The sequence below is a fragment of the Pleurodeles waltl genome, chromosome 8 (assembly GCF_031143425.1).
Source record: "Pleurodeles waltl isolate 20211129_DDA chromosome 8, aPleWal1.hap1.20221129, whole genome shotgun sequence".
NCBI classification, from domain to species: domain Eukaryota; kingdom Metazoa; phylum Chordata; class Amphibia; order Caudata; family Salamandridae; genus Pleurodeles; species Pleurodeles waltl.
This window is the reverse complement of record NC_090447.1, coordinates 991,304,550-991,448,728: the sequence shown is the minus strand read 5'-3', so window position 1 is coordinate 991,448,728 and position 144,179 is coordinate 991,304,550.

Here is a 144,179-nt window from a genome sequence, read left to right as displayed (position 1 = left end):
AGCTTGTCCATCTTCTTTTGGGATGCAGAGATCACAACCTGTTCATCATCAGCCTCCGAGACATGTCACTTGATCATTTCTAGGCACTTGGTGCACTTTTCCAGCCTCTCTGACATCTGATCCATCCTAAAGGTCAAAGCATTGATCTTGCTGTCTAATTTTGTGAGGCTGTGTGGCATAGCTGTAACGATTTGCTTCAGGCTTGTGTCACCCTCCACGTCTGAATAATCAGGTGTAGAGCCACGTGTGGTGGGGCCAACCTCCTGGGCCCTGGGACTCCTACGAAGGTCAAACTGCAGTTTGGGCTCAGTTTTATCTCTTTTACCCATTGTGACAGGTAGGTGCGTCCACCCCAGGTGGTCACCACCTCAATAGGCTGTCTCAGCTTGAGGTTTGTGTGGGCTCTCACTAGGGTCTCCCTCTCTCGCGGCAAATTGGCCAGGTCTCCCACACAGCCTAAGCAGCTCCTTCCAACACATGGCGCCAATGAATCAGCCATGAATAAGGGGGGGATTGGTACTCAGGATAGGAATAAGAAGACACCATGCGAAGCCAGAGGCACCTCTGTAAATTAGGCACCCCGCATAGCAGGCGCAAAGCATGAGGAAAGGAGAATAGGTGGAACAGGTGGGTCTCAGAGCACCATAAAGACCATTATCCAGTCGTGTTCCAGGGCAGCGACACCAGTGCACCCCCCCACTGAGTCAAAGGTAAAAAGGATTGTGTTCACCTCCTGTTCCTGGGACGGTGCATCCAGGCCCCGCAGTGCTTAGGGATTAGGGTGTATTCAGATGTCAGGCCTGAAGGCGTCAGAGCAGGTGACTAGGCAGTACCGACTTCCTTGTCTTCTGGGTGCTTCATTTGTCAGGCATGCAGTCACGTTATTTGTATGGTCCAACTCCCTATGGACACTGTATCTGCTGGCAGAGGCTCACATCCAGGTCTGTAGTTCCACAGCTCCCACTGTAGAATCTCTGTCGGCTACGCTCCATCACACACCGGCCACCGGATCCCACTCTTTAAGCTACAAGACACTTTGCGAGCTGCACACAGAGGTTGAACTGAGCTGGCTGTCTCAGCAGAGCAATCTGCGGTCACCAAGGCGTTCTCATCCGAAGGGCACCAACAAAGCCTCTGGCGTTTGGCTCTACAATGCGGAAGCCTGGCCACAAGGCACCAGAACAGGACATGTGCTGCCAATGACCGCTACTAGGTTCAATGTCATTTACCACAAGGATCCTTAAGGACTGATAGACAGCTGAGGGAGCACACCTAAATGAAGGCCATCTTTGAGCACAACAAGCTCTGCCCTTCCAGTTCAAGACTTAATGCAAGGGAGGGTGTGTGGGATTAGACTAGGTACAGTACAAATAACATACAAAGGTACACTGTTCCACACGTGCTCAAGATAGCCTAGGGCACCTGGGGTGTCAGGAGCAAGAACCCTCAAGCATCACAATGGATGACTGGCATCATCATCGGGAATTGCTCCTCGCCAGGCCGGCGCTGCAACGCCTGACGGGCTCCCCTTAAAAAGGGGGGCACTCAGCCGTACTGTTCTGATGGTGACTTGTAGATTCGACCTAATCAGACAGATGTGCCTATATTCAGGCACCAGCATGTGCATGGAGAGAATAGAATGGAATATTAAAATTGGTTATTCATCCCAAAAATATTTCATAACTTTAATCAATATACTAGGATGAAGACCAAGATTAAAATCAAGAGGAAAGTAATAAACTGAGTGTTGATGCTCAATTACTTTCAAAGAGCAACAAACTGTAGGGGACTATAATTATAATAGTACCCTTAAATCAGGGTCAACATGTTTCGCGTCGGACGGTCCTCACGGATCAAATGATGCTTCATCAGGACCAATAGAAAAAATATTTTAATCAGTTCTTCTCCGATTCAAAAAAGGAAGGTGACGAAAAAAATCTATATATATACCGGTCACTTACATTTCAAGTCAACTGGTGTACGTCACTGTCAGGTCGCCCATCCCCAATCAGGAAAGGGTTCCTTGAGAGGCACGTTGCGGGGACTTGGAAACACAGTTTTTTCTCCAGGTCCGTCACTGGGGACCTACCCTCCGAAACGGCGTCTTGTGCGAGAATGATGAAGCGTCATTGGATCCGTGAGATGTGCAATACACATCTAGGCCAGGGTGACAGTTGGGCTGTTTGTGAATTCACTCTAGACTGTCACACAAAGGGAGCTGAGGTGTGCTCTGCATACCCTGATAGGTCTACCTGAGCTACAGTGGAGGGAGGAGCTGACATTTGCACATGAATAGGACTGGCCTGTCATCACATAAAGCAGTCCCCAAGCCCCTGAAGTGTGTCTTGGGCCAGGGCAGGTTAGGCAGGGTCTTGTGCATTACAAAGACCTCTCTTTGAAGTTTGCCTACTTCAAAGACAGAAATGGGTATGAGTACTGGACATCTGACTCTACAAACTTAGAACACTTCTGGACTGAGGACATTCTGCCAGGAACAAGAGCTGGATGCTGTAGGAGGGACTTCAACTCTGTCTGTTGCTTTGTTGTGCTGGCCTGTCACTTGCTTTTTCTGTCCTGGGAGTAAAAGGACTGGACTTTGCTTTCTACATCCTGTTTTCCAAGGTTCTCCATGGGCTTGTTCTGAGCTTGCCTCCTATTAAGAAGTCTCAGGGACATCACAGAATTTATCTGCCATTACTTGGGATCCTATGCTGAGAGTCCTGACTTGCCAAGTGGTGCCACCTCGATTCCCTTGGCCCTTGGAATTGTAAAATGGTCACCTCAAGGAAATAAATCCATGCAGCAATGCACCATGGCTGAAAAATCGATGCAGAGCCTGTCCAGCTGCTAGAGAATTGACGCAGTGCCTTTCTGGCGGGTGCAGAATCAATACAGCGCCTGTTTCACCTCAGTTCCCTCATCACAGCGCGTTCAGATTTTCCAAGCATCTTCAATTTCTCAGTGACCCAGCATCACAGTAAGGAACTGAGGTTGTGTGTCCGGAAATGAATGCATCGCCTTCCCTATGAGGAAAGTATTGACGCATCACCTCCCCTGCCAGTAAAGAACTGATGCATCACCTCACCTGCAAATAAAGAATTTACGCATTAACTCTCCTACACAGTAAAGAACAGATGCATTGCTTTGCTTTTTTGGTGCCTCATCTCCTCTGTGGCCCGCACCATCTTTATTTTTGAGGATCCTGGGTACTATGTGCTAATAGGATTGATTCCTATGGAATAAGGCTAATTTAAACCTTTAAAAAGTGATATCTTTACTTGTGTATGTTGTAAGCTTGTTGTTTTGGTCCTGTTTTACTCGGATACATGTTGGCTATTTTCCTAAACTGATGTGGAGTACTTTTGTAGTGCTTTCACTGTGTTATTGTGTGTGCGTGTGTACAAATACTTTATACATTGCCTCTGAGATAAGCCTGACTGCTCATGCCACGCTACCAAGGGGGTGAGCAGGGGTTACCTTAGCTGTGTGACTCACCTACCCTGACTAAAGTGAGGGTCCTTACTTGGACTGGGTGCAAACTGATGCCAACTAGAGACCCCACTTCTAACAATCATTTTATGCTACTTTGCCACCCAGGAGCATTGATCTTTTGAGCCTTTCATGAGTCCACATCATTTATGGTATTTTTTCTGGTAATAAAATATCTATCTATCTATCTATCTATCTATCTATCTATCTATCTATCTATCTATCTATCTATCTATCTATCTATCTTTAAATATATATATATATATATATAGTTTCGCTGAAAAAACAAAGGTTACAGGGACGTTATAGTTAAGAAATAGAATTAAGGAAACCATAGAAATTCATTTAAAACCAAAGTTTACACATTAATTATAGTTAGGCTCTGAGTTTACTCACACAAAACCAGAGAAATTCAGCAGTTACAGTTAAGAGTTATTTCAAGTAAGTGTAACTCAAGGCCTGAGGTAACTATAGCTCGCGTCCCCGCCAATGTTTCATTGGTATTTTATTGATTTTATAAAAGTTCTCATGAGTGCTGGAATATCTGGTGTGATTAGCAGTGCATAGCGAAGGCGTGTGTTATAGTTACCTCAGGCTGCAAGTTATAATTCAGAACCTAACTATAATGTCCCTGTAAACTCTGTTTTTTAAGTGAATTTCTATGTTTTTTTAACGTCATTACTATACGTTAATCCAACTACCGCTGCACATGGCCTTCGTCCATGAGCATTGGGGGTTGGTTGCAGGGCCTGGCCTGTAGCCAGTCCCTGTAGCCAGCACCCCTAACCCCTGGCCCGCCCTGCAGGAGTTGGCCAGAGGAACTCTCTCTCTGGGGATGATAATAGCTGTGAGATGGTGTTTCTGGGTGTGGCAGTGGTTGTGAGAGTGTTTGTCTGGGTGTGAGAATGGGTGTGAGAGTATCTGATTGGCAATAGGTGAAAGATGCATTCACCTCCACAGAGTACCTCAGATCATTTTCCAATATGGAATCGCAAAGTAAACACACTTGGTTTGCCTTCACCAAGTCAGGAGTTAGGATCATTTATCCTTTCCAGAAGTGGAGCTTCAACTGGGGCACCTGCTTCATTTATATTTGTAAGTGCTTCCTGTTAAGGTTTAATTTCAGCGAAATGAGCATCATGGAAAAAACGGAAGCTCACTTGTTCGTTTATCCAACACAAGTCCACAGTTTTGCACAAAATGTCTATCCACCTGGAGTACTTTCTACTGGTTAATTAGTAAGTGCTACCCCATTGGCTAAATAGCCCATGTGGGGGAGAGGGACCCAAGGGACATAATCCCCTGGGGCCCATTAAAATGTAATTGAGGGGCCGCGCGAACCCCTCCTAGGTAGATCTTGCCCCCAGGGACCGCCATCCATGGGGGCCCAGCCTTTATTAAATGGAGGAGGAGGGCCATGTGGCCCCCCTCCCTGTCTGATTTTAGCCTCGGGAACCCTATCTCCCAGGGCCTGGAATTATAATATATTAAATTTTTTGGGGAGGGGGTTCACGCAGCACCCCTTCCCTAACCAATTTCAGCTCCAGAGACTCCATCCCCCAGGGTCTGTCGATGTCACCTGGGTACCCCCAAGGCACCCAGTCACCTTCTTTGGGACCACCGGAGGGGCATAAATGCTCCGAGGTTCCAGCTGGCTTCCTTCCACCAGCGGGAGCCAGCATTGCTGTCACAGACAGGGAGCTGATAAGCATGCAGCTCCCTGTCTGTGAGAGCAATTGTTTCCTCTGTTTCCCTGCCCACATGTCTGCGAGCAGGGAAACAGAGAAAAACTCCACTCCCATCAAGCGAGAGCTGTCAAACAGTTCTTGATTGCTTGGAGTGGAGTTGTGTTTGCTCTGACGTGGTGGGAGCTGTCAAAGCACCCATCACATTAGAGCAAACAGCTATATCCCGGGATGGGCATCCCGAGATGTAGCAGGAGCCGTCCCTGGAGGGTGTTGGTCTCCAGGGCCAATATTGGCTCCTCTAAGAGGCGACGCAGCTTCCCTCCAACCTTCAGGGATGTGCTGGTCACCGGGACTGGTGGTCTACAACAGACCTCCTTCACTATCTTATTTCAGCCCTGGGGAGGTGGCAGTCCCCAGGGCTGCAGAGGGGCAGTGTGCCCCTCCTTATTTCAACAACTTGCCCCAAGGAGGTGGTGGTCCCCATGGGTCCTCAAGGGACTCCTACATTATTTTCATCAGCCCTAGGAAGTTGGAAGTCCCTGGGGCTAGGGGAGGGGGGTTGATCAACCCCCCTTACTAGTAATTAATTTCCCCCAGGAGGTGGTAGCCCTCAGGAACAGGGGTCCTCAATTGACCCTCTTCATCATTTTCATTCAGTTCTAGGAAGTTGGCAGTCCCTGCTAGCTGCTGGGGGGGCTGCACTGGCCCTATGCATAAATTACATATTCAGCCTTAGTGGTGAGGTGGCAGTCCCTGGGGAAGCAGGAGAGGCTGTATGGGCCTCCTCGCTTAAAACAACTATTTTCCCTGAGAAGTTGGTGATTCATGGGGCACAGGGGGCCACACGGGCCCCCATACACTTATTTAATAAAGCCTCGGAGAGGTGGTGGTCCCCGGGGCTCAAAGAGCCTTAGGAGGTTGCCCCATGTGCCCCCCCTCCTTTTTAGAAAATGACCCCAGGACCTGGCCCATCAGAGGGCTCTATTCAAAACAAGCATGGTTGCCTGCTCTTGCATTTAAAAAAAATGTTTTGCCACAAATTTGCAAATGTGTCAAGAATTTGTGGCATTTGTTTTAAAAACAAATACCTTTTTGGCCCCTTTTCTTTTTTTCCATCTTATTTTCACAGACTCGGTTGAAGCTGAGTCCCAAGATGGCTGCCAACACATCCTGGTTGAAGTGTTGGCAACAAATCAGAGCTCTGCAGATCTCTGCCCGAGCTTGTTAATATTCAAGAAGCCTTCTCTAGATATCTATATTTCTTTTTCTTTTAATATCTCAAAAACTACTAAACGGATTTGCACCAACAAACAAAAAGGCTTCTTTTTGGACCAAAGGCTACCTTTCTGCCTAACTTGATATAACTCTGTCCAGCAGTTCGGGCTGAAGTCGTGTTCAAAATCCCTATGAAAATTACAATGGGAAACTCACTTTTTTTCATCACCTTATTTCTCAGTGCTTGTTTGACGGATCACCCAAACACTTCAAGATTCATCAAATGGTGCCAAAGATTTAGGCAAGTCGAAAAACGCTTTTTGAATGGGAACATGGTCCTAACTATAACTACCCATTGTCAACTTCCAGTAGGTAATATATATATATATATATATATATATAAATATATATATATATATATATATATATATATATATATATAAATATATATAACTTCACCACATCCCACCAACTCTTTTGGTCCCTGGCGGGGGCGCGTGGGGCACGTGGGGTACGTGGGGCACGTGGTTGGGTGTGGGAACCCAAAGAATCAAACAGGCAGGCCTCCAATTGCAGAAGGAAATCATTGGCACTCCTGATGAAGGTATAATCCATAAGGTTTATTTGAGGCAACCCCACCCAATGCGAATCAACACTACACATGTCTTGTTCATGAATGACTAGTGGAAAGTGAAGCACACATAAAAAGAGGTGAACTGGTGCACTAGCATAAACAAAGGACAGTGGAACAGTGCCAACAAACAGCACTATATTGCAATTGCAACCTGGGCACAAATAAACTATAATAGTATATTCACATGCAGGGTACAAATTTGCTGAAAGGAAAACTGTATTTTTGTCACTTAAATAGGGAATATTTCCACTTGAAAATTACTTCCTTGACAAAACCAAACATAATATTTAGACAACATTCACAGTAAAACTGCTGTTGAGCTCTTGTTTTTTTTTCATTTTTTTACCACAAATCTTGTGAACTCGTGGCAAAAAAATCATTTCAATACTTTTTTGCTCTGAGGGGTCACTCTGGGACCCCCCCACCAGTGCTAAGAGGTCAGGGTGTCCCTACCCTGGCCCCTTTAATTTTATTTGTACTTTTTTTCTGGGACTCAGCTCAAGTTGAGTCCCAAGACGGTTGCCAACACTTCCTGTTGGTTGGCAGCCAATCAGAGTTGTCCATTTTCCTGCACAAGCTCGTCTCTTTTCTCAAATACATTGTGGCCAGAGATATACAAATTTGAATTTCCCTAAATTTCTCAAAAACTATTGAATGGATTTACTTCAGATAAGCAAAAGCGTGATTTGCGTACTGATAGCTAGCTTTATGCCAAATTTGGTGTGATTCCATCCAGTGGTTCGGCCTGTAGTTGTGTCTAACAAATCCCATGGAAATTAACATGTGAACTGCAATGTTTTTTTAGCCCCCTTTTTCTCGCCCTCCACTTGATGGATCACCCTGAAACTTTCCATGCACAACAAGAATCACTGCAACTCTTTTGTTGGAAACTTTTGTGAAGATTCGTCAAATGGTACCAAAGATATAGGCAAGTCAAAAAATGCTTCTCCTCTGGAAACATGGTCCTAACTATAACTACCTACTGGTGACCGCCAGTAGGTAATATATTTATATATATTTATATGGTTAGGACCATTTTTCCCATAAACAGAGTGCTTTTTGTTTTGCCAATAACTTTGGCAATGCTTGACAAATCTTTGCAAAATTTGGAAAACATATACTTTAGTCGGTTCATTTGCTGAGTTGTAAGTTTCAGAGTGATCCGTCAAGCAGGGGCCAAGAAAAAGGTTGGGTCCCAAAATACTTTTTCTCCATTCTATGTCAATAAGCTTTTTCAAATTTATGAACACGACTTCAGTTTGAACTGCTGGATGGAATTACACCAAATTTAGCAGAAAGGTTGCTCTTGGTCCAGAACTAGTACTTTTGGGGATTTGGTGTAAATCCCTTCAGTAGATTAGGAGATAAAAAAACATAGATTTATAGGGTCTCGGATCCTCCATGGATCCAACTGTGCCCATGCTGATATCTGATTGGCTGCCAAGTAATTCTTAGCAGACATCTTGGGAACTTGGGAACTGGACCTCCTCCGGGGTAAAAAGCATTTCTTTTTAAAACTTTAAATCTTGGAAAAATCGGCAGATCTGTGTTTTTTTTTGATATTTTAAAAAAGGACAGATTCCTGCCCTTTTCTTTGACCCTCCAGGTAGGCAAGATCCCTTGGGCATCAAGAAAGGAGTGGGCACATGGGGAACTTCACCTTTGGTTTAAATTAGACCCGAGGACCACCACCTCCCCAAGTCAATTACATAAAAATGATCAGGGGTTGCATGGCCCCCCAAAGCCCCAGGGACTGCCACCTCCCTTGGCTGAATAGCAAGTTTGTGTGGGGGGCCTGCGCAATCCCCCCTGGCAGCCTCAGGGACCACCACCTCCCAGGGCTAGTTAGTACAGTTAATGGGGGGCAACAGGGCCCCCCCTACAGCTTCGGGGACTGAGACCTCCCTGGAGATATTTATGTAAATTAAGGGGGTGTGTGCCCTGTAGCCCTGGGAACCACTACCTCCCTGGGCAAATTCAATATTGGAGGGGGGCCGCATGGCTTCCCTTCATGGAGCCACAGATGGCCCTGGGGATCGCCACCCCCACCACGGCTGGCTCATGTAATGTCCCGGGGTGCCCCCCCTCAGGACATAACTGTTGGCTCTGACTTGGCAGGAGCTTTGACAGCTTCTGCCAAGTCACAACAAACACTCCAGTTCCAACAAGCGAGAGCTGTCAAACAGCTCTTGCTTGCTGGAAGTGGGCTGGGCCAGATGGCTGAGGCCTGGGGGATGGGGCCCCCGGGCCTAGATTGGCCTAGATTGGCCAGGGGAGGGGGCTGCATGGCTCCCTCTTCAAATAACAAAACAATTAAGGCTGGGGGCCTGGGGTTCCTGGGGTCAAAATCGGTCAGGGGAAGAGGGCCATCCCTCCAAAAAATATATATATTAAGGTCGGGCCCTGGGAGATGGGGGTCCCCAGGACCGATATCAGCCGGGACAGGTGGGCTGCACGGCCCCCTCCCTTAAAAAACAAAACATATATTAATGCCAGACCCTGGGGGATGGAGTCTTTGGGGCCAAAATCAGCCGGTTAAAGGGGGTCCACGCGGTCCCCTCCATCCCCAAAAAATAAATATATTAAGGCTGGTCCCTGGGGGATGGATTCCCCAGGGCAGAGATCGGCCCAGAGAGGAACTGTATTGGGCCCCATGGGGTGGAGTCCCCAGGACTGCTATCAGCCAGGGAAGGGGGGTACATGACCCTTCCTCCAGCATACAGGCCATTAACCCAGTGAGGTAGCACTTACTAACTAACCGTTAGAAGGTGCTCCAGTTGGATAGACATTTTGTGCAAACTGTGGACTCTTTTTGGATAAACGAGCAGGCTTCTGTTTTGTTCTGCCCATGATGCTCATTTCACATAAATTAAACCTCAACAGGAAGCACTTACAAATATAAACGTAGCAGGTGCCCCAGTTGAAGCTCAAACTCTGGAAAGCACAAATGCAAAGCATGGGTGTTTACTCCACAATTCCAGATTGAAAAACGATCTGAAATCTTTTGTGGAGGTGAATGCATCTTTCATCTACTTGAGCAAAACCAGACAATCACAAACCCACATAGACCCTCTCACATACTTTCTCACACCCAGATAGACACTCTCACACCCAGAGACACCCTCTCACACCTATTCTTACACCCAGAGAGACAGACCCTGCAGCCAACTCCTGCTGCACATGCCCAAGGCTGTGCACAGCATGAGGTTGGGTGGCTGGGGGGGGTAGGCTGCAGGGTGGACTGGCCATTCACTGAAAAAGCCAGAGGTTACAGGGATGTTATAGTTAGGAAATAGAATTTTTAAAAAACTTAGCAATTCAGTAAAAAAGAACAAAGGTTACAGGGAAGTTATAGTTAGGCTCTGAATTTACTCGCACAAAACCAGAGAAATTTAGCAAGTACTGTTAAAGTATTTCAAGTTACTATAACTCACAGCCTAAGGTAACTGTAAAGAACACCCTTGCACTGTTAATTACCCTAGATACTACAGCACTCCTGACAACTTTTAGTATGTCAATAAAAATATCAATGAAATATTAGAAGTTAAATTATTGAAGAAAAAAACGTGCATGGAGGGTTTCAATTTTCATTGACTTTCTAGAAATAAATACCTGTACTTTATAAATTAGCAATTTGTGGAAATTGCTGATAGCAGTGTATGACAAATCCTTAATGTAAACGTGTGCGCAGAAATCCACTTGTTTATTGTAAACATATGCTTTTGTTTTCCTCACATTTATGACAAGAGGAATTTGACTTAAAACACAACCTATTTGTAACATGCATCGGCAATTCACACTAATTACACTAAGGTCCTCATAACAACCCTGGCAGACGGTGTTAAGAGGCTGGCGGTAATTACCGCCAAATTATGACATTGGCGGTTTGGCACATCCCAAACCGCCAACGTACCACACCGTCCGCTACAGCTGTAACGACCGCCAAGCTGGACACAACTGTCTCCAGCCCGGCTGCCGTCACTAGGCTGCCTGCGGGATAATGACCCCGCATACCGCCATGGTTTTCGAGGTTTTCGAGGTTTTTGAACTGCCACGAAAACCATGGCGGTAGGCACTATCAGTGTCAGGGAATTCCTTCCCTGGCACTGATAGGGGTCTCACGCACCTCCCGCCCCCTCCCCAGAGTCCACCCCCAACAGGCACGACCCCCCATCACTCCCAAAAGGTGGTAGGGCCCTCTCCCCAGCCCCCCAACCTCCATGGGCCCCCCAGACATGCTACGCACGCACACACCACTCACACACATATGCACGCACACACATGCAAACATGCCCACATACATGCACGATACATCCTCCTACACACATCACACCCCCGCATACATACACGCACCCACACACCACCTCTAAACACTCACATCCCCATTCATGCACACACCACACAACACTCCCCCACTCTTCTCCCCTATCGGACAATCACCTTACCTGCCTTGGTGGTCGTCTGGGAGGGAACGGGTTCCATGGGGGCTTCTCCGCCGCCAGCACCCCATCACCAGAACACTGCCATGCCAAATACTGAAGCGTAATTCGGTGGGCAGTGTTCTGATGACTTGGCGGTGATGGAGGCACAACCTCCACTACACCGCCTACCGTCAGTATGGCTGCTGGAGGCTCTCCGACCAAAATATGGCAGAGGGTCGCCACCAGTCATAATATGGTTGGTGGAAGACCGCCAACACTGGAGGTCTTCGGTCCGGCAGGACCACGGCGGTCTTCACCGAAGACCGCCGAGGTCATAATGAGGGCCCAAGGGCCACATGTAGGAAAGTCCGAGATTGCGACTCGGAAATTGCAAGTCAGTCCGACTCCCAATTTCCGAGTCGCAATCTCGGATGCAGAACGGTGTCTCAGACACCGTCTGCGACTCGCTATGGGGTCGCAAAGACCCACCTCATCAATATTCATGAGGTGGGTCGCATTTTGCGACCCCATAGCGAGTCCCTGAACTCACAGGGATGGTGGCCTGCTGTAGTCAGCAGACCTCCATGTCTGTGACTGCTTTTTAAATAAAGCTGTTTTTTTTTTCATTTTGCAGCCCGTTTTCCTTAAAGGTCCATAGGACCTCTGCCTGCTCTGAAAAAATATTTTTGTCGAGATTCACAAAGGGGAAGGGGTCCCGTGGGGACCCCTTCCCTTTTGCGAATGAGTTACCACCAGTGTGACACTGGTGGTAATTGCGAGTTGGTTTGCGATCGCATTTGCGGTCACAAAGCAACTCTGAATTGCGATGCGAGTCGCAAATAGGAAGGGAACACCCCTTCCTATTTGCGAGTAGCATTCCCAAATTGTGAGTCGGCACCAATTTGGGAATGAGCATCGCGTGAGGCCGTTTGCATGGCGCAAACTGCGATTTTCACAGTTTGCAACATACAAACGTCTTGCTACATCTGGCCCTAAGTCTCTACCTTATTTAAATGAAGAATTGTTTGCACATATAATTTTGCACGAAGTTAACAGTTAAACTGTCACCATATACATTTTACCATAACAAATCCGAAATTGTCTCCAGGACTACACTGATTCTATTTTATAGATATTCACATGTACAATATATGCTGTATATGTTTGTGGGCCCTTTACTACTTACTTTCTTTTCTCAAATGATCAAGTGGTTTATAGAGTAATTTTAAGACCAGTAGATAGGATGATGTCATCAATGATGTCATTTGAAGTATTATCAGTGAGGTCATCAAAGATGTCATTTAATATGTCATGTTTGATGTAATATGTGAGGTCATAAGCCGTGCATTGAAGGGGTGCAAGTTATAGTTAGCACAATGACCTATAAATACTGAATTTCTGTTGTTTTTATTTTCAAACCTTTATTTTTACTCACAACACCTTACTACAACATTACTATAAACTTTATTTTTTCTGTGATTTTCTAGGGTTTGTAAATGTAAATGAAGATCTTATAACCATACATAGCTTTTTTTTCTTTATTTACTTATTTACTTTATTATTTATTTATTTATTTATTTTCTTTAGTTCTTTATTCACCATACATAAATATTGTTTTTTTCAGTGAATTTCTAGGGCTTTTGAACATATTACGCCAACACCTCCACTGTGCACAGCCTTCGGTCATTTACAGCAGGGGGTTGCTACTGCTGTCTCTGTCCCCTCCACCCTGTCTTACATTGTCCGAGTCCCCGCCCTCCATGTTCTGTTGTACCACGACTGCCCCTCTTACCCTCTCTGTGTGGTCTGTAGTGCTGCCCCTGTCCCCTTGTCTGTGCACTCTGTTGTTTAAGACCAGACCCTATTCCCTCCCTTTGCCCTCCATGGTCCTTTGTGCATGCCCCAGCCCCCTCCCTTTTATCCACCATGGTCTGTTTTGCTGTCACTAATCCTCCACATGCCATGCTTTGTCTGTTAGGCTGCCACAAACTCCCCAACCTGCCCAGCAAGGTCAGCTTGCTTCAACTGACCCCCTGCTACCTTTCCTCTGTTGTACATTTGTGTGGGCCTTTATTCCCTCCCTCCTGCCCCTGATGGTCTGTTGTGTTGCCACTGCCCACTCTCCTCATCCCTGTCCTTTGTGGTAGGTTGTACTGACACTGCCTCTCCTTCCTGCCGACTGTGGTCAGCTTGCTGTTCCTTTTCCCCTGCCCTCCATTGTCTGAGTCCGTGCTCCATTTATCTTCCTGCCCGCCATGGTTCACTGCCACTGCCCCTCCCTACTGCTCTCCATGACCTGCTATGCTGCCACGCTCCCTCCTGCTTGCCATGCATGGTCCCTGAAGCTGCTACTGCCACTGTGGCCTAATCTGCATGGTTATCTTGTTGCCCCGGCACCTCCTGACTCCCTTGTCTGAATCAGTGCCCCATCCCATCCCTCCTGCCTTCCATGGTCCACTGGGGTTGCCATTGTCCCTCCTGCGTGCCCTGCATGGTCAGTATTAAAAAGCATTAGCAGATTAATAAAGCATATATAAGATAAAGAAGTAAATTGAAAGTTTTGAAACATTCTGTAAATGTAAAAGAATTTGAAACTGGAGGTTAAAAGTAAAGTGTGTATCCCCTGGTTGATATATGGGAGCAGTGCAAATGTTTCAGACAGAATAGGGTATGGACAATGTGTGGCCTCAGTTGAATTTAGAAAAGTTCCAACCTTCCCATTAACACTTACATTTTTATATTTTTCTATTAAATATTTTGTTTATGTATCTGTTTGATGAATGCTTGTGAATATTTTTGTGAATGGTTTTGCTTTTCAAATCATCAAAATTGCTTAAGCCGGAGTCTCCAACTTCTAGTAATGACTCAATGGAGTGATCCAGATGCCATTAATGATTTTATACATGCCGTTAGACCAATTCAGTTGGGAGACTACCAATTTCTTGAGCCAAAATGTTTTTCTTTTAGCTGTCTCCCCCATGAAATTGCATCTGTACCAATAGAAGTCAATGGGGATAATCCAGTTCCCCGATTTGTTTCTCAAAATCTCCCCCTTTCCTTTTCTAAACTGTTGCTATTTATGTGATTTAGTGGGGTCCTCTGATTACAGTGATGATTAAGTGAGGTCCACAGAAGTCAAAACTTTAGGAACCACGAACCTAAAGCATTTTTTTAGGAATAAAAAAATGAGGGGGACATTTTTCTCCTAGGAATTATGCTTAGTCCTCTAAAAAGTTGAAAATGATAACACATTTTCTGTGTTCCAAAAGAGCAACAAAAGGCCTTTAAACTAGTTGGTGTTTTATGTTTTTTATTTAATTGATAACTTTTTTATTGCACAAGTTATTTAGATGTTTTGTACACTTCTCTCATAGAGAACGTTGGTGTAAAGTCTCCTCATTTCGTCACTGCAGTAACCGCTGTAAGAAATGCTTTCAGGTTTTCAGTTTTACAGCTTTGATTCCAATAAGATATGTAAGTCTGCAGATGAACACCAGAGAATTTACTGGCAGGATGGTGCTGGTGCTAAAAGTGTTTAATTCTGCATGTCACAGTGTTTTACTGAAAAAGATGAGGAATATATTCCTGATGTGTTTTAAGTTTTCTTTCTACAACACTAACTGTAATTCCTATAACAAAACGAACCTCCTCTTTTTGTCCATTTCTAAAGAAAATGTTTTACAATTTACAGCTTTGATTCAATCAAGATGGTTTCAGTTCTGCCACACTTTTGCAATACAAGGACTGACGTGTGGCTTATATTTTTGGTTATAAAACTGTCAGGCATGCAGTTTTATCAGAGTACTCATTTCAGAGTCAGATTTGTGGAACGCAATCTTTAGAACACAGCAGGAAGGATGCTCAGGTAGGGAAAAAGAGGTGCTGATGGGTGGGTTGGTGGGACCTATGAAAGGCAGGAGAATTTAGAAATATATGTATTGTAAGGTGCTTTTATTCTTTCACTTTCTTTGGTTGTATCACTCGTGCTGTATTAATTTCAGATTTAATATTTTATATAATAATGTTAATATTTATTCAACACAAATGCTAACTTGCGCGATGTACATATTTCATATAGACTCCCAGCCTTGCATCAACTGGCCAAAAGGCCTCTTCATCTCTTCATGGTAGCATTATTTGTCCTGCATCCTAGATGAACATTTACTCCTGTCAATCAGGTAATGCTGCGTCAGAGCTGCTTTCTTTCTGAAGCAATGTATTGAAGTCTCTCCAACACAGAACTATTTAGTCAATGTCTGAGCAGAGAATCCTAGACAAAATTTTGCAACACCATAACCAAATACTTATTTTGACTGCTTCAAAATAACTGTTCCCATTGGAGCAGGGCCAAGACTGATTTGCATTTGGCTGGGTCCAAACTGAGGTGGCATATTGTGCAAAATAACGATGGACTGGGATCCCGCCAGAGAAATTACCAGTGGTGTAGATTAATCCAAGCATTCCTTCCATCACTTTTTTGAATACTGTAGTGTGTCATCTTAAGTGGGACAAGTATTTACAGATGTGGGCCCATGCACACTGTATCACTGGAACCAAACTATACCTCGCAGATGAGTCCTAACTAAGGCGAAACCAGTTCTGGGTTGTTTGTGTTCTGGTTCAGGGAGGACCTGGCCTGACAGCTCAGATTGAACTGTTCCCATTGGAGAAGAATCAAGACTGATAGTTACCAGTTGCTGAGAATAATTTAAGCAATCCATCCATCACTTTTTTAAATACTTCAAAATGTCAGGAAGCACACACTAAGAGAGTGAAGGGGAGATCACAGAGGAAATTGTTATCCTCCTTTTGGAAAGGTTCATTGTCACTCGTAGGCTGAACGTACTGCATCATGTTTTGTATCTGCTGACGGTAAATTATTTACATTCTGTTCTTATGGATAAATATAAAACCCCTACACACATTAAGGGTAACATGTTGATGATACATGTCGTCACATGGTGGCATGCTGAACTGCTTTGACTTAAGTGAACCTGGAACTGCTAATTCCTAGCAAGTGATCCATGAACAAGTACTGCCACACCAACAGATTTGGCATTTGTACAGTGTATGTGCACAGACACCGAATATCCATTCAGATCTCATCTGTTAGAATGGGCGCTCACAGGCGAACGTTAGCAAGAGTCCTGCAACCCCTTCTCTTTAAGTACTGAAATATATTGATGTTGGCAATATGCAGCCCTGTGGCCAGACATGTCATTAACAATCCATTCAGCCTTTAAAAATCCATTTAAAAATTTGATCGGTTCCTGAGTTATAGTAATTGGAGAAGACATAAAAGTAAGTACTCTCAAATTAGGGTTTGATGTTCTCTATTAATTGACCAAAGTTAGACGTGATGCATAGCATGTTATGCTACAGTTCCTAACTGAATCTTTAATTTGTTTGTTCTACTTACTGATTCAGAGTGTCGGTAATGGAGGAAACTAACACACAAAAGTAAATTGTGGTTATTGGAAGCATTTAGGGGGTCATTACAACATCAGCGGTAAAAGCCGCTTACCGCCGTGCAGAAGACCGCCAGCACACCGCTGCGGCCGCGGAATTCCGCCACAGCTATCATGACCCACATCTCGGATTCCGCCGAAATTCAGACACCCACACAAGTCCGCCACACCAAAGGTCAGTGATAAACTGGCGAAAACAAATCCTCCACCGTCACGCCAACAGAAACATGCCCATGCTATCACAACCCACGAATCCACACACATCTCCAAAACACCGCCGCATTGGACAATTCAAAATACACACACCTGATACACATACAAACACCACTCCCACACACCCAACACAATATAAAACACACACGCACATCACCCACAAACCCCTACAACCAAACTAATAGACGAAGGCGACAGACAGAGAGCACAGCAATAGACAACCCCACCACACAGAGGCACACAACACCATCACCCATACAACATCCATGCACAAAACACCACACACCACCACACATCACCACACTCATCAACACATACACCACCCCACACATCACCTACACCACCCCATGTCACGCCAAAGACACCCCAGGTTTTCCGAGGAGGAGCTCAGGGTCATGGTGGAGGAAATCGTATGGGTAGAGCCACAGCTATTTGGATCACAGGTGCAGCACACCTCTATAGCTAGGAAGATGGAGCTATGGCGAAGAATCGTCGACAGGGTCAATCCTGTGGGACAGCATCCAAGAAATAGGGAGGACATCAGGAAGAGGTTGAACGACCTATGGGGGAAGGTGCGTTCAGTGGTCTCCAGGCACAACATCGTAATTCAGCGGACTGGCGGCGGACCCCCACCTCCTCCCCCACAACTAACAACATGGGAGGAGCAAGTCTTGACCATCATGCATCCAGAGGGCCTCGGAGGAGTTGGTGGAGGAATGGACACTGGTAAGTCAAATCTTAACTTTCATATCCCCCACCCTACCTGCATGCTATCACACACCCCCACCCTCACCCCCTCCCCTATCACTCCAACTCCTCACTAATGTACTAATAACACAAACCACACATCCCAACACCAAGCCCTGCATGACACACCTAAGCATGGACACCCATCACTAAAGCATGCTCACTGCACATACCCATAACATCCCCCCAACCATAATCACACAAGCCCCCACACAGGAATGCTTGCACTGGGGTACACGCACACCCACCCATTGCACACCATGACACACACACATGCAATAATCATGCTCTTATACCCCTGCAGGACCACTATTTAACGTCACCAGACAGGAGGCTCCAGACATCTCCACCCCACCCACAGAAGATGCCCACAGTGACGACAGCAGCTCTGGCCAACTGGATCCAGATGACCAGCCCGGACCATCGTGGGCCTCGGGACAGTCGGTTCCCCTCGCACAGGCACAGCCCAACACTGACCTTCCACCGTCTGGTAACACCAGCACAGCACCCACCCAGCGGGCCCATACCTCCGTCCCCAGGACACGTCAATCAGCTGTGTGTCCACCACTACAGGGAACCCAGGATAACCCACCACCCCAACAACAACAGGGACCTGGGGGCAGTGGTGGTAGGCACACAGTCCAGGGGACGGAGGCCCAGGAACACAGGGGAACTGGGAGGGCTGCTGTGCGACAGGGGGCGGACAGGCCAAGGGAACCCACTCTCCACGAGGCCCTCTCCTCCATCATGGGAGCATACCACCACTCCCAGGAGACAATGGTGACGGTCCTGGCCCAGTTTCAGGAGACCCAGCGCCTGCAGGATGAACAGTATTTGGGCTTCCGGGAGGAGCTCAGAACCATCAGCTCAGCCCTGGGCACCATCGTAGGGGTGCTGAAGAACATACAAAAGACCATGAGGGACACCGTGGCGCTCCAAGGGGCCCCTGACACTAGCCTGGACGATGAACTGCCCACCACCTCCGCCGGGGCTAGTGGACAGGACGCCCCGCCACAGGACCACCACACCAGCACCCCACCCCCTGCAGACGGAGAACCACCCCGCAAGCGGTCCCTGAGATCCAGGAACAGGACAGAGCAAGATGGCAAGACCCCGCAAGGAAATGAGACCACCCTGATTGTCATCCTACTGTCCCACTTTGTCACCGTGTCCATACTTAAACTGCCCCAGCTCCACTTCCTATGCCCATATGGGCACTACACCTGTGAGACTAATAGACTGGACTCTGCCATGGACATTCCTCCACCATCACCCATCCCCATTTTGCCACCCCCTCCAATAATTAGCACTTCAATAAACACCCTTGAACCACAAAACAATCTGGAGTCAGTCTGTGATTTTGAAAATGTTTATTAGCTATGACAGTGACAAAACGCGTTTTCAAATGTAATGCCAACATACCTATGTCACACATCACAAGTCCATGAAGAATGCAAGCAGATGACACATGTTGGTAACCACACCTGTGAAACCGTAATGGAAATGTACCACTCAGTTAGCAAATACTGCTTCAAATTGACAGACAGGATAGAGGTAGAAGTGTGAAAGTAAATGTAATAGTAAAAATATTTATCTCACCTGTGTGTCACTGGAAATATTGCTGTATGACAGAGTCCCTGTTATCAATGTCTTCTTCCTCTGCTTCCTCCTCATCACTGTCCACAGGCTCCACAGCTGGCACAACACCGTCATCTGGACCATCCTCCTGCAGAAAAGGCACCTGCTGTCTCAAAGCAAGATTTTGAAGCATCGAGCAGGCGATGATGATCTGGCACACCTTCCTTGGTGAGTAGAATAGGGAACCACCTGTCATATGGAGGCACCTGAACCTGGCCTTCAGGAGGCCGAAGGTGCGTTCGATCACCCTCCTAGTCCGCCCATTTGCCTCATTGTAACGTTCCTCTGCCCTGGTCCTGGGATTCCTCACTGGGGTCAGTAGCCATGACAGGTTGGGGTAACCAGAGACCCCTAATAGCCACACACGGTGCCTCTGGAGTTGACCCATCACATACGGGATGCTGCTATTCCGCAGGATGTAGGCGTCATGCACAGAGCCAGGGAGCATAGCATTTACCTGGGAGATGTACTGGTCTGCCAAACATACCATCTGTACATTCATGGAATGATAACTCTTGCGGTTCCTGTACACCTGTTCACTCCTGCGGGGGAGACCAGAGCTACATGGGTGCCATCAATAGCACCTATGATGTTGGGGATATGTCCCAGGGCATAGAAGTCACCTTTAACTGTAGCCAAATCCTCCACCTGAGGGAAAACGATGTAGCTCCTCACGTGTTTCAGCAGGGCAGACAACACTCTGGACAACACGTTGGAAAACATAGGCTGGGACATCCCTGATGCCATGGCCACTGTTGTTTGAAATTATCCACTTGCAAGGAAATGGAGCACTGATAGCACCTGCACTTCAGGGGGTATTCCTGTGGGATGGCGGATTGGTGAGATCAGGTCTGGCTCCAACTGGGTACACAGTTCCTGGATTGTGGCAAGGTCAAACCTGTAGGTGATGATCAAATGTCGCTCCTCCATTGTTAACAGTCCACCAGCATTCGGTACACCGGAGGATTCCGCCATCTCCTCAAATATCCCAGCTGACGGTGCCTAAGAAGGACAACAGCGACCACAGAGTCAACAAATTCTCAGGTATGTACCCACAGCTACACAGAACACGACACCAAATACAAAACTCTTCCTGTATGTGTGTTGAGTGTAGGCCTAGGTATGTGTGACGCAGTAGTAAATGAAGCCATGTGGGCCCCTGAAATGGCGGCTGCCTGACCTGTAAACTGGGACAATGGGATGTGAGGTAACTGCGCTGGTGTTGTACACCGTCGCGGTAGGCGGTCGTAGACCGCGGTGCAATGCTGCATTGGTTAACATTGGACCCTATGGGTCCTAGGAGCCAATGATGAATTGCGCCGGCGGTGATGATACGCACCGCCGCAGACGTCACTGCCGCGGACGTGACCGCCATTTTCTATCTGTTCAATCACTCGATACCTGATCTTCGACAGGAGAGGACCTACACTGCAAGTGCTGCTGTGACCTCGGTCTGGAAGAGACAATGGCTGCTGCGTCTGGGGAAAGGGCCCCTGCCTTCACTGCTCAGGAGTTGGAGAAGCTCGTGGTCGGGGTCCTCCCCCAGTACACGCAACTCTACGGTCCTCCAGACCAACAGGTAAGTACACAGGGAGCACGTTGTATGGGCTATGCTGGGTGGAGAGGGCTAGATGTCAGTAGGAAGGGGGCAGAGTTCTGCGACCATGAAGGACTGTGAATGCATGTGCCAAATGGCAAGGGTAGGGATGAGGGCCAGTCACTTCGAAGGTTCAGTTGGTAATGACTTCTCTTCTTCCCCTGTACATGTCATGTAGGTCAGCACCCACCAGAAGAAGGACATTTGGAGTGCCATCGCCAAGGACGTCCGGACCCTGGGGGTCCACCAGAGACGGGGCACCCACTGCCGTAAAAGATGGGAGGACATTCGCCGCTGGAGCAAGAAGACGGCGGAGGCTCAGCTGGGGATGGCCTCCCAACGTGGGAGGGGAGCCCGTCGCACCATGACCCCCCTGATGTTCCGGATCCTGGCGGTGGCCTACCCTGAGTTGGATGGGCGCTTGAGGGCATCACAGCAGACACAAGGGGGTGAGTACACTCTCATTCTGCGGACTTAGCGCGCAGTGGAGGGGTCTGGGTGGGGGAGGAGGGCTGTGGGTTTCCCTAGGCCAGGGCGAGTTCCATAGGCTAGGCCCCTTCATGAGGCATGGCCCTGTGGCCCCCCACCCCAACTCTGTAGAGTGCCAAGTACAGGTATACATGCCCCTGTGTCATCTATGTGGACAGATGACACCTTATAGCCATGTAGGCCATATCCCAGAAATTGCATCTGTAGAGGCCAAGAGCACGGCGTAGTGCAGGGGGCTGCTGTGTCTGTATTGTCCGCCAACGGTCGCGGTAAGCCATGCACTCAACCTGTCTTTTTTCTGTTTCCCCACCCCTTTTTGTGCTCTCCCTGTTATTTTGTGCATCAGCATCATCAGGTGGAGGTACAGTGGCACCGGAGCACGAGGGAGCTGCATCCCACATGGCCATGGAGGGCCAAACCACGGACTCTGAATACACCAGTGGGACGGAGGGCGAGGGGAGCTTCACGTCGGTCACCGGATCAGCAACCAGCGACACGGACTCGTCCTCCGATGGGAGCTCCCTTGTGGTGGCGGCACCATCTGTGCCCCCTACTTCTACAGGTACAGCCGCCACCCCCCCTACCAGCACCGCCCTCCCAGCAGCCCCTCAGCCTTCGCTCTGTGCCCGCTCACCCAGGAGGGTGGGCATCACCTTCGCCCCAGTCACCCCTGCTGCCCTCAGTGAGGAGGCCATTGACCTCCTCAGGTCACTCACTGTTGGGCAGTCTACCATTGTGAATGCCATCCAGGGTGTAGAAAGGGAGTTGCAACACAGTAATGCATTCCTGGAGGGCATTCATTCTGGTCAGGCTGCCCTTCATCGAACCCTGCAATCTCTGGCCTCAGCACTGATGGCAGCCATTGTCCCTGTGTCTAGCCTCCCCCCTCCAACTTCCTCCACCCAGACCCAATCCCCTGTACCCCAGCCTATCCCAAGCACACCATCAGACCAGCATGCACCCACCTCAAAAAACAAAAGTGGCTCTGGCAAACATAGGCACCACACATCCCACAGGCACTCACACAAGCATCACCCACATACAGACACAGCAACATCCACTGCCTCCACTGTGTCCCCCTCCTCGTCGTCTCCCTCCTCCCTCCCAGTGTCGTCTACACTCTCACCTGCATGCACTACATATACAGGCACTAGGACTCGCACCAGAACACCCAGCGCCACACCCCGCTCACCTGCACTCACCACCCCCACCACCATTTACACGTCCCCTGTGTCCACTCCCAGTGTGTCTGTGACGCCCCCTCCCAAAGTACACAAATGCGGGCACCCACACACCCAATATCCATCCACCTCACGACAGCCTCCAGTACATGCACCTGCACCCAAATCACCTAAAGTTACACCTCCTACAACCACCTCCTCTTCCTCCATTCCCAGACCCCCTCCAGCTACCCATCCCAGTGTTCGTCAGAGACTATTCCTGAGCAACGTTGACCTCTTTCCCACCACCCCCACCCCTCCAATTCATAGGTCCCATAGTAGCACCTCAGCCAAAAAAAGTCTGGTACCAGTGGTGCGTGTTAAAGGTCTGTGGAGTGCACCGGCCACCAGGGCAGCCAGTATGACACATAGCCAAAGCACTGCCAGTCCACCCCCTGTAAAGCACCTTAAGTTGGAAAGTGCCCGACAGGAGAGGGTGAAGACTCCTGCCGGCAAAACAGTCACAAGGGTCCCGGGGGGAGTGCCGAGTCAGCTGTGACTCCTCCCAAGGTGGTGAAGGGGCAGAAGAGGTCTCCAAGGTCTGGTAAGAGCAGCACGGCGGAGAAGGCCGCCATCCTCCCCGCCGGCCGGGACGCCACTGCCAGCACTATCATCACTGGTCCGGAGATCACCGCCAGAGTCAGTGCCCTGGAGGGCAGCAGTATCGTCACAGTCAGTGCCCTGGAGGGCAGCAGTATCGTCACTGGTCCGGAGACCACCGCCAGAGTCAGTGCCCTGGAGGGCAGCAGTATCATCACTGGTCTGGAGACCATCGCCAGCGTCAGTGCCCTGGAGGGCCCCGGCAGCCACAGCCCCGCTGGGCACTGAGGGACCATCATGCCACACACCGCTGCACAGGTCAGAGACAGCAAAGTCAAGCACCGCTGAACAGCGCAAAGACCGCAATGGTGAAGACCGCTGAACAGGGCAAAGACCGCCATGGTGAAGACCGCTGAACAGGTCAGAGACAGCAAAGGCAAGCACCGCTGAACAGGGCAAAGACCGCCATGGTGAAGACCGCTGAACAGGGCAAAGACCGCCATGGTGAAGGCCGCTGAACAGGTCAGAGACAGCAAAGGCAAGTACCGCTGAACAAGGCAAAGACCGCCATGGTGAAGACCGCTGAACAGGGCAAAGACCACCAAATCAAGCATTATTAGCCCATGTGCAGCTGGGACAGTGACGGAACTGGGACCGTCACGGGGAGTGTGATGCACTCTGGGCACCAGTCCCCCTCCAGAACCAGTGGAGGCCTGCATCCACTCCGTCTGTCCTGCACAGAATGAAGCACTCTGGGCCCCAGTCCCCGTCCAGAACCAGTGTAGACCTGTATCCACTCCATCTGTCCTGCACAGGATGAAGCACTCTGGGCACCAGTCCCCCTCCAGAACCAGTGGAGACCTGCATCCACTCCGTCTGTCCTGCACAGGATGAGGCACTCTGGGCACCAGTCCCCCTCCAGAACCAGTGGAGACCTGCATCCACTCCATCTGTCCTGCACAGGATGAAGCACTCTGGGCACCAGTCCCCCTCCAGGACCAGTGGAGACTGTTATCCACTTGAGAGACTGTGGCTTTGCACTCCCCAGGATAAAGCAGTGGGCAACCCACCCACTGAAAAGACTTGTGAGACTGTGGCTTGCACTCCCCAGGATAAAGCAGTGGGCAAACCACCCACTGGAGAGACTTGAGAGACTGTGGCTTTGCACTCCCCAGGATAAAGCAGTGGCCAAACCACCCACTGAAATGACTTGTCAGACTGTGGCTTTTCACTCCCCAGGATAAAGCAGTGAGCAACCCACCCACTGGAGAGACTTGAGAGACTGTGGCTTTGCACTCCCCAGGATAAAGCAGTGGGCAACCCACCCACTGGAAAGACTTGTGAGGCTGTGGATTTGCACTCCCCAGGATAAAGCAGTGGGCAAACCACCCACTGGAGAGACTTGAGAGACTGTGGCTTTGCACTCCCCAGGATAAAGCAGTGGGCAAACCACCCACTGAAATGATTTGTGAAACTGTGGCTTTGCACTCCCCAGGATAAAGCAGTGGCCAAACCACCCACTGGAAATGACTTGTCAGACTGTGGCTTTGCACTCCCCTGGATAAAGCAGTGGGCAAACCACCCACTAGAGAGACTTGAGAGACTGTGGCTTTGCACTCCCCCGGATACATCAATGGGCATGGAGCCCAGTCGTGGATCTGGCGTGGTGCAGTCATCCGGATGAGGTGCCCCCCCCCCCTTCTCTTCACCCTGAGGTGCCTGTTGTATTTCTATCTGATGCCCCTGCAGTGTTCTCTCCGTTTGTGGACAGGTATCTAGTGTGGGCCTCTCCCATGCATTGTGGGCCCAGTGGTCCACGGACATTGATATGTGCATACCTGCAGTACTAATCGTGATGTATGATTTTTAGACTGTTTATATATATCTGTATATCATTGGTTACTGTATTTTGATACATTACAAAGTTTGAGCTGATTTCCTTTTGTCTTTGCATTCATCCGGGGGGGGTTGTGGGTTGTTACTGTGCTGTTTGGAAATGCATTGGTGTGTGTGTTGTAGTGGGTGAGGGTGGGGGTGGGTGGGGGTGTTGCCTGTGTGTGTCCGTGACTTTTGCCTCCCCCCCTCCCCTATGTCGTAGGTGCAGTACTCACCGTTGTCTTCGGCGTCTACATTGCTGGTGTTCGTAGAGGAGCAGGAAGACAAGAGCAGGGAGTATTTGTCGTTCCGGCTCCATGGTGGCCTCCTTCCTCGTGGAGTGTGTAGAGGTGAGCGTTTTCCCTTTGAAATGTCTGTTTCCGCCGTGTTTTTATCCACGGTGAATCCGCCCTGGAAAAGGTGGCGGATTGGCGGGTTGTGATACTGTGGGCGGTACATTATCTTCCGCCTGTCTGTTGGCGGTGACCGCCACGCTGCTTGTCTGTACCGCCGTGGCGGTCGGAGTGTTAAAGTGGCTGTCTATGTTGGCGGTTTCCGCCACGGTCATAATTCAATTTTTTGGTCCGCCGGCCTGTTTGCGGTATTACCGCAGCTTTAACACCGACCGCCAGGGTTGTAATGACCACCTTAGTGTTATTCAGATATATATGTTTTCTTCATCTAGTTACTCCTTTCACACTGAACACGTTTCTTTTACACTTTAGATTTAAAAGTTGATTACCTGCACTTCCTGCTGTCAATCTAGTATATGAACAATAATGCGTTTATTAAATGTGCAGTTATGAGTAATACAAGAATATATGAAATTAATAACCATATTCCTGCAAGCACTTGCAATTTTCCTAATGTGAATGATTTTTTGAAACACGTTTATTATAGTAATTCCCCTTACTTTTTGCATTTTTAACATTTACTATGTTGAATTTTCATTTTTAGAGGAGACATACCATTAACATTTATAACCGGCTTTTCCCCGATGAAGCAAATCATAAATGTCACGATACACATATTGGCAAGATAATTAGAGGAAATGTTTTTGAAGTCACAGAATGAGAAGATACTACATGGTGGTACACATAACAACCCCTCCAAGTATGTTTTGACACATTAGTAATGCAATGTAAGGCACTGTGATGCTGCTGGGGTGTGTATGTTTAGGGTTGGTCTCAATTCAATTCCAAACATCTCTCCCTATGTTATGTATCAACAAAGAGTTAAGCATATCTATGTCCTAATTCCACTCACACCCAAAATTGCTACATCCTTAAAAACAGTGGGGCAGATTTAAGAAAAGGGGTGTTGCATCATATGCACCACCATGCAGCGCCACTTTTCTTGCGCCCCCTAGTGCCTGCTAACGGCACCATGTGTGCGCTGTATGTAACATATGGTGCACCATGGCCGTAGTCGGGGAACTAGCGTCAACATTTGTTATGCTAGTTTGGCGCTTTGCAGGATTAGCACCAAAAATATTGACGCTAATCCTGCAAAGCACCTAGAGTCCCACTGAAAACAATGGGAGCCTCCTTTTAACGGCTGCTCAGTGCAGGAGTTAAAAATGCCAAAACAATAGTGCAAAGAAAAAAATATTTTTTTGTGCCATCTTTTAGATTTCTCTGTGACATTTTTTAACACTCCCTCCCCACGGGCAACACCCCCTTTTCCATACATTATGCCTGGTGCAGACAAAATGTGGTGCAAGGGGTTACAAAGTGGCATAATGTATGGATTGCGCTACTTTGCAAATATGCCGTGGTGTTTTTGGACATCTAACGCCACATTAGCGTAACGATAAAATTGATGCTAATGTGTTGTTAAATGGCACTAGGGGCTCTTAAATATGCCCTATTATATGAGATCTTCCTTGGTAATTCAACAGTTGTTAAGAAGTTATGTGCTGATTTCCCTTTAGAGCAGATATTATCTCCTCAGCTCATCATTTTTCTGTTTACTTCTATATGTGTGACCTGGTATCTGGTGAAGTGAAGTCTTTGTTGGAGGTGTCAGGCAAAACTATGCACTTCCCTGTAATGTGAAAGGATCCTTTTGCCTGTGTACACGTGCAGGGGTGTCTGTGCCCTTGTGGACCTTTTTCATGCTCTCTACTTGGCTGATGGTGCACAAAAAGCTGTCTGCAGAAATCAAGCTTTCTTAGTTTTGCCTGCATTGATTACACTATGCAGATAAATGAAGTCCCCCATTATTGATACCAACCAAAACTATGAATCTGATGACGTGCAGAGAGGTCCTGGTATAGCAGTTAAAGACAGAGTTAATTGTTCTGTTAATTAAAAACCATTGCAATAATAAATACACTTTGAAATGTGAAATTACCAATATCTGAGCGCAGGCACAAAGAATAGCGTTATTAATAAGTAACCATGAAAAACAGAAACAAGGAACTGTATCTGTGCAAAGACACAACTATACGCATTCATCGGGTGGGTTTTTGAAAGATCAGCAGCCCTGGTATGTGCAAAGAGGCAGTCATTTTACATGTAGTAGCAAGAGCCTGGTTATGGGCGGTTTGAGCCCGTACAGTGTGGTCCATTAATTTCACCATATCAAAGTACAGTTGGGTGTGTGCACCATTCAGACACTGAATTACAGTGTGTCTGACCGAACGTATTTTCAGAGTGAGGTACGATCAATTTCTTTCCATCGGACCCCAAAGTGGGACATACACACAAAATGTGTACTACTGTTTCGTTTTGTATCCACAAAGTCTATGGGAAGCCGTTCATGTCAAAATTACAGCTCCCTATATGGGACACCTCATGGAATGCATAGCGTGTTGCAAAATGAATATGACATACACCAGAATGAATGTACTATGTGTCAAAATAAATATGATACCTTGCAGAGTGAATCAAACTTGAACCAAAACAAATATGAAACCAGGCAAAGTGAATATGCTACTTAGTGATTATTATGAATAACGCACACTCAGAGTTCAATAAGAGATATACTGAAATATATATCAATCATACTGAAATAAATATGGCCCTCACTGTAAATAATGAAGCAATCACTGAAACACATACAATATTTGTCAAAAAGAATGAGACATTTCTTGAAATGACTGACATATGCCAAGAGGAATATGACACACATTGGAATCAATGTGACAGCTTGAAATGAATATAAGGTACTGAAATGAAAATGCATTATTCTGAAAGGAATATAATGTGCAATGAACATTACATTTATAAAAAAATGAATATGGTTTGCATTGAAAGCAATATGATACACATTGACATGATTATAATATGTGTTGCAATTGGTATGAGTCATGTTAAAATCAATATCATGCGTTAATATGAATGACACATCTATTGAAAGGAATATGACACATGCTAAAATGAATATGCCAAAAAATGAATATGAAATTAATTTTGAAATGAAATTGAACATGCCTTAAACTGAATATGACCCATGCTGACATTAAAATGAAACTTGTCAAAATGAATCTTATGCTTTGAAATCAATATGATACAGAGCGACATGAATATTGCATATATTGAAATGAATTTGACCTATGTTGAAATGGATATGACCCATATTAAAATTATAATGTCAGGTGTTAAGATGAATATGACATCCACTGACACGAATATGCCATTCATTTAAAGCAATATGACACATGTTAAGATTTTTAGGAACCATTTTCAAATGAATATGATACCTGATGAAGTTAATATGACCCAAATCAAAATTAATATGACATTCATTAAAATTAATATGGGTGTGGCCAAGATGGCGGCGTGAGCGAACGCGTTTATCCGAGCTCCGCCGCCCGGGCCCCAGTGAAAGCCTTGCAACCCCGGATTTCTGTGGTCTGGGTCTTCCCAGCTTCGTGACCGGTGCCAGGAAACAGCGGGCACCCCGAAGGGAGTCAGGGACGCCCACAGGAACGGAGGGCGGTGACGCTGGGCCTCGCGGCCTGAGCCCGCGCTCGCTGATAGCGGGCGCGGTGGTGGCGGTTCCGGACGCATGGCGTGGTCTTGTGCTCGGCGGCCCGCCGGCCGCCCGGAGAGACGCGGCAGTCGCCTAGGAGGGCACTGCGGTGGTGGAGCGCAGTGAGCCTCGCGCCAGAGGAGCTGGTACGGAGACGAGCACGGGATCGGACCCCCAGTGGCCGAGATGGGCATTTTTGCTTTTGGCACCGCTGGAGAGCAGGAGCCCCATGTGAGATAGGGAGCAGCATTGAGCATTTCTGGGATGCCCCCACTCCATGGCAGTGGAACCTAGAGTGGCGCAGAGGGGTTGGGCCACTACTCAGTGGTGCGGACGGTCCACGGTGGTTTTGCCCAGAGCCGGGGGGAGTCTGTGAGCTGAGACTGGCCCGAGAGAGTCTGGGCGCTGTGAAGGCCAGAGCTGTCGGTTGGAGCACGAGGCGCAAGGAGATAGGGTGCTGACGGCCTTGCCCACGGAGGACAGCGTGAGGAGGCAATCGACAAGGCAGCTGCGCGGCTACAGTGAGGAGTCCGGAGATATGGCGTCCTCCAAGCCCAAACGAGACCAGTCGGTGGGAGAAATGTTGACCAGATCCTACCGGTGCAGGGTAAGCCAGTTGAGGGGTCGACTGCGACGAGATCTCCTGAGGTACGAGGGGAGATGGAGGAGGATGGTGGGGCCCCAGTCACAAAGGGTTTCCTTACCTCCTTGTTTGACTCGCTTCGGAGTGACCTGCAAGAACTCCGTAGGGAGATTTTCCAAGAGGTGAAGGAGCTGCGAGTGGAAGTCACGTCCCTGGGCGAGCGGGTGGCACAGGCAGAGGATGGTGAGATCTCCCACGGTGAAGAGGTGGCAGGCATGCAACAGGAGATCATACGCCTGCGGGAGCAGCAGGATCTCCTTCAGATTGCGGTTGAGGACTTGGAAAACCGGCCGCGACGGCATAATATCCGCATCAGGGGAGTGCCGATCGGGGCAGATAAGGAGGACATTGGAGAATTTGTGGTGGCGCTGTTCGGCTCGGTCCTTGGCCTAGAGGAGGCCCGGGAGATTACGCTAGACAGGGTTCATCGAGTGGGCCGTACTGGTGGGACCGGGGAACTCCCGCCCGATATCCTAGCATGTGTCCACAACTATGGGCTTAAAGAAAACATCTTGCAGAGGGCCCGCAACCTCCTGCATATCCATTTTCGAGGACACACGCTTCAATTATTTCAGGACCTCTCACTACGGACTTTGCAGATGCGGCGAGAATTTAAGCCCATCACAGATCATTTACGGGTGCATTCTGCGTCTTATTCTTGGGGTAATCCTTTCCTGCCTTTTCGGAAACAGCAGGGGCCTACAACATTGGAGCAGGTGTTAGAACGGCAATCTGCACTGAGTAGCATAGCCGCTGGGACCAATGCTTAAGGGATGTGTGGCCGGGGACGGCTGTGCTGATATGGGTCGCACCAACTCAGGTCTAACGACCACTTGAGAGGGGTCTGGGCGGTGGAGTCGTTGGACTTTGCACAATGAACTTGAGTGGTTCGGCTGCCCCTGCTGAGACTTTGCCTCTGTGGAGGTGAGTGTTAGAGGACTTATATGTTGTGAGCACCTGTTGTGCATTATGATTGCATGTCGGTGTGCTTCCCCTGGAACTTGTTTAGAAGTTGTCTTGGCTGACTGGCCCTGTAGTCCGGAGCGGCCTTGGTGCTGTTCTGGGCTTCGGCTCCCCCCGGTGCGTCCCTCCCCCCTGAGTGAACCTAGCTCCGGGATACATGTCTATTAAGTGTCTAAGCTTGAATGTCCGCTGGCTTAATAGTCCGGCTAAGAGATTGGCGATCCTGTCGGGTCATGAGAAGTCTGGTAGTCACATTTGCCTGTTACAGGAGACGCATTTATTGCCCAGGGAGACATATTGCATGCGCTCAAAGTGGTTCCCTTGGCAGTTCTGGTCCTGGACCTCCACGAAACATGCTGGGGTGGCGATACTGCTCTCGAGGGCCTTCTCTGGGGAAGTGGTAGCAAAAATACATGAAGTGCATGGTAGACTTTTGGCTCTTAGAATATGGGTGGGGGTCTTCTTCTTTACCATTGCTTCCTTGTATACTCCTAATGCACAGCAAGAAACCTTCCTGAGACAGGCTGTTTCCCCGGTGCTTACACCGGATGGCGCCATTTTAGTGGGAGGTGACTTTAACTTGGTAATGGACAATGAGTTGGATCGATCTGGGCACCGCTCTGGACAGACTGGAGCGTTGATGGTGGCAGGGCGACAGTGGTTGGCTGACTGTGGGCTGGAGGATGTTTGGAGGAGAGCACATCCCACGCTTAGGGACTATTCCTTTTATTCGTCGGCTACCAAGACGTACGCACGTATTGACCTCTTTCTGGTCTCCCAGGAATTCCTCTCTCGAGTTAGGGAGACCACAATTGAGCCTCGGGCCCTAACAGATCATGCACCTATCACTGTTGAGGTCACCATGGACGTGGGCCGGGTGGGGAGTCCGAGCTGGCGCTTTAGGGATGTGATGCTGCAGAGCAAGGCAACGGAGGAATTGCTACGGCGTGTGATTATGGACTATCTTAGTCTCATTGGTAATGGCAACACCCATTTGGAGACTGTGTGGGAGACCTTGAAGGTAGTGGTGCGAGGGGAGGTAATGTCGCTATCAGCTAGAGATAATAAAGCAAGGAGAGAACAGAGGGCGGTGCTAGAGCAAAAGGTCGCAGCACTGGAGCGCTCCCATAAGTCCACCGGTGCGCCTAGAATATGGGGGAGCTGGAGAAAGCGCAGCTGCAGTTGAGACGGCTGGATTGGTACAGGGGGGAATATGCGATAGTGCGGCTTAAGCATAAATATTACATTGGGTGTAAAGGTGTGGGAAGCTCCTAGCGCATCGTTTAAGAGCATAGTGCTTGGCGTTGGCGATAAAAACGGTCTGTTCCCCTTCGACGGGAGAAGCTCGAACGGATGATCAAATCGCAGAGGCGTTCGCTGAGTACTATCGGGAGTTATACGCGGCAGACGATCAGGGTGACACGAACCCGGACGCATTCCTTGAGGGGATAGCAATAACCCCACTTGGTCTTCCTTGGATCAGCCTATCCGGGTGGAGGAGGTTATCTCAGTGATTTCACATCTAAAGGTTGGGAAGTCCCCCGGTCCCGATGGCTTTACGGCGCTCTTTTATAAGACATTCTGTGCGGAGCTAGCACCGCTCCTGGTACGGCTCTTCAACTCCTTTCAGGTGTCTGGAGCCCTTGTGCCCAGTATGTTAGAAGCTACCATTGTGGTTATACATAAGCCTGGGAAGGACCCAGAGGAGTGTGCTTCGTACAGGCCGATCTCGCTTCTGAATATAGACGCCAAGTTATTTACTGGAATACTGGCCCACCGCCTTAATCCCTACATGCCGGGTCTTATAGATCCGGATCAGGCGGGTTTCATACCTCATCGACAGTGCAGTGATAACACGAATCTGGCGCCTTCAGTTGCGAAGACGGTGAGCTTGAATTATGCGATGTTAGTTCGTGAGGTGCAGCGGGATCTGGGGAGCTGGGGGAAACACAAACTTTCCTGGCTGGGTAGGGTCGCGGCGGTGAAGATGATTGTGTTGCCGCGTATACTCTATGTGTTCCAGGCGCTTCCTCTGACTCCTCCGTCTCGGACGATAGTGACCCTTCAGTCTGAGGTCCTGAAATTCATCTGGGATGGGCATCCGGCACGGCTTCCGAGAAGGATTTTGTAATGCTCTCTGGGGGGGGGGGGGGGGGGGGGGTTGGCTGTCCCCTGCCTTCTACGATATTTTCAGGCAGCGCATTTGCGTTTTCTTTTAGAGTGGAGTCATCCACTTACTGAGAAACATTGGTGCTTCATGGATCTGCCGGTGGCGGGGTCTCACATTTGGAAGGAGCCTTGGCTCCAACGCCTCCACAGGGCGCGGGGCCTGTACTCCTCCCTGATTACGGGAGCAACGTTACGCGTATGGGACGCAGTGGCATGTCAGTCGGGGCTTACGTCATTCCCGTCCCCTATGACTCCAATAGGCGCAAACCCTGATTTTGGGCCCGGTCTGCGGGTAAAAAGTCTGCGCCGTTGGTACGATGGGGGCTGTAAGAGGGTGGGGAGCCTTTTCGATGAGCAGGGGGTGGTCTCCTTCGACCAGATGTGGGAGACATATGGCTTGACAGAGGCAGATAGGCTGATGTACTATCAGGTGTGGCATTGGGCCCTTCTGCCGGCGAACAGAGCACTGATGGATAGGCCGCTCACACCGTTCGAGAAATGGCTGTTGACGAAGAAGGATGATAGACGAGTGATTTCAGAACTTTATAGACTCTTGCAGGGGGTGGAGCGCCCGCCTAAGTCTAAAGGGCAGTTGAGATGGGAGAGCGAGTTGGAGAGGGAGATCTCTGAGGAGGAATGGGACAGTATATATTACAGAACACATACTGCCTATAATGCAGCGGGGACAGAGACGGCATATAAGGTGGCTTCCTATTCGTATTATACCCAAGCAAGGATACATGCATGGGATTCCACCAAGTCCAGCCTATGTTGGAGAGGGTGTGGTAATACAGGCACGCTTGTGCATCTGCTTTGGCATTGCCCCAAGCTTAAGAGATACTGGGCGAGCATTTTAGATGATATTGACAAAGTGTTTCAGATCGAGATTCCTAGATTTCCATTGTATGTACTGCTAGGTTTACCCAACCCCCTCACCTTTCCCCTTCGCTCGCTGAAGTGGCGACAGATGGCTCTGGCCCTCAATGCGGCATTGCAGTCGATACTAGCACTATGGGATACGGACAGGGTACCGACGTATGTGTCTTGGCTCCAGAAGCTGTGGTTCATTCTCACAATGGAGAAGCTTACCCTGGGTTCTCAGCAGAGAGTGGGTGATATAGGTACATTATGGAAGCCGTTTCTTCAGTTCTTGTCGACAGAATTTACTGAGCTGACATGCCCGGCTTATCTGAGGGTCTTGGGGCTGACACAAGCTTTTTAGAGGATGACCGGCCTGGTGGGGTCTGGGGGGGATCTGAGACAATGCAGCGAGGGGGGAGAGCACAGGGGCGGGAGAGGGGCGCAGCATTATGGGGAGAAGAACGGTTCTTGTATTGTCAGTTATTTATATGTTTTGTTATATTATGTACGGAGCTCTGAGCTCATCAGACTTTTGTGCTTTGGCCACCTCTTTCTTCTAGATGACAGGAGGCGGATGAAAAGGGGAGGTCCCTTCTGGCGATAGAACAGTGCTCCTGTGGATGGCCTTCCTCGTGCCAGACTGGGACTTTAGTAACCTGGTGGTCGAAATATTGGCGACTATGATACAGTGCTTTGTACGTTTATATGTTAAAACCAATAAACAGATTTGATCCATAAAATTAATATGACACTTATTGAAATGGATATGAAACTATATGAGATAAATATAGCATGCTTTGAAATGAATAAAGCACATATCGAAATGAACACAAGCCATGTGTAAATTAAAATGCTCACTGTTTAAATATGGTTTGCCTTGAATCAATGTTGATTTGCTTTAAAATTAACAATACATATTGAAATTAATATTAGATATTCTTAAAGGATATGATATGAACACAAATTAATTAACTAAAATAAATATATGTTTTCGACTATGTGCTACATTTAGGGGGTCATTCTGACCCTGGCGGTAGACTACCGCCAGGGACAACGACCGCGGATGCACCGCCAACAGGCTGGCGGTGCATCCATGGGCATTCTGACCGCGGCGGTACAGCCGCGGTCAGAAACGGAAAACCGGCGGTGTCCCGCTGGTTTCCCGCTGCCCTGGGGAATCCTCCATGGCGGTGCTGCAGGCAGCGCCGCCATGGGGATTCCGACCCCCTTATCGCCAGCCTGGCTCTGGCGGTTTTGAACGCCAGAACCTGGCTGGCGGTCGCGGGGCCCCTGGGGGCCCCTGCAGTGCCCATGCCACTGGCATGGGCACTGCAGGGGCCCCCTAACAGGGCCCCACCAAGATTTTCAGTGTCTGCCAAGCAGACACTGAAAATCGCGACGGGTGCAACTGCACCCGTCGCACCCCTTCCACTCCGCCGGCTCCATTCGGAGCCGGCATCCTCATGGAAGGGGGTTTCCCGCTGGGCTGGCGGGCGACCGCCAGAAGACCGCCCGCCAGCCCAGCGGGAAACTCAGAATAACCACGGCGGTCTTTTGACCGCGCAGCGGTATTCTGGTGGTTCCCGCTTGGCGGGCGGCTCCCGCCGCCCGCCAAGCTCAGAATGACCCCCTTAGTTTTTTCCAGCTTTTGGACTCTGAGCACTTTACAACTGCTGACCAGTGCTAAAGTGCAAGTGCTCTCTGTCTAAATTGACCTGATGATTGGTTTATCCATGATTGGCATAGTTGTTTTACCCATAAGACCCTAGTATAGAGCAACATGTGTGCCCAGGACCTGTAAATCAAATGCTACTATTGGGCCTGCAGGACTGTGTGTGCCACCCACATGAGTAGCCCTGTAAAAAAAAATCAGACCTGCTAATGCAGTGTCTGTGTGTGCTGTTTTAAACTGCCATTTCAACCTGGCAAGTACAGCCACTTGCCAGGCCCAAACCTTCCCTTTTACTACATGTAAGGTACCCCTAAGTTAGGCCCAAGGCAGCCCCAAGGGCAGGGTGCAGTGTACTTTAAAGGTAGGACATATACTGGGGTATTTTACATGTCCTGATAATGAAATACTGCTGTAGGAAAGTACCATCTTCCTTGGCATCTTACCCCCATTTTTACCTGTATGTCAGCATGTTTTTGCCTGTCTCACTGGGATCCTGCTGGTCAGCACCCCAGTGCTCATAGTTTATGGCCTAATGTGTGTGTCTGTGTAGTGCTTGACTGTGTCACTGAGGCTCTGCTAATCAGAACCTCAGTGCTTATGCTCTCTCTGCTTTTAACTTTGTCACTGTAGGCTAGTGACTTCATTTTCCAATTTCAATTGGCACACTGGACCCCCCTTATAAGTCCCTAGTATATGGCGCCTAGGGACCCAGGGCATTGGGGTTCCCGGAGATCCATATGGGCTGCAGCATTTCTTTTGCCACACTTAGAGAGCTCAGACAAACCCGTGCACAGGCCTGCCATTGCAGCCTGTGTGAAATGGTGCACACACTATTTCACAGCCATTTTCACTGCACTTAAGTAACTTATAAGTCACCTATATGTCTAACCTTCACTTGCTGAATGTTAGGTGCAAACTTACTAAGTGTGAGGGCACCCTTGCACTAGCACAGGTGCCCCCACATAGTTCACGGCCATTTCCTGGGACTTTGTGAGTGCGGGGACGCCATTACACGCATGCACTACATATAGGTCAATACCTATATGTAGCATCACAATGGTAACTCTGAATAAGGCCATGTAACATGTCTAAGATCATGAAATTGTCCCCCCATTCCAAATTTGGTATTGGGGAGCCAATTCCATGCATCCTGGGGGCTCCAGCATGGACCCCCAGTTCTGCCAAACCAGCTATCTGAGGCTTGCACTACAGCTGCAGCTGCTGCCACCTCACAGACAGGGTTCTGCCCTCCTTGGGTCTGAGCAGCTCAGTCCCAGGAAGGCAGAACAAAGCATTTCCTCTGACAGCAGGGTGTTAAACCCTCTCCCTTTAGAAAAAGATGTTACAGGCTGGGGAGGGGTAGCCTCCCCCAGCCTCTTGGAAATGCTTTGAAGATGGTGCCCTCCTTGCATAAGCCAGTCAACACCAGTTCAAGGACCCCTTGTCCCCTGCTCTGGCACGAAACTGGAAAAAGGAAAGGGGAGTGACCACTCCCCTGTCCATCATTACCCCAGGGGTAGTGCCCAGAGCTCCTCCAGTGTGTCCCAGACTTCAGCCATCTTGCTTTGCAAGGTGTGGGGGCACTCTGGAGGGCTCTCAGTAGCCAGTGCCAGCAGGTGACGCCAGAGACCCCTCCTGATAGGTCCTTACCTGATAAGGTAGCCAATCCCCCTCTCAGGGCTATTTAGTGTCTCTCCTGTGGGTTCTCTTCAGATTCTGCTTGCAAGTTTCCTTCAGGAATCCTCTACAACTACTACTTCATCCTCTGACCTCGGATCAACCGCAGCCTGCTCCAGGAACTGCTGTAACAGCAACAAAGTATCCACAAGGGATACTTTTCTTCTGCAACTTCAGCTCCAGCCAGCAACTGCAACAGTTTCCAAGGTGTGCACGCTCTGGGGACTCCCTGTCTTCATCCTGCACTAGAAGGACCAAAGAAATCTCCTGTGGGGTGACAAAGTCACTCCCCTGCTCATGCAGGCACCTTCCAAGACGACGGCTGGTACCCTTGGACTCCTCTCACAATGACAAGTGTGCTCCTAAGGACACATAGGGTGGACCCCATCGACATAGGCTGTCCTGAGGTCCTGCTGATGCAATTTGGAGGAGGTAAGAGCTTGCCTTCCCTGAGATCGATGGCACCCCTGTGTACTGCGTCTCCTTCACCTCCTGAGGCCTCTGTGCACTATTTGCAAAATTCCTTCGTGCACAGACAGCCTGGCCCAGGTCTCCAGCACTCCATCCTGTGACACTCAACTCACTGAGTTGTGCTGCACCAACTGCGTTTTGCACCTCCTTTGTCCCCATGTCCTCAGACTTCCGTGGGTGCTGCCTGGCATCCTGAGGGCTCTCTAAAGTGCTGAGAAGCCCCCAGGTCCCTCCTGGGTCCAGCCAGCGCCAATTTGATGCAAAATGCATATTTGTTGTAACCAAGGCTTGTTGGTGACTTTCGACACAAAATCACATCTGCATCTATCTTCACGTCGTGCGACATCTTTTGCATTTTGCAGGAACCCACTGACATCTTCCTATGGTGCATTCCTGCATTCTTCTTCCAACCGGGGACTGTTCTTTTGCACCCTCTTCTGGGTTGGCAGGGGCTCCTGTCCTTCCTTGAACTTCTTTTGACTTCTGGACTTGGTCCTAGCCTTTTGTAGGTCTTCAGGTCCAGGAATCCAGCAGTTGTTGTTTGCAGACTTGGTTGGTTACTGCAGTAATCTATATCATAGGATGTAGTGTGTCCTAAGGAAACTTGCAGTACTTTACTCCTGCTTTTCTGGGCTCTGGGGTAATTTACTTACCTTTACTGTATTCTTACTCCCCCAGCAATTCTGCACACACAACGCTTGTCTAGAGGGGAATTCGTGATTCGCATTCCACTTTCTTAGTATATGGTTTGTGTTGCCCCTAGACCTATTTTCTCCCATTGCATTCTATAGCATTTCCTATTATTTGCACTATCCTATGTCTAGTATCTTACCTTATTTTGGTGTCTAGTATATATACTGTGTATAATACTTACCTCCAGAAGGAGTATTGCCTCTAAGATATTTTTGGTACTGTGTCACCCAAATAAATACCTTTATTTTTGGTAACACTGAGTATTGTCTTTAATTCTGTATAAGTACTGTGTAACTATAGGTGGTATTGCATAAGCTTTGCATGTCTCCTAGTTCAGCCTAAGCTGCTCGGCTATAGCTACCTCTATCAGCCTAAGCTGGTAGAACACTACTACTTCACTAATAAGGGATAACTGACCTGGTATAAGGTGTAAGTACCCAAGGTACCCACTACAAACCAGGCCAGCCTCCTACAAAAGCTCACAAACCACAGCCCCACACACCTCAGTCACCATACCCCCAGACACCACCACAACACCCACAGACACACCCACCACATTTGCTGTTGTTTTTAATATCTGCATTTGTGGGAAGTGTTGGTCACCCATGACAAGGGTAGATGTTCACTGCATGGATTTGTGGGTGTTGATCCAATTGGGGTGTCATTGCATTGGGTTGTGCTTGCTAGGGTAAGTATTTCATCTTGTGTTGGCCAATATCAGCATGTATGGTGTAGATTTGTCCCCTGATATAGATTGCACTTTCATCTCATGTGCGGGAGCTAGAGTTTTGTTTGTCCACACATTGAGGGTGTTAAATTGTGGTAGCTTCCTTTGGATTTGACTGACCATGTGTCCACTTTGATGTGAGTACCTTGCGGCTATATCATCTAGATGTCTGGACCATGCAGCAGGACGTTTGTGTGATGGGCTCCATGGCGGCACAGGTCATGTAACACTGCCTGCAGGTGAGTTGCTTTCTTCATGCTTTCCGTTTCCACCTGCTGGGATGTGGTGGTTGGACTGCCACGGTCATTCTGGCGGTAGGCAACATCATAATGTTTCCATCCAAAACACCGTCTCCATCACCCTTTCTGGCCTGCCTCACCACCGCGGTGGTCTGCGCTGCCTGGTGGTGCTGGCAGGACTGCAGCAGTCTTTCCCTATGGGATTGCCAGCATCGTAATACTGTGGTCTGACTGCCAAGCAGATGGCGGTCACACCGCCGCCGTGGTGGTGCACAAACCGCCAATCTCGTAGTGCGACCCTTTGAGAATATGTAACATTAATTTCAATATGTAATGTGAATTTTAAAGCAAATCCACATAAGTTCAGAGAAAGCCATATTCATTTAAACAGCAGTCATATTCATTTAAACATGGCTTGTGTTCATTTCAATATTTGACTAATTCATTTCAAAGCATGTTACATTTATCTCATAGTTTCATTTTCATTTCAGAAAATGTGATATTCATGTTACAGAATGTCATATAACTTTTGATGTGGGCCACATTAATTTCATCAGTTGTCTTATTAATTTCAAAGTGGTTCATATTCATCTTTACATGTGTCATATTCCTTTCTATGAATGTCATTCATTTCAATGGATGTCATCTTCACCTCAACACCTGTCATAATAATTTTAACAAGGTTCATATCCATTTCAACATAGGTCATATTAATTTCAACATATGCAGTATTTATTTAGCTGTGTTTCATATCAATTTCAAATCAATTTGACAAGTTTCATTTTAATTTCAGCATTGGTCATATTCAGTTTAAGACATGTTGAATTCATTTCGGTGGAGCTATTATTTGTTTCAATGCATGTCATATTCATCTTAGCATGTGTCATATTTCTTTCAATGGATGCCTCATTCATATTAACACATATTAATTTTAACATGAATCATATCCATTGCAACATATATTGTAATCTTGTCAATGTATATCATATCACTTTCAATGCACGCCATATTCATTATGATAAATGTCATGATCATTTTAAAGTTACTTGTATTAATTTTAAAACATGTCAAATTCATTTGAATGAAGGTCATATTCATTTCAAAGTAGGTCATATTCATTTTAACATGTGTTATATTCTTTTCAATCAATGTTAAGTTTATTTCAATGGATGTCATATTCATATTAACACTTGTCATATTAATTTTAAGATGCAACTTATCAATTTTAACATATATCATATTAATTTGAATATGTATCAAATTAGTTTGAATATGTGTCATATTAATTTCAAGGTGTGCCATATTTATTTTTAAAAATCTCATGTGAATTTCAGCTGTGGTCATACTCATTTGAAGACATGTCAACTTCAATTCAATGGGGTTGCATTAATTTTAACACAAGCCATATTCATTTTCAATTGTTTCCTGTTCATTTCTGTGTGTCTCATATTCATTGCCATCTCGGTAATATTAATTTAAAAACAATTCAGATTCATTGCAACATGTTTAATGTTGATTTCAATGTACATTGTATTAGTTTCAATGTGCATTGTTTTCTTTTGAGAATATAATATATTCATTTCAATACTTTATATTATTTTCAATCTGCTATATTAATTTCAATGTATGTCATATTCCTCTTGGCATAAGTCAATCATTTAAAAAAATGCCCCATTTTTTTTGGTGAATATTGTATTCGTTTCAGTGATTGCTTTATTGTTTACAGTGAGTGCCATATTAATTTCACTATGATTTATATATATTTCAGTATATTTCTTATTCAATTTGGGGTGTTTGTTATTCATATTAATCACTAAGTAGCATATTCATTCTGCCAGGTTTTATATTTGTTTTGGTTCAATTCAGATTCACTCTGCCAGGTATCATAATTATTTTGACACACAGTACATTCATTCTGGTGTGTGTCATATTCATTTTGCAGCACTCTATGCATTTCAGGAGGTGTCCAATATGGGGAACTGTAATTTTGACATGAACGGCTTCCCATACAAAGTCTACTGTTCGAAATAGTCTGTAAGATATGATTTTTTTCAATGTTTGTGAAAGTCTCTTTATTACTTTGTTTACGAGCCTTTTAAAGAATGCATAGGGATTCCACACGTTTTTGAGGTTGAGTGGGTATAGATTCTTCCAAATAAGCTTTCCATTGAATTATGTTTTTGTGTGACTATTTCTGCCCGTCACAAATAACCTGAGTTTTCATGGGATTAACTCAGTTTTGAATGCAGACTACTTGGTGAACTAAGTCCTGTTTTACGAGCCCAAACTCCAAATTGATCCGTGCCTGAGGTGTATTGGGCTGAAGTTTAAAAAGTCTCCTATAGGCCTACACCTTCACGTTGCCCAGGGTTTTGGCATCTTTCCCTCTGAAGGATTCAGACTCTATAGCTTTGGGAAACGTTTGCTGGGGTCAATATTGAGGATTGCTTTGCAGAAGGGCCCTTTAGATTATTATACAGTGACTAAATATCAGACAATGACGATTTTGCTTTGGCTTTTATTGGGTCCATGTGTAGAACGAAGTTACGACTTGTGTGGAAGATGACCCCCAAGTATGTGTAAGTTGTGTCTGTTGACAGTTCGTGATCTAGTGACCACTTCAGCATTTTTTCATTGTTTTATGGTTTCTCCCTGATTCCATAACTTTCATTTTCTCATGATTTATTTCCAGGTCGTGTTTCATTATATAGTTGGATAGATCTGTTATAGTTCTTTGTACCCCAATTGGAGCCTTACTTAATAGGAAAATGTATGTGTACTGCAAACATGTAACTGACATGAGGGACAGACGTGGAGGATGAGAAGTGACACTATGCAGAACTTCATTTAAGTCTGCTATGTAAAGATTAAACAACAATGGCTTTAGCAAATAGTCTTGTGTTATACAATCCAGTGCCAAAATTATTTGTGAATGTATGCTGAATGCCTCATCAGCTAAAATTCACAGAGCTAGGTGGTTTTTGGTTGTCCACTTCCAGCACTGTATGTTTGGAATGGACCAGTTTTAAGGTCCATAAATAGCAAGTTTGCAAAGAATCCTGCCTCAACATCAATTAGGTTTATAAGCCTATAGCTTGCTGGGTCCCCCACAGCCCCTTCCTTGAAAATTCGGATGTAATTTGGTCCTTCTTCATTAGTCAGGAATAGTGCAGTTGTTAAACAAGTTAACACGGGTGAAGGAGTGTCACCCTCCCTCCCCCCGCCAGCAGGAGCAGCTGCAAAACATTTCCCCAAAAACTATAATAAACTAAATTTATTATAGTTTTTGGTGAAAAGGGGCGGGCCATGGGGGTGACGGGCTCTGAGGGGGGGGCAGCACTCCCCCTTAGATCACATGTGTGTTTGGCCAGCTGTCTCGGGCCGGCCAAACACACATGCGCAGAAGGGTCTCTCCCGTGGGCTGGAGAGATCCTGCACAGGCTCCCAGTCTGCCTGGGAGCGCTCTGCCTCGGAGCTCCCAGCCAATCATGACGCTGCTCTGAGCAGGGCAGGCTGGGAGCCTGTGCAGGAGCGAGACGGAAGAGGAGAGGAACGGTGTGGTGCATCGTGGGAGAGGAGGTAAATTATTTTAAATATTTTTTTTTATGCTGTGTCACCACCCCGGTGCCCCACCCCCTCGGAGACCTGCGAGCCTTGACTGCTTGCGACCAAGATTCAAAGTTGGTTTTGAAAAGGCCAGTTGGTAGGCCATTTGAGACAGGTGCACCCTCAGCTTTGCATTTTAAATTATAGTATGCATCTGGGATTGGGTGTAGCTGAGGGTTGTTGTTCCACATTCTTCTTTTTTATCTGGCAATTAAAGTCAGAATTGGATTGTCATATAACTTCAATTATATGACTGGACCAGCCTGATTCTGAACGTTCAATTTTTTTGCACTAAAATAGATGTGTGTTAATTTGTTGATCATCCCCCAGAAAGGTTGGGAGTCACTAGTTTTATGACTATGACAGAAAGTTGACCACATCTGGTAGGGACAGTCAGTATTTGGTTTCCAGATCCTTTTTTAATTGTATTCTAATCATAGTCACAGTTTCTGTTTGTGCAGCTTTTTGGCTAGTTGGTAGTCTCTTAAAAATTCACAGTTCTCTGATGAGCTTTTAAGAGATTTACTAACCCAGTGGTTAGTGTGCACAGATAATATGAATTTTGCCCCATGGTGGCTTGATGAGATAAAAAATGCTTCATCCAGATGGTTTGGAAGTTAGTCCATTCTTATACATGATTCTGGCGTGATTCTGAATTGGCAGTGTCACCAGATATGCACCAAGTATGGATGGCACTTGGTTCTTGCAAAAATTTTCCCAAACATGGTCCTTTTCACAATAGGCTTTTCCAGTTTTAAAGGAGATGGTTGAGTTAAAACGCTGATATCTTTGGTGCCAAAATTCCTATTGTGTTTGAAGTTGATGATTTGCGAAAAATGGTCACCTTCTGTTTGCTAAGCTATACTGAAATTGTTACAGTTTAGTCATAGTATAGAATAATCGAGGATAGTTTGTGATGTCGAAGTAATTCATGTTGGAGCCACCAGACGGTCTTATTTAAATGGTCCATTAAGGACTCTCAAGTCAATGTATTCTATTAGACGAGGAGCGAGTCTCCAATCTTATCCTTTTCAAGATGGTTGTTAGTTGTGGTGGAATCATCTAGGGACAGTTCTGGAGGCTTACTGTTTTGGGCTCATTGTTGTCCTTGAGCAGATTCATCTTAAAATGTCCAGTTATTAGCCAGTATGCATCTGGGTGTTTAGAATTCAAGTTGTATATTGTATCCTCTAGAAGTTTCAATTTTTCTTTTACTTGTGGATTTATGTAAATGTTAAGGAGAAGTAGAGTCTTGTTTCATTGAACTTGATGTCAATTGTTTTTTATTATGTCATTCGTCCAGATCAAGTTTCGAATCAGTGGGACTTTTTAAGTAGGGTTCTTAATCAAACATAGATTGCATGTCCTGCTCTAGATTGTGCCTTCATAAATTCCCTTGTTCTCCACATACCCTATGAGGACTGATAAGGATGCATACCAACTTTTTCCCAACATATCAGAACATCAAAGATTTGCCAACATTTCATTGTGCTAGTCCATGAGTATTTTAAAAATATCAAATTAAAATCTGTGCGTGTGGGTGCACCCCGATTGGTGTTATTTAAACTCCAATCATGTTCTGTGTTCACCGTGTTTGATACCTTACACAGTCTTTCCAAGGTTGGATTCAAGTGAACATTTATGTTCTCTGTTTCTTTGGAGCTTGGGCTTTCAGGTCCTATTGCACCTTGAAGTGGAATGTATTTGTTCCTTTTACGCTGAGTGGCCTGGTCGCCTTTTTGAGCTGGCAAATATGGACTAACCAGAGTTGATTTGTTCTCATTGTGGCATGAATGGGGCTGGAATTCTACAGCAAGTAAATTCTTAGAGGTTAGATTAGCAAACAGACTAATTGATGTAAGCAGATTGAGGATGTTGCTTCTGTTTCATACATCAACTGACCCTTTAGATCTGCAGTGAGCAGATTAGGCTGCTAGATCAATTTATTGGTTAGAATTTGGCGGGTTGGTCTATTGGGTAAGTTACTGATTTCCAAACTAAAACCGAGGGGCATATTTACACAGAAGTGATGCAGCATGGCGCCAAAATTGGCAAAGCCATGCTGCATCACTTCTGAAACGCAGGAATGCACCATATTTACACAAATATGCGCACCCCTGTGTTTCCCATACCACTAGTGCTAAATTTAGCTGCCAAAGCAAGCATCCTTCCACCATAGTGCAAGGGTGTCTACGTTGATGGGAATGATTGTTTATGTGAAGGACATAAACAATCTACAATGGTAATTTGGCACTTCTTATGTGTGCTGCAGAATGCAGCGCACATAGATGTAGCAAATTGTGATTATTGAATGGTTGTTCATGTGCAGGAAGGAACACCTTTCTGCATATGAACAATCAATCATGGAGTTTTGTTCTTTCAATGTGTGCAGCAGAATGCAGCACACATAAAAAAAGCAAAAACAAGGAGAAATAAAAGTGTTTCTCCTCATTGTGTCATTCTAATGCCACCCCTGCAGTGGTACCCTCACAGCAACACCTATTATACGCCCCTCTGCTACAGAAAACTGCATTGGAGAGGCCCATATTTACAAGGTGGCTGTTGAACTGTTGTTCGGCTGTTTAGCTGTTGTTTGCCTTCCTCCTATTTTTTCTGGCCTTGTTTGCTGATGTTAGGTCTCTGGACATTTTACCACTGCTGATCAGTACTAAAGTGCAGGTGCTCTCCCTTCTAAACTTGGTCTGATTGGCTTACACCCGATTTGCACATTTAATTTACCTGCAATTCTCTTGTAGAGTGGTATCCCAATACCCATGGCCTGTAAATTAAATGCTACTAGTGGGCCTGTAGAGCTGCTTGCACCACCAATAGAAGTAGCCTTTCAAACTTTTCTAAGGCCTGCTAGCAAAGGGCCTGCATGCAGTTTACTGCCATAGGGACTTGGCATCTAAATTTAATTGCCAGGCCTGGAACTCCCCTTTTCCTACATATAACTAACCCCTTAGGTAGGCCCTAGATAGCCCTATGGGCAGGGTGCTATGTATCTAAAAGGCAGGACATGTGCCTAGTGGTGCGGCCTGTCCTGGTAGTGACAAACAGCCTATTTGGTTTCTCACTGCTGTGAGTGCTGCCTTTCTCATAGGACTGTATTGGAAATGCCCTACTTAATATCTAGGTGGTATTGTCTGATTTATGTGGGGTAGCGTAGGCATGTTTGGGATGGATGTAATGGTAGTGAGAAATGCTGCTTACTGATGTGAGTGGATTTTATTATTTCCATTATAGAAATGTCACTTCTAGAAAGTAAGCATTTCTCTGTGCTTATGACTCTGGTGTTTTGCAGCTTGACTCAAATCCATGTCTGGGGCACAGTGACAGCTGGACTTGTAAATACTTTTCAGACAGCCTGTATACAGGGAGGGTGGAGATGTCACAGAGGTGCATCTGCATTTTGAATGGTCTTCCTGGGCTGAGAGAAGGAGAGGCGACGCACACCTGCATTTGTAAAGGCTGTGCCCTGGCTTCACACAAAGGGCTTATTTACCTCCCTGCTGATGTCAGGAGCCTGTGCTGGAGGAGAGAGGCGACACTCCTAGAACCAGTTAGGACTGGTTGGATCTCCTTCTCCCCTTTTGTGGAGACTGCGCAAAACTGATCATAAGTACAGGAGGTTTTTCCCCATGTTTTAGAGCACTTTTGGAACTGGAACTGAACCTCTGCCAGAGAGGCTACTGGACTGCAAAAAGGACTCATCTGGACTGCCCTTCTGTTTGTTCATCAGGATCGCTTTTCTGCGTGTTGCCCTGCTGGCCAGCTGGCCCCCTAGGCTTGAGCTGGACTAGCATTGCTAGACTGGGTGAAGAGATCGCCCCTACCTCCTTGTGGGGTGCTGGTCTCCTTTTTCGCTGCTACCTATCTTTGTGCCCCCCCTGAGAGCTTCCAGGGAGTCCAGCACATGAAGAGTGCTGCTTTTCCGCTCCTTGGTATCTCCTCGTCCCAGCCTATGGAGAGCGCTACATTTACATGATGTTAATTTGATCTCAGCATGGGAGAAGTGATTTATGGGCACCTGCCCCCGCAGCGATGTGCTCTGGGCCTTGGTAGTTGTGCCCCACCTAATAGGGTGGGAGACCTAGCGTGAGTGAGAGCGCTGTGGTTGGTGCCCCCAGAGCATGGGAGGAGAACCTTGTCAGAGGTCCTGTGCCAGCCCAGTCACTTTTTCCGACCCTCCCCAGCTGGCTGAAGCTGCCCCTCCCTCCCTCACAGCACCCCCCTTCCTGGAGGACCTAGGCTGCGGGGGAGAGGACAGCCCCGAGTTAGGGGTTGCTTGCAGCAGTGGCAAACCACAAACTGGAATGGGAGGAGAAGCTCAACGGAGGTCCCATGCCGGGCCAGTCACCTTTACCGACCCCCCCCAGAGCAAACCTTTTCTTGTTGGCTGCATAGCCATCAGGCCGGAGTGGCAATTCTCACAGAGGTCTCCAGCCCCATCACCATTATTCCTGCATGTCCCCCACTCGGTACATAGGTGTTCCTGAGTTTCATCTATGAGGTTGGGGTTACCGTCCCTTGTATAATATGGGTGTTGGTGGATTCAGGATAATGTCTACTGGTGATACGTTGGCTGATATGTGCATTCATGATGGTACCTTCATAATAATGTCATGGCCCTCATGACAACGTGTTGATTGTGACATGGGCCTGAGGGAAATGTTTCAGTTTAGGTGCATTTATGATAATATCTTGGGATCCCTTACATGATGCTTATTCCGACATGTGCCTTCTTGGTGATAATGTTTTGCAGTTATGATCATGTGTTTTAGCATGATACATGCATCCTAATAACAATGTTTACCTGACAACTGCTTGTGTTGCAGAATAATTAGTAACCTGTGTGTTATATGTTTACTGTTGGCTTTTACAGAGTAATAGTACCTGAGTAATGTTCTGACATTGGCTTGTGTAGCAGGGTATTACTGATACTTGTTGTGTTTGGTCTAATGATGTTTTGTGCAATACAGTTTATTTTGATATAACTTGGTGTTGTGTTTCCTTTGTGGTGGGGATAGTGCATCATGTGTTTTGGGTGTGTTGTGCAATCGCTTTACACATTGCCTCTGGGTTAGGCCTGATTGCTCGAGCCAAGCTACCAAGGGGGTCAGCAGGGGTTATTCTAGGGGTGTAACTCCCTCACCCTGACTACAGTGGGTGGGTTCTGCCTAGCTTAAGTGCATACCCTAGCTAACCAGAAATCCCATTTCTAACAGCGGCATTAAGCAACAAAAAGTGGCTTGGCGCCACCTTGTAAATATGGTGCAATGCACAGCGCAACCAGAGTGTCTCCAAAAGTATGTAAATATGCCCCCTAGAGTTTTATTTTGTGAAGCTGCATATTGTAGGTAAATTATCAAGTCTTCTTTTAATGCTTGAGTGAGAGCGACATTTTGAATTGGTATTCGAATGTTGCTGTTGGGTGAGTTATCAGCTTCAGAATTGGAACTTAAAATTTTGTCCCACGGAATTGTATGTTGGGGATTGATTAGCAAGACTATTTTTGATACTTGTGCAAGATTGACATTTTGCGTATGTACTTGCATACTACCAGGTATTGTAGTGTTCGTGATTGTTGCTGTGTTGGATCAAGTTCCCTCTTATCACTACTGATAAGGGAAATCTGTTTTTTGGAAAATGTATTGCGCCCTTGTCTGCCTCAGACTTAGATGACTAGAAAAGGTCTTCTGAAGAGGGATCGCTCCTGACCAGTAGATACGCTTCATTGGCCTGCTTTTTTTGGACCTGCATTTAGGTTTAGATTTAGAAATTTTCTGGCTATCCAATAATATTGTCCTTGGACTTTCTAAAGTGTTTTTCCTCTTTAGGTGGTAGGTTTTTGTTACCTGCTGAGTTAAAGACTGGAAATTTGAAAATTAACTTAATGAGAAACACAGGGGCATATTTATACTCCGTTTGCGCCGAAATTGCGTCGTTTTTTTTTACGCAATTTAGACGCAAAACTAACTCCATATTTATACTTTGGCGTTAGACGCGTCTAGCGCCAAAGTCCACGGAGTTAGCGTAATTTTTTAGCGTGGACACCTACTTTGCGTTAATGATATGCAAGTTAGGCGTTCCCGTCTAAAAAATCGACTCCGAGGCATGTGCGTGGGATTTATACTCCCGGGCAAAAATCACGCCCGGGAGTGGGCGGGTCAAAAAACCTCGCATTAGCGCCGGATTTTAGAGCCTGGGTCAGGGCAGGCGTTAAGGGACCTGTGGGCTCAGAATGAGCCCAGAGGTGCCCTCCCCTGCCCCCAGGGACACCCCCTGTCATTCTTGCCCACCCCAGGAGGACACTCAAGGATGGAGGGACCCACCCCAGGGACATTAAGGTAAGTTCAGGTAAGTTTTTTTTTTTAGTTTTTTTTGTGGCATAGGGGGGCCTGATTTGTGCCCCCCTACATGCCACTATGCCCAATGACCATGCCCAGGGGACATAAGTCCCCTGGGCATGGCCATTGGGCAAGGGGGCATGACTCCTGTCTTTGCTAAGACAGGAGTCATTTCAATGGGGGATGGGCGTCGTAAAAAAATGGCGCAAATCGGGTTGTGGCGATTTTTTTGCCTCAGCCTGACTTGCACCATTTCTGGACGCCCATACGCCATTTTCCCCCTACGCCGGCGCTGCCTGGTGTACGTCGTTTTTTTTAACGCACACCAGACAGCGCCGGCGGCTAACGCCGGCTAACGTCATTCAATAAATACGGCGCCCGCATGGCGCTTCAGAATGGCGTTAGCCGGTGCTAATTTTTTTGACGCAAAACTGCGTTGGCGCAGTTTTTCGTCAAAAAGTATAAATATGGGCCACAATATTTACTTTGTTACGTGACTTTCTAGGGTGCTTTTCTTCTCTCTTCGCTGACGGTTTTACGTGATCCACCTGAGACTTTAACATTACTGAGTTTGTCGACGGTGTATTTTCTGCTGGATGGTGTGTTGATTGTGGGATGTTTTAAGAGGGGATTGTTTCTGCTTCGAAAGCATTATGCACCAAAGTTGAATATATATTTGATGATTTCGTTGTGGTATTCTTCTCCTTTTTCTTCCCCCCAGAATTGATAACCACAGTAGTTGCTGTAGATTCTATATGTAGTTCTGTGTTGTCGTTGGTTTCTATTGGGAACTTTTACAGATTTTACTTATTTTACTTAAGTGGTACTGCTTCCAATTTCTTTACAAAGGGGCTGTGTCTCAATTTTTACCCAATGAATCAGGCTGCTCAAAACTTCAAATTTTGTGTCTATTCCTGCTATGTATGTTGCCAACGTGCATGATAAATCAATGTGTACTTTGAGTTTGTCAGACTGAAAGTTAAAAGATTTGTCTGTTGCATCCAGAGTCATAGGGCTAGATGTATCATTCTTCACAATAGCGACTACCTAATTGCGTTTTTTAGTGAATCGCAATTAAGTAATCACTATTGGAATGCATGAAACTCCAGGAATTTCATACTGCGATTCGCAAGGGCTCGCAAATGGGCCTACCTCATTAATATTCATGAGGTATGTCACAATTTGTGAGCTAATGCAAATGACTACAATCACAGGAATGGTGGCATCTTGGGCTCACCAGACCACCATGTCTGTGATTGGTTTTCAATAAAGTTTTTTTTTTTTTTTAATGCAGCCCATTTTCCTTAAAGGAAAACGGGATGCGTTTAAAAATGAGAAATTAAAAGTTTTCTTTTCATTTGTTATGAGTAGGCAGTCGTCCGTGGGACCACTGCCTGCTCTTAAAAAATGCTTTTGCATGCATTCCCTTGGGTACCGCTTCCTCTTTGCGAATGGGTTACCACCAATTTGAAATTGGTGGTAACTGTGATTGTTTTGTGACCACATTCACGGTCACAAGACAATCATACATACCTCTACGATTTGGTATTAGGCAGGGATGCCCTTGACACACCCCTTCCTAATACCGAATCGGTATGTAGTCGCAAATCCTATTTGCGGTCCGTAACAAGTTACCGAATCGCAAATTGGACTTGTCACATACCAAAATGCATTTTTGCGATCGCAAATGGCCCATTGGGCAGTTTGCAATCGCAAAAATTTTGATACATCTGGCCCTTAGATACTAAGGCTCATACATGAGATACAGTGTGGTTATCAAGAAGCTCTGTGAGGTTTGATTGTTAGCCTTAACAAGTGAAGACGCAGTTTGCCCATGATTGGCTGACTTTGAGTTGGAAGTGAGTCTATTTGTAGTGAGGACTCATTTTCTAATGCCAGTAGTAGTGATGTGTCCCTTATTTACACAGTTTGAGCCTGAGCAGTACTAACTTGATCTTTATCAATGGGTCCAAAACTATTGGGAGGCTGATATAGGATGTTCTCTGCCTGCCACTGATCCTCATTAGTGTGTAGAGTTTGTTGATCTGTAGAACCATTATCTGGTGCTCTCCAGATGTTTTATATTTTTACAGCTGCTTTAATAATGTCTTTGGTTGCTTACTGAATGCATTTCAGATGGAGAGGGGTAAGGTGTTGCATAAAGCCTGAGATGTCTTTATTTTGCTCCTCCCTTTTGTTTTATGTAGTTCAAGTTGCCCCAAGAAATTTTCCTTCATTTGTGTTTTCCTTTTGCATTTCATCAGAGAGGCTAGTTCTGTTTGAATATGTCTGCATCTCATAATAATAGGCCTTCCCTTAGTATATTTTCTTTCTGGAACAATTAGTTGTGTGATGTGGTGTTATCAACACTTTCATACTGGTTCCTTTCACTGCCCCACCTCCTACCTTGCAGGGATGTTGTAGGGTTACGTTCACCAGCTGTTTAACAACTGATGGCTAACTGGAGGTGTTTTTGAATCTTTACAATGAGACTTTTAATAAGAGTTTGACAAGTAGTTTGATGGTCGACTTATCCCACTTTTTCCCTCCCATGTGTCGCCTATGAGCCGTTGCTTCTCCACTCTGTTAATGGAGGTGTTTCTTCATCTTCTCTAACAATTCTGGTGCTGGTGCAGTTCATTACTAGTGCTAGTAGTACCTTTACAGGCCATGGTGCCTCCATGTCACTCTGAATGGCTCTTGAGGCATAATACTCTCTTGAGGACACTATTGGGGCACACTTTGGACAGTAGGCCTGACCACGAGCAGCACTAGTGTGCTTTCTTTTCTCCTAACCCCCATAGTTTTGCCCACTTGGTGCATGCAACCCAGAGGGACGACAATCCACACAGTTCCTGTACCAACAACTCAGCAGTCACGCCCTATTGGGATTCTTCCTAAATTATTTCTATTTAATCACTAGTCATTAAGATGAACAATATAATTACATAGAACCTCAGTTTAAATTCCATTTTCAAAGAAAATATGTTAGACTCTGTGAGTGTCTTGTGAAAACCACTTTAAGAAATGTTTTTTGGGGGCCAAGCAAATAAAACAATGAAACCAAATTGAATTAGGATGTCTGGTACCTCAATGGTAATATTAATATATAAATGGAAGTAAACATAACGTGTACAAAAGTAAAAAACAAAATAATTATGGATAGTACAACTCTTGTATATCATAGGGAGCACAGACAAAAATGCCATAAATATTGAATGAACAAGGGGCAATGTGAACAGAAACACTCCTAGATAAAGAGTCATGATTTTCAAATAAAGAGTTAGCTTTACCGGGTAGAAGTTTCTACTCTAATCTAAAATTAGAACTCAATGGAACTTCTTTTTTTTCTCAGATTTTAGATGAGAAACAATTGAAGTCATTGAGACTTCAAAAGTGCTGCAAATAAAATCAGATTCTCTAAGAGTTGTTAAAAGGCTACATAAAGAAAGATAAAATAGTACATCCAATTAATGAGAATGCAGTTATTATAGGGGAATAATCTGGAGATCATTACATAAATAAAAAGACAACCCAGGACACTTTAAGTGGAAACATTGGTAAGATAGGATTTCATGCTCAAAGACAAATTGAAGTATCACAAAATAATTTTTGAAGATAAATATATACAAAATCCATGTAATTTAAGAGATCTGTCACATAATTACTCTACAAGCTACTGATTTTGGGTGGTTTATTATTTGGCAGACGGATTGTACTCCATCAGGGTGACAGGGTTACTTTATTGTCCCGGCAGGGTACCCACCTGCCAAATTTAGAAATGTCCATCAGCTTGATGATCACAACCACCATTCACAGAAACCATCATCATGGCAGTTCCTAAGAATGTATTTCAAATTTCCAGTATGGTTCTGTTAAACATGATAGAGCCATACAGTAACATTTCAAAAACTTTTTTTTATTTTCCAAAACAAAAACACAGATTGGGCTTGTGTTTTTGAAAAAAAAATAAAACAACGCACATCTCACCATGGGAGTTATCTCTAATGGCGAAGGGGACATTTTTAGTTTTCTACTGGCCCTTACCACCACAGTTTTCTGGATGTGATGGACAGTAAAAAAGGGCTATATCACTGCCAATCTAAATTGGGTGGGGGGACATGTAGCCATTTCTCACTTATTTGGGCCATAAGAGATGTTTAGCCATGGCGGAGACAGAGTAGTTGCCCCTGTTGCAAATTAATACAGTGAGCGGACCATTATATTGGTGGTAAGGCTACCCCATTTCATTTGCAAGGCACTGTACTTAACATCAATATATAAATTGGGTCCATAATTGCTAGAAATGTTATTGGAACACCTCCATTACAATACTAGGAATAACTCTAATCCCTGCACTGTTGTATATAGTTGCGTGCAGGGCACTTGCACACGACTAGGGATAGGATGGTGGGAGGTAGAACGTGGGGGAGAAGCGGATTCGGACAGAAGTCCGTTAGCTGTGGAGTCATATGGATGGTTGCCGAATGCCTCATCGAAAAAAAGTTACGAGAAAACCAGCCGCTTGTATCAGCTTATTCTCTACATAATTTTGGCGATGAGCGAACACAGACCTCTACTGAGCGACTGGGAAGCGTTCAGCATTTACGAGGCTGGTGCAGCACGGTGGGCTTTGACACGTCTGGCCTGATTGCTGATTAGAATGCACGTGAGGAATATTCAGTATGTGGATCCTCACAAGTAATTATTCGTGATTGACTTCAAATTTTATTTATGGAGAAGACGCTTACTTTGTGTCGTCTGGGCACATCGTAGTTTGCGAGTCACGTGGCTGCAGCGGCTATAATTAGGCACCGGCCCTGGACGTGGTGGTGTTCCTGAACAACGCATCACTTCTGCAGAAATAAAGAAAGGACTTAAGGAATCTTCAAGAGGCGGACATGTTGAAGTCAGGCAATAAACACAAAGGGGGTCATTCTGACTTTGGCGGGCGGCGGATGCCGCCCACCAAAGTTACCCCATCGAAAGACCACTCCGCGGTCAAAAGACCGCGGGGGTCATTTCGACTTTCCCGCTGGGCCGGCGGGTGACCGCCAAAAGATCGCCCGCCGGCCCAGCGGGAAAGGCCCTGCAACAATGAAGCCGGCTCCGAATGGAGCCGGCGGAGTTGCAGGGGTGCGACGGGTGCAGTTGCACCCGTCGCGATTTTCACTGTCTGCAATGCAGACAGTGAAAATCCTTGTGGGGCCCTGTTAGGGGGCCCCACGACACCCGTTCCCGCCATCCTGTTTCTGGCAGTGAAAACCGCCAGAAACAGGCTGGCGGGAAGGGGGTCGGAATCCCCATGGCGGCGCTGCAAGCAGCGCCGCCATGGAGGATTCCCCCAGCCGGGGGAATCCTGCGGAAAAACGTCGGACCCGGCTGGGCGACCGCGGCTTAACAGCCGCGGTCGGAAGAAGAAATGAAGCACCGCCAGCCTGTTGGCAGTGCTTCAGCCGGCCTCCACCCTGGCGGTCATAGACCGCAAGGGTCAGAATGAGGCCCAAAGACTTTTTTGGCTGATTAACACTATTGGAAGTGCATAAATACTATAAAAAAGGAATGTAAAAGAACAAACTTTTATTTTTCAGAGTATTTTTTGGGGATTATTGTTTTGGTGATAAAAAAATGTTTTTTTCTTTTTCTTTTTTTTCACTCTTAATTGGAAGGGACTTTTAATATTTATTTATTTATTTGAAAGAATGTGTGCTCAGTCATTTTCACTCATTCCTCCTGTTCCCTTTTTTCCTAAGGCTGGGGAACCTACTATGAAATGGAATGATTAGAAAGACAATTTTTTAAAATTATATAGCTGCAATAGAAGATGAGAGTGAAGAGGCGTTCTCTAGTGTTAGGAAAAAAATGCATTCTTTTACATAGTCTTGGACCGGATGGAAAGAGAGTATTTACACAAATGGAGAAAAAACAGAGGGCGAGTGAAGACACGGATGTCTGCAGGCATGCTTTGGAAGACCTAGACACACATTATCAACTGGTTGTGTGTGCAGCTGTGGACAGATACCATTTTTTTCAATGGAAGCAAAGCAAGGATGAGTTGGTGGAGGATTATGTCTCTGTTTAAAGAAATTGGCAATAACTTGTAGATTTAGGCAATTACATGATGAACTGATCTGGGATCAAATCATTATGCATTCCAATAATACTGTAATTCAAGAAAAACGATGGGTTTGTGGGGATCCCCCCTTGAATGAGATTATCGCTATTGTCAAGAAATCAGAGTTATCTAAGCAATGTGCTAAAGCAGCATTAAGTAATGGGAAGGATAGTGATGTGGTATGAAAAGTAATGCAAGAAGAACAAAATTAAAATATTAGTAATAATAGCTCTATGCATAAGTTGAAAGCCAAGAAAAGTCAGCAAGGGAAAGTAAAGAGGGAGTTACACCTGTTTCTCACAAAGTAAGGAACATACCGCTAAGTGTGAGGGAAACTGTCATGAAGGAATTAGACAGGTTGGAGAAAGAAGGTATAATAGAGCCGATTGAAAGTGCGGAGTGGTTGGCACCCCTAGTTGTAGCACGCAAGGCAAGTGGGCAAAGTGGGCTTTGTGTGGATATGAGAGAGCTAAACAAGTGTATTGTGATTGATAAATTTCCTTTACACAAGATTGAAGAACTTTTATCTATATCGAAGGGTTGTCAACGGTTTTCTACAATTGATCTTAGGTCAGCTTACCATCAAATCTGTTTACATCAGTCAAGTAAGAAATTAACATCGTTTATAACACCTTTTGGGTGTTATAGATTAATTCGCATGCCATTTGGTTTGGCTTCTGCTGCGGCGGTGTTCCAACAACTTATGCACAGGTTGTTGGGAGACATGGTGGGGGTCACATATTTCCAGGATGATATACTCATCATGGTTTGAGACTGATGTTGGTTATGACAAGGCTAGCAGAGAATGGGCTTATGGCGGAATTAAGTAAGTGCAGGATTGCTAAGGAATCTGTTACGTATTTAGGACACGTATCGAGTAAACAAGGTATACTTCCAAAGAATAGTACCCTATCTGCAATTAGTGATGCTCCAGCTCCAAATTCCAAAGATGATGTCAGATTCTTTTTGGGTTTAGTGGAATTCTATGCGAGATTGGTGGAGTGCTTTTCCACTAATACTTATCTTTTAAGACAACTGATAAAGGAGAGACAGGAATTTGTGTGGAATTCTGAGCTGAATAAAGATTTTGAGAAAAAAAAAAAAAAATGTTCAGCTCTTCCCCTGCAAGGATTTGACTGCAAAGAAAAGAGTATTCTCACAGTTGACGCTAGTGGAAAAGGCCTGGGAGCAGCGCTAACTCAGGTGTCAGATAAAGGGGCAGAAAATGTTATTGCCTTTGCCTTGCGTGCCTTATCCCCTTCAGAGGAGAAATTCTCTGTTATTGAAAAAGGAAGTACTGGCTGCAGTTTGGGGGTATGAAGACATTTAGACACTATTTGTGGGGAACAGATTTTGTATAGAGGACAGATCACAAACCCTTGGTGAAGGTTTTGACTTCCCAAGGCATTACTAAGGCTATGCCTCGCATAGCTAGGTTATATTTATGATTGTTGGATTATGTTTATGAAGTGGAATATCTTCCTGGTATAAGAAATAAAGTGGCAGATTATTTAAGTCGTTCACTGCTACCATTCCAGGCGGTGGAAGATTGCGAATGAAATTAGTATAGTGTTGCATTTGCTGATAAGGTTGATGGAGATCAAATCAATTTGGAAGGTGATGTCATTTATGAGACTGAATGGATTTCTTCTTACAACTGTGATGAGGTTCTGCAAAAATCATGGGGTATGTCATAATGGTTGGCTTGCAAGAGGAAACTGACTCAAAACAATGTCAAACGGTGTGAGGTCAGTAATGAGTTGACCATTAATGAGAATAACTTTCTCATGAGGAGGGAGAAAATGGTACCACCGGAAGTGCTTTGTAAAAAGATTCTAGCTATAACTCATGAAGGTCATCTAGGAATTGTCAAATCAAAAAAGTGAAATTGTCATATTGGTGGCCATGTATGGATGCAGGAGTGGAAAGGGTGGTACGGAATTGTAGTGTGTGTGCTAATGCTGACAAGTCATTGAAAACATTCAGACCAGCTTTAGGTATGAATTTGTTCCCACAGAATCCGTGGGAGGAGGTTGCAAATGACATCTTAGGTCCTATTTCGAAATCCTTAGGTAGTCTTTATGACAACACTAAGTATGTAATAGTATTGTTAGATCTTTATTCTAAATGGCCTGAGTACAAAGTGTGTGTGAGGTGTGACTCATCCAATTTGATGTGGGCTTATAGAATTACACCAACGGATACAGGATATAGTCCATTAAAAATGTTAAGAGGTAGAGAATTGTTTACTAAAGATAACAGAGCTTGGCTAAAACTTAAGATTCAGAGTAAGTGGTTTCCTGCCATGGTCAAAAGCAATGTTTTGAAAGCACAAGAAGCATATAGGAAGTATTATGATCATAATCATAAGGCTGAGAAGGTCGAACTTAAGCCAGGTCATTGGGTCAAAATAAAGTTGACGTGTAAAACAAGGAAGGGAGACAGCAAACTCTCTAATCCCCTCCAAGTAAGGAAAATGTTCAAGTGTTCAGCATTGTAGTGTGATGGGAAGATATGGCATTCTGGTAGGTTGGCCAGGTGTAGTGATGTGGTGAGAGTTCTGGTGTGTGTGCACAGGAAAGCCCTTGTGCAGATTTAGATTGGTCTGGGTCAGAGATGAAGAGTAATTGTGAGAAGAATTACGAGCATCTGCAGACAACACAAGAACAATCTGGAAGAGATGATTAAAATTGACTCATTTCAAGTTCACCTGCTCGGGGAACACAGGAACAAATGTCAAACTAGTCTTGTACTAATAATCACAAGGAATTGCCTCAAGTGGCTACTCGTAGTGGAAGAGTTATAGAATTGCCAAGGAAGTTTCAGGATTTTGTGTTAGACTCTTAATGGACAATTTTGCATTTTTATTATCTTTAATTTGAAGATTTAATTTATGTTAGTATTTATAATTGTTATTATTAAAGGGAAAGGATGTGTTGTATATAGTCATGTGCAGGGCACTTGCACGCGACTAGGGATAGAATGGTGGGAGGTAGAACGTGGGGGAGAAGCTGATCTGGACAGAAGTACGTTAGCTGTGGAGTCGTAAGGATGGTTGCCGACTGCGTCATCAAATAAAAGTTACGAGTAAAGCAGCCGCTTTTATCAGTGTATTCTCCACATGCACAAAGAAGGATTTGAAAAATACAAAAAAGAAGGAATGCTTCTGGGATAGCGCATAGTACTAAACTCATATATATCTTGCACTTCTTAGGAGACCTCAGGAGATGAATATTGGGAATGGAACAAAAGGTTCATAGCTGCAATAGAATCTATCATTATACATACATTTTGTATCTATATGAGTTAATGATGAGAGTTTAGGGTGTAATTACACATTTTTAATATTAATTCTTAATCTTGTTTACTAGTCAAATATTTTTACAGAACATTGCATATAGCATATAGCGTGTCTTAAAATCTATCCCTATTCGAACACTTCAGTCTAGTCAGTAAAAGCTATCAGTACACATAAAGAACACAGAAACATGCTTGATAGAAATAGTATAGCCAGCTGAAAAGGAAGTCTAAGAATTATATTTCTCAGAAGAAATCAAAATGGTTATACTCTACACTAGCTTCGTCTCCCTCAGCCACACAGTCTATCAGCTCCACAACCTCTGCTGTGCCCTCATTAAAGCCGTCCCTAGAACTCAGAAGATCAGCTGCCATCTCAGCTCCACTCAGCTTTGCCTCCGCTCCTTTTCCTAGGAAACATTTTATAACATATTTAAGAAAGAATTGTTTTTCAATACAATGTAAAATGTTCATGTGAACTGAAGGCTCTTAGTTGATGGTTTCTTTAACGATGAATTTACAACATAGAGACAAATTCACATACACTTTGCTATCTCGTAAACAAAATACTTATGAGTTCAAAGATATATTTACACTCATCATATCCTTTTCACACATTTCTACTCTATAAGCCTATTCATAAAAATGCAATTTTATAGATTAAGTAACTAATACATGAACTCCAAAAGAGGTCAGTAAGGCAGAAAAGAATAACATAATAATGTTGTCTTTGTTGTAACTGCATCATGCACAGGCCATGCAAAGGTTAGGACAGAAACATTTACGTTGAGTTGAATTTTGAAGAACAGCAGCTTTGGTTATTTCTAGATTTCGCTCCGTCAGGTTAATAAATAAATTGAGTTTTATTTTTAATGAAAGCTTTCACAACCTTACCCTCTTTGATTATTTGGAACCATCACAAAATAGTAACAATACATTCATTTATTAAAATTCACTCTCATTTTCTTCATCATAAGTTTACAAATGGCCCTATCTGCAGGGTTATCACAAAACGTTTTGCCTTTCTCCTCCTATTTCTCTGACCCTCTTTTTGTTGGCTTTAGGACTCTGGGCACATTACCACTGCTAATCAGTGCCAAAGTGCATGTGATAGCTCCTCTAAAACTTGGTATAATTGGCTTACACCAGTTTGCATATTTAATTTACCTGTAAGTCCCTTGTACAGTGGTATACCATATACCCAGGGCCTATAAATTAAGAAATACTAGAGGGCCTGCAGCCCTGACTGTGCCACCCATAGAAGCAGCCTTTCAAACTTGTCACAGGCTAGCCACTGTCGTGCCTGCATGTACAGTTTACTGGCACATTGACCTGGCAAGTAAAACAAATTACCAAAGCCTGAACTCTCTTCTTGCTACATCTACATCACCCCTAAGGTAGGCCCTAGATAGCCCATGGCAGGGTGCTGTGTATGTAAAAGGTAGGACATATACGTTTATGTCTTACATGTCCTAAAAGTGACAAACACCCTATTTAATTTTCATTACTGTGAAATCCACATACTTGTTTAAGTGGTAATTTCAGATCTGGAAGGAGTAGCATGGGCATGTTTGGTATGTTTAGAATGTTAGTGGGAAATCCTGCTTACTGGTATAGTTGAATTTTACATTACATTTTTAGAAATGCCAATATTAGAAAGTGGGCATTTCTCTGTGCTTATAACCCTAGTGCTTTGCAGCCTGACTCCAATCTACGTCTAGGGCAGAGTAACAGCTTTTCAACAGCCACAACACAACCCAGGGGCTGGGTGTGACAGAGGAGGTATCTACATACTGATAGTCATACTGGGCTGGGGAGAGAGTAGGTTGTCCACACAATAGGCTGTGTCCTGCCATCACACAATGGGCTGAATTAACCCCTACTGATGTTTGGAGCCAGGACTGGGTTGAACGTGTTTGTGCTACACTTGAAAGGGTTCTTTTAAAGTCACCCCTGGACAAAGATATCTTTGAGTATAAGTACAGGGGCACAGACCCCATGATCTTTAGAGCACGTTTGAATGTAGGAATGAATCTCTGCCAGAAGGACTTCTGAGCTACAAAAGGACTCATTTGGACTCCTTCTCTGCTGTTGTCCTGCTACCTAATAAATGTCACAGTCACCATACATTCGCCTGAGTTTATGCAAAGTTTATATAATTGGTGACATTATAGTTCTGAAAATATACCGACAATATAAGAAGCATATTTTTTTACGCAAACTGATGTGGAGTCTCTCTTTTGTGGTGTATTTATTGAGTTACTGGTGTAAGTGCATTGCCCAAACACTTTACACATGACCTCTGGAGATAAGCCTGACTGCTCTCTGCCAAGCTACCAGTTGGTGAACGTAAGTTATCTTTGGTGTGTAACATACTTGCTCTGACTAGGGTGGTAGATTCTGTCTGGCTTCTGCACATACCCCAGCCAACCAGAAACCTCTTTTCTAACAATCAGATTCCCGTTTTTTTCTTTTCAAGTTTTCTATTTCTTATATTCTTCATTTATTTTATCACTCAATTCTAAAACTCTCTTCATTCTTTTATTCATTTTTCTAAATCTTTTCTTAATCAAAATCATATTAGTTTCCTCATACATTCCTAGTGTAGACTGAAAGCTAGCTATTTCAACTAGTACAGGTACTAATATTGTTTTAAGTATTCTTCTTCCTAGTCCTTTTATCCAACAAGCTACTGTTGCAAATCTTTTTGTGTAGCTTTGAACTATACTAGTGGTTTCAAAAGGCTCAAGATAAAACTTTAGGTCAGTAATGTTCCTTGCATACTTTACTTTGTTTGTACTCTCATCAGGTATGTTACTAAAGCAATTTTCTATTTTTTGCATCTTGTAGACCTCCTTTCTCAGCTAATAGTAACAGATCTAATAGCTACAAGCTCTCTTTTTGTTTTAACAATATAACTCTATAGGTTCAGAAGTGCTTGTTGTCAACCTATCAACTACTGTTGAAAGCTTTCTTATCTTCTCATCACTGAGAACAATTCCACCAAAAGGCATAATAGCTCCAAATATATCTTTCTCATGCGGTGTTCCTTCACACTTCCGATGAATCTTTTGTGCACTGGTGTCATTGCTAATATGTCTAAGATCTGTACATGATACATCATTGGAAACAACAATCCTAAGTAACAAATTCCCTTCCAAAATGCAGGCAATTTAAAATATGCATTCTTTTCACAAATAAAGTAGACCCTAGGTATTGTAGGATCATTTGCTTATAAAATCCACCATGCTCCATATAATAATTCAAATACATGCTCACAATTGCTATTTTCCCCTGGTATCTTTTTTCCCACTTATTATTCTTCTAAACATGCACACTTTCGCCTTGTGTCTTCAGTTGTGTTTTCTTGTGTCTCAGTTTGCGTCTTCAGTTTAGGTACAGATATTTTCTTTCTAAATTCATCTTCTTCCTTTTTCCACACATTCTTTTGTGCATCCTCTTTTTTAAATGCGTTTCTTGTAAGTTTTTCCAGCATGTGGATAAAAACATTGTCTTGTGAGTTCATTAAGCATGTTGTTTTCATGTGCCTCAAGAGTGTTTACAGGAAGAAACGGTCTAACATAATGCCAAGCTGTCTCCATATCTATCTTGAGGGTGTAAATGTATGCTTTTCATTAATGGTACTTTAGAGAGTATCATACTGAAGTATGAATAGTAGTGATCCAAATGTTGTTGCCTATAAAATAAACTAAGAAGAATACTACAAGAGATAGCTTTAGTGTATTCTTGTAATAATCTAGAATAAACATTAATTGACTAATCTTCATTCATATAATCTACAAATGATGTTTTTAACTCATCTTAATCTATAACTGTTTTCTGTGTTGGATTGACATAATTTATTGCAGCATTCTTTGTGTCAGGTGTAAAGTGTATTACTAAAGCTATTGGTACCACACTACAGTATTAGGTTAGGTAAAGTCCCTAAGAATATCTTTATTCTAGTTCTATTTAGGATACAATTGTTGTCTCTAAAATCAGATCTACTACTGATAAATTGTTTGTAGCAGCAAATACAGCTTGTTGAGTTGAACAATTTCAATGCACTTCTTCAGGTTAGTTTTCTTCTGAATTAGTCTTTTCTCTGTTAAATATTTCTGTTAATTTTGGTATTAGTCTCATAGTTTGTTAATGTTAATAGACAATCTTTAACCATACTCAATGCTCTTCCAAAATGTTATCCCTACTTTTCAGTTACTTTTACTGGGGCATTGGTATTCTTTTTATCCTCTTTTTCAATTTGATTTTATAAGCCTTATTATTGTTTAGCAGTTCAGATAATATCTCATTCTTTTTTAGCGTATTAGGTTCTGTAGTCTGGTTAATGAGTCTTTTGCAATTAGAACTTTCAAGGAGGTTCTGGAAGTTCTTTGCTCCAATCAAGTAGACCAGAAATGGGAACATTCAAGATCTGGCATAGGTAATATGTCTATTCAGGTGACAAATAAATTCAGTAAAGTACTCTAGATCTTTTTGATCTTTTGAGTGTTTTATGTTCTTCTTCAGCATACCTTATACCACTTGATTCTGCTTCTTCGTTGGTTATCCATGGTATTGATTCCTCAGACACACTACATTTCTGCTTCTTTCTGTTATATCTTTCTGGCCAACTTTCATTATGTGCATTTATTTTGTTCTTAATTTGGAACTTGTCCCTTATCCTGGAACAATAGGGTGTTCTGCTTGCTCACTGACTGATTCTGAATTTTCTTCTCTAAAGGATATAGCCAATAGTTCTCTGTTATTGCTCTGTGAGATGTCTGGCAATTGGATCATTTCACCTGTTAGAGGTTCTTCACCCCTATTTTCTTCTTGCAGTCTCTGATCACAGTTTTGTCTTTCTCAGGTTTCTTTGCATAGAACATACAGTGGTACATGCACCAGTGGTCTTGGTTCTTCTGGGTTGTAGAACACTATTTCTTCATAGGGGTCTTGCGTTCTTTGGTGGGTCAAGCGTGCTCCGAATTTGGAATCCCCGCACACTTAACTGCTGTGTTCATGATCAATATAACTTGAAAGGTGCCTTTCAAACATGCCTCTAAAAAGGACTTTCTCGTGTGCTTTTTAACAAGGACCCAGTCTTCAGGACGCAGGCCGTGACATTGACCTTGACTTGGGTTTTCAGTCACAGCTTCAACCTGCTGAGAGCTATACCGTACGACAGTAGCCAACCATTTGCAATAATCAAGTGCAATGTAATCTGTAATATTCACAAGTGCATTTGCTAGAGCTGCAGGTAGTCTGATTGCTCAACCCTATTAGGACCTCATGGGGTGATAAGCCAGTCTTCCTGTCAGGCGTGCTTTGAAGGCTCATCAGTATGAAGTGGATACACAAACGTTCGTCAATCTTGATTTGATAGTGTGATTTGGTTGCTCCACTATTCCTCTGGCTTCTGGAAGATAACTGGAGCTTCTGTTCAACTTGTAATGCTGCACATAACATTTTGATAATCTCACTTTTAAAGTGAGTCCCTCGATCTGAGAGGCATATCATATCTAGGTACTAATTCCCTCAACAGTATCTTTGCTACAGTGAGACTTTCATTTCTCCTTGTTGGATGGGCTTCTAGCCATCTCGAGAAAATGCAAACAATTACAAAGGCATACCTTAAACCATTGCAAAGGGGCATTTGAATGAAATCCATTTGCATTCTTTTAAAAGGACCTCCTGATCTTCCTACATGACTCAATGTAACAAGTGTCCTTTTACCCACATTCACTTGTTGTCATGTTACACATGGATGGCACAGCTCTTTGTTTGCGCTCTGAATTTAGGATTAAACTAGAATTGTTAAAAAGATCTAACCATTGCATCCCTACACAGATGGGTTGGGCTATGGAAGTATCTTGCCATTGGAAGTAGCAAAGTATCTGGCAAAATTGTTTTTCCATACTTTGAAACCCAAACATTGCTTTCATCAATTCCACAACCTGCTCTAAGCTAACTTTGTTTTTCTGTTTCTGGTAAAAAAAATTGCATTTGTCTCAACTCATCTCAATTGTCACCCACTCTCAATGTCATGGCAAGAATACTTCCATCTTGGTTTCTAGTTGCAAATGACCCATTGTAAGTGCATAACATAGTTGCACAATAACGCGCCACTTCATCAGCATACATGTTTCCGACTGTGACATAGCTTTTATCAATACTACATGCCGCACATTTCACATTGGCACTTTCAGTGGGAAATTGCAAAGCTTCCAATAGATTTTTTACCTGTTGCCCATTTCTGGTGGGTGAACCAGCAGAGGTCATAAAGCCTCTTCATGACCACAATTGCCCATCATAATGGACAACACGAAACCCATATTGGTTGTCTGTGAAAAAAGACACTTTCGTTTTCGTTGTTAAGCTGCAAGCTCTGGTAAGTAAGTAATTATTTATTTGTGTAGTTAATTAAAACCAGTGCAATACATATACAAGCCATAAAAAATAATAAAATAGAATAAAACCACAGTAAAAAGGTCATGTTTAAGCAGCATTATCTTATTTGTTAAAAAGAAGTGAAGAAAAGCCAAGTTTTGTGACCAGACAGCAAGTGGGCCTATCAATGCTCAAGATGCAACTGTGTGCCTTTATTCCACAGAGGCGCCAATTTGCCATTTTCCCTTGTAGGATAGGCTTGTGAAAGTGCTAAGTGCAATGTGTCCCTAAAATGAAAGATAAGGGAAATCCCTTACTGTGTGCCTATCAAGGAAGCTTGTTTAACAGAGCACTGCTTGTATAGTCCATTGAAATGTTGCAAGTCTGGTGCCTCCCCTCTCTGCCATGACTGACGATGTAGGGGATATTTGTTGGGAAACTTTGTGTACTTTTCTACCAAATCTAAAAAAATTACCAGCTTGCAATTTTACTGTGGGTCCGCTGGTTTGAAACAGGCCAAGACTGCCTGTCTCCATGTTCAAATTCGTTGTGGGATAAACTGTGGAAGACGAACCCTCTCTACTTTCAGTTCTGTGCAAATTGACAGCAAGTGCAACGGATCCTCCAAACCATTTTCATACAAATGACAACTGGTTGGGACTTGCTTCTTTTGCCAAGGTGGGAGGTGTAGCAAGGACAGTAATATGCCCAGATGCTATTTCAAACCTGTGTCCTTTGTGTATCTAGAGTAACCTTGGCTGAAGTATTTTTGAGGACCAAGTGTGCGTCATCGAAACATGGCTGCATCCTGCAAATGTGGCTTTATCTTCCACCAGTTTTAATTGTCTGCTAGGTCAGATTCTAAAAGACTGCATGACTGGTGGATATGTCCCAAGCTTGGGGTAGCACAGTGTTTGCAAGTGATCCCTGGAAAAAACTTCTAACTGGCGATGTGTTTCTGTGCTACAGCTCTAGCCAGAGTAGATGGTTCAAAGTGCTGGGGGTGGCATTCCTGATCTTATGCCAGCAAACCATGTAAGCTCCTTGCTTGTCCAGAGAATGCTGTGTTAAGCCAAACTCCAACCGGATCTGTGCAGCTGATGCATAGTTTGGGATGCTGAACGTGATTCTGTAGATGGTAACCAGTGTGCTATCCAATATTTTAGAATCTCTATCTCTCAGTGCTTTGCTTCCATTAGTGATTATCAGTAAAGTTTTGGCTTTAACCACCCCGAGAAGAGGTTCCCACATCAGGCCTCTCAGTTTTAGTTTTTAGTTTCTAAATGTTACTGCCAATGCCATCCCTTTTCTTTTGATCTCTTCTCTTTGTGTGGCAAATTGCCCCCCCAGTCAATAATTATGCCCAGGTACTTGTAGCTATCAGACGTCTGGAATTGAGTCTTCCCTAGATACCAGATTCAGTTTTCTTTTCTTTTGCAGTTAATGGTTATTGTTTTTGTCTTCTCAAGGTTTTCTTCCATGAAATTCTCTATTGTATAAACTGGTTTGCAGTGAGGAGATGTTGAAGACCCACCTGGGGGGTGTGGCTGACCAGGACCACGTTATCAGCGTACAGAAGACTGGAGAGCGCCCTGCCTCCAGCCTAGTTGAGTGTGAATTGCAGGAATCAAGTTTCTGCTTTAAATTGGCCATATGAAGATTGAATAGCATAGGGGCTAGCCCACACCCCTGATTTAATCCTTTGGTGGTTGGAATTCGCCTGGACAGATGCGTGCCCATGCCCAATTTCACCTACTCCTAGGTATCTGAGTGAAGTTATATTAGCATGTCCAGAAACGGCCGCAGAATGTTCCAGAGCGTCAATTTCCTCTAAAGCCTGGCCAGGTTGATGTTATCGAATGCAGCCCTGAAATCGATAAAGCAGAGGTGGAGAGGCTCCTTAGAAGACTTCATGTTATCTATGAGCGTTTTTATGGCCAGGATATTGGTTGATAGGCCTGTGGTTTTAGAAAACCCGGTTTAGTTGAATGGAATAGTTGCATTTGCTGATGCCCAATCTTGTAGTTCTTTGAGCAACATGCCTGCAAAGTATTTTGCCTCAATGTTGATCAGCGCGACCAGTCGATAGTTCATGGGTAAAGATTTGTCTTTACTTTTGTATAATGGGGCAATGACTGAGCCTTTCCAAGAGGCTGGGAGTTTCCCTGATAGTATGATTTCTCAAAAAAGAGAGTCCAGGGTCACTGCTCAGTATTCTGCATCTAACGGAATGCCATTTGGACCCGGCGCCCCCTCCCTCCTACTTTTCATGATTTGACGCTTGATTATTGTTGTGTCAGGTAGCCTGGGTTCTAGCAGGCAATTGCCAGCTGACCCATCAGTAGACAGAACACATTCTTTCATCAGATTTGCGGGCTGGCACGCAGGCTGACGACTGACCTGTGACCTCAGGAAGTCTAGGCAGGTCTCCTCTGGGATATATGATGCTATGCCCCCATTAGAAGGTCACATTATTTTGTTTCCAGTGCTCCAAAAGCGAATTTTATTTTTTGCTTTAATGTTGGTAAATAGCTTCACCCAGAGCTCGTCTATCTGAGTTCTGTTGACAAACCATTTTTGTTTTTCAGCGTTCATCTTTGCTGGCTCAGCTGGGTGGAGATGTAGATTTCCAGGGATGCTTCTCAGTGACCTCAGCAGACTGTTTATAGCCCTTTTGAGTTGTTTCAGCAGTTTCCAATGCACAGTCGGGATCCAACTGGTTTCCCTAGAAGTTGGATGAGTTTTTACTATGACTGATGTAAAGAAGGAAGTTCCCAGGTTGGCAGTAAAGCTTTCCCACCTTTTGATAGGGCCACATGCGGTAAATTCTTGAGCTAGTAGAAAGCCCTTTGCTGCCTGAAGCACTCTTCTGTCATTGCTAACAAAAATGTGATTTTTTTAAATTAACCATAAACCTGGAAAGAGGGACTTCTGCTGAGCGTTCCAATTCAGGGGCATATGCTTGAAGGGGCATCTCCTGTGGTTGGTGGTCACTGCCTCCTTTGTCCCCAAGCCAGAATGAGGAGACACAATGGAAAAATGAGAGGGAGACAAAAGTGGAATCTGATGTTGATCAGGTTGTTACTGAGTAAAAAGAGGCTGTCAGCAAAGAGTCCTCACGGAATATTCCATTGAGTGCCCTGAAGTTAATGTGCTTAAGACCATCCAGTGAGAGTCTTGCAATTCTGCTTGCTCTGATGTGAAGATTTCTACTCTGTTCTGGGATATTCCAGTAGAGGGCTGACACCTCACTTCCTCGTCTGCAGAGGAACACAAAGGGTGTAAATTTAGGTCCCCTGAAAGGATAAGATTGGAGGAGTCCAGATTGCTCATGTGCTTTAAAAGCTGATCCACACGATGTTTAGGCCCATATTTATACTTTCCTAGCACCGCATTTGTGCTGCTTTTTGATGCAAAAACAGCGCAAACTTGCAAGATTGCGCCACTTTTGCGTCAGAAAATGTCACAAATGCGGTGCTTTAATAGTATAAATATGGGCCTTAGAGTCTTGTTCCCTGCATTTTGGGTGGATGTAAATGTTAAAGATTATAACCTCCTCCTTCTTTCCATCCATGATAAAGCTGGTCTTGACTACAACTATAGACCGTGACGTTAGGTGAACTTCCTCTGCCGTAGTTGTGCAAGTTGGTGATTGGTAGGTTGCCAGCACACCTTATAGATGACCATATTGGGATTGCTTGACTGCTGTCCAGGAGAAGCATATGAATCCCTGGAGTTGAAGTGGTTGAGACAACCACGTTTTCTGGAACAGAATTAAGTCAAAGGTTTTCATATAGGATAGAAACTCTGGGACCGTTACTTTACTTGCCAACCTGCTGACATTCCATGAACCCAAATGGAAGGTAGATTTGCTCTCTTGTGGAAGCATGCTCCGGTGCAGAATTTGTCATTGGCTGCCAGTTGTGCCGTTGATTGTTTTAACTATTTGTCTGAGGGGAGAGGGTGTATTTTTATACTGAGATGGAGATTGAGGCCGGCGGTACCTGTCACTGGACGCCCACCTCTTTTGGGTGACTGACCCTGTGCTCCCCTGAGTACCTGTCTAACAGACGTTGAAGATTCACTCTGTCACCCTCTGTAGAGAGCAGGGGAGAGGGGTAGCCTGTGTTGTAATGTAGGGCAATGTTTATGCCCCACTCCTTAAATTTGTGATTTTCAGCTAGTACTTTTTGTGCAATTGCTGATGTTCTCCAAGTGGCCTTTGTGACTCTGTGAGCCAATGCATCTTCTGGTCTACTAAATTCTAACCCAAGCAATTTTCTTGACCTGATCTCCACTAGGGATAGAATAGTTGACAGCAGCAGTGAGATGTTGTCTTTATTCAGAATAGAATATCACAGTTGTTTCTTGACTTGTACTCTGCTTCAAAGAGGAGGACGCTAGATTCCAATTGTGAGTTTTAATGAGGAGTGTGTGGTATGGACCCACCCCCTAGGGTATTGACTGGCTGATTTGGGCCCTGTTGACAGGTTTAGCCCCTGGTCTCCTGGATTGTGTTGTCTTGTCAGCAGAGTGTGACCATTGACTGGACGGGGTCCCTGCAGCCCTTTGCCCTTGACTGGACCTCCCTTCTATGCTGAGATCCCTAACTGTAGAGTCCCATGTGCTTCCAGGTGGAGTTTGAAGGCTGGGGCCCAAGTCTGTGGTATCCACCTTTGGGAAAGGGTAGCTATTATACTTAAACTGCTTCAGCTGGCACCCTCCGGAGCCTGCCCCCTAACCGGGTCTGAACCCCTAGCCAATGCTGAGTTTCTTGCTGGAGTTCTCTCCGTAGCTGGATCTTGTCTGGGGGACAACTCAGGTAGGGCCACGCTTTGCGGCCCCTGTGGGCTGATGAAGTGCTCTGACGCATAGCGTTGAAGATCCCTGTTATGTGTGGGGTGACACTTGTCCGCAGATGGTGGTGGCTCTGAATCCTCTTGCTTGTCTGCCCTCATAATATCTTGATGAGAGTGGGAGGGATCTTCTGGAGATGATTGACTGGTATCTCCTAGACTGTCAGAAAGGTGAGAGGCTGGACCAGATGGTGCATCCTCCAATTTAGTGTGTGATTGTCAAAAGGGAGGATACACAGCATGGTTGTGATGTGATAATTCTTCTGTTCCTGTCCTTCCTCCTTTGCATCCGTCTTAGTTTTGAATTTTGAGCTGAAGTGGTCACAAGCAATTGAGGTGCTTTGACTTCAGTTCCTTGTTGATCTGCAGTAGGAAGGCAGGCAGGATACTCATGTGAACTGTTGGTTTGTGGAGCCTGCGTAGTTTTGGGGTCTAGTGCCGCTGACTGTGGCGTGCCCTGTGTAATGAGGAGGTCTTCAAAGGTCAAATTTCCAGTGGATTCTTTATTTAAAAATATCCCATCCGCACCAGCAGGTCCAATAAGTTTCACCACCTCCAACGGCTGCCTTCTCCACCACTCAAGTCTCCCTGAGGAATGTAGAATCCTCTTCCATTCTAACCCTCCAATGATGCAATACATTCCATCATTCCAGCTTCCACACACCTTCCCCCAAAGAATATGATGAGTAATACTGAACAAGAAAACTATAAACCTTACTACAAAATATGACAATATGACACTAATAATAATAACAACAATAGAAAAAGAAAATACAGGAAAATACAAAAAATTAGGAGGCTTTCTTCTTGGAGATCACAACGCGACTGAGATTCCATATCCTCCCATCATTAATTTTGACAGCATTTCTGAAAAGTTTGGTGACTACAAAAGGACCCAAAAATTTACTCCCACTCTTACTTAGAGTGGGTTTCTTATTCAAAACCTCATCTCCAAGTTTCATATTGACAGTACTTGCACTCTTCTTTTTGTCAAAATACTCTTCTTTTTTCTATACGTTCCATTTCACACTCTCTGTCATATCCTCTCTTATCAGACCAGGAAATAGTGCTATTTTTTTCCCAGGACACCCATCCAGCAGCTAACACAGTGTTTCCCTTTCTACCTCTAAACAATTCAAAAGGAACCGCTCCGGTGGTGGAACGTGGAGTAAATCTATATGCAACAAGAATTTTTTCTAAACCTTCTTTCCAATTCCTCCCAGCTGCCAATTCCAGTTGCACACATTCCTTCACGCACTTATTAAATCTCTCTACAGTCCCGTTTCCTTCAGGATGATACAAGGAACACAATTTATGCTTGATCCCCAAACTCCTAAGATATTCTTCCATTTCCTTGGAAATAAATTGCGGACCACTATCAGTCAAAATGGAATTTGGTAACCCTTCTCGACAGAAAAGTTCCTCAAACAGCCCAATTATTCTCCCTGTTTCAATGCTGCTGACAATCCCTATTTCAGTCCACCTGGAGAATTGATCCACTAAAACCAAAATGTAACTGCTTCCACTTTTCGCATGAATAGGTCCCACAGTGTCCATTGCAACAACATCCCAAGGTCTGTTAGGTAAATCTCTGACACACATAGGAGGAACTCTTGTTTTATATATCTTGTCACTGTTGCAACAATCAGGACATTGCCTAACTACCCTCTTGATACTCAAATCCATACCTGGCCACCAATAGTTGAGACGGATTCAGGCCTTTGTTTTGCTCATACCTTGGTGTCCTGCATGTCCCAACTGAATAATTCTGTCTGTCAATACACTCGGAACTACTAATCTCACTCCCCTCAACAATAACCCATTTGACACAGATAATTCATCTCTCACCTTCCAGAACCCTCTAAATGCTTCATCATTCTTCATCTCAGAATGCCAAAAACTTCTGAGTGAATCACATACACGTTGCAACACAGAATCATCAGCAACAGCTCTTACCCACTCATCTCGTTCAATAAGTCATTCTGTGACCCTACACACACTAAATTCATCATCTTGACTCATGTCCAAAACTTCCTCTGACTCAGAAGTAAGTCTTGATAAACAATCAGCAGTTTTGTTACAGGTCCCTGGCACATAAAACATTTTGAAATCATAATCTTGAAGATTCACAACCCATCTACTGATCCTACTTGAAATCAAGTCAAGCCCCTTTTTCATAAAAACTTCCACAAGGGGCTTGTGGTCAGTGTAAACATGGAATTCCCTTCCCCAAACAAAATTCCTGAATTCGTTGATAGCCCAAACTATGGCTAAAGCTTCTCTCTCAATAGTTGAATAATTGATCTCTGCTCCTCGCAACGTCCGTGAATTGTACACCACTGGTTTAAGCCCATCACCTCGTCGCCAGTGTAATGAGAAGGTCTTCAAAGGTCAAATTTCTGTGGATTCTTTATTAAACGATATCCCATCCACACCAGCAGATCCAATATGTTTCACCACCTCCAACGGCTGACTTCTCCACCACCCAAGTCTCCCTGAGGAATGTAGAATCCTCTTCCATTCTAACCCTCCAATGATGCAATACATTCCATCATTCCAGCTACCACACCCTGATCTAGCTCTCCTGGGATGGCAATTCCCACTCAGATAGGAGCAGCTTCCTTGAATTCTTTTAGGGCATTGTTGAGCATAAGGGGAAGAGTGGCAATTTGTCCACAATTGGGCTACAGCTACACATCAGCATGAGCAAGCTGTGATAAGGGCAATTATTTCTGCAACTTGTGCTGAAGAAATTCCTTGAAGCCCTGAAGCTACTATTACTTCTTGGGTTGTGCATACTGCATATGCTGCATTTAAATGCATTTAGACATCCTTCATTTGTTCTAAAAAATGAGCCATCCACAACTAAAAAATACTCTGGCCTTTATAAGGGCTCATCTTTTATATTTGGTTTGGGTTTGGTGCATAAGTCTGTCAAGGCAATCGTGTTCAAAGTGATCAGATTCAGTTTCCTCTGGAATAGGTAACAGTGTGCTATGATTCAGTACTTGCCATCTTCTCAGCACAACATTACTTCCTGCCAAAATTTGCTGCTCATATTTCGTCAACCTTGAATTCGTGAGGTGCAGGGTTTTAGGGCCAGATGTATGAAAAAGTTTTGCACTCGTAAACGGAGCAAATCTGTAAATTCGGCCGTTTGCGAGTGCAAAACAGTGGTCTGCGATGCACGAAAGGCATTCGCAGACCACAAATAAGAAATCGCTAAAATCGTGATTTCTTGCGTTGCGACCTGGAAATTGCAAGTCGCAATTTGCGATTCGCAAATTCCAGGTCGCAAGGCTATGCTGCAAAAAATCGCAAATTGCAATTTTTTGCAGAATGGCATTTTGCACATGCAAAATACCTTGATATGCAACCAGGTGGTAACCTGGTGCAAAATATAAAAATGCAGTTAAACTACATTTTTAAATTGAACATGTAAAGCACACATGCCCTTTTATCATGTGTGTACCTTACATGTTGCAAAAAATTATTTTGGGGTGCAGCAGAGGGGGCCTTAGGCCCCCAGCACCCTGGCCTTTTGCATTTCCAAAATTGCGATTTCTGGTTCAGAAATCGCTATTTTGAAAATGCAAAAAATTTGCAGCTACAGCCCAACAGGCCCATAGCTGCAAATGGGGCTGGTATCGCAATTTGCGATTTGGTTATAGCATTTGAGATTTTTAAGAAATCGCTATTACCGAATCGCAAATGTGATACATGGCACTTTGCAAATCGGTAATAGCGATTTCTTGAAAAGCGCTATTACCGAATCGCAAAGGGCTGTGATGATACATCTGGCCCTTAGTCCCATCACAATGTTTGCACATTTTTCCAGACTTACACTCACTACAGCTACCGCTTTCAGCCATCCGGCTATAAGATCAAGAGACATCTAAAGGTATGCTATTGACTTTTTGGAGTCTCCATGAATTTGAGTTAGCACTGAAAGAGCACAGCTCTCTATTTTACTGCAAAATAGGACACATTCTTTTGCATAATCTGGCATTCCCAGTGCTGGGACATGACTAGGCATGCCCTAGGAATGTTTCATACATTCATTGTCCCATGAAATAGGATCTGGTACATCTTTGTGTGTCAAGTTCAGTATAGGCTTCACCACCAAGGAAAAGTTGGGTATCCACTATCTAGAGTAGCCAACTATTGCCCAAAACATTCTGACTTCTATCTGCGTTCTAGAAGGATTCATTTTCAGAATCATCTCTCGACACTTTTTTCATTCCTTTTTCAACAATGTGCCCAAAATATTGCACTTCTTTCTGACATTATTATCGCTTATTTGGACACAAATTGGGGGCCATTATGAGTCAGGCAGTCGCATGACTGCCAGACTCGTGGTGGCGGCCCCGCCGCCAGCAGGCTGGCAGTGGGACTTTCAAATTATGACCGTGGCGTAGCCTCCACAGTTAGACCACAGACATCGCCAGGCTGCCGAAGCCAGCAGCCTGCTGGTCCCTCTGGATTCACATCCTCCAGGACAGTGCTGCTTGCAACGCCGCCCTGGGGATTAGGAGTCCCCATCTGCCAGCCTTTCCATGGCGGTTCACACCGCCGTGTAAATGTTGGTGGAATTGGCGACTCAGGGGCCCTGTGGGCCCCTCTACTGCCCATGAACTTGGCATGGGCGGCACAGGGACCCCCATGTGCACAGCCACATTGCGCATTCCACTGCCCGAATTACTCATGTTAAGGCCCTGTTCACTGCAGGAACGGTGGGCGGAAACACTGTTTCTGCCTGCCGGCCCTACGGTGAAGTCCTGTTTGGGCCGGCGGAGTTCAGGCTGCACAGCCGGTCTGATGGCAGGAAGGGTTTGGCCGCCCGCCAAACTCTTAATGACCTCCATTATGTCCATCGCCTTCAAATGATTTAACAATGCAATAGAAACAATTTTGCAAAATTTTCTAGTACTTGATGCAACCAATAGGCCATCAATATACTGGACTAGAACTGAGCTTCTAGGTAATTCCAATGTCTTTAGATTCCTTTTCAGTATCTACTTAAAAATTGGTGGACTCTCTGTATACCCTCGTGGGACACATTACTAAGCTAATACTTTCTCTCAGAGCATGAAAGAGAACAGAAATAGCCTGTCCTCATGAAGGGGTATTGAGAAGAAAGCTGGACAAAGGTCATGCATGTTAAACAATTCTACGGTACATGGAATTTGGTAAAGTATGGTGGCTGGATTCAGTACCACAGGACAACATGGGATTACGATGACATTCACCTTTCTTAAATCCTGCACTATCCTGAATTTACCATTGGACTTTTGTAATCCCATAATTGGTGAGTTGCATGGACTCCCAAATATTTCTCTTAACATGCCTTTTCACAACATGTAGTTGTTCAAAGACGTAATTCCCTCTAATACTTCAGGTGTCATTTGATAGGGTAGTGGTCTAGAGAAAAATGCATTTGATTAGTACAATATCTTTTCCTGTCGCATCCCATGCTTCTGGTTTAACCTTCTCAATTAATTCTGCAGGCAAATCATTTATCATTAACAGTGGGTAAAATACTGCTGTTTTGTGCTGAACTAACTTGAACTCAGCATCTTCATCATGTGTCTAGAATTCAATTCCCTGTGGTGTACAACTAATAGTGCAATTTAACTTGCACAGTAAATCTTTCCCTAGTAAATTAACAGGACTTGAAGTCTCTCAGATTTTCCTATTTTTACAGGTATGTCTTTTGAAACTGGATTAGGAACTTGTTTATTTGTTACCCCCACAACTTGGATTTCTCTTCCAGAGAGGGGTAGGTCTGGTAATTCTGCTGTTTACACAGTGGAACAGGTAGTTACTGTGTCAATAAGGAATGACACTTATTGGCCATTTACTTCACCATCCAAATATGGTCCACTCTGGTCTACCTCTAAAACTGCACCAAGCATGCAATCTGCTTCCTCTCTCAGGCACCATCATTGTGACGTACATATCAGAATCAAGCATTTCACAGTAATCAGTAATGGAAACTGCTGAACTGCATGTTGATTTTGAGCTTGCAACTCATTTTGATTGATTTAACTTTATTTTAATAGTAGTAGGTGGAACCATAAGTGCTTAAGGCATGAGCAAGATCATTATTTGATTTTGCATGGGTAACTGCATTTGTTGCATTGGAGCATTTGACATTGGCACTTGATTCACTCCCCGCATCTGATTATTAACATTTCTGTCTGGATGAAATCTACATTCACACTACCAATGTCCCACCTTGTTGCACACATGACCAGGTGTCATTTTCTTCAGCATTGCAACATCAACAGCCATACCCAGATCAAAGGGAGCACCTCTTTCCCTTCCTGGAGTCAACATCATGCTTGAAAACAACTTGCTTGCGTTCCTCTTACACCTTTTACTAAACCACCATTCTCAGCAACGGACTAATTCTGGAAACCTTGTTGTGCAAACTTTGTCTGAGCTAACATGAATTTCTCTTTCATCTTAAGCTGCTTCATCTCTTGCTCATCTCATCCAATCTTTTTGTTTGCCAACAAATCACATTCTGCTGTATGCTGTAAGATTTCCCCTAATCCAAGGGACATGTACAAACACTACACCTGGAATCTCCCTTAAATCATATGCTAAGACTGTCTCTTTCTTTTCTGCTTGTTCTGTTTGTTTTCTTTTGCCCTCACCTTCTTGAGCTTGTTTCTTTTTCCTGTTTTTTGTGCCAATTAATTGTTATATTTAGTGATCTCACTTTTTTGTGTACAAATTGTGAGATGAATTTGTAAAAACACTGAAAAAATCCTCTTTGTTGGTTTGCTATATTGATGTATATATTATTAGTGTTATTTCAGAAACAAATTACACATTGTTTGAAGATTTATTAATTTATGGAATTTAATTGATGGTTAATTACGACATTAATAGTGTTTAATTTCGCTGAAATATTTGTATGCAAATGATTCTTCCATGAACATTCTGAAAAATCCTACGTTACCACTAAAGAGGACTTTAAATTACAATTAATTTGAATGTAAAAACCATGGGCCTTATTACGACCTTGACGGAGGGGTTTTCTTCATCACAAATGTGGCAGCTATCCCGACCGCTGTATTATGATTCCATTATATTCAATGGAGGTCATAATACAGTAGACTGGATATCTGTCACATTTGTGATGGAGGAAACCCCTCCGTCAAAGTGATAATAAGGCTGACATATCTCTATCTGCTCCCAATCCAAAGTTAACATTTATTAAATGTAATAGTGTAACCCAGGATTAGCCTCTGGAGCAGAACATGAACAACTTAGTAGTAATAAGTATAATTTAATTTACATGCCCTGGGTACATGTACTACTGTTAGCAAGGGACATAAGTAAAGTAAAGGTACCAATCAGGTGTAAGCCAATTATGACATGTTTTATGGAGAGAGCATCAGCCCTTTACCACTGGTTAGCAGGGAAAAGTTGTCAGAATCCTAATGCCAAAAAAGCATGTTCAAAAGCATGTTCTGCAGAAGTGTCTGGGGGAGACACTATAAAAAGAGCCTGTTCCAACACCGCTATATTGAAATCTATATTTTTTACCGACTCAGTTTAGACCCAGCCATGTGCAAATCCATTTTAGCCCTGCTCCAATACAAACAGCCCAGCTCGAACAGCCAGGCCAGATCTTCTCTGAACCCGAACACAAACAGCCCAAGACCACTTTGGCCTAGTTGGGCAGAGTCAGTTGGACAAAGCTTTTTCCAGTGAAAATGTGAGCATCGGACCCAAGTCTGGGCATACCCATCGTACTTAGAGCATCACAATGAAATATAGAAAAAGTTATGGTTGGAATGCATTAATTATCCTAAGCTCCTGTTAGTTACTTAGGCCTGCTTTCCAAGCCATTGCTTTTATGCCCTCTTTGCCTCCTAAAAGTAGACCGAGCCATATATTCCAGTTCTAATAGGAACAGTCTGGCCTGAACAGCCACGCCAGGTACTCTCCGAGCTATCCTTCACTGAAGAGACAACAGTAGGTCGAAACCGATCTGGAGTTCTGTTGGTCCCATCTGTGAGGATCTGACCTTACAGTTTGAACCAAGATGTTCCTATTGATAAGAACTAAGGCCCAGATTTATACTTTTTCAAGCAAAACTGCGTTAGCGCAGTTTTGCGTGAAAAAGTATAGCACCGGCTAGCGCCATTTCAAGACGCCGGCCGGACACCATATTTATGGAATGGCGCTAGCTGGCGCTAATGCCCGGTTAGCGTACAAATACATGACACTAACCGGGTAGGGGAGGCGTAGGGAAAACTGGGAGTTGTGCGTTACAGATTGGCGCTAGTCAGGTTAGACTCAAAAAAATGGCTCTAACCTGACTAATGTCATTTTTTTGATACACAACCACCATGGACATGACTCCTGTCTTAGTAAAGACAGGAGTCATGCCCCCCAGCCCAGCAGCCAAGCCCAGGGGACTTATGTCCCCTAGGCATGGCCATTGAGCCCAGTGCCATGTAGGGGGCCCCAAGTTAGGCCCCCCTATGGTTTTTTGAAAAAAATTAAAAATACCTACCTGGACTTACCTAGGATGGGTCCCCCCATCCTTAGGTGTCCTCCAGGTGTGGGTGCGGGTAGGTGGGGGTGTCCCTGGGGGCAGGGAAGGGCACTTGTGGGCTGTTTCCATGGTCTCTGACCATGGAAAAAGACCCACATGTCCCCTTACACCTGCCCATTCCCAGGCGTTAAAATAATGGTGCTAAGCATGCTTAGCGCCATTATTTAAGGTCCTCCTCCTCCCGTGCGTGATTTTTGCACAGGAGGATAAATAAGGCGCTTAGGCCTTTGAGTCATTTTTTGCCCGGGAACGCCTACCTTGCATCTCATTGACGCAAGGTAGTTTTCCGCAGGCAGAAATTACTTCAACTCCAATATTTTGGCACTAGAGATATCTAGCACCAAAAAATAAATATGGAGATAAGTTTGCGCCGGATTTGCGTTAAACAAATGACACAAATCTGGCGCAAACAGAGTATAAATATGGGCCTAAAATTGATTTACATAAGGCAGGTCCCTGACTAGAGTGGCACCATGGGTGAAAAACAATGGTCTAAAATGCAACCCTAGTGATTGTCGGTGCTTGATATTACTTTAAGCATCCCTTTTATCAATTTTGCAGTAGACACCCTACATATATACCACTGGGTGAGGTGACCTATCTATATCTTTTTGGATACATGCAGAAGTGATGAGGTGACACAGTTGTTTCCCATTTCTTTGGACCCTAGCACCTATGTTCTGGTATCTTTTGATAGGGAGGTGGTGCTTGTGTCATTCCAGCCTCTCACTCTCTCTTACTGAATATATGACATACTACATCTGACAGGTATAGCCATACATGGATTCTGTGCTCACTATGCCATAGTACTCAAGTGATACCTACATTTGTCAAAACTGGTGTAGGGTTGTTTTTGGTCTCATCAAGAGGGAACAGTGGCCTAGCACTTCTGGCTGGACTGCTCCCATTGGAGGAGGGTCAAGACTGATTTGCATGAGGCGGGTCTCTATCTAGAGTGCCACAGTGGGCAAAAACAATGATCTGGAATGCAGCTCCAAGTGATTGTCAATGGGTGAAATTAATTCAAGTATTCCTTCCATCACTTTGTTATTTTGTTAACAATCATTTTTGTAGGCTGTGAGTTTTGTAGACAAACAGATTTCGCTATGGAAAACCTGGCAAAATCTAACCAGATTGATTATAGGAAGCAGTCAAATGTGAAAATTCATGTAGTGAGCATTGCTTCTGAGTGTTTGTCCTTCTTCCAACCATGGAAAATCGGATGTATCTACTGTACACTGTAAAGTAGGCATGTCAAGGTAAGGTTGTTTTCCAGGTGTGGCGAATCCCACCCTATTCCAAGGTACCTGTAGTAGAGGCCTAAGCCATAAAAATGAAAATACATTTATTTTAGGATAATGACCAGTGAGCAGTAGTTCTGTTTTAAAGGAAGGAGTTATACCACCACAGACTGAGAACAACATGTTGATTGGAACAATCGAAAAAACGATACGAATCTATACCAAATAAAACTTTATGCTGGTCGGTTATTTTAACATCAGAATAAGGTAAAGTATGCATTAGAACTGTATTCATATTTGAGGTGAATGAACTACAATAGATTCTTACCCAAATCCCCTGAATAAAACAAACAATAAAAGTATACACATTTTGGTAACTTGATTATTAAACAAAGTGCATGGTCATTAAATAGGAGCATTAATTTAAATAAATATTTTAGAAGGTGTTTCCCAGAGAGCTCTGTACTATGCATCTCTGATTGACTGTATGCTTTTCAACAGGTTTTGAGATAAGGCAGCACACAAGCAAGTCAAGAAATGTGTCATGTGCAGGAGATAAAAACAGGGCAGTGGAGACTGAAGGAGGGGAGTTATTGAAAACAATAGCTTCCTGGGTCAAGTCTGAAACACACAATATTAACCACCGAACAACCAGTAGTTGAGTTCCAAGTTAGAGAGGGCAGAGCCCCATGAAGAGTTTGTGAATTCTATAGGCTGTGTCTGGCAATATCAGGTGTTTTGACTCTTTCCCCTAAACCGATTAATCACACCTATGTTTCTATTATATCATCTTTGCTGTTTTTCCCTTTATCAGTTCCCTCAGTTTTTCTCCTCCCTGCTACTTTTACTGACGCTTGTTTTGTCTCAGACTGACTTTAGTATTTGACTCTTGTACAGTTGTGCTCTGACACCTGTCTTGCCCTGGAATTACACTTTGACAACTAAGAATTGCTTTCGTACCTAATAACAGATTTCCCATTTTATGATTTTGCAACTATTATTCTACCTTCCAGTAGCACCTCATCTTCGGTTCTCTGGAAGGATTCCTTGTTTCCCTTGGGTCTAACTACCACAACGCTTCTCTCACAGGGATACGTTACATCATGCTTTTGTCATCATGTTTATCTGCTGTAAAATTCCTCCTCCATTACTCAATACTTACAGTCTTCTTTTCCGTCTCTTGACAGTGAGTCATAGTGTATCTCTGCAATGTTGTGTCACCCTAAACTTCAGAGGATCCAGTCCAGTCTTCTAATGTCCATCCTGCTGGAAACAGGTTTCTTGCTGTCTCTATCTCTCTGTCTCTCTATAGTCACTCACCCTCTATTCCCCTTTTTGAAACAGGTGCTCCCTACTCTACTGGAGACTTACAAAGGGGGATGGGCCACCCCTTTGGGGAAAAGGTGGGTTTAACCTCAGCAACCTTCAAGCCACATTATAAAGTTGTGACAGGAATGATCAGCATGAACTCTTGTTCTATTGAATATTAGACCAGAAGGAAGGTTTGCTACCAGATCGGTCAGTTAGAAGTAGCACAAGAAAAGAAAATCAAGTAGACAACAAAAGATAATGTGAAAGTGAATCGGTGGAGCTGTCGAAAATTAAACTGAAGGTCGGTATTTGGTAATAAAGTAAGGAGATACTTTTATACAAATAGTATGGTAATTAATGAAATAATATTGAAAAACAATACATACAAATGTCAGTCAACTCAAGTAAAACATATGGTTTCTATAAACTTTTAGCAAACTGCAGTACTCAAAATTTTGTGTCAAATAATTGTGAAAGTGAAACAGAATGGCAGAAAATGGAATGTACCATATGCAAAAAGCTAAAAGAAGGAAAACTAATACCACATTTTTGAGGTGCTTGATCTGGGTGACTGCCCTAGACTGCAGGTCAAGTTAAAAAACTGAAGAATTGCTAGAGGCATTTTCTTGATTATTATGGACCTACATGTGGATGCATAGATCTGAATGTAGTTGGAGGATGATGGGTAATACCTGAAAACATTTAATTTATAAATAGTCTTAAAAAGCATATACTTCTCCACGGACAACTTCAGTATATAGATGAAGATTTTTTTAGTTTTGAAGAGAAATCAAAGTGTGTTACCAAACATACTCCCCTTTTCTATTATTATTGCATCTGTAGCTCGTTGCTTATGTTGCTATTCATCCAATTACCTTCAAAGAAAGATTGAAACTGAATAATTAGAAGACTATGGGCGTGATTACGACCTTGGTGGAGGGGATGACTCCATCACAAACGTGGTGGATATCCAGCCCGCCATATTACAAGTTCCATTATATCCTATGGAACTTGTAATACGGCGGACAGGATATCTGTCACGTTTGTGATGGAGTATTCCCCTCTGCCAGAGTTCATAATCAGGCTCTATATCCTTATGTATGATGAAAAATTAATAGTTATGAATTAAACATGAAATGAACTACACCATGCTTTGAACATTTATGAAACTATAGTGTTGTGGTTTCCATCAGTAATGTATACTTTTTTAAGTAAATGATGTAATCTAATAGAATTTCAGAGGCAGGGTCTTCTAGGGGAAGACAGTTGATGGAGGACTGGAAAGGAATGAGCTGCATACTGTACTGTACTGCCTCATGGTGGATGCTAATAAACAACTTATAAAAATAAGGAGAAACCGCTGTGTCAAGTGACGACGAGCTGAGTCACACACCTTCCTTTATATGAACCATGTGTGCAGTTTTTACAAGTGTTTCAAACTGTTTCTGGGAATTATATTTGTGGTGTGAATTTTACAAACAATATGGAGAATTCAACATGTAGACGGTATGATGACTTTCAAATATTTACAATATTTAAAGTATCAATCAATCAGTTTTTGGAAAGCGCGGCTACCCACCCATGAGGGTCTCAAGGCACGAAGAGCCGAAGAGTCACGTCTTAAGGTCCTTCCTGAAGTTAGTGAGCGATGGGCTTTGTCTGAGGTGGAGGGGGAGGTTGTTCCAGCTCTTTGCTGCTATGTAGGTGAAGGATTGTCATCTGGCAGTGGTTTTATGAATGCGGGGATGGTGGCCAGGGCCAGGTGGGTGGAATGGAGGGTCCCGGCGGGCGTGTGGAAGGAGATGCAGTGGTTCAAGTAGGCTGGTCCTTTGTGTGTATGGCCTTGTATGTGTGGGTGAGTAGCTTGAAGATGATTCATTTCTTGACCGGGAGCCACTGGGGGGACCTCAGGTGTTGGGAGATATGTTCTTGGCATGAGAGGTCAGGATGAGTCTGGCGGCAGTGTTCTGCAGGAGTTGTAGTTTTTAGATGTTTCTAGTAGAGGTGCCGGCATAAAGGGCATTGCCGTAGTCAAGCTTGCTTGTGACCAAGTCGTGGGTGACTGTCCTGAGGCAGTCTGCTGTCTATCTGAAGATCTTCCGAAGTTTTCAGAGTGTGTTCCAGTATGAGGAGGTGACTGAGTTTACCTGCCAGGTCATGGATAGGGAGGAGTAGAGGATAAAGCCTAGGTTGCGGGCGTGCTGAGTCGTTGCAGGGGGGGCGCTGAGGAATGTGGGCCACCAGGAGATGTCCCAAGCTGAGGTAGCGTTTCCGAAGATGACGAGCTCAGTTTTGTTGGAGCTGAGCTTGAAGCAGCTTTTACTAATGCAGGTGTCAACCGCTTCCATTCCTGAGTGGAAGTTCCTTTTGCCCGTGTGCGGGTCTTCGATGAGAAAAATAATGAGTTGTGTCATCGGCATATGACACGATGTTCATACCGTGACTTCTGACGATGGCTGCGAGAGGAGCCCAGTATATGTTGAACAGTGTGGGACTCAGTGAGGATCCTTGGGGGACTCCGCAGTTTACTTCTGTGGGTCTGGATATGTAGGGCGGAAGTCTGACCCTCTGAGTCCTCCCGGGGAGGAAGGAGTGGATCCATTCCAGGGTTCTTCCACGGATTCCTATGTTGTGGAGTCTGGTGCGTAGAGTGCTGTGGGAGACCATATCGAAGGCTGCTGAGAGGTCGAGGAGTATGAGCACTGCGGTGTGGCCGCGTCTAGGAGTAATCAGATGCCATCAGTGGCTGCCAGGAAGGCTATCTCTGTGCTGTGGTTGCTGCAGAAACCGGACCGAGAGCCGTCCAGGGAGTTGCTGGCCTTAATAAAATTCTGTAGTTGTGCGTTGATTGCTTTTGCCAGTACTTTGGCGGCGTAGGGTAGCAGCGAGATGGGCTGGAAATTCTTTAATTCTCATGGGTGGGCCGAAATATAGACTTTGTTCATCGTGCATAATCAGCAAGTTTTACCATATTGAGTGCTACTGGAATTTTAGAGTTATTTTTTGACACTTTATATTTGCCTATTACTTTTTGGCCAGCAGTGGGGTGATTACACCAAGGCAGTTACAGTGATGTGTGAGGAGTTCAAGGATCGCGGTGCAAGCACTACTTTATGCGAAGATTGTTGTTCTACAAAAGGGCGTAATGGAGTAGCACAGCAAAGCGCATGAAGGGAAAGCACAGCGATGCATGTGAGGATCACAGTGTGAGTACTTACTTTGTGTGAAAATTATTGTTGCATGGAAGTGCATGGTGGAAGAAACAATGATGCGCAGAACTGATCTCATGGCACGTTGACAAAAGTGTTTCAGTTGCGTTTTGAAGTACGTGAAGAACTGCATGAAATAGTCTGTGCAGTCTTTTCCTCTGTAGCTGGTGCTACACTGCATTCAGGGGCTAGGTTTCTGCCACTTCCTGTCAAGATGGATTATTGAGACTATAGCAAAAAAAGGAAACCGTTCAAAATTTTCTTGTGCTGCACGTGATGAATTATACTTCGATCCTAATAGGAGGATAAATCCTGAAATAATTTTTAATTTTAGTCAGTTTTATTAATCTATTATATTAGTTTGTTATAGTAAATTATTGTTTTAATCAATTATATTAGTTTATTAGAATAGATTGCTATTTTACATTATCTTTTTGCGTAGCAGAACAACATGTCACACCACTCTCCTCTCAGTATGTATCAGCCACCACAATTTTGATCTGAATGGGGTGAACCCATATTACCCTGGAAAAAATTGATACGTTTGTTTGATTCTTATTTAATTGGAGTTGGTAGCAAGAAATGTTCCCCTGCATGGAAACAAGGCATTCTTTTACACAATTTAGGTATTGAAGGAAGGAATATATATGATAGTCTTGACTTAATAACAATTGGTACTGCTGATAGAGAGACCCGGGATATATTTGAGATGTCAGTTATGATGCGTAAAAAACATTTTGGAGGACAAAAAAATAATGTCATGGAGAGACACAAATTTTTTATGAGAACACAAGCTAGAGATGAGAGAGTAGGAAATTATCTTTCACTAGCAGAAACACGTGAATTTGTTGTCTCTTATAAGAGATCAACTTGTGCGATGTACCAAAAACCTGTGGGGTACAGGAGAAGTTATTAGCAAAGAACCCATCCTTGCAAGAAGTGATAACCATTGTTGAAAGCGTGGAACATGCTTCATTCTGGGACAAAGAGATGAAAGATGCCTGTTCCAATTTATACTTCAACATGGTCTTCTTTGGCATTGCCTGGATCCACTCCCACCTCCACTTTAGACAGGGTGTCCATGCTTGGTAATGTTCAAGAGGGGGATCTTGTACAAAAAAGTAGCTGGACGAATAAAGATTGTTAGTGCCACACAAAAAGACTCCATAATTAGATGATATAAATGTGATAATCCAGGGCATCTAGCGAATAACCCCAAATATTTTGCTAGAAATGTCAATTGCAGAAATTGTGGGATAAAGGGCCATTTACCGAAAGTTTGCAGGAATGCTAAAGTAAACACTGTGGATGAAACAATAACAAATCAACATGATAGTACATGTTGACTGCTCAAGTAACGGTAACCAGCAAGCTGAAGGAGGAAAATAAACTAAATTAGTCATTCCAAGGTGTGACATTGAAATTGATGGAAAAATTGTCACAGTCCTTGCAGGTTCTGGATCTCCTTCACATTAATTGGTGAGAAGAACTGGGAGAAAATTTTGGGAAATGACAAAATTGAACTATCTTCACCAGACATCAATCCTATAGGCTATGGTGGACTAAAGATTGATTTATTTGATTACTCTGTTATGACAATAAAATTCAAGGGGCGTGAAATGGTAGGAAAAGTTTATGTAGCAAAGTGTGGTGATAACCTCTTTGGCTGGCGGCACCAGAGAGACATGGGGATCATTTTAGATCCAAATATCACATGTAAGCGATGATACCGATAGTATGAATGAGTTTCCAGTAGTTTGTAATGACAAACTTGGTCTGCTGTCAAATGTCAAGCACAAAATCATCTTGAAATTCAATGCTGAACTGGTTGTGCATAAAATAAGGAAATTACTTCATTTAATGCTGGATCCTCTTCAAGAAGAACTAAACAGACTACTGGGATTAGAAGTAATTAAAAGAATTGAGACCTCAGAATGGTTAGCTCCTATAGTACTAGCTCCTAAAGATACTAGGCCAAAAATAAGAATGTGTGTAGATCTAAGAGGTCTCAACCAGTGCATATGGGTGGATTGTCAACATCCACCAAACATCAATAAAACTATAATCATGCTGACTGGAGCCAAAATATTCAGTGTAATGAATTTAGCAGCAGCATATCATCAAATTTTACTTCATGAGGATTCAAGACAACTTACCTCTTTCATCAGTCCTTTCAGTTTTATTAAGTTACCATTTGGATTAGCTTCTGCTGCTGCATGTTTCCAAAGGGTGATGAAGGAGGTACTCAAAGGTGTTGCCTCCGTATTATTCTTTCAAAGTGATATGCTTGTCTATGAAAAAAATATGAACAAACATGATGCGGTTTTAAGAACAGTACTCACAAGGCTAAAAGACAATGGTTTAACTTTAAAAAGGGAGAAATGCAAATTTAGCGTAGGCACAGTTTCATATCTGGTTCATACCATTTCTGAAGATGGTATTAGGCCCAAGTTAGAACTGGCTTAACAAATTATGTCAGTGCCGACACATACTGAGAAGGACCAGGTGCGATCATTCCTTGGCCTTCCTGAGTATTACTTGAAATTCATTAGGAATTTTGCAAGGGCCGTACAGGCTTTAATGCTAATACTGAAAAAGGGTATGCATTTTGAATGGTCTCCAGAGTGTTAGAAAGCTTTCAATGTAGTAAAAATGAGATTGGAAAAATGCCTACCTTAGGTCATTCTGATGTGAAACGGAAAACACTATTGTCCACTGATGCCAGTTTAAAGGGTCATGAAGCGGTTCTCTCAAAAGAGGTGGAAGGAGAAGGGAAAGTGGAAGCTTTTGCCTGACATTCTCTTAAAGGATCAGAAGAACGGTATTCTGTGGTGGAGCATGAGGCACTACTCTGCACTGCACTTGGGTCATAAACCATTTTAAATATTACCTCTGGGGTCTACCATTTGTGCTCAGGAGCAATCATAGGCCTCTTGTACAGATGTTTGCCTGTCAAACTATTGAGAACACAACTCCATGCATCAAGCACTGGGCTGAAATTCTAATGGGATTTAATTTCCAAATAGAATATTTGCCAGGAAAAACATATTTCTGCTGATTTCCTTCCCAGGTTACCTATTAGAGATCATGTTTCAGATGATCAAGTTTCTATATCGTGGGTTAAGGATTCAGCTATTGACAAGGAAGAATCGTGTTTAAAGAGTGAAAAGGACACTGTTCGCAAGTTAGTGTCTGAGTATGTAGTGATAACAACTGTCCAGATGAAGCTAAGACATTTTGGAGTGTAAAAGAAGAGCTGAGCATCATAAAGGGTAATTTATACAAGGGTGACAGATTGGTTCCACCTGTAGGGTTGTGTGAGAAATGAATTAACCTCGCTCATGAGGGACATTTAGGTAGGAACCTTACTAAAGCTAGCATCAGAGAATGTTACTGGTGGCCAGGCCTAGACTAGCAAGAGGAAGTGGTTGTTAAAGATTGTATACAGTGTGCAAGTAATGACAAGTCTAGAATTCTGAGAACTGTTCCTTTGTCTCTTGTTTCTGTTCCAGATGAACCATGGTTTAAGTTATGATTAGACTTGCTATGACCATTTGAGGTCTTGCCACCCAGTAGAGATTTGTCATTGTCTTAGTTGATTACACATCCAAGTAGGTCACTGCTAGTTGTGTGCATTTAATCACCACAAAAACTGTTGTAGAGTTTCTAACTGATGTTTTCATTTGTGAAGAAATCTCTGAAGTAATAATTACAGATAATGGAATTCAATTCACCTCACCAAAGATGAAAAACGTTCTTAAAAGTTTTGCAATTTCTCATTTCCATACTGCACTCTATCCTCCTCAAGCAAATGGTTTGGTTGAAAAAATTAACCAATTACTGGGAGCAAGGGCACAAAATGCTCTTGAAAATAAGCTGCCTTTAAAAGTTGTTCTTATAGAGAAGTTGTGGGCTCATAGCAATGGTTCTAGTGCTGTAACTGGAATGTCTCCTTTCCGAATATTGAAAGGCAGGTTAGCTGGTTCTAAATTTAAACCCATTGTTGTTGTGTTGAAAAGGGACAAGTAATGCAATGTTACCAGATGTATTAAAACCCAATTGTGACAAAGTGATTGCCAATCAAGACAAATACAAGAAAAGGTTTGATGTGAGGCATTGGGTACGCCAAAGAGATTGGTATGAAGGAGATTTGGTATATATCAAAAGACCCATGTGCAGTCCCAAAGGGGAGTCCAAATGTATGGGACCAAAAACAACAATACAGATAAGAAAGAATGTGGTAGTTTTGGAAGGAGGTGAGGTTTGGAGTGTGTCATGGTTAGCCAAAGGGTGTACAGGAAGAGGAGTTTGGTGGAAAATCGTATGGAAGTGAAGAGGTTAGGAAGAACATGAGGAAAAAGAAGTGTCCTAAACATTTTGACGATTTTGTGTATCAAGTAATGTGACATATTAAATGAACAATTTACCTGTATCTTTTTACAAGATTCTGAAAGATGTTTACCATATGTTATTTAGGTCAATTATTGTTATAGCTTTTTCAATTTATTTTCTTCTTAATCATTTCTAAGTTTGGAAAGAATTCTACAAGTATATTTTGACTTTTCTGTTTTGCAATATTCTAATTTACTTTCTTATTCCCTACTATCCTTCATTGTTGTGTTAATTTAATTATATATATATTATATATTATTATATATATATATATTTATTATACATACATATATCTATTGTGTCATGTTGTCAATTTAAAGGAGGGAGATGTGTTGTGGTTTCCATCTGTAATGTATACTGCTTTAAGTGAAAGATGTAATCTAGTGGAATTTCAGAGGCAGTGGTTACTAGGGGAAGACAGTTGATGGAGGACTGGAAAGGAAGGAGCTGCATACTGTACTGTACTGCCTCATGGTGGATGCTAATAAACAACTTATATAAATAAGGAAAAGCCTCTGTGTCATATAGTCAAGGTAAATATATGTAAAAAAAATCTTGGGAAAGCCAAGGTAAACTAAATAGTAAAGCAAAGCAAGGCGCAATGTATTTTAGACTGTTCTCAATGAAATTATTTAAAGTGGCATCAACAACCTTTGAATAGGATTAGTTTAAAGTCTATGTTAATTTGGGGGTATAGATTGACTCGCAGAAATAAAGTTCTCTTGTAAATTTTAAGGGAATTGGATGCTTCTTTAATAACCATAAAAGAAAATATTTAATAGCTTCAAAACAGCCTCAGAAAGCAGATTTGATGCCTACCTTATGGATTAGAAAATTGTCATTTTCCAAATACACACCAGCCAGACGCAGTGAGAAGTACAATATGGAAACTATACTTTACCCATTTCATCCTCTGCACATGCCCAGGAAATCATTCTACTGTTAACAGCAGAGGGATTTCCCAGCTCCTGGGGCTTTTTTTTGGTTTTCAGTGAAATGACGATCAGCGAGCATGGTGTGCTGACGTCATTTCACTGCAAATTAAAGTGAAATGAGCGAATCTGTCATGCTGGCTCTCATTGTACCTATGAGACTGCTGGATTTAGGAGGGAGCTTCACCTTAATTGTGGGGAACTGAGTTTGATCCCACACCATGTGACAACTGTCAGCATAGTCCGTTTCCAGCCAGTTCGCAGCACCTTACCTATGCCCAAGAGCAAGGTGGTTTTGTGGCAACCTGGCGTATGATTTTGTGACTTCTCAGGGAAATTGTGGTGGATCAGATCTCGTCGTTTTCTCTGAGGTACATTCATCTCACACATGCAAAGGCAAACAGAAGCAGGGAGTGGTTCTGCAAGTTTTATTGAATCAGCTGCGTCTTAGATAAAAAGACATGAACTGCAATATTAGGATGATAAAACACTAGAAGCAAAATGGTGACCAGAAAAGTCCCACCATATTGTCACTATGCAAGATGTGTGATTCCTACCTACGCCACTAATGTTAGAGCACTGCAGAATAAGCCCCAATCTGGAAAGACATCATCCCCCATACCTGAATATGACAATAGTGGAGAAGCCTGTTGTCTATTCTGACACCATGCACCCATATAGGCCAGGGAACTGGCAGTCTTAGCAAGCAGCTGCAGCGAAGTCAGACAGCATGTGATAGGATGCATCTGGCAGGAACCTCCCTCTAATGTGCAGGGGACAGAGAGATGTTTATTATAATAAAACAGCTAGTGTTATGAGAAAGGTGTATCCATGTGAAAATCTGCATGTTTCTGTAAAATGTTATTGACACGGTGTACGACTTTGTGCTGGCAACCCTATCTTGTCGCAGCCTTGAATAAAGCACAGAGTGAAAGAATGTTGTGCTAAGAAATGTAAGTGCTTTCCTAAGCAAAAGGACGTCAAGATAAAGGAAAATACAACCTCACCACAAATGTGATAATTTCTAAACAAATAAAAAAAAATGAAACATTACTAAGCAAAAGGGCACAGACAGCAGGCCTAGTTGCTAAAATAATGTGCCCACAAACATGAGTGAAATGGCTTCACTACAAATCAACTGATTTCACTTTCACTGACCCAGAGCTTGTGGCTATCTCAATAGACAGGAGAAGACTCACTGTAAAGGGGAGAATCTCTCCTTTCCAGTGGTACCCTTCTTTTGTGGATCCTTGTTTGGGGATAACTGCAAGAGTGTGAACCCCAAGCAGAGTTCCACCACTAGACACCGGGGAGGGGGAGCAGACTACTGGGCAAGGGCTTTTGCTCCTCCCCAACATTTCTTGGCCATATTCAGTCTTTCGGCTGCCCTGGAGGGCAGATGGGGGCAATAGCCCCTGATCTGCCTTACCAAAGGGGCAGAAAGCTCAGTAGGCACCAGGTATTCTTATTTTTTTAAATTGATGTAGAAGTGGGGGCTGCCCAGAACGGGCATTGCAATGCACCCACCCTCTCCTAAAACAAATTGGCACAAACTGCCTACTAGGCAAGTGGAAGTGGGAGCTGCCCATAAGGGGCATGCAGTGCCCCCACCACTTCCTAAACAATGATTAGCACAGTCATTGGGAAATAGCCCCCGATCTGGCCCGCCAAGGGGCAGAAATCCCACTATGCACCAGGGATTATTTTTTTGAATTTCATGTAGGGGTGGTGGCTGTCAAAAATGGGCATTGCAATGCCCCCACGTCCTCCTAAAATATCAGCACTGTCTTTCTGCTTCCCGGGGGTCAGAAAGCCCACTAGACACCAGGGACTATTCTTTTGGTTAGTGTAGGAGTGGGGCTGCCCAGAATGGGCATGGCAATGCTCCAAACCTCTTCCCAAAAATATGGGCACAGTCTTTCTGCTCCTTCCAGGAGGAAGATGTGGGTTATTATCCTTGATCTGCCCTTGAGGAGAGAGAAAGCCCACTAGACACCAGGGACTATTTATTTTGGTTGTGTAGAGCTGGGGCTGCCCAGAATGGGCATGGCAATGCCCCCATCCTTCCAAAAAGATGGGCACAATCTTTCTGCCACTACTATGGGGGCAGATGGAGATTATCACTGAGGGTAATTAGCCCCTAGATGCCAGGGACTTAAAAAAAGAGGGGTGGAGGTTGCCCACCACCACGGGCATGGTTATGCCCCCACCCCAACAGAAGGGGGCAACAGTCTTTCTGCTCCACTAGCAGACTAAAGCATCTCATCCCAATGGCAAGCAAGGGGATATTTGACTATTTTGGGTGTTGATTTACAAATGGGCCAGGAGAGTTTGGCTAACTCCCAATTTCATCCCACTTACAATTCTGAACAGCTGGACTTTTTGGGCTTGGGTACCCTGCCACCTGGAAAACCTGCCAGATCCAGAGACTTTGGAAAACAAGATATCTGGGGGAATCTAGGGTGCTCTACTTCACATGCACCCTACACCAATTTCTTACCCACAATGCCCTGCAAACTTCTAACTTTGCTTGAAATCACACCTTTTACCTACATTTCGGTGATGGAAAAACTCTGCCCCACTTGTGCGGCTGGACTGAGTGCCAGTCTCAGGATTAATCCAACCAAGGTCACTAGGACTCTACAGGCAGGGGCTCCCATTGTCCTTGGTTTCATCTATTCTTGTTGCTGCACTAGGCCCAGCCACACAAATGGGGCAGTGGTTTTATCACACAGGTGGGGCATTGCTGGCTGGTCAAAATATTGTGGATTCCTGAAAATTCCAGATGTTTCCATCACAGAAATGTAAGGAAATGGTGTGATTTCAGGCAACGTTGTAGGTTTGAAGGGCATTGTGGGTAAAAAAGCTAATGGGATCCACACAAGTCATGCCAACCTGGATTCCCCTAGGTGTCTGATTTTCAAAACTGTACAGGTTGGCTAGGTTTCCCAAGGTGCCAGCTGATCTAGGGTCCATAATCTAGAGCTACCAACTTTGGTACAAGAGGGTCAGTTTTGGACAGAAAAATGATCTGCACCCATGTTGCATTTTGGGTCATTTTTAGGTCTAATCACACAAGTGAGGTACCATTTTGATCAGCAGATTTGGGGGAATGCTGAGTGGAAGGATATTTGTGGCTTCCTCCAGATTCCAGAAACGTTCATCACAGAAACAAGAGGAAAATGTGATTTTACTCAATGTTTGAGGTTTGCATGGGATTCTGGGTAAAAAACATGGTGAGAGCCAGGCAAGTCAGCCCAACCTGGATAGCCTCAGCTGTCTAGTTTTGAAAAAGTACAGGTCGGCTAGGTTTCCCTAGGTGCTGGCTGAGCTAAGGTCCAAAATCTAGAGCTACTCTCATTGGAAAGCGAGGGTAGTTTTTGGGTGGAAAAATGGGCTGTATCCATGTTGCATTTTGGGCTGTGTCCTGTCTTGGGCACTAGGCCTACCCACACAAGTGAGGTAACATTTTTATCGGGAGACTTGTGGGAGCATAGAATACTAGGACGTTTGTTATTAACAATTGGATTTCACTGCATTTGTGCTTTTCAAATGTAAGCCAGTGCATAAGGAAGATGACATTTTGAAAAAATACCTTCCAAATCATCAGCTGGTATCACTACCCACAATGTAGAAATAGCCACTGCCCCTAAACTCTATATCTTGTGCCCATTTAAGAAAAACATAGGTTTCCTTGATACACATATTTCACTATGCCTATATAGGATTGGTCCGTTCTCTCTGTCTGCAGTCCCCAGTACGCTAGTCCGCCCAGGAGGCAGAGGGGGTGGCGTGCAGCTCTCTCCCCTGTCGGGACGAAAGCAGAGGAACAACCCGAGCGGCCTGAGTGGCTGACTAGCGTGCTCACCCGCACTCCACAGCTGCACCAACACTCTGTCCGGCAGCGCCGGACTCATCGCAGCGGAAGAGCAGAAGTCCCGCAGCTCTCCCACAGGTGAGCGGCCCGCTGGAGTTCGCCGGTTCCGCCACAGCCAAGCCCTAGCAATAAATAAAGGCAAGTGGCCCTCCTGTCCTCCCGCGTACCCCTGCGGAAGTGGCCCAACCGCAGGTGCGGCTAGCAGGGGGGGTGAGGGGCCATACCTCAAGGCCCTGATTGCGGTGACGTTCACGCTGGTTCGAGGAGTTCCGGTGTTTGGCTGTGACGTCGCGTCACCCCAGATCTTGCACTAAATAGTAGTATAGTACTTCCTACCCTTAATGAGGACTTGAGGGCGTTGTAGGAAAAAGAAAAAGGAAGCTTTGGCTTGTTGATGGTTATCTATTTAGAGGAGTGGAAACCTGGGCCATGATTCTTTTGAGGAAAGCTGAAAACCCTCTTCGCTCAAGGCAAACAGGCAAGCAGGAATCGGCTAAAGATGCAAGGAGAGAGCGACAAGGAAGTTGTAGCCATAGTGGGCTTGAGAAAACTGTGCCTGCTAGTAAGACCACTATCACACTGATGCTACACCGTAAGGAGTAAGGGGAAAGGAGAAGTAAGGAGGACTACAGCAGCACAGGACAACACAGAAAAACACAAGGAGGTGAGGAGGAGGGGGGAAGGAGCAGAGAGCAGGCAGTGGGCTCACTAGGGGACAAGATATGAACTGACCTTGCCCCAGCTGCCCCCTGCGCCCCTGCACCCTAGCATCCTGAGATATATTCTTGTTAGATCTAGTGTGCAACCGGCCACATAAACCACACAATTAGCAGCTTATCCAACAAAGTGGGGTTGTTAGCAGAACTGGGTGCAGCTTGCAGGTGCTTAATGTGGAGCCCTGAAGTGTGATAGTGTGATAGTAGCCTGATTGGCCCGGGATCTCACGGAGAGTGGACCATAGTCAGCGGAGAAGTGTGGCTCAATGGTTAGAGCGGCAGACCCTGATGCAGAAATCTGGCCGGGACCAGGGTTCAATTCCTGCCTCGGCAGGTCTTGGGCTCAATTTCCTCGGACCTGATAATTCTCACATTGGTGCCTAATCTAATTCATGGGTCCCACTCTGTAACTCTGGGCAATAGCTTGCTTAATCTCCACAACGGCCCCAACAGCACTGGGATGCCTGGCTTCACCTTGGAGGTTGCCCATGAGTGGGCACCTCACAGGGAAAAGCCAGGACGGGTTCCACAGCGGTATGCGTACAGCGCCTTGAGACCCTAACGGGTGAGTAGTGCGCTATACAAGTACGAAGTTTACAGTCAGCCAGACTCATCCAGAGTCATCTAAGTAGGAGTATTTCAGCCCGCAAAATGAGATCAGGACGGGAAAGACAAGTTACTACACGAGTAAACAGGAGGAGAGGGATGCTGACGGGGCAAACGTCAAAAAAGTAAAAGCAAACGCAGCAAGGGAAAACACAGCTCTAATATCACCCATCGCAAGAATGTTTGACAAGGTACAGAAAATTCCGGAAAAATTAAATTTCCTGAAGGACCCAATAGGAATAATCTTCTCTACCCCAAAGGACACAAACTTATTTACTACTCCAATAAAATCGATCCCAGTGCAGGCGAGGGATCAAAAGGGCAACGTAAGAGAGAAGTCACAGCAAAGTGAGCTAAAAACATCTTCAAACAAGGGAGAACAGGAAAATAAGGAGAAAACTGAAGATAGTGCAATATTAGGGTGGGGGTCGGTAAGTGACATAGATCTTTTATCAATCTTGCCAGAGTCACCATTCCAGCAAAGTACCGAAAGGGAGATGAAAACCGCCCTTCTGAGAAATGGACAGCCTGCACCTATAGAAGCGATTGTGGAAGTGGCTGGGAACAAGAAAGGGGAAACAAAGGAACAAATGCTAAAATCAGAGGGAAAGGATAATTTTGAAACAACTGAAAGGGGAATGAAGGGTGACAACAATGAAATGGAAAAACATGAGCCTCTGCAAAACACAATGCAGGCAAAAATTCAACAAGAGACACAGGTCACACACGCTGACCAGGAAAATTTAATTGGCCAACAAAGTAAGACAGTAGACGTGTGGGAAGTGGTTTTTAAAACATCACAACTGACACTTGAGGCACTGACATACCAATCAAATAAAATGCATGTTCAGATAGAACTATTAAACATAATAGCAACCACAATATCAGGTATAGTTCAGAAATTGGTGGATTTAAATAATCTGATCATTCGAGCACAAACCCTGGCAGAAACAACAAATATAGAATTTGCGTGTGCCCCAATAGTGGAAAACTGAAACAAATCCCTTAAGTGTTAAGTACTATCATAGACGATATAAAAAAGAATAATCTTACAGGGAATAGAGAAACAGACAATGAAAGGGATATGTGTTATTATCAAGTGAGAGAAGATTATGAAATAAAAACGGAAATTAATGGAGCAACAATAGTCGATAAAGATGACTCCCCCGGAAATCTCAATATAGGAGCTAAGCAGAACAATATAGAAATCAAGGAGATAAATAAACATAATGACGAAGTAGGAAAACTGGGAAAACCCACGGTACTCAAGCAGCAAGGAAAAAATCATGTACTGTTAGGGGGAACAACAAAAAAACAGAGAAAGAAATTGCATAAAGCAAGACAAAGGCAACAAATAAACTCAGCAAAATTAGAACTACTAATTGCAAGGCAAAAGACTGAAAATCCCTGTGAGATGACATCTGAAACAGCTTCACATGAGAGAGAACGAATAAAATCCTTTACATTCTTTCAAAGGCATGAGAAAAAAAATGAGGATAATTCCAGAAAGATTTTAGATGTAAAAACAACTAGGGAAACTAGTCTTGCAAAGAACATAATGAAACCAGAGGAGACATTCATTACAATTCCGTCAAGCGACGGGGAAAAAATAATCTCTGAACTGAACCCTCAAAACACCAGCTAATCGAAGGAATCGACTACCCACATCAGCAGTTAAACAGTGAGGTGAATAGTAAAGACAGGGCACAACCTTTGGGCAAAAACTATTATGCATTAAAAGTACAAAATATAATCGGAAAAGACATGATGTCCAGACTACTGGCTTATAAAGAGGAAGGCAGCAGGAAGCTAGAAAAAGTCGGGAAAGAAGGTCTAGGGAGAAATTCAAGGGAAAGGGAAGACCAGAACACGGACATACAAAGCCTAAATGTTTCAGATAAATTAATTTTTATACCCACATATAAGTCTAGAGGAGCACATGATATTTTGAACAGGGGTAACATACTAAATTTATTATATGCTATTCCATCACTGACAAATATAACATTGCATGATATAGTGTCAATAGAATTTCTGAATCTCAGAGAGGGGAGTGTGCAGGAAACCACTATGGCATCATTACAAAATAGCTCACTAGTCCAAGCAGTGATAAGAGAAAAGGCCATTTTTGCAGCCTGGGGGATACAATTATCATTTCCCCCAAAAGATATCTACCCTGAACCATTTATGATAGTAAGAACCAAGAACGGGGAGGGCAATTATATTCAGTTTTTAGGGAAGCGAGAGAAAGGATGGAAAAACCAGAGGAGAGTCATGAATCATATAGCATAGAGGAAAAGGATAGACCAATAATAGTGAGTGCAGGTTGGATAACTGAGGCTCTACATGGGAATTGTAGGACATGAACTAAGGGGTACGTTGAGGCAAATAGATGGCATGACGTTTTAGATATTAGCTCATAGAACATCAACGGAGCCCAGACTAAGTCCCAGATGAAAGATATATCCATGATGCTAAAAGGAAGCCAAATAATATGTCTCCAGGAAACATGGGCGATGGAACCTTTCGATATGGTGGGGTATGCAGGACATTAAAGACCAGCAACAAACATTAAAAAAACAGGGCAGACCAAAAGGGGGCTTAGTAATCTTTATAGAAATAGCGCTTAGAATAGAAGCAATCCAGGTACCCACAGTAAACAATAAAATGTTGGTACTAAAACTAAATAATTGGAGGAAAGACACAAACAGTCCCTTCTATATAATGAATGTGTATTTTCCCCCAAACGAAAAAATAAAGTCCACTATAGTGTATGAGTTACGTGAGATTATAATGGGCGTATTACAGGAGTTGAATGTACCGGATATAATATCAACCGGAGACTTCAATATGGACTTGATGCACATTTCGGAACGCGAAGAACAAGTAATCCAGTAAGATTACGTATGGTCAATTCCCCCCCAAAGTAATAGGGGCCACTTGAGAAGAACATATGATAAAAGGGCGAACTCCTTAGTAAAGGACCTGGAGCCCCTAGGTATGAGAACCCTAAATGGGAGATTTCAATCAGATACTCCACCGGAGTGGACCTATTTCTCACCCACTGCTTGTTCCATAATAGATTACACAATAGTAACACTAAGGCCCGTATTTATACTTTTTTTAGCGCCGCATTTGCGCCGCTTTTTGACGCAAAACGGCGCAAACCCACAAAATACAATGGCATTTTGCAAGTTTGCGCCGTTTTTGCGTCAAAAAACGATGCAAATGCGGTGCAAAAAAAGTATAAATACGGGCCTAAATCTCCAGGGAGGGATAAAATCCTTCATTATAAAAAAAACACCAAGTAGTGATCATGGACAACAGAAAATGGTGCTTTCAACACAAATAGAATATCACCAACAGATACCTACGTGGGGGGGGGGGCGACACTGCAATAAACTACCGAAGGCTAATATGGTCTAGTGGAGTAAATGCCAAAGTAAAGGAGATGGCCGAAACACTAGTAAAAAAAAACCCTAGCAAATGGATATGGCAATAAAGTTAAACAGTGGGAGGTCTTCCTATATAGTATAAGAGAAAAGGGAATTGCAAAGAAGCCCCATAAGGGCCCACGAGGAAGACTAGTTGAGGAGACCCGGGGAAGAATAAAATTATCCATTCTGGTGCAGAAGTTAAGGAAAGAAAGGAACAAACTGCAAAGGTACATTAGGAAAGACCCACAAAATAAAGATTTACAGCATATCTTTCATAAAGTAAATAAAAGTTTGCAAAGACACGTCTGGGAAGAAAAAAGGGAAAGAAATGATGAGTTCTGGGCAAAGATGCTATTTTTGGCAAAACAAAAAAATGCAAGGCAGTTCTGGAAAACTGTAAATGGAATAAATCGGCCTCGAAGACCAGTAGTAAATTCCAATATAGCAGAACAGAGATAGGTCCAATTTTTAAATGGAATATTTAAACCAACAGTAATAGGGCCAATAGTGGAAAAGCCTAAAAGTGAAGACATCAGGAAAGGGGGCATAGAAAGCATAGAAACCAAAGACAGCATTATAGATAGCTTCCAGGAGAATCAAATAAGGAACATAGGGGGTCATTCCGACCCTGGCGGCCGGCGGTATGTTGGTGGTAACACCGCCAACAGGCTGGCGGTGTTCCGCCAGCAATTCTGACCGTGGCAGAAAAGCCACGGTCAGATCGCCGGCCCCTCCACTTTCCTGCCAGGCGGCATAATCCCCAGGGCAGCGGTGCAAGCACCGCTGCCCTGGGGATTATGAGTCCCCGACCGCCAGCCTGTCCGTGGCGGTAAACACCGCCATTGAAAGGCTGGCGGTAAGGGGACTGGGGGTGCCCCTGGGGGCCCCTGCACTGCCCATGCACTTTTCATGGGCAGTGCAGGGGCCCCCAGGCATAGCCCCATCGCGCATTTCACTGCCCGAATTTCGGGCAGTGAAATGCGCGACGGGTGCTACTGCACCCGCTGCACATCAACATTGCCGCCGGCTCTATTACGAGCTGGCGGCAATGTTGATGTGCCATTTCCGCAGGGCCAGCGGACGGTAACGCTGTTACAGTCCGCTGGCCCAGCGGAAATGTCGGAATAGGGAGGCATGAATACCGCCGGCAATGGCGGTATTCTGTCTCCCCCGGCCTCGGCGGTCTGAAGAAAAGACTGCCGAGGTCGGAATGACCACCATAGTATTAAATCCAGGAAGGACGGTGCTCCAGGACCAAATGGCCTTCCTCAAGCATTGTATCTGTCAAATACTGATTTATGAATACCAGAATTAACCACAGTTTATAACTGTGTGCTACAACAACAGATAGTACCAGTTTCATGGCGGGGTTCTATAATAAACCCCGTTTATAAGAAAGGCAACAGAGATGCACCAGACAATTACTGATTAATTACGTTACAAGATTTGGAAGCAAAGTATTTTGCTAACCTACTCCTAAGTGAATTAAGAGAATGGGCAATGGGTAGAAAGATCTTCCCATTAAATCAAATCGGATTCACACAAGGAGTAGGAACAGAAACTAATATATTAGTACTATCTTTGTTAAACAAATTCAAAAGAAGTTACCAATGTTCCTTTGCTTCGTTGATTTTAAATCAGCCTTTGACTCTGTAAATCGAAATTTACAATGGAGGAAGCTCACAGTGTTGGGCATCCCATCCAGACTTCTTAAAGCAATACAGCTCCTGTACACTGATACTTGGGTGAGGCTACTTAAAGGGGACGGGTCTGTCTTGTCAAGGAAAATAAATACCTTTCAAGGACCAAAACAAGGCTGTGTGCTGGCACCCTATCTTTTTAATTTGTTTTTAGCAGACCTATCACAAGAACTGAAAACAGTAAACTCACATGCACCGAGACTAGGCCAGATAACTATATATAATCTGCTATACGCAGATGATGTGGCTTTGATAAGCCAAACGCAGGTTGAGTTTCAAAGACTACTTGGAGGGCTAGCAAACTACTCAAAACAAAACGGTCTGATAGTAAACTTAGAAAAGACCAAGGTAATGGAATGTAGTCGTAGGATAAATAAAAAATATAGATAGTTTATGAACGGAGAACAGGTGGAATTAGTTCATTCCTATTGCTACCTGGGAGTACGGTTTGATGAACGGAGGTGTTTTACCCAACACAGTGAGGAGTTGAAACGGAAAGGTCTAACTCTGCGCACAGCGCTCTCAACACTAAAAAGAACCTTGAACGTTTTCTTGCCATTATTAAAGGTTATATCGGCCAAATTGGTACCTAGCTTAAAGTATGGCAGTGTGGCATTGAGAGGGCGCGATGCACAATTTCGAAATAAGAGTATAATAAGAACATATAGACAGCTATTTCGCCTACCTCCAAATTATCACCAGCACAGATATGACTAGAGCTCGGGCTAACAGACCAGACAATAGATAGGAAAGGGGCCTACATGAAATCTTGGTATAGAATAAAAACAAATAAGAGGAATGACCTGTGTCAGGTTCTGTGGCAAGAACTCCAAAGAAATAGTGAGCATCCAACTGCGCGCTATCTGAACAAGGCAATAAATGATTTAGAGATGCACGAAAGCTGGGAAAGTAACCTATCAGTAGCATGTTTCAAAAGAGTAGTAAAGAGCAAAATCAATATGCTATTTCTATTGAACAATAAAGAAATATTAGGGAAAAGATCGCATGCCTGGGGGTACTAAATGAGTATAAATGCCTACGACAGCAGCTCTATCTCGAAGAAGGTTGGTCCCCTGTTCTAAGAATGGATTTTCTGTATATTCGACTATTAAAGTTATCTAGTGATATTAAAGACTATTCAGGGGGAAAGGAGAGCCCGAATGATCATTGTAGGTTATGTAATAAGGGGAAGAGGAATATGATCCACCTTTTATGTTTATGCGCTGCCTTACAGCAAGAGAGAAAACGCTTGCTAAAATCGCTTCTTAATCAACGTGGTATAAGGACATGCAGACAAGCAGCAATAGCATGCCTAAAACCAGGTGACCCAATCCTGAACTCACATATGGTGAAAATATTTAAGACAGCTGAAAAGAAACGTTTAGGAAAATGAACAGAACGATGAGACAGGAGGGGGACAAACAAAGACCGAGGTTGTGGTTTTATTTATTTAATAAGAGTAATATTTCTGCACTTTTATGTATGTTTATAATTTCTGATTTTACGCAGGCAATATATGGCACACCATTGTAATGGGTTTAATTAACTGTACAATAAAGATTATTAATTCATTCACTATGCCTATTTCCCTATTAAAATTAGTCTATAATTGGTACTCAATGAAAAAACATTTTACTGTGCAGCTCAGTTGGTATCTCTGGGTACCTTGGGTTCTTAGAGAACCTACAAACCCTATATATTCCCACAATCAAAAGGGTCTACAGGATGTAATGGTATATAGTCTGCCAACGTGAAAAAAAGTTACAGATGAAAATGTGGTCACAAAAGCCCATTTTTACATACTGATTTTCAATACCTTTTTTAAACAGTTATTTTCCATGGAAAAACCTTGAGGGATTTACACATATGACCTCTTGCTGACTTCAGAATTGTATCTACTTTTCAGAAATCTATAGCTTTACTGGGTCACTCATAGGTTTCACACTGGTTTACACCACAAACTACAAGTAGCTTAAGATCACATAAAATAGGGAAAATAGGCTACCTCATAAGAAAAATGCTAAAACTGTGATATTTTTTTTTATTCAGCTCTGCATGTTCCTGAAAGCTGGGAAGATGGTGACTTTAATACAGCAAACCATTTGTGGGTGTAATTTTTAGGGAAAAAAACAACTCACAATTTTTCTATTTTTGCTTATTTTGTCTGTCCCCTCCAGGGGAATCCACAACCCTGGGTGCCTTTAGAATAACCAGGATGTTGGGAAAAAAGGACACAAATTTGGCGTGGTTAGCCTATGTGGACAAAACGTTATGGAGACCTAAGCGTGAACTTCCCCAAATACCCAAAGAAGGGCTTAGTACTCAGGGAATGGGAGGAGGTCTAGCAGCGAAGGCGTTATATTTAATCTTGGCATGACAATATAGGCATCCAAACATTAATGAGGAAAGAAACTGAACACCTCCAAATGCTACAATAAAGTTGTTTGGAGTTGCAGTTGTGTTTTCTTTTACATTAAAGGGAGTAGGAGGAAACACTTTGATGAAATTACTGCATTCTGCTCTAGTGGGTATGGCCAGAACAAATCAGTGTTTGCACTGGCCACACCCAGAAGTAAGAGAAAACACTTTGAGGAAATTATTGCATGCTGCTCTAGTGGGTGTGGCCAGAGCAAATCAGTGTTTCTAAAGTATTTTAAATAAACAACTATTAAGACCGCAACGTTTTGCCAGAGTTCTCAAAATGTGCAACCTATACTATGTAGAATATATATTTTTGTAAAGCTGTAAAGGAGGAAAGCTTCAGGGAAGACTGTCCACTTTGAATAAGACATAAAGTTATCACTAGTAATTCAAAGAACCACAATGACAGAAATTGAATCATACCTAATGTACCTTCTGGTTACAGGAACTTGTGTCTTCATTATAAGCGTCAGCCCTGGAGTATTACATATTTCAGAAAACACAGCCTCTTGCCTACAGGAGAAATATAAAGATAAAGGGACTAATTTTGAGTTTCACAGACTGAAAAGCCCATCCGCCAAACTACCGACAGGGTGTTTGCCTCCTACGTGGCGACTCCCCTGCCGAAGTCATTACGAGTTTCCCACTAGGTCGGCGGCAAAAACCTGAGTTTCCGCCCACCAGCCTAGCAGGAAACAGGCTACAGCATTGTATCCCACTCATAATCGAGCCAGCGGCAATGCTGTAGCCAGCAGGGTGCACCAGCACCCTTGCAATGTTCATTGTCTGCAAAGCAGACAGTGAACAGTGTGACAGCGCTGGGCAGGGGGCTCCTGTACTGCCCAAGCCAAGTACATGGGCAGTGCAGGGGGTCCCCTGTGGCCCCCTGCATCTGTTCTCCAGCAGCCTTTTCATAGCAGTGTTACCGTCATGAAAAGGATGGCACAGAATGAGGTTGTAATCCGCAGGCAGTGCTGCCCTAGTGGATTAGGATCTCCACCAATGCCAGACCACCGGGATCCAAGATCTTGGCGAAGCTGACGGTTCCCTGCTGGTCCGACCGCCAGGGTTGCTATGTGTCAGTCGGATTGCCGCATGGGCAGCGGTCCAGACCGCGAGTGTGGTGTTCATAAGACTGCCACACTCATAATGAAGTACAAAATGTGTAACATGCATCACTCTTCAATTTGTATTTGTGCATCTGAAATAACTGAAGTGCAATTTCTGAGACTGTTTTCATTTCAAGTATGGAAGATGCAGCACATATTGGTGTTGTTATGTAGAACGGAATTCACAAATATACCATTTAGAGTAATATCAGTGTTTTTGTGGTCCTACTAAGTATTTACACCATTGTCAATTGGTTATTTAAGTATACCGTTTCTACCTTGTTTTTTCTTCCCTCTTTGTAACTGTTCATTTGTTCCTCAGGTTTCATCTCAATGACTTCCCTTACACAACCTTTTTGTTGCAAACTTGAAAATTAAAAAAGTAAACATCTATTCTAATAAAGATAAAGAAATAGATTCCCGTAAGCTAAGTCCTGTAGCAGTAGTCATTAAAGCGTTTATGACTGCTTCTCTCCCAACTGAAACTCAAAAGTCAGTCAATGAATCGGAAGGCCCCATGCTGAATTAAAGTATTATGGTATGTAATCTGAAAAGGAAAGGACCATAGCTCCTTGGTAGACACCCTCTATAAATTAGATCCAAAACAGTGTCACTACAGTGTCCAGGCACAATTGGGGATTTAGGAGAAACAGAACCTTCAGAGCTTCCACAACATACTCAGTCTGCTCATAACTTGACCATCATGGAGCAAAGGCATAAGAAACTGTCCGAAATCTAGTGGACTCTTGAGTTATAATCCTCTTCACAGCACCATCGTTGATTTGCATAACAGTCCAGGTCCCATCCCCCAGATTCACTTTGCTCTCTCTCTCTCTCTCTCTCTCTCTCTCTCGCCTAATTGTTAAGGTTCTGCTTGGAAACTGCATCTACCCTGTACACAACAATCCTGATTCTAGGATATCAGATTATTTAACCTATGGGAGAGAGTCTTGATGTAAGCTCCACCTGAGCAGTTAAAAGGTCCGAACAATCTAACACATTTAAAAGGTGTTAGACCTAGCCCTTTCTACAGGGTCATTCCCTGACAATTTTTCCTTCGCCTCCTAATTTTTCTGACCCTTTTTGGCTGATGTTACGAATCTGGTCACTTTATCACTGCTAATCAGTGCTAAAGAGTATGTGCTATCGCTTGTAAAGTTGCTATGATTGGCACATTTAATTTACCTGTAAATCCCTTGTACAGTGGTATCCCTATACCCAAGGCCTGTAAATTAAATGCCACCCACAGAAGTATCCTTTCAAACCTGTCTCAGGCTTGCTGGTGTAGGGCCTATGTGCGCAGTTTACTGCCACAGGGACCTGGCATTTAAATTGACTTGCCAGGTCCAGAACTCCCTTTTTACTACATGTAAGTCACCCTTAAGGTAGGCCCTAGCTAGCCCTATGGGAAGGGTGTTATGTATGTAGAAGGCAGGACATGTGTCTGGTTGAGAAGCCTGTCCTTGTAGTGACAAACAGCCTATTTGGTTGCTCACTGCTGTGAGTGCTGCCTTCTCATAGGATTTCCCTGCCTTATGTCTACGGGTTATTGTCTGGTTTATGAGGGGTAGCGTAGACATGTTTTGTATGGTTGTAATGGTAGTGAGAAATGCTGCTTACTGGTGTACGTGGATTTTTTATAATCATTACAGAAATGCCACTTGTAGAAAGTGATCATTTCTCTGTGCTTATGACTCTGGTGTTTTGCAGCCTTACTCCAATCCACATCTGGGCAGAGTGACAGCTGAGCTTCGTACATACTTTTAAGACCGCCTGTACACGGAAGGCTCACCGACGCAACCTGGGCGGATTAGAGAAATTCATCATGCCCGGAGTGCACACTTTGGCTGGTGCCCCTGGGTGACAGGAGCATTGGGGAAAGGGCCCTCGGGCATAAGCAGAAGATAACTCCCGGAGGAGTGAACACCACGACCAAGGCAGGTCTTGTCATGAGATTACCCATTAAATCAAACTTCCACAGGAGCAGATGCCTTTTACCCAACTCCTTTCAACAGATGCATGCTCAGACTTTACTGATTATCTGAACCCTGCATCCTCTAGGGGGAAAGGGGAATGGGAATGGAAAAAGAGAGACCGCCTCCAGATCCAGTTCTAGCCTGTGTTTCCCACTTGAAGATAGGATATTCAGTGTGTGCTTCTGTAAACGCCACCTTTCTTCCTCAAAAACTGCAGCCCTTTTGCTCTCAAGCCAACCAGTCTCCACAATTAATTTGTTGAATTGGGCGAGATAAGAGATCAAATCCCTATTTCCGTGTTTTAAGTCTAGTAGTTCATTATCTGTGGCTTGGGAAACTGTTCTGTGGTCAAAAATATGAAGGAATTTGGTTTTAAAAGCTTCAAAATCATATAACATAGGGTCATTTCATGACACCAAAGGCATGGACCATGAAGCCGCATCTCCACTCAAATAAGACAAAATGAACGCTGTATTTGACTGATCCTCTGTAAAAATAACAGGTCGACAAAGGAAGTGTAAGGAGCACTGGGTTAAAAATATCCGCGCCTTGTAAGGATCTCCACTAAAACGTTCAGGTGGGGCCAGGGGAATGATAGGAGAGATGGAATGAAGGACTTGTGTGGAAAGTTCTGAGGACGAGATAGGGAAGGTTTTTCTTGAAACCCCACTAGTCCCAGCAGTATTCCCAGAAGTGAAGTTATTTCTTTTGTCCATGAGCCGTTGGGTCTCAGCATGGGAATGTTTTATTTCCTCTCTCAAGTTTTAGTTTTCATCTAGGGCAAATGTTACATTTTTTTGAATTTCGTCCATAAGTGCCACCAAGGCATTAAAATCTAAACCTTCTGCCATTCTGCTCGGGTGGAAATAGGTATTTTTTAGGCATTTCAATCTGTCAGGAGATTACCCATTAAATCAAACTTCCACAGGAGAAGATGCCTTTTATCCAACTCCCTCCAACAAATGTGTGCTCAGACTACTGATTATCTGAACCCTGCATCCGCTGGGGGAAAGAGGAATGGGAATAGAAAAAGAGAGACTGCCTCCAGATCCAGTTCCAGCCTGTGTTTACCACTTCAAGATAGGATACTCAGTGTGTGCTTCTGTAACCTGCACCTTTTTTCTTATTGGGATGTCTTTAAAGGAAGGACCTGCAGTCGGGTGATGAGAGCATAGATAAGTACATTCCTACTGCCCATTCAACTGCTCAGCCATCCACATTCACCCAGTTCTATCATTCTCTTAACCTGGCTCTTTTGAGAGACCAGCCTCTCTCTAAGAGAACAATGTTAACTTAATATCTTCTTTTCTCCAGGAGTCAGAGGTATCCAGCGTTCTCTGGAAAACAGGTCAAAGGTTCACAAATATACAATCTACTAATGTCTTTTACAGGAAACGAAAACTCCTTCTCAAGGTTCAGTTTTCTCAATCACAGTCTCTAGGAATTAGTCTGAGTACTGAGGTTTGTCTCTCAGCCTGGCAAGTCTGCAAGGCGAAGAGTTTTTGAATATATATGTACGTATATATATATATTGGCAAGTCTGGAAATCATATAAAAAGATTCCTTACTGCAGTTGCTTGAAGCTCTGTTAAGCCAAAACGAATTCTCCTCAGAAAGCCTATAGCCAGTTGTTGGAAGAAGGAAGAAATTCAGCTTCTCCAGAAGGGAAAACGTAGCTGGTGTGCACACCATAAAAAGAAACAGAATTAATTACTCAAAACTGGAAGAATTCTCTATGAAATGAAGCACCTCAGGAACACCGCTCATTCTCCTTAGGATGACAGTTGAAGTGCACAGCTCCCAGAGAGAAACAGCTGGAGGGAAACTTCAGCATGAGACTAAGGTAGACTTCAGCATGAGACTAAGGTAGAAACACTAGAGCGCTGACCTCACAAAGATTTGCGGCCTCCATCTTGAGTGGCAGTTAAATCTGAAGAAGATAGTTCTAAGAACAGCCTCCGCAAGAGGCATCAGAAGTGAGGACGTTGCTGCAACCAACGTGGTTACAAGGAAAAGGGGAATTGTTTTTGCTAAGGGAAGAACTTAACAACACTGGCAATAGTTTTCCTGACAAGTCTGGAAGCAACTTCTATAAGTTTGTTGAGCCCAGGGAGGGAGTCCCTTTTGCCTGCCAACCGGGCAGGGTAGAGGACCTCCCCCACATGAGGAGCAGGAGAGCTGGTCGACGCACCCCCGAGCTGGACGCCTTGCTTGGAGGAGGTGTGGGGCCCCGCAGATATACAAAGATAGCAGGAGCCATCCCACTGCTGAGAGGAGTCATCTGCGACCCGGGGAAGCCCTGGGGAAGGTTCTGATGGTGCTGCCTAATTGAGGCACCAGCAGCCGTCTGCGTGGACGTGGATGGTTACTGGTTGTTCGCACCAAGCAATTTATCCCTCTCCTTCAGCAGGGAGAGACGGGACCACCCCCTACCCCACAGTCTCAGGCCGCATTTTTTTGTGATGGTGGCCCCCAGTGAAGAGAAGTGGCGCCGCCATCCTGAAACCCCTAAAGGTTCTACCAAGGAGGCCCTGCCATTAAAAGGTAGGTTCTAAGGCATGTGCATGCTGAACTATGTTTCTGTATCCAGGCATATGTGTTTCCCCTTGTGGGCTCACCTAGTGATGCCTAGGCATACCTAATAATATGTTTTACTAGGATGGGTGCATTCTTGATGATGGAGTTATGATCTTCTGATGTTCCTAATATGGGAATTATATGGGATGTTTTCATGACGTGCCGTACGTTTCATGATGTTCCTTTTATGGGCATTTATGAGGATCTTGTGACATGTGCATTATTGTAGTAAAGTTTTTCCTGACTACTGTTAGTGTTGCAGAATAATGAATAACCTGTGTGTTATATGTGACTACTGCTGATTTCTGCAGGGTAGCAGTACTGTGTAATGTTCTGAAACTGCTTGGGTAGCAGGGTATTGCTGACATGTTGTGTTCGGTCTAATGAAGTTGTGTGTAATACAGTTTATTTTTATATAACTTAGTGTTGTGTTCCCTTTGTGGTGTATTTATTGCATCACAAGTGTTGTGTGTGTTGTGCAAACGCTTTACACATTATCTCTGGGTTTGGCCTGACTGCTCGTGCCAAGCTACCAAGGGTTATCTTGGACGTGTAACACCCTTCCCCTGACTAGAGTGGGTGGGTTCTGCCTGGCTTAGGTGCATTCCCTAGCCAACTGGAAAACCCATTTCTGCCAAAAGGTATACTGGTTTCTCTCAGGAATGTATGTTGCACAATAAGAGAAAAATGTGATGAACAACAGGCTACAAACGGATAGTTAAATGTAGAGGCTGAAAGTTATAGCAAAAACGAAAACCATTCAAATATAATTGAGGAAGGAAAAGGACCTAATGTTAGTCTATAGAGTGCATTAGGCTGGAACTTGAGAATCCACTTGTTATTCAAATTTCTCAACCCCGCTTGACCACAAGGGGAATTCTTTTAGGTTATTGAAAGGACTCTCTCCTGAGAGAACAAACAAGGGGCGTGTTTCAGCATTGAGTCCTCACCCGGACATCTAATGTTTCCAGGTGGGTTCACTCATCAGATGAAGGGTGCTCCTATATAAATTATAGGATGTGCACCAAAAGTTAAAATTGTTTTGAGTTCCCTTTTACATGATTTAATATTGTGCAGGCTTCCCGAACAACGATAAAAACATAAACGATGTCTGCAGGGACAATTAGTGATCCTCTGTATCTACAAGTCTACATGGTGCATCCCTGCACAAAAAACCAATCCCCTGAGGGATATTTCTCTTTGTATGTGTGCTGCAGAATGCAGCACGCATGGAAAGAGGAAGAAACAAGGAGGAATAAGGATATTTCTCCTTATTACACCTCACCTGCGGTGGCATAGGTTTTTGGTACATTGCCAGGTTTACCACTTCTGGTAAATCTGCATAACAATCTATTGATGCTGCATGCAAACACCCAAGCCATGCCCATGGAATGTGTCCCTGGGGCAAATTAAGGCAACACAGCAATTTGCTCTACATTGCTTTACTCAAGACTTATGAAGCCACTCAGGGCCAAGCAAAGTGGCCTTGCATGGCTTCATAAACCTAATTTTGGGCATGCCTTGCCCTTGCACCACGTTAAATGCAATTCACAAATTAATTCCAGCAGTATCCTCAGAAAACTTTGGCAGTACTTTTGGAAATCTTACATAGAAGAAAATCTAAAATGGTACATGTCTGACATTTTTGTGAAAATGTGAAATTGAAATCAAGCCACTTACACATGAATGTTAACATGTGAAAACAGCGTTTTGAATAGGGCACATGTGAAAATAGGTCCTCATCAAAATGGAAGGGGAAGGGGACCATCCCTACCAAACCCTCTGCTAGAAAATTACATTCACTTTAGGCTCCCTCGTGAAATGTACCAGTGTTTTCATCACCCATTTTGGGTGGAAACATTGCTTCTGAAAAGCAAAGGCTCATAGTTCATTAAAATGTGGGTGCTTAGAAAAAGTTACCAAGGGCCCCTATTTGCTATGATTTTGCATTGGGTTTGTGTCACTTTTATGGCATAGTCTAAATGCAAAATATTTTTGGGCATTTACTAATGCTCGCAAAGCCACTTTATGTTGTTAAGTAAACAAAAAGGGGCGAAACCTAGTGCAGCACCACTTTTCTTGTGTCCCTTAATGCCCCCCTTACGCCAATAAGGGTGCGCCATATTAAACATACTGTGCACCATGGCGGTAGTTAGGGAACAAGCATCAGAATCCTACAAAGCCCCTAGAGGCCCATTGAAAATAATGGGAGCCTCCTTTTAATGCCAAAAAGGCGTGCATACCTGATAAAGGATATCTTTATTTCTCCTTGTAACTTCCTCTTTCCATTCTGCAGCACACATGCAAAGAGGAATATTCCTCAAAAAATAGTTTTTGTGCAGGAGGTGTCCCTTGTGCACAAAAACAATACCGCGGGTATCAATAGTGAAAGGGTGCTTGTACTAGCACTACTCAGCATCCAGTGGGTGAGCACAAGTAGAAAGCAGAAATGCTCCATATCTTTGTAAATATGGAACATTAGTGCTATCTCTAATTCATGCAATGCCGTGCACCAAAGGCCAGATTTATCAATATATCACAGAAGGCAATGCAGCAAGACAACTCGCTGTGCTGCGTGAAAGGAAGTGGGCAGGATCGAGTCATATTTAGCAGTTCCTGCTCTCTGCTGTTGCACAATCTGCTGTCTAGCCCCAACGCAGGCACCCTAGCTCCATGGTGCAAGAGTGACTGTGCTGCAGACAGGATTTTTTTTGTGCAGAAAGGGACACCCTCCCACACAAAAAAAAACCTTAAGGGCTTTTTCTCTTTCTTAGTGTGCTGCATTTTGCAGCACACTTAGAGGAAACAACAAAGAGAAATAAAAATATATATAGTTGTTGCACCTCCACTGGGAAGGTGCAGCATTTTGACGCATTCCAAGGTTTACCAGTCTTGGTAAATATGGCAATGCACTCAAATCCATGGGTGGATGTATGTGAACACCCACGCTTCACCCATGGAATGCCTTCCCAAGTTATAGTAACACAAAGCAGCAACTTGCGCTGCCTCGTGTTACTCCAGATTTACCTAAGCAACACAGGGCAGCAAGGTGGCCTTGTGTAGCTTGGTAAATCTGACTTAAGTATTCGATTAAGTACTGCATTGCCCTTGAGACAGCATGAGTGATGGAAGAGCAAAGCAATACAATGAGAAATCTGGCACCAGGTTCCCTTGCAATGCCGCTTTGCGTGAAATAATAGTATATAATAGTAAATGTGCCCCTAACTTTTTAGAGAAAATATGCCACATTTTTATTTCTTGTCAGCGGATGATTTTAGATCTAGGCCTCTACTTACAATAAAAACGTGTAAAAACTAGACAGAGCCCAGTATGAAAAAGCATTAGAATGATGACTTCATTCAGCAAGCATCCAGTATGCGAAGAGCCAACATTTTGATGGGTTTCATAGCATCCGAAATGGCGCCTTCGCTGAATCTGGACATAAAAAAGACATTAGATTTTCTGCATTATGCTTTTCCATTCACGCTGCCAAATGGAACTTCAATTAAGTATTGCATAACATCTAGCTGTCAATTAAATTGTATTTCATTAAGTGCCTTCCGCTTAATTATTGGACTCACAATTATCCCCACTACAAATTTGCCATTATTGTGAAGACTTTTGAAGTTGCTCATTTACTCTACCGCCTGTATCTTGACACGCAGATCCCGCCACTAACAAGAACATCAATCTCCCTTGATACCAAAAGCACTTAAGGTCAGGACACCTGAATGTTTTTCTTTGTCATTTTCCACTCATTAGGCTCCTGTGGCTGGGATGGTTGAGAACGAGAGGTTCAGCTGATTACAAAGAAATAAATGCTTTTAATTTCATCACAGCCTAAGAAACTCTAAACATGTAAGGAGGGGGAATAATCTAATGGGAAAGGTCACGGTATTATGTACCTGTTTCCATTTAGCATCCAATTAATATTGTATTTATATAGCGCCAACTCCCAACAACAGAAAAATGTGCCTTTCAATATTCAATACAATGCAGTTTCAAGAAGAAAAATGTGAAATAGGCCCATCTTGTTAAAGAAGAACAGCTGAGTGAGAATATATAATTGCGGGTTTTAAACACATTACAACACCATCAGATACCATTGCTTTTACTGATATGTTTTTTTTTCTAGCATGTGGTGACTAAGAAAAGTGATTGGTTGGTCAAATGGAACCCTCCAAACATACATATGCGTGTGTCTGTACCATTAGTGCTGTATTCAGCTCAGTGCTCTAGGATCCACCCAACCACTACGCTAAGAGTGTATTTAATAAAGGGATGTGACCCTTGGACCCCACCACGTAAAGTTTCAATCTTGCTTTGGGGTGGATGTTTCACATTGTTCATAGTTTGAGTCAGTAAAATATTTTCACCGTGAGTATTCAGGGTTGTTATTTCCTGTGTATGTTTTGAGAGATGGGTGTCATCATATTTATTGTTATAAAGATGGTTATGTTGAGTGAGTAGAATTCTTTTTTGCAGATTTGCCATGGGCTTTAATGTGAGTTTACTGAGCATGTTGCTCAGTAAACTATGGATAACAGGCTAGGGGACTAATTTTGTGACCTGTTAGTGGAGGTTGTTGGGTATTAATAATGCGGTAATTCAACTGTAGGTCACTACAATGAGTTTAGGGTGGGGTTTTTGAGCTACTGTGGATAATTGTTGCAACAAGCAGTTGTTGGTGAATATGTAGTGGGTGTTTGCAGGTGAGTGGTTTAGGGACTGCATGTGGGTCAGAAATATATTAGTGGTATATTATGTAGCTGTGGGTGAGTGTCACTATGTTAACTGTATTTTTCTCCTATGTTCATTATGAACTTTCAAATGCATGTATGCCCTATTTTCACTTTACTCCTTCTCTAATTGTACGCACCACTCACCAATGTAGGTAGAATTACTCTGCTTGTCTCAGCAGGTCATGCCGGTGACCAAAGTGGAATAGCCTGGGATATGGTACAGAGTCAGATACACTGTTTTGCCTGACTCCCCAGATCCCTGCTCTACATGTATTTCATCTCCATTTGTTAACCTTGTCTTCCATTTCCCTCTTCGTAGCTGTCATCAAATAACCTGTATCCCCACGTCAACTCTGATCATTTCACAGTTAAAACAAAATCTTTGATGCTTGAGCCAATAGTCTGACTTCACTCCTTCCACTGCACCACATTTGGAACAATGTCTTAAACTCATGCCTATTTTACCATTGAGAGTCATATGAAAACCCTACAAAAAAATGCAGAAAGGGGAAGGAGCTGGCAGATTTCTAGGCCCAATGATGACCCCACATCCAGATACTGAATTGAAAATTGTTAGAAATGGGGTCTTTGGTTGGCAGTCAGGTTACCCCCTGTCCAAGCAAGGACCCTCACTCTAATCAGGGTAAAAGAGAATCACCCCCAGCTAACCCCTGCTTACCGCCTTGGTAGCTTGGCATGAGCAGTAGGCTTAACTTCAGAGTGCTAAGTGTAAAGTATTTGCACCAACACACACAGTAACTTAATAAAAACACTACAAAATGACACAACACAGGTTTAGAAAAATAGAAAATATTTATCTGAACAAAACAAGACCAAAACGACAAAAATCCCCAATACACAAGTCAAGTTATCAATTAAAAAGCAAAAAGAGTCTTCATGTAGTTTTAAACACACACTAACACTGTTAGCGTACAAATGTACCTTGGGTGTGTCAAAAATGACCCCGCACAGGCAAGTGTGAGTGAAAAAGGACTTGTGATGCATCGATTTCACTCACAAGCGAGACCTTGCGTTGTTTCTCCTTTTGTTGGGTAAGGCGCGTAGTTTCTTCTCTACGCAGGAGAGCGATGCGTCGATCTTGTAAGCACTCTCGGGTCCGGTCAGGCCTTGTGTTGTTTTTACAGGCCCAGCGGTGCTTGCGTCGGAAATCCAGCCGCACGATGATCCAAAAACCACGCAGCGCGGATTGCGATCTCACTAGCCTCTGTCAGCGATGCTGCACGTCGTTTCTCCAGCTCTGTGCGTCAATTCTTCGGTCACGTTGCTGGTGAGCATCGATTTTCAGCTGCGAAGCCGGCAGCGTGTCGATTTTTCACCCGCAAATCGGAGTCTCGTCGATCTTTTCCCCGCCTGGCATTCTGTGCGTGGATTTCTTCCTCTTTGGCTGCCAGCTTCTCCTCTCAGGGTCCCAGGAACTGGATGGGCACCACAGGGCAGAGTAGGAGTCTCTCCAGGGACTGCAGGTGCTGGCAGAGAGAAGTCTTTGCTGTCCCTGAGACTTCAAACAACAGGAGGCAAGCTCTAAATAAAGCCCTTGGAGATCGTCACACGAAAGAAGGCAACACAAAGTCCAGTCTTTGTCCTCTTACACTGACAGAAGCAGCAACTGCAGGATATCTCCACAAAGCACAGTTACAGGCAGGGCAGCTCTTCTTCCTCAGCTTTTCAGCTCTTCTCCAGGCAGAGGTTCCTCTTGGATTCCACAAGTCTGTGGTTTTGGGTGCCCTTCTTATCCCCAATTTCTCCTTTGAAGCAGGCCTACTTCAAAGCAAAGTCTCTCTTGAATTTTAAATCCTGCCTTGCCCAGGCCAGGCCCCAGACACTCACCAGTGGGTTGGAGACTGCATTGTGTGAGGGCAGGCACAGCCATTTCAGGAGTGAGTGACCACTCCTCCCCTCCCTCCTAGCATCAGGAAATGTAGACTACACCCCAGCTCCCTTTGTGTCACTGTCTAGTGCAACCAGCCCAACTGTCAAACTGACCCAGAGAGGGAATCCAAACAGGCAGAGTCACAGAAATGGTTAAATCAAGAAAATACTCACTTTCTAAAAGTGGCATTTTCAAACACACAATCTTAAAATCAACTTTACTAAAAGATGTCTTTTTTAATTGTGAGCTCAGAGACCCCAAACTCCACATGTCCGTCCGCTCCCAAAGGGAATCTACACTTTAATCATATTTAAAGGTAGCCCCCGTGTTAAACTATGAGAGGGACAGGCCTTGCAACAGTGAAAAACGAATTTAGCAATATTTCACTGTTAGGACATATAAAACACATTACTATGGTGGTCATTACAACCTCTGCGGTCTTTTTACAAGACCGCCGAGGGACCGCCGTGTGGAAGACCGCCAGTAGTGGCGGTTTGCCGCTCGGCGTATTATGACTGTTGGCTGCCCTCCGTCCTTTTACGGATGGAAAGCCGCCAACAGCCATACTGGCGGGCGGCGGGGAAGTGGAAGTTGCTCCACCTCCACCACCACGCCAACAGAACACCGCCCAGCGAATCACGTCCTGTAATTCTGCACGGCGGTGCTCTGTTGGCGGTGTGGTGTCGGCGGAGCAGCCCCCATGGCTCCCGTCCCCTCCCAGAGGATCGACGGAACAGGTAAGTTGATCGTCCGTTAGGGGAGGGGGATGTGGGGGTGTTGTGTGTTGTGTGGGTGCATGGGGGTGTGCGTCTGTGTATGTAGAGGGGGTGTGTGAGTGCGTGTATGCTTGCGGGTTGTTGCGTGTTTTGGGAATGAGTGCATGTATGTCTGTATGTATGTCTGTATGGATGTGTGCGCGTTTGTTTGTATATGGGTGTGCATGTCTGACTGAGTGTGTGGATGCCGGCATGTATGTCGGTGTGTGTGCGTGTGTGTGTTGGTGGTGTCTGCGTGCGTGTCGTGTGTGTGTGAGTTATGTGATGTTGGGGGTCGGGTGGGGAGGGGGGCCCTGCCACCTTTGGGGGTGGCAGGGGTGGTGGGGGTGTAGGGAGGGAGTCGGGGTGGGGGTTGGGGTGGGGGAGACCCCTATCTGTGCCAGGGAAGGCATTCCCTGGCACTGATAGTGCTTACTGCCTTGGATTTCATGGCGGTTCCTACCGCATGAAATCCACGGCGGTAAGCCGGATCAAAATACCGGCGGCGGTATAGTGACGGCCGCCGGGCTGGAGACTCAGGTCTCCAGCCTGGCGGGTGGAACGGAGAAGCGGCGGATACAAAAAAAAAGACGGCCAGCCTGTTGGCGGTCTTACCGCCGCTTCTCCGCCTTCTGCCAGGGTCGTAATGACCCCCTATATGTTCTACTTTAACCATACACTGCACCCTGCCCTTGGGGAAGGGAAGGTTTACTCCTGGCAAGTGGGTACACTTGCAAAGTCGAATTTACATTTAAAACTGAACACACAGACACTGCAGTGGCAGGTCCGAGACATGATTACAGAGCTACTTATGTGGTAGGCACAACCAGTGCTGTAGGCCCACTAGTAGCATTTGATGTACAGGCCCTGGGCACCTCTAGTGCACTTTACTAGGGACTTACTAGTAAATCAAATATGCCAATCATGGATACGCCAATTACATACACATTTTGTACAGGAGCACTTGCACTTTAGCACTGGCTAGCAGTGGTAAAGTGCCCAGAATAACAAAAACAGCAAAATCAGAGTCCAGCACACATCAACAACCTGGGAAACAGAGGCAAACAGTTAAGGGAGACCACGCCAAGGATGAAAAGTCTAACACAAATATTCCAGAGACTTTCTTCACTCTGGCCTAAAATGCTGCTGGAGTCACACTCCACTGGTATTTGAACCCATACCATTGGCCTAGGTCCATGCATACCTAATAACGTTATGCTCTTCTTTCTGGATGCCTACTGCATCTGCTGCATTCCCTCTCCACATATGGTCTGGTACAAAAACGTCAGAATAAAAATATCATCTGGCATAAAACTTTTTTCCCAATTGTTGCTTACAAAATATCCCCATAATGGAGTTAATAGAAAATCTACACCCTATAAGATGATATTTTTTTAATAAACGATATTCAGGACTGGATATATGTGTACACCAATATTTCTGACTACAATATTATGACATACAGCACACAATGGGGCCACTATTTTAGGCAGTTGCCTGCACGTCTGCTGGTTTTCCTGGGCAGGTCCCATCAACATATGTGATGAGTTTTACTGTCACATCTATCACTGTGACTGTTCCTTCACAATGACCATCATACTCAGCCTTGATGGGCATACCAATGCACACATGGTCGTTTGGCCAGGAGTAAACAGGAACAAGAGAAGAGTAACAAGAGGCAGTGAGAGAGAGACACACTTATACCTTGTTGAGTCTGTGCACCCTGACAGCAATATGGCAGACTAGCTAGCTAGATGCAGACACATAATGACTTTTCTGCTCCCTGATGGAACAGCAAGACCAGGTAGACCTGAGGATGCACATGTTCTGGCACTTCTCCAGTATGGTTGAGGAGATGGGTGGTGTAAGGTGTAAGGCTTATTATACTAACCGGAGTAGAGCTGAGAGGTGATTCTAGGGATTCCCTTGATGCAGCCCATCAACAGATAGATCACATCCTTATGTTGTACATCAAACTGAGCACATAGCCAATCAAATCACCCAATCATGGTGGTGTGTAGGTCAGTTATGACCGTGATTCTGGCTTGCTGTCCGGAACAAATAGCCAGCCAGTACCGCGTAAAATCTGGAATGCAGACAGCTGGGTACTTCCTACTTGTGAGAGGGAGGCAGAATGCAACCTGTAAAATAGCTCAGAGAGGTGTTTGGGGATGGCCAATTGCAGGGCTTCCAATGTGTCACCAGATACTCATAGGATCTCCAGTGCTCCTTCTCTAATGAGGTATTTTGCCTGTCTCACTCATCTTCCCCTGCTATTATTTACTAATTTTTTCTTTGAAAGTTATGACCTGACCTTTTAGCTATCACAAGTTCTTTAGCTTTCTGCTTCTCATTCAGTGTCAATGCCTGTCCTGTGACACATGTCCCCCCCCTTTGTGTGGCTGGTCATGGGCTCATAGCTTTTATCCCACCGGTATCTTCTAGAGAAACAGGAGAGTAACATGTCATTTTAACACCTAGACCCGTCAGATAGAAACACAGCTCTAAGCCAACTATGCACTGTGAACTCAGCAGATCTATGAGGGAGATATACCCTTGCTACCCTATAAAATATCCCACTAGGAAGGCTGTACAACTCAATGTGATGGGGTATTGCACACTGACAGACATTAATCATGTAACATCCTAAAAATGTAATTTAGTTGTATGTTTACTTGAGGTGAATCTCTCTGTCATAGGCAAATGTGATACAGAGGTGAGCCAGAAAAGAACACATGCTGCCATGTTGAGCATGATTAGACTAGCAGACATACTGCAACGCTGCAACACTGCACATATGCACCGTAAGGTAGATTTAAGTGCATCTTTGCCCTAGCTATGCCTGGATAGCACCTAGTGCACCTGTCTTTATTGGCCAAACAAGGATATTATGGGGTCCACATTTTTGTTAATGAACTTTGCATTGCAAGTGTCCAAACACTCTTCTCTTAATGGCTTTCAGTCAGTCAGTGTGTGAAGGAGACAGAGGGACCACAATCTTGCTGAAGCACATCTGATTTCACTAACAAACCGGTCACAAGGCAGAAAGTCATGACTGTAGTCAGCTAGCAATTATCCAACCATTAATGGCACACCAAACAACATAACAAGTCCTGTACTAAGGACATTTGATAGGTGAAAATTTTACACTGACCCCACTGCTTACTGTAGAGGCTGTGAGTAAATAATGTGACTCACTGCTGGACATAGTCTTCTACCTTTTAGGTTTTCTGCTGGAAAATTGTGGAAGGAATATTCAGAGACACAAATATCATGCTCTAAATATTGTAATTTCAACAGTATATTGGGTCAGAATAAAGCATGTAAAATTGTTGCTTTTTAAAATATTTTGTAAAATATTTTGTGTGTTCTATTGTTGTAATCTAGATTATTTTAAGTGACATTTGTGTGTTTTGTTTTGTTTGAATATATTGTAGTTTTGAAACTGATTTTGTATATTAATGTTATGAGCAGGGTGTTGGGGTTATAGGAGATTAGGGTGAGGAGTAAATTATAACTGTTATTTTTTTAAGGTTGTTATGTTTAAAATTGTTGTGGTAATTTTTCTTTTCAATTTTTAAAAAGAGTATAATAAATTATGTTTCATGAATTTATATATTTCAGTTGTTTTGTTTTGTTTCTTATTTCTGTAAAATCCTAATTGTTATACTGTTGGAAAAAAAAAACAATTGTGTGTTATGTTTTTCTTGTTTAAAATGGCTTATATGTTTTAATATAACTTGATAACATGTTTTTGATTCCTAGATAATTCAAACTAATTTTTGGTGTTTTAATTAATTAAAATATTGTAATATAATTAAGTTAAACATATTTATTGGTTTCACCTTAAGGTACTTTTGCAATTTGTGCATTTTTTGCTGTGGGACTTTCAAATGAACAGTATTTCATTGTATAATTGAAAAAAAGGTTCATTTTTTGTTTTTAATACTTTTCAAAATTTACGATTTTTAAAAACTAATTATTGATATCATTTGAAAGGTAAGGTACATAATAGTTCTTTTTAAAACTTTTGGTAGCACTTTCAACTTACTTTTTATGTTGTGTGGATTATTTTTAGTGAGTATTTTGTTGCATTTTATACTGTTTCTTAATTGGAAAATAATTGTATTAATTTGATTAAGCCTAATTTGATCGATTGGTTGGAGACTAGTTAGAATTATGTGTACCATTTATGGTAAACACTAATTTGTGTTTTCATTATTGAATTAATGTATATAAATTATATTTTGATATCTTTTATATATAATTGTGTGTATACATTTGTAATATTGTGTGTTTTATTTAGAATTATGTAAATTTAACATTGTTCAAGATTTTGTCTTTCATAATTGTTGTCATGTTACATTATTATTAATGTGTTGGCAATATTTGTTTCCTTGTTTTTGTTTTTAAAATTGTTGTATTTGATTTGTGCAATATTTTTGCCATCAATATTTGTGTGTTTACTGTTTAAGTATAGGGTTGATAATATTTCTGTTTTTGAATTTTATTTTTGCAATATTTGTGTATGTCAATCCATCAATCAATCACATTCTTTATTCAGCTAAGTTAACCACAAATGTACACAAAAATGAATATGAATACAATTAATATGGAAACATATGGAAAATAATTTGATCACCATGTAGTAGAAATATCAGACAAATTTGATGTTTCTGTATTTTGGCTTCTTTTGAAATTGGGATAAAAAATTGTATCCTACAAGAACTATATATTGTGTAAAAAAAGCATTAGGTGTAAAGTGCTTTGTTTCGAGGAGTTATCACAGGGGCAATCAGTGAGATTTTCAAACCATGTTCCCTGCTGAGAAAATGCAAGCAGACACATTCTGTATAGAATGTTCTGGATTAGGCCTAAACAGGGCTCCATCCCTCTTGTAGAGATAAATCAAGGTATCACACTATTGCCTGCATTTTCAGCTCCGTTTCCATTGAGCCATTGGAGCTTCAGCAGAATGACAGTAGAACAACCTGTTTACACAATCTTTAGCAGTGTTGCTATTTTCTCTGGATCAGTGAAATAGTAAATGCCTACATCGCATATAAAAGCCAAGAAATTGTTAACACATTGTTAACACATTGTTGAGGGATAGACAGCCTTTTTTCTAACTGCCCTCAAAAAGTTTGCTTCTGGTTGTCTCTAAATTCCAATCCCTAATAACCACAGGTCTGCTTTGATGCTATCTTCCAGATATCTTAGTCCCACTTCCAAGTCAAATATTTATGATGGTAAGCTTGGGGAATAGCTAATAGACTACATAAAAACAGTTCTCTGCCCTCTGCAGACTTGCAGTATTAATATATTTCCATACTCCTACCCCATATTGGGCCACTGATAAACATTTGCAGCTGTAAATATGGATTGTATCTTTTACTAGCTTATGGCCTAGCTTTGAGGCAAAGCAGAAGACACAATGTATAGTTCCACATAATTGCTGTCCTTAGCTTAAGTATATAACTCTAGATAAGTCCTGAATAAAATGTGATTCCTAAGTATTTAAAGATTTTGACTTTAACTACTGGGACTCACCCAATAGAGTGAGGCTTTAGTTGTGTGTTTTTTGGTGGTTCAGTTATGAAAATGAATGACTTTGTTAAGTTTGTTTTTAATTCCAAGTCATTCATAAAATCAGTAAATGAATCAAACAGACTTTAGAGCCTATTTGCAGTCCCAGGAACAAGAATGAGATATGTTCATAAAGAACTGGAATTGGTTGTATCCCTTGTTGGGGCACATCACTGCAGCAGTGCTTAGATGTTTCTCCAACCCATTAATGTAAAAAAGAAGAATAGAAAAGGGAACAAAACATACCCCTTGCAAACTCCGACATTTGATTGTATTAGAGAAGAACATTTTACATTTGGGCTAAACGTACCCTAGGAGAGGTATTCCAGTAAAGACATGCAAGCATTGCAACTAGTGCCTTTTCCACCCCCAGATTTCCCATGAGGGCCCACCATTTAGATCAATTTACTAAGTCAATGGCAGGGCTGGTCTTAGGGTTTGTGGGGCCCTGGGCAGAATAGGAACTGTGACATCACAGCAATGGATATCAATTGAACTTTGATGTTCTGGCATTGTTGAAGCAGCTTTGCGAGAAACCACTTACATAGGGTGGGGATCACTAAAATGGCTAAAAATATGAATAATAATCGTAAGTACATATATTTTAAAGCTGTATTACATCGAAATACATAATAATATACAAACAGGCTGAAAAAGTGAGGCCAAGGTCTCTCCAAAACTGATATGATTGCTACAATGTTTACTAATTGTTTCCAGATTAGGGCATGAAAAAAATTCCAAGTAAGATTGCTCCAGAAGTATACAACATGACTTCAAGTGACTCCCCAGCTCTTCCTTTAGGCTAGTGATATTCAAAGTAAGGCATTTGGAGCCATATTTTTCAAGTTGTGTCACTCTTACACCACGCAATGTGGTTCAAGAGCAACTAATTTCTTAAGGTAGACAGTGGAGTAACACACGACAGAGAAAATTGCTGTGTTGGGTTACTCTGCCCTGGGGAGGTGTTCCACACATCTACCCAGGGATTTTGGTGCATTCCCAGATTTACCATAACTGGTAGACCTTGGAATGTGCCAAAAACCTATGGCTCCCAAGGTGAGGAATATAAAGAAGAAACATCTTTATTTCTCCTCTTTATTTCTTCTTTCAATGTGTGCTGTATTCTGCAGCACTCATAGAAAGAGGAATATGCCTCAAGAGATTGTTTTGTGCACGAAAGTGTCCCTTCACCTCATGTCTTGCCCATTCCATTACCTAATCTTGCTGGTTTAGCCCCCTCTTATATCTACTTCACCTCTGCATTATATTGTGTTCACACCTCCTCTTTACCCAATCATCTAACCATCTCTCTTTGTTTCTGCCACTCTTACATCAATCTTTCCTCTCAGTACTCTTCTCCCTTCCTGTCATTTTCTACCCAGCCTCTCACCTTCACTTGCCCCAACTGTTTTGCTGGTTATGCTCCCTTACACCAATCTCTCCCTTTTCCCCAGCCTCTTTTTGCTGGTTCTGCTTCTTTACATCCACATCTTCCCTCCATGTGCTGCACTTTACTACTCTCTGACAGTACCCCACTTGGAACCCAAAGCAGCCCTGGCAAATTTTGAAAGACCACCCTCCATCAGGTACATATCAGGAGAGCCTGGCCATTACAATGGGGCTTTGGGAGTGCTCCCCCCCAAGAAAAGTTGGAAAACAAACTGTCAAACAATGGTGCATTCTACAACACATTTTTCTATATATATTTAATTGTCTTTGTTTTAAAGCATAGTAAATGATGACCTTACAGATACTGCAGACTTTATTGGAGCTCTTCAATGATTTTCTCACCATGACCCTCTGACAATGCTTCTCATCTCTCTATTGCCCCTCTCTCAGATGAATGTCATTTGTTATATCTAGGGGATTGGAGAACTTTACATCAAGCACACATACAGAGACAATGAATACAACTGTGTAAATCAGTGTATAGAAAATCTTATATAAGACAAAGGTGACTGCAATGTGTAGGGTTCACATGTCATCCATACTGGTAGGCATTTATTAAGTGTGCTTGGTCTGGAGAAGCATAAATTCAGGATTCAGAACTTAGGGTTGACTTTACTAATTACTATTTATCTCTACCCAAACAAACCGTTTTAGCAAAATTAGGCTAATCAAAGACTGGGAAAAAACATAACTTTCTACCCTGTACCATGCACTTTGCATGCAGCACAGTAACAAAAGGATCTCTATGACAAAAGCAGTATTCCACTGAATTATGCACAAAAAATAATGTTCTGTAATCTGCATAGTAGACATCCTTTGCAGCAGGCATATTAACCCTCAGTGTTCCCTTAGGTGAGTTAAAAATGCTACTAGACAAAACTCTGATCTTTCTCCAGCAGGTACGTGAATCACCAGAGTTATATTGACACTTTTATTGTTGTCTGAAAACTGTTGGATATACAAGGAACTCTGCAGTGCTTTTAAAACTGCTGCACTTCTACAAACCAGCCCCTAAGTAATAAAAGTGCCCTCCATCCTTCCAGCCTCCCGGGAAAACGCCAGGTGCCCGGTACGGCCAGCTTGGCCTTGCTCCCATCCCCTGAGCCTCCTACCTTATTTCAGCTGCTTTCTTCCTTTATATCGATCTATACCTCCCACTGTCTGAATGTTTTTTACATTTTTGCATGGATTTTGCTTCTCCTAACATTATTCTCTTTTGCATGCTAGTATTGGTGGGCAAGCCACTGAAAACTGAAGACAGAGGCCTCAAGCCCAAAAAGTGCCAAGCATTGAAAAGAGGCAACGTTGCCTAGTGGCTACAGCTGCCCACCAAGAAGAGCCAGGCTTTAATCATGGTCTTGCCTCAGCAACCTGCAAATCCAGGCAAATCTCGGAGATGGAAAAAAAACTACTGCAGTCTGTTTCTGTTGTGAAGCGCTCTTATGTCCATGACCAAGGTCTGTACTAAATAAAACTACCAAAAATACAATGTGGACCCTGCCTGTCAGCCAGGATCTAGTCTCATCCTCCAAGAATTAAAGGTGAAGCATTAAGCTGTATTACCATAAAGGGATGGCCATATACCTACTGAATTACACAGTGAAGAACTGGAAAATCTAGAATCAATCGACCAAATCGCGTGATCCTAGGTAAATACTTTCTTTTAACCCCTTCGCTGCCAGGCCTTTTCCCCCTCCTGTGCCAGGCCTTTTTTTGCCTATTTGGGGCAGTTCGCGCTTAGGCCCTCATAACGTTTTGTCCACATAAGCTAACCAAGCCAAATTTGCGTCCTTTTTTTCCAACATCCTAGGGATTCTAGAGGTACCCAGACTTTGTGGGTTCCCTTGAAGGAGGCCAAGAAATTGGCCAAAATACAGTGAAAATTTCGTTTTTTTCAAAAAAATTGGAAAAAGTGGCTGCAGAAGAAGGCTTGTGGATTTCCCCCTGAAAATGGCATCAACAAAGGGTTTGCAGTGCTAAACTCAGCAGCTTCCTAGCTTTCAGGAACAGGCAGACTTGAATCAGAAAACACAATTTTTCAACACAATTTTGGCATTTTACTGGGGCATACCCCATTTTTGCAATTTTTTGTGCTTTCAGCCTCCTTCCAGTCAGTGACAGGAATGGGCATGAAACCAATGCTGGATCCCAGAAACCTAACCATTTCTGAAAAGTAGACAAAATTCTGAATTCAGCAAGGGGTCATTTGTGTAGATCCTACAAGGGTTTCCTACAGAAAATAACAGCTGAAAAAGAAAAATATTGAAATTGAGGTGAAAAAAACATCAATTTTTCTCTACGTTTTACTCTGTAACTTTTCCCTGCAATGTCAGATTATGGAAAGCAATATACTGTTACTGGACTCCTCTGGTTGCGGGGATATATAGGGCTTGTAGGTTCATCAAGAACCCGAGGAACCCAGAGCCAATAAATGAGCTGCACCCTGCAGTGCGTTTTCATTCTATACCGGGTATACAGCAATTCATTTGCTGAAATATAAAGAGTAAAAAATTGCTATCAAGAAAACCTTTGCATTTCCAAAAAGGGCACAAGATAAGGTGCTGAGGAGCAGTGGTTATTTGCACATCTCTGAATTCCGGGGTGACCATACAAGCATGTGAATTATAGGGAATTTCTCAAATAGATGTCTTTTTTACACACTCGCCTATATTTGGAAGGAAAAAATGTAGAGAAAGACAAGGGGCAATAGCACTTGTTTTGCTAATCTATGTTCCCCCAAGTCTCCCGATAAAAATGATACCTCACTTGTGTGGGTAGGCCTAGCGCCCGCGACAGGAAACGCCCCAAAGCGCAACGTGGACACATCCAAAATTTTGGGAGAAAACAGAGGTGTTTTTTGCGAAGTGCCTACCTGTAGATTTTGGCCTCTAGCTCAGCCGGCACCTAGGGAAACCTACCAAACCTGTGCATTTCTGAAAACTAGAGACCTAGGGGAATCCAAGGAGGGGTGACTTGCGGGGCTCGGACCAGGTTCTGTTACCCAGAATCCTTTGCAAACCTCAAAATATGGCTAAAAAAACACATGTTCCTCACATTTCTGTGGCAGAAAGTTCTGGAATCTGAGAGGAGCTACAAATTTCCTTCCACCCAGCGTTCCCCCAAGTCTCCCGATAAAAATGATACCTCACTTGCGTGGGTAGGCCTAGCGCCGGCGACAGGAAACACCCCAAAGCGCAACGTGGACACATCCTAAATTTTGGAAAAAAACAGAGGTGTTTTTTGCGAAGTGCCTACCTGTAGATTTTGGCCTCTAGCTCAGCCGGCACCTAGGGAAACCTACCAAACCTGTGCATTTCTGAAAACTAGAGACCTAGGGGAATCCAAGGAGGGGTGACTTGCGGGGCTCGGACCAGGTTCTGTTACCCAGAATCCTTTGCAAACCTCAAAATTTGGCTAAAAAAACACATGTTCCTCACATTTCTGTGGCAGAAAGTTCTGGAATCTGAGAGGAGCTACAAATTTCCTTCCACCCAGCGTTCCCCCAAGTCTCCCGATAAAAATGATACCTCACTTGCGTGGGTAGGCCTAGCGCCGGCGACAGGAAACACCCCAAAGCGCAACGTGGACACATCCTAAATTTTGGAAAAAAACAGAGGTGTTTTTTGCGAAGTGCCTACCTGTAGATTTTGGCCTCTAGCTCAGCCGGCACCTAGGGAAACCTACCAAACCTGTGCATTTCTGAAAACTAGAGACCTAGGGGAATCCAAGGAGGGGTGACTTGCGGGGCTCGGACCAGGTTCTGTTACCCAGAATCCTTTGCAAACCTCAAAATATGGCTAAAAAAACACATGTTCCCCACATTTCTGTGGCAGAAAGTTCTGGAATCTGAGAGGAGCTACAAATGTCCTTCCACCCAGCGTTCCCCCAAGTCTCCCGATAAAAATGATACCTCACTTGCGTGGGTAGGCCTAGCGCCGGCGACAGGAAACACCCCAAAGCGCAACGTGGACACATCCTAAATTTTGGAAAAAAACAGAGGTGTTTTTTGCGAAGTGCCTACCTGTAGATTTTGGCCTCTAGCTCAGCCGGCACCTAGGGAAACCTACCAAACCTGTGCATTTCTGAAAACTAGAGACCTAGGGGAATCCAAGGAGGGGTGACTTGCGGGGCTCGGACCAGGTTCTGTTACCCAGAATCCTTTGCAAACCTCAAAATTTGGCTAAAAAAACACATGTTCCTCACATTTCTGTGGCAGAAAGTTCTGGAATCTGAGAGGAGCTACAAATTTCCTTCCACCCAGCGTTCCCCCAAGTCTCCCGATAAAAATGATACCTCACTTGCGTGGGTAGGCCTAGCGCCAGCGACAGGAAACACCACAAAGCGCAACGTGGACACATCCTAAATTTTGGAAAAAAACAGAGGTGTTTTTTGCGAAGTGCCTACCTGTAGCTTTTGGCCTCTAGCTCAGCCGGCACCTAGGGAAACCTACCAAACCTGTGCATTTCTGAAAACTAGAGACCTAGGGGAATCCAAGGAGGGGTGACTTGCGGGGCTCGGACCAGGTTCTGTTACCCAGAATCCTTTGCAAACCTCAAAATTTGGCTAAAAAAACACATGTTCCTCACATTTCTATGGCAGAAAGTTCTGGAATCTGAGAGGAGCTACAAATTTCCTTCCACCCAGCGTTCCCCCAAGTCTCCCTATAAAAATGATACCTCACTTGCGTGGGTAGGCCTAGCGCCGGCGACAGGAAACACCCCAAAGCGCAACGTGGACACATCCTAAATTTTGGGAGAAAACAGAGGTGTTTTCTGCGAAGTGCCTACCTGTAGATGTTGGCCTCTAGCTCAGCCGGCACCTAGGGAAACCTACCAAACCTGTGCATTTCTGAAAACTAGAGACCTAGGGGAATCCAAGGAGGGGTGACTTGCGGGGCTCGGACCAGGTTCTGTTACCTAGAATCCTTTGCAAACCTCAAAATTTGGCTAAAAAAACACATGCTCCTCACATTTTTGTGGCGGAAAGTTCTGGAATCTGAGAGGAGCTACAAATTTCCTTCCACCCAGCGTTCCCCCAAGTCTCCCGATAAAAATGATACCTCACTTGCGTGGGTAGGCCTAGCGCCCGCAACAGGAAACGCCCCAAAACGCAACGTGGACACATCCCATTTTTTGGAAGAAAATAGTGCCTACCTGTGGATTTTGGTCTGTAGCTCACCCGGCACCTAGGGAAACCTACCAAACCTGTGCATTTCTGAAAACTAGAGACCTAGGGGAATCCAAGATGGGGTGACTTGCGGGGCTCGGACCAGGTTCTGTTACCCAGAATCCTTTGCAAACCTCAAAATGTGGCTAAAAAAACACATGTTCCTCACATTTCTGTGGCAGAAAGTTCTGGAATCTGAGAGGAGCTACAAATTTCCTTCCACCCAGCGTTCCCCTAAGTCTCTCAATAAAAATGGTACCTCACTTCTGTGGGTAGGCCTAGCGCCCACGAAAGGAAATGGCCCAAAACACAACGTGGACAGAACATATTTTGTTCACAGAAAACAGAGGTGTTTTTTGCAAAGTGCCTACCTGCGGAGTTTGGCCTCTAGCTCAGCCGGCCCCGGGAGGGGGGGGCAGAAATGCCCTAAAATAAATTTGCCCCCCCCCCAGCCCCCAGCCCCCCCCCCGGAGCGACCCTTGCCTAAGGGGTCGCTCCCCCTGCGTGACATTGGCACCAAAAAACAAATCCCAGGTGCCTAGTGGTTTCTGCCCCCTTGGGGGCAGATTGACCTAAAATCTGCCAATCTGCCCCCAAGGGGGGCAGAAATGGCCTAAATACAATTTGCCCCCCAGGGAGCGACCCTTGCCTGATGGGTCGCTCCCCATCTCGAAAAAAACAAACAAACAAAAAAAAAAACACAACAAAAAAATTTGCCCTGGTGCCCTGAGGGTTCTGCCCCCCCCTGGGGGCAGTTCGGCCTAATAATAGGCTGAAATGGCCTAAAATAAATTTGCCCCCCCCAGCCCCCACCCCCCCCGGGAGCGACCCTTGCCTACGGGGTCGCTCCCCCTGCGTGACATTGGCGCCAAAAATCAAATCCCAGGTGCCTAGTGGTTTCTGCCCCCTTGGGGGCAGATTGACCTAAAATCTGCCAATCTGCCCCCAAGGGGGGCAGAAATGGCCTCAATACAATTTGCCCCCCAGGGGAGCGACCCTTGCCTGATGGGTCGCTCCCCATCTCGAAAAAAACAAACAAACAAAAAAAAAAACACAACAAAAAAATTTGCCCTGGTGCCCTGAGGGTTCTGCCCCCCCCCGGGGGCAGTTCGGCCTAATAATAGGCCGATCTGCCCCCAGGGGGGTCAGAAATGGCCTGAAATAAATTTGCCCCCCCCAGCCCTCACCCCCCCCGGGAGCGACCCTTGCCTACGGGGTCGCTCCCCCTGCGTGACATTGGCGCCAAAAAACAAATCCCCGGTGCCTAGTGGTTTCTGCCCCCTTGGGGGCAGATTGACCTAAAATCTGCCAATCTGCACCCAAGGGGGGCAGAAATGGCCTCAATACAATTTGCCCCCCAGGGGAGCGACCCTTGCCTGATGGGTCGCTCCCCATCTCGAAAAAAAAAAAAAACACAACAAAAAAATTTGCCCTGGTGCCCTGAGGGTTCTGCCCCCCCCTGGGGGCAGTTCGGCCTAATAATAGGCTGAAATGGCCTAAAATAAATTTGCCCCCCCCAGCCCCCACCCCCCCCGGGAGCGACCCTTGCCTACGGGGTCGCTCCCCCTGCGTGACATTGGCGCCAAAAATCAAATCCCAGGTGCCTAGTGGTTTCTGCCCCCTTGGGGGCAGATTGACCTAAAATCTGCCAATCTGCCCCCAAGGGGGGCAGAAATGGCCTCAATACAATTTGCCCCCCAGGGGAGCGACCCTTGCCTGATGGGTCGCTCCCCATCTCGAAAAAAACAAACAAACAAAAAAAAAAACACAACAAAAAAAATTGCCCTGGTGCCCTGAGGGTTCTGCCCCCCCCGGGGGCAGTTCGGCCTAGTAATAGGCCGATCTGCCCCCAGGGGGGGCAGAAATGGCCTAAAATAAATTATTCCCCCCCCAGCCCCCACCCCCCCCGGGAGCGACCCTTACGTACGGGGTCGCTCCCCCTGCGTGACATTGGCGCCAAACAACAAATCCCCGGTGCCTAGTGGTTTCTGCCCCCTTGGGGGCAGATTGACCTAAAATTGGCCAATCTGCCCCCAGGGGGGCAGAAATGGTCTAAATACAATTTGCCCCCCAGGGGAGCGACCCTTGCCTGATGGGTCGCTCACCATCTCGAAAAAAAGAAACAACAACAAAAAAAAAACACAAAAAAAACATTTGCCCTGGCGCCTAGAGGGTTCTGCCCCCCCACCTGGGGGCAGTTCAGCCTAATAATAGGCCGATCTGCCCCCCGGGGGGGCCGAAATGGCCTAAAATAAATCCCCCCACCCAGCCCCTCCCCCCGGGAGCGACCCTTGCCTACGGGGTCGCTCCCTCTGCGTGACATTGGCGCCAAAAAACAAATCCCAGGTGCCTAGTGGTTTCTGCCCCCTTGGGGGAGATTGACCTAAAATCGGCCAATCTGCCCCCAAGGGGGGCAGAAATGGCCTAAATACAATTTGCCCCGCAGGGGAGCGACCCTTGCCTGTTGGGTCACTCCCCATCTCCAAAAAAACAAAAAAACAAAAAAAAAACACAACAAAAAAATTTGCCCTGGTGCCCTGAGGGTTCTGCCCCCCCCTGGGGGCAGTTCGGCCTAATAATAGGCCGATCTGCCCCCAGGGGGGGCAGAAATGGCCTATAATAAATTTGTCCCACCCCAGCCCCCACCCCCCCCCCCCGGGAGCGACCCTTGCCTACGGGGTCGCTCCCCCTGCGTGACATTGGCGCCAAAAAACAAATCCCCGGTGCCTAGTGGTTTCTGCCCCCTTGGGGGCAGATTGACCTAAAATCGGCCAATCTGCCCCCAGGGGGGCAGAAATGGCCTAAATACAATTTGCCCCCCAAGGGGAGCGACCCTTGCCTGATGGGTCGCTCCCCATCTCTAAAAAAACAAACAAACAAACCAAAAAAAAATTGCCCTGGCGCCTAGAGGTTTCTGCCCCCCCCCCCGGGGGCAGATCAGCCTAATATTAGGCCGATCTGCCCCCGGGGGGGCAGAAATGGCCTAAAATAAATTTGCCCCCCCCAACCCCCACCCCACCCGGGAGCGACCCTTGCCTACGGGGTCGCTCCCCCTGCGTGACATTGGCGCCACAAAACAAATCCCCGGTGCCTAGTGGTTTCTGCCCCCTTGGGGGTAGAGTGACCTAAAATCAGCCAATCTGCCCCCAGGGGGGCAGAAATGGTCTAAATACAATTTGCCCCCCAGGGGAGCGACCCTTGCCTGATGGGTCGCTCCCCATCTCTAAAAAAAGAAACAACAAAAAAAAAAAACACCCAAAAAAAAATTGCCCTGGCGTCTAGAGGTTTCTGCCCCCCCTGGGGGCAGATCGGCCTAATAATAGGCCGATCTGCCCCCAGGGGGGGCAGAAATGGCCTAAAATAAATTGCCCTCCCCCCCAGGGAGCGACCCTTGCCTAAGGGGTCGCTCCCTTTACGTGAAATTCACGCAAAGAAAAAATTCCCTGGTGTCTAGTGGTTTCTACCCCCCTTGGGGGCAGATTGGCCTCATCAAAATAGCCCCCAAGGTCTTCCCCTTCCATCCCGAGATGATCTCGTCCAAGGCACAGGGGAACTGTAGCCTTGGACGAGATGATCTCGTCCAAGGCACAGAAGGGGTTAAAAACCTTATTTTTGTTCATTGCCACACTTCAGAGTACATTCAAATACATGCATTCAGGGTGTGTGCACTACAACACCTCATGTGTTTGATGTAATAGACTATAATTTTGCTCCATGTTTAAAAACAATGTAGCCCACATATAGGGTACACAAGAACCCTCTCAGTCATGGCCACTAGAATTATTTGATTTTGCAGATGCTGCATTTTCTACATATTTATGAATTTGCTGTATTTGTCACATACGCCACCTGCTACATATTCTGCAGCTTTCAACAAAAAATAATGTTTTTCTACATAAAACACATTAACTGTTACTTAAACACAGCAACACTTGTTGCTGCACAGTGGAAAGCACTTAGCAAAGGTTAACTGGTCATTCTTCTGTTGTTTATCACTGTAGTTGGGTAAATGACAAAATAATGAGGTAAATCTATCACTATAGATGCAGTATTATGCCACATATTTTGCCTTTTCTTGACACATAAACCAGTGAATCCTGACACCTAATTTGGTCCTTTCATGCCACATAATTCCTGCAGCCCTACTGTTAGTTCACTAATAGCAGGACCACGAAAATAATGGGATTCTTTGGCTTTTTTTTACATAATTATAGGTTGGCCGCATTTGCCAAATAATCCATCACTTGCTGCATAATCTGCATATTTTAACAAAATAAATAGACTCTAGCACAAATGGATTAAAAGTTACTAAAAACATGGTGACATAGGTTTGTGCACAGTGGAAGGCCCTTTACAAAGGTTTAATTGGTCAGTCATCTTTCTGTTATTGTTTCTGCATTTTGGTGGCTAAACTGATACTAATGAGGTGACATATTTGCCCAGACAATATTACCATGTGTGAAACTTGCAAAATATTGAAGTTATAGTATCAAAAAATGTGTTGCACTATGCTGTGTTAGCGCGCCTGGTCCTTAGTAAGTAAACTTACAAGGGGACACGTATAGGTCGATGAACCTTATGATTCACATGCAGTATCCTAGCTATGGTGTGACCAATGTACATCAATAATCAGTACTCAGATCAATAAACAATAAGCAGAACATTAGTCAGCAGTTAATAACATCAACATTTCATGAATAACCACAACTTGCTTATAAGTCCTATCAATTTTATTTACCTATTAGTTACAATACTAACTCATAAAGTTAATTCAAACTTTATTCAATCCACTCAAGATTAATTAATTAGTGACCACCAATAACATAATCTAATTAGAATTTGAGAAAACATACGTTCTAATGCCTCGACATAAGCCAAATACAAAGAATAGATTAACATGGGTAGCAGAGTTCAGCAAATCAGTCCATCAATCATTGTCACTGTATATGTCAACGTCTCAGAATTAGAACTCTGCCTAGCATGAATTAGCATTAGCATGTGGGATTTCCTGCGAAAACAATTTTGAACATGAATTTGGAAACGTATCTAGCTAAGAGAAAAACTTTTATACAGCGCAGTTGGTACCTAGAAAGAAAAGGCACAAACGTTAATCAGTCACATTTTCATAGCTACCTATCCACGGTATGGATCAGCAACAAAGTCAGTCTTCGTCTTCACGTCATCAATCGATCAGTAGCGCATCGGGCTCTCAAGAGCATGAGCCCAATGACAGAATATCGCATACATTTCGGCAAAGGTCTCTCCCCGATCATCTGCCTCTAACGTCTCCCTAACAGTTCTGAAGTTTTTCCCCCTTGTTATGACATTATATTAAGGTTGCCCAGTCCACCCCCTAATTCCTAATTGGTAAATTAATCACCCTATATGACGCTAGCCAATAACTTTTATTTAAAAAATCTATAAATTCTAATATTTCGCGTTCCCAGGGTGTCGATTGGTTCACTGTACAATGTCCTCATCATCCGGCTCATCAGGTATCGAAAATGTTACACCTTCTTCTCCAGTCAGTGTCTCTATTGTTCGAGTCCTGGGAAAGTACATCTCGTCTGCTTTACACCGGGTTTGATACATCTGTAGTTCCATCATCTCCTATACGTCGGTTCATTGCAGAAAATTCTAGCTAAGCAGATTTTATTAACGCGAGTAGTTCAAGGTCAGTTCAACACATCAGCTTCTCTACATTGTATGATTATTCAGTTTCTGCATGATGCCTTGCAAAACTAGGCCACAACTTTGGCTAAGTTAGCTCTACAATATAATGCAGAACATACGTTATATCTCTCAGATGACATATTACTACATTATAATTAAGCATTTTCAACATTTTCACATATATTTAGTCATTTTAGTATAATTCATGAATTTTGGTAGCCCCTCTTCGTGGGCACATTTTCAAACATGCACATTATTTTTCTACATTAATTTTCTCTACAATTTATTATTATTATTCAAAATGCATAAACACTCATTAATAATTTTAATTAACATATCTGCTTCAGCAGCTGCATAATTTACCTTTTCTTACTGCATACTTTAGTCATGCCTGCTGCATAATTTTGTGCCCTCCTACATAATTTCAGTGGCCCTGGCTAATACATTATTCTCTGAGCAGAGGCAGAAGTGTTTCTCAATTCATGTTTAAAAACTCTCACTTTTACTAAATACCTCTCAAAGCAGTGTGATAATTTAATGTACTAAGGTAAAACGCCTCTGTGTGTTAGAGAAAAGTGCTTTTTTGAACTTAATTTTGATGACACCCTTCACCTTCAACTACCCATTTAGTCACTGTTCTCTTGAAGATGCAGCGATTAGATTTTTAATGCCCTTTCAGCCCTTTGCTTTGACTGGCACAGAGGAGGGAGCCCCACTCCCTGGGACCTCACAGCACTACACCATGGCAGCTCTCTGGGCCTCCTAATACTGAATTTTCTATAAAAGGCGGCTTGTGTCCCTTAGCTGTGAGCAGGAGAGGGGCCCTGGACAGCTGCCCACACTGCCTATGTCTAGCACCGACCCTGGTAAAAGGCACAGATGAGGTCCGAGAAACATCATATTGTCTCAAAAGCATAACTTGACAGTGCCATTATGCTTTATAGAATGTGAAATAAAGGAGTAATCACCCTCCTGGGTAACGTGTAAATGGCTTTCATATAACATGGTGCACTGAAATGCATAGTAGTAAAGTGCATGTGTGAGTATAATGCCTCATATAAACCACATTTATTCATCAGTATGCAAGTATCATTATGTTATAGTAGTTTAGAAATGTTATTTCTATAACCATTTTATATACATTATGAGAAACCTGTGGAAAGTCATTTAAATTGAATGTGCATTTATGTCTATGTTCGTTTGGCTGGAGTTAAGGAGTTTTTTGCGTGTTTCTAACCTTCGACACCAAGCTTGTTTTATTGCATATTTTCCTAAGCTGAAGGTGCGATGGTATGAGTCTCTGGTTAACAAGGATGCCTATTGTAAGATATTGTTTTTTATTTGTTATTTGTCACTATTGTAAAACATTGTTTTTTATTTTTGGGTCCTAAATGATTGTAAGTTTTAATTAACTCAACAATAAAGAATTATCCATCCTACTCTATGAAAGTGATAAGGCGGCCTGAGAAGACGTGTTATCAAGGACAGATGGAGTATCATGGGGTCAGTAGCTGAACTTCGCTCCACATTCCTGAGCATGGGAGTGATCCAAGGTTCAAGGGAAACAACTTGGAAGAATTCAACTGTCAATTAGATGTGCGATTTATAACACTGTTGTTTCAGTGGAATGTTTTTGCTGTGATGTCAGCCCTTGAAAGATTCAAAATGTAAATGTTGTTTAGTCAGTGGCAGAGGCAGATTCCTCTTGCCCCTTTTTCAGAGCGGACCTCTGAGAGGTATAGACCTCTCCTCCCTTAGGAGACCAAGTAGCTTTATGCTGCTCACATCTTTCTTGACAGAAAACTTCTATAGAGGTTTCTGTAGTGCTGACATTTTTCTCTGAAATTCTTATAGGCAATAGAATAGTCAGGAACTTAGATTAAATGGTTAGGTAGGAGGGCTTAAGTCTGAATTCAAAACACTATATGCTTTTCCCCATTTTCTATATTGGCGCTATTGGAATATTGGTCTTTTACATGTTGATAAAGTTTAATGTTGTGTGTCGCTTTAATTCTCCTTTGGAGATTCTTCATATTTATGACATGTTCCTGAGACTCATTTGTGAAGGTTTGACTTTCAGTCTGTAATAAAGCCCTTTAAACTTCAAGTTGGTCTCTAAGATGGAATGTGTGCCTAATTGGATTACACTGTATTTAAAGTTGATTAATTTGATGTATGTCTCCTCACCCCTCGGAACTTGGAAAAGATCCATTAGTCCCAAAAATGTAGAAATAGTGTCAACCGCAAGATCATCAATGAGTTTTTTTCCTGGCATTGACATACTTCCCTATTAAAAGGTTAATGTAAGGCATTGTTCTGCAGTTCCCAGTCCCAGGCGGAAAGCATATTAGACTTCAGATAATATATTATTTTCCTGAGCCCAAGTCACTAATCTTGTGAGGAAAACTATGCCCACAATTTTAGTGGTGGAATCTTATAAAGGGATTAAGTAGTAGCAACTGCCCCTCTCTTCCCTTTTTTAAAAATGGGCACTTTGACTGCCACTTCCCAAAATGGTACAATTGGACCACATATAACACCTCTAATTACATTGGCACATATTGAGGCCCAAAATGTAATGTTCCTTAAAGCGGTCCATAGGGACAATATCTAGGCCTGTGGCTTTCTTCGAAGGGCTGTTCTTTGTTGCTTGTTAAAGTCTTTCACCTGAACCGTACTGCTCAGACCAAGGGCTGTGACCTTGTTATAAATGTCATCATCCTGTGAGTAGGGCTCAGGGGTAGTGTGACGTAGGTTAAATACTTAGGTAAAATGTTCCATCCAAATATCAGTACGAGTTAGAGTATCAATCTTTGGGGGTTCATGGTCAGAAAAAAAGTGAGATTTACAATTTTCCAGAAAGTCCTTGCACTTTTTGCTTTCTCAGCTCTTTTCGATTCCTCGCAAGCCTTACATCTTATTTCTTTCTTCCGGTCATAATGGCATTCTTATAAGTCCACCTACCGGGTTTTTATATTTTCAAAGCACTGTGGGCTTTTTCTAAGGGCGATTATATGTTTTTGTGTACAGATGTACAGGCTGAATTAAACCACCGTCATAAGTAGCTGGTATTTGGAGTTTCCTGAGCTAGTAGCATAGTAGATATAGAGGAGCATAGAGAAAAATAAGAATCCACGATAGAACTAGGGTCCGCACTGTGTCATACATACGACTACTTCTTTCTTATTAGTTCTTACTAAAGCACAAAAACAAATTTGGCAGTATTAATGTTTTCCATATCCGACTCTCACCTCTGTATTAATTGAGTGTGCGACAGCCAATACCTCCTCAGAGCTGCTCACGCCTTCAAATTTTAGCCTTGAATTCAGTTCAGGAAGATTATGGTCACTGATGCAAATCACAATTATTCTCAATATTGTCAACAACATAACTAAGGGCCAGATGTGCGAACACTTTTTCCCATAGACACAGAATGGGTAAAAACCTTTGCTACATCTGGCCCTAAATCCGATGTTAATCAATTGTACTGCCATTACGAATACCTTTAAATATGGAAAGCTGATACTCAGGAGACAGGCCAGAATAGCTTGCAGAAAGTAGATTATATTTGATTACAAACTGTATAGCAATTCTCCTAAAGGCACATGTTTGAAATGTGTCATTTCTTCCCCTTTCAGATCTAATAATCCACAAGCAGGCACAAAGCAGAACTTATAGACGACAGAGATATTTATGTCTCCTACCCACAAAACAGGGACTGTCGCTTGCATTTCCCCAATAAATTGTCTCCTTTCATTTTACAAAGGGTTTATTGTATATATGTCCTTGTGTAAGGTAATCATGTATACCATTCTACTCGAACCGTTTCAGCAAACTGAAGTTATTCTTTTCTGCCTGAATAGGGTACAGGCACACGTAAAATGAGAATTTCTACACACATTCTTCAAACAAACAAATACTTGTTGAGAACACCTTGCGAGAGAATACGAATGTTGGGTGTTTCAATGGGCTTATTGGAGCAATTGCATATTCGCCACGTCGTCTTCAAAATGGGCCATGTGGATACAAAATAAATAAGCTGAAAATGCCTCCATGCTCACTATTGTTCACGTACAAAACTGCAATAACCTGGATATTTAGATATCTATGTGGTGTGATGTCTCTCCAGAAGGTATACACATTGCTTTTCTGATATAGCACTGAGAAACCTACTAGCAAAAACCTCACTGGACTGGAGTGTTTATGCATCATGAACATGAGAACTTGGTGGTTTCCCTGGTAATGTTTTATAATGGAATTCTACACTCTGGTTCAATGTTCCAAGGCATCACCATGCACTTTCTGACTTTAAAGTGTACATAGTTATGCTAACGCGTCCCTTTATAATAATTTGTTACACATCAGGACTCGTTTCAGGCCAATGAATCTTTTGACCCAGTTGAGAGACACTTTAGGACGAGATAGCTAATCAGTATGTTAATCAATACGTCTATGATGTCATCAATATTTATCACAACAATACATTTCACTTTAGTCAAAGTCATTAACCAATTTAAAATATTACCATGAGCTTGCAGTCATGAATAACCACACCAGTTTAGTAGAATTTTTATGAGTTTTATTCCCTATTGGTTACAATTCTAAAAGCAGATGCGTTAATCTCAAAACCAAGAAACATAATAGCATAGTCACGATATGGCAACTTTGATAAGATTTCATTAAGGCGAAAATCACAAACATCAGAACATAACACGACGTAAACATAGATCAATTTAGCAGAGTGTCAATAACGCGTCAGTTCAACAAAACATAGTTTTGGTCGTTTGTCTATTTGCGTCAGTTTAGTGAACACCTGTCCTAACCACTAATTAGCATTGGCATGTTGGGCTTCATGCAAAACAATTTAGAACACCAATTTGGAAAACATCTAACTATGGTCTAGGTCAAAAGTAAGCAGTTGTTACCTAGAAAGGAAAAGCAAACAGACAAATCACAATTGTATTGTCATAGTTACCCTCCAAGGTTAAGGTCAACCCTCAGGTTCAGTCTTCCTCTTCAGGACATCCGACAAAACGCCTTCAGTCCGAACTCAGCTCCGGTGAAAAAGGGGGCACTTCCCTCATAGGGAGGTAAAGTGTAGAATGGGCAATCTAAGGACAAGGATGGTTCTAAGCAAACCAATAAGTCACCAGAGTGACAAAGTTTCTGGATAAAATCAATAGCTTTCCCTACCTCCATCTAAATGGCTCCCTGTGTCATGGGTTTTATCCCTTTTTCGTTGTACATTCCCCTAAAATTCTATTGGACATCTGTTAAACCCCACTATCTTTACCCAATGGGAAAACAAATTATGTCATTAATCTTGCACCCCATATTATTTTACAGACATTATATTGGTCCTCATAATTGACGTCTTCAGAGGTGGCACGTCCGGTATGATTTCATCCTTCTGTAATTCTTTGCACATCTTTTGGTCAGTAACTCCATTGTCTTCACCGGTTTGAATGACCTTGTACATTACATTAATCTACGCTGTTGCATTTTGTCTAATATTCTTCTACAAGCAATGTGGAATTTATGGGAAAGGGTCTAGTATGGTTACATTTCAGCTTCTAGTTTGAAGAAAACAAGAGGGCATGTCCTTTAGCGAGTCAGCACACTGCAAGACAGGAAAAATATGTTTAATATGAGAGCCAAGCAGCTAAGCTTCGGCTCATGCTAACTTAAGGCCTACAAGGATTTCAGCATATATTCAATAACGCAATCATTAATAATTAGTATAAAACTTATTCAGTATAATATTTTATAATCATTTTAGTCATCATTATTAGTCCACGTATACATTGACGGCCACTTCCCGTGGTCACATTTCAAGTGCACGTTTAAGCAAAATTCACTATTACAGTTTCTATGCTGCAATATCACACATTAATTCATAAACATTTCATGTTAATATAGATTCTATAAGCTACGCTCTCTCAGCTACTAGGTGACATCTCATACAAGAACGCAAAATGATGTTTTCAAAAGAAAGGATAACTCACTGTTTATATCATACAAGACATGGCAGTAGTTTCCGGCTAACATGTCAGACATGGGGTCCCTGTGGGTAACGGGTGCGTGGTTAGTAGAAAGGGTCTGGTCTGCCATTATAGTATTCTTAGTTATGCTAGTTATATTTGATGTATAGACAGACATGAGCATCCCACACTGTGGCTTAGAGGTGAGGGAGCATGATTTGTGAATGTGATGTGGTATGCGTTCGCATGCTGTGAGAGGCTTCTACTAGTTGTCATGGCGACACTAAGCAGTGCTAAGCGTCTCAAAACTATTCAAATGGCAGCGTCGATCAACTTTCCTGCGCTAAAGCTATTATAGTGCTGAAAGTTGATCCTCCCAACAGTTTCAAGCTCGAATTGCGATAGGAAGGGCCAACGTCTCGTTAATAAATGCAAAAGGGGTGCATCACCACAAACTTCCCTTGTAATTGATGCGATACTAGTTGAGCTGCAATTGCCTAACCAGGTGTTGCGTCACAGCCTTATGCAAAATCAAGTCAGGCATAACCAGGGGACTAAGGGGTATATTTCGTGGCATCCCTAGGCATAACTTGTCTGTAATTTTTTCAAATGGGAACATCTTGCACAGCGTATTATTGTGTGGCTGTCTGCTTGTCAGAATTTGAACCCGACGATATACCTCTGGGGCTTGCCAAAAAGTTGGTTTTATTGGCTTATCCTGGTTGTAGATATGCAGAAAAGCTTCATAAAACGTTGTAAGGGAATGCAAGGGCAGAGCTCAGGAGTGGGCACCAGGAGAAAAAAGAAAACATCATGAAATTATTAAAAAAGGGCAGAGGGCAACAAATATAGTGAGTGCAAGGGAGAAGGGAGGCAAAGAAAGATTGTAGATAGAAACTGGAAATGAGCATGTTGAGAAAGAAAGTATTAAGAACCGTGGGAAGGAAAGCGGGATGAAAACATGCAAGAAAGGACGAGTGGAAGGAATGGAGGTTGAAAAGAACAAATGCAGCATGGGGACGTGGAAGAAGGAAGATTGGTTGGACGGACAAAATAACCAAAGGAGCTTGAAAGCAAGGACACATGGATGGATGGATGGATTAAAGAGCGAAAGGATGGATATGGGTGGGTGAATGGATTGATGTATGGACAGATGGTCATTAAATGGATGGAATGGTGAAAGAATGGATAGATGGAATAATCAAGTATGAGGGATGGAAAACAAATGGTAGCTGAGTGGGTGAACGATGGATGGGTGAACATATGGATGGATGGAAAGATGAAAGGATGGACTGGAGATTGAAAGGATGTAAAAATGGCAGAAAAGATGGGTGGATGGAAGAGGTGAGGAAAAATGGACAAAATATTCATACAAGGGTGCACAAAACTGTTCTAGGATGTGTCGGACTTTCTTGTATCGCAAACTCGGTGTTGTTAGTGGTTTGGTTCAAAATGGGGGGCAATTTAATTTTCTGGATACTCCCTTCATCATGTGCTACTGTTTCAGTGAACAACAAGAGGAGTCTGAGATTTTCCAACGAACTTCTTGGTGTATGTAAAATCGTGGCAACTCTCAATGATATTAAGAATCATGAATGAAAACATGTCATGGAATGAGCTAAGCGCGACTCTACAGGAACTCGGGTATTCTCATTGGGACCAAGAACAGCTCATAATTAGACAAATCCAAAAGATGGAAATAATTGTTTAACGTAAGAAAAAAGTAATGGAATATATTAATCTATTTTCTGTGAGGTTAACATGATTACAGATTACTCACTGATTTAAGTATAACGTCTCAGTTTGATATACATCGAATGATTTTTGTTTTATACTGGACGAAAAAAAACTGTGACATGAGCCAAATCCCCTGCTGTTTGCGGTTATTCTTAGCATTCTGAAATGGGTGCCTGGGTCATGTCTGGTCTTTATATAATCTCTGGTCTACGAAGATGCCATGCCCTATATCACGATTACTCTGAATTATCCTAAATTATGAAAACTTATTTTGCATTATCCTACCGTAAAAGGGTGTACGCACCTTTATATGTGTACTTTGACAGTTTTGTTGTGCCTTTAGAGGCACCACCATGCACTTGCGGTCCTCGGGTTCCCATGGTAGTTTCTCCAGCTTTGTGTGTCTGTATCACACTTTTTTTCGGCACTTTTAATGGCCTAACGACTGCATGCAACTTTCTTAGTCTCTTTAAGGTTTTCCAAGATGATGGTGGGCACATACACAGACTCCATTGCAATTATTCCAAGTGCTCTTCTATCTAGACTTAAATAGAATTTCATGTGTTTGATCCATTTAAGGAGTGAATCGTGCTTGCTTTACTCGAGTACGAAAGACGAAGGTTAACCTGAATGATTGGACCACAGGATGTGTTTCGACGTCAAAAATGTACTTTTTCACTACCTTTGCCAGATGAAATGTGTGTCAGCCCACAGTCGTTTTTAGAAGGCCCCTATTTACACCCAAGTCCTGCCAAGCAGTCATATATTTTTTTTGTACAGGACAAACATATTTTGAACTCGATGTACATTAGCATTGTGATCAAATAGCTACAGGTCCTTCTGTTGTGAAAGTAGCAATTAATTACCTAGTTCTAGAATATTTAGGTCATGCTGGGGAAGCTACCCTGGTACTGATGCAGATTACCCTGATTTTGGTATTTATTATCTCTAATGATATACATTGAATAAAGACTGTTTTAAATAAGCCAATACTTAAGGTCAGAAAAATATGTAAACTTCGGTTATCGCATCCTGTGAGAAAATGCTCCTTTTAGCGTGGTCACCCCCATTTTTGTGGACTGATTTTGCAGGTGTGTGAACTCTGCACACTGGGGTAATGTTGCCCAGTACCCAGTGTATGTGCTGTGATCCCTATAACATGGCAATATTGGCTAATCCTCAATTGGCATAGTTAACTTTCCGGTAAGGCCAAGGTATGTAGTGCAGTAAAATACATCAATGGCAATGAAAGTTAAATGCCACACGTGGACTCCAGCAACTACTGTGCCTTGCTATAGGTAGACAAGGACAACATGGCTACAGGTATGCCCATGTAGCCTGACTGCTTCAACTTTAAAACTTTCAGGCAGAACTGACAAAATAAAATAAAAAACTTCCTAACCAAATTAAAAAAATAAACCAACACAAGAACCACTTTTTTCCTTTCAACAGACTGTCACAATAGAAAACTGTGCCAAATGAATCCTTTTGAGGGAGGAAAACTCTACTTTTATACATTAAGGGGCATATTTATACTCTGTTTGCACCGGATTTGCGTCGTTTTTTTTTACGCAAAGCTAACTTGCGTTAATGCTATGCAAGGTAGGCGTTCCCTTCTAAAAAATGACTCTAAGGCATGTGCCCCTTATTTTAACTCCCGTGCAAAAATGACGCACTGGAGTGTGCGGGCCTGACAAAATGACGTCCAGCCGTTTTTGCGTCATTTTTTAACGCTTGGTCAGGGCAGGCGTTAAGGGACCTGTGGGCTCGGAAGGAGCCCAGAGTTGCCCTCCCATGCCCCCAGGGACACCCCCTGCCACCCTTGTCCACCCCAGGAGGACGCCCAAGGATGGAGGGACCCATCCCAGGGAACTTAAGGTAAGTTCAGGTAAGTATATATATATTTTTTTTTTGTGGCGTAGGGGGGCCTGATTTGTGCCCCCCTACATGCCACTATGCCCAATGACATAAGTCCCCTGGGCATGGCCATTGGGCAAGGGGGCATGACTCCTGTCTGTGCTAAGACAGGAGTCATTTCATTGGGGGCTGGGAGTAAAAAAAAATGGCGCAAATCGGGTTGAGGCCAATATTTTGCCTCAGACCTGACTTGCCCCATTTTTTGACGTCCAAGCTCCATTGTCCCCTACGCCGGCGCTGGTGTGGGTAATTTTTTTTGACGCACACCAGTCAGCTGCGCCGGCTAACGTCATTCAATAAATAAGGCGCCCGCATGGCGCTTTGGAATGGCGTTAACCGGCGTTAAAATCTTTGACGCACAACTGCGTTGGCGCAGTTGTGCGTCAAAAGGTATAAATATGGCCCTAAGTATATAGTAAGCAGGTCTTATATCCCACAAGGTACATTGGTCTCCTTACGGTGCCTGGTATGTAAAAGTGTGAAATGTAAGACTTTATTGTTTGCATGTGTACAGGTATGAAAAACTGATCTCAGAGCAGTCAAGAAGAAGAAGAAGACGCCGATGCATAGGAGATACGGGTCTGACCATCTCCGGTCTTTGAATAATGTAATGGATATCGCCACCGGAGTGCGGTCCGTACCTTTTATAACATCGTGTTGTTATAGCCCAGTTGGCCTTTAAAGAAACGAACCAGCAATAGAGAAAGCCTATCCATTAAGAGGAATCACGAACGTTAAGGCGTAATGCAAGAGGGCATCTACCAGACCCACGGAGTATGCACTTTCTTCCATACTATCCACCTAGAGCACGCAGCAGATATTCCTATCCTAAGTGTCATCTATCAAGATAACAGCTCTGGGTTTGGCATATATGTCCGTCGGATGGCGTGGGAATCTACCTATGAATATAGATTTAGGAACGGCCCTGATGAAGGTGGTCTCCTTACGAGAGGTTCCCCGAAACGCGCGTAGGCCCTTGGTTCCTACTATGTCCTTGGAGCATCATATGAGAGTATTAAGAGACTGGATTGTATAGGTTTAAGAAAATATATATATTGTAATATTTGATTAAGAATTAATATTTGAACATTTTGTGGGATATTGTTGTACATATTAATGTAGAATGAATGTGGTGTGAATGACGTAAGTTTTGGTTGTTTTATGATGTATTTAAATTAATAAAATATTGATATAATAATATTGTATTTTTGTGTAATGATATTGATGAGGATGGAGATAATGTATGTCATGTGTTGTATCCT